The 123,085-nt window shown below is 38.7% G+C and overlaps 6 protein-coding genes and 2 long non-coding RNA genes across 9 annotated transcripts; 5 read left to right on the forward strand and 3 right to left on the reverse strand.

Annotated features, from left to right (window-relative positions):
• Positions 1 to 12,617: 12,617 nt before the first annotated feature.
• LOC104433241 (1-aminocyclopropane-1-carboxylate oxidase homolog 1-like) lies at positions 12,618 to 14,789 on the reverse strand. Its single transcript, XM_010045926.3, has 3 exons — positions 14,525 to 14,789; positions 13,203 to 13,590; positions 12,618 to 13,064 (listed from the first exon to the last, which is right to left on the reverse strand). Exons 1-3 carry the CDS (start codon positions 14,683 to 14,685, stop codon positions 12,855 to 12,857), a joined length of 759 nt encoding a protein of 252 aa, XP_010044228.2. The 5' UTR covers positions 14,686 to 14,789; the 3' UTR covers positions 12,618 to 12,854.
• A 44,727-nt stretch (positions 14,790 to 59,516) lies between these two features.
• Positions 59,517 to 59,675, forward strand: LOC120290433. Its single transcript, XR_005548428.1, has 2 exons — positions 59,517 to 59,548; positions 59,636 to 59,675. It is a non-coding gene; the product is annotated as an uncharacterized LOC120290433 (long non-coding RNA).
• Positions 59,676 to 61,914: 2,239 nt separating this feature from the next.
• LOC108956287 lies at positions 61,915 to 62,363 on the forward strand. Its single transcript, XR_001982437.2, has 3 exons — positions 61,915 to 61,995; positions 62,105 to 62,158; positions 62,293 to 62,363. It is a non-coding gene; the product is annotated as an uncharacterized LOC108956287 (long non-coding RNA).
• Positions 62,364 to 64,951: 2,588 nt separating this feature from the next.
• On the reverse strand, positions 64,952 to 67,032 carry LOC104433240 (1-aminocyclopropane-1-carboxylate oxidase homolog 4-like). The gene is made up of 3 exons (XM_010045925.3): positions 66,523 to 67,032; positions 65,563 to 65,950; positions 64,952 to 65,384 (listed from the first exon to the last, which is right to left on the reverse strand). Exons 1-3 carry the CDS (start codon positions 66,993 to 66,995, stop codon positions 65,136 to 65,138), a joined length of 1,110 nt encoding a protein of 369 aa, XP_010044227.2. The 5' UTR covers positions 66,996 to 67,032; the 3' UTR covers positions 64,952 to 65,135.
• An 8,733-nt stretch (positions 67,033 to 75,765) lies between these two features.
• LOC104433239 (ubiquitin-conjugating enzyme E2 variant 1A) lies at positions 75,766 to 81,628 on the forward strand. 2 transcript variants are annotated; one of them, XM_010045924.3, is made up of 5 exons: positions 75,766 to 76,018; positions 79,332 to 79,471; positions 80,423 to 80,548; positions 80,624 to 80,750; positions 81,011 to 81,063. In XM_010045924.3, exons 1-5 carry the CDS (start codon positions 76,009 to 76,011, stop codon positions 81,025 to 81,027), a joined length of 420 nt encoding a protein of 139 aa, XP_010044226.1. In that variant the 5' UTR covers positions 75,766 to 76,008; the 3' UTR covers positions 81,028 to 81,063. The 2 variants fall into 2 exon arrangements, with proteins under 2 accessions (XP_010044226.1, XP_010044225.1); XM_010045923.3 differs by lacking the exon at positions 81,011 to 81,063 and adding an exon at positions 81,280 to 81,628 and having other exon boundaries at positions 75,771 to 76,018.
• Positions 81,629 to 84,054: 2,426 nt separating this feature from the next.
• Positions 84,055 to 87,693, forward strand: LOC104433238 (plasmodesmata-located protein 6). The gene is made up of 3 exons (XM_039305853.1): positions 84,055 to 85,155; positions 87,172 to 87,288; positions 87,408 to 87,693. Exons 1-3 carry the CDS (start codon positions 84,399 to 84,401, stop codon positions 87,413 to 87,415), a joined length of 882 nt encoding a protein of 293 aa, XP_039161787.1. The 5' UTR covers positions 84,055 to 84,398; the 3' UTR covers positions 87,416 to 87,693.
• Positions 87,694 to 91,790: 4,097 nt separating this feature from the next.
• Positions 91,791 to 92,757, forward strand: LOC104433237. Its single transcript, XM_010045920.3, has one exon. The coding sequence runs from the start codon at positions 91,935 to 91,937 to the stop codon at positions 92,328 to 92,330; it is 396 nt and encodes a 131-aa protein (XP_010044222.1). The 5' UTR covers positions 91,791 to 91,934; the 3' UTR covers positions 92,331 to 92,757.
• Positions 92,758 to 94,979: 2,222 nt separating this feature from the next.
• Positions 94,980 to 117,846, reverse strand: LOC104433236 (mediator of RNA polymerase II transcription subunit 23). The gene is made up of 21 exons (XM_010045919.3): positions 117,543 to 117,846; positions 117,402 to 117,445; positions 116,933 to 117,032; positions 115,827 to 116,807; positions 115,475 to 115,709; positions 110,635 to 110,852; positions 108,620 to 108,827; positions 106,866 to 107,137; positions 106,486 to 106,569; positions 106,290 to 106,384; positions 105,961 to 106,123; positions 105,585 to 105,830; positions 104,217 to 104,387; positions 103,935 to 104,048; positions 103,697 to 103,822; positions 102,120 to 102,268; positions 100,092 to 100,332; positions 99,243 to 100,014; positions 98,021 to 98,202; positions 95,948 to 96,051; positions 94,980 to 95,592 (listed from the first exon to the last, which is right to left on the reverse strand). The coding sequence occupies exons 1-21, from the start codon at positions 117,639 to 117,641 to the stop codon at positions 95,388 to 95,390; spliced, it is 4,809 nt and encodes a 1,602-aa protein (XP_010044221.2). The 5' UTR covers positions 117,642 to 117,846; the 3' UTR covers positions 94,980 to 95,387.
• Between the last annotated feature and the right edge of the window lie 5,239 nt (positions 117,847 to 123,085).

The following is a 123,085-nucleotide window of genomic DNA, read 5'->3' on the forward strand; positions in this document are numbered from 1 at the left end:
AGGTAAGAAATCCATTGCATTAAAATCTAATGATGATTCTGATGTCACGGATTCTGAAGACGATATGAATGATGAAGAGCTTGCTCTCATGATAAGAAGATTCAGAAAGCTAAATAGAAAGGGGAGAAGATTCAATCCAAAGAAATAAAATCTTCAAAAGCAACAGACTAAGTCTGTTCAGGATGGTGAAACCAATAGAGATGTAGTCTGCTTCGAATGTAAGAAAAAGGGACACATCAGACCCAACTATCCCCTTCTGAAGAAAAAGAAAGGAAAAACTGAGAAATATCGAAAGGCTCTCAAAGCAGAAACTTAGAGTGATACAGAAAGTGAAGAAAGTGATAATGATTATGCCAACATTTGTCTCATGGCACAATCAGACTCAGATTCAGACAATGAAATCGAGGTAAGTAACTTGAAAATTCCTACTAAAGTCTCTAGATACATTGATGAATTGTGTCTTAGTCTCAAAACTTCTCTTAAAAGGATTTCCGAACTCAAAAGAGAAAATTCTGCTCTACAGCAATAGGAAAATGTTTGGAAAGAAAAGGTCAAAAGTCTAGACAAAAGTGTTACTACTTTGAAAGAAAATGCAGACAATCTTTCAAAAGAAAATGCATACTTAAAAAATGACATCTCAAATATTTCTAAAAAAATTTCTATAGGATCTGAGAAACTTGAGAAAATTCTTTCAACACAAAGACCTTACTTCAATAAATCTGGTTTGGGAATGACTGCAGAAACCATTCCTGTAATTGGTTTTCCTAAAGTAAAGGAAAGAATTAAGCAAAGACCTACAAGAGATGCTTACAAAAATCATTTTCAATTTTTTTTTGTAAAACTAGTAGGTCGCAATGCTCTAAGATGTTCTAAGTGCAATAGCTCATACCATTTTGAGAAAAAAATGTTCTATGGTTTGGAAACATGTTAAGAAGGTATGGGCAAAGACCATATATCACACTAACACCCATAGACCCAAGAGAATATGGGTACCAAAGAAAGCTTGAGTCTCTTTTTTAAATGCAGGTTACTATCAAGAAAAAGATTAAATGGTACCTGGATAGTGGATGCTCAAGGCATATGACAGGATATTCAAATTGCTTCATAAAATTTGTTCATGTTAATGGTGGAAAAGTTTCATTTGGAGGGAACAGCAAAGAAAGAATTGTGGGATTCTGAACTGTAAAGATTGGAAGCCTCACGATCAGTAATGTTTCCTTAGTGGAATGACTCAACTACAATTTGCTAAGTATCAGTCAACTATGTGACACCGGTTTTAAAATCAATTTTCTTACTTTAAAAAGTTTACTAAAAAGGTCAAAAATGAGAAAGGGTATGTTTTTTCAAGTATACGGACAGACCATGGAGGTGAATTTGAAAATCAAGATTTTACAAAATTATGTGATGAATCTGGTTTTCAGCATGTGTTCTCTTCTCCATACACTCCAGAGTAGAATGGAGTTGTGGAATGGAAGAATAGATCTTTGCTAGAAATGGCTAGAACTCTTTTAATTCAAAGTAATATCTCTTCACGTTTTTGGGCTGAAGCAGTTTCTACAGCATGTTATATCATTAATAGAGTTTTTCTAAGGCCTATTCTGGAGAAAACTCCCTACGAGTTATTCAAAGGAAAGAAGCTTATTGTTTCATATTTTCACGTGTTTGGATGTAAATGTTTTATATTAAAAAATGCAAATGATTGAATTGGTAAGTTTGAAGAAAAATCAAACGAAGGCATCTTCCTTAGATATTCAACCACCAGTAAAGCTTACAAAGTCTACAACAAAAAGACTCAATCTATGGAGGAATCACTGAATGTCAAATTTCAAGACTTTATGCAAAATGAATCAATTCAGACTCAACTTAAAGAATCTAAACCTGCTCCAGACTCTACAAAGTCTAAATCTCCAGAAACAGCTCAGACTTCAGAAGACCAGCAAGAAATGATTGTTGAAGATTCAAATGAGAAAAATGATCAACAATATGACAAATCAACCAGCAACTGGAAGCATAAGTCTAGTCATCCCAAAGATCTCATTATTGGTGATATTCATGAAAGAATTCGCACAAGATCCAAAAGGTGTGAAGAGTCTAGTACTGTGACTCTTATTTCTGAAATAGAAGCTAAGAGCATAGAAGAAGCTTTAACAGATGAAAGCTAGATTGAAGCTATGCAAGAAGAACTTAGGCAATTCAGTATTAATGATGTCTTGGAATTGACTCCAAAACCGAAAGGTAAATCTATCATTGGAGCTAAATGGGTTTTCAGGAACAAGATGAACGAGAAAGGAAAGGTAGTAAGAAACAAAGCAAGACTCGTAGCCAAGGGATATACGCAAGAAGAAGGGATAAACTATGATGAGACTTACGCGACAGTAGCGAGGTTAGAAACAATTAGATTATTACTTGCTTTTGCTTGTTATAAGAATTTCAGGTTATTCCAAATGGACGTCAAAAGTGTTTTCCTAAATGGATTTATCCAAGAAGAAGTCTATGTGGAAAAACCACCCAGTTTTGAAGACCCAAGGAAATCGGACTCTGTATTCAGACTGAAAAAGGCTCTATATGGTTTAAAGCAAGCACCTCGAGCTTGGTACGACAGACTAAGTAAGTTTTTAATTCAAAATAGCTTTGTCAAAGGTAAAGTAGATACCACATTGTTTATCAAAAGAGAAAGCAAAAGTTTTCTACTTGTTCAAATATATGTTGATGATATTATCTTTGGATCTTCTAATGAAAGTCTGTGCAAGAAATTCTCTAAGTCTATGCAGAATGAATTTGAAATGAGCATGATGGGTGAACTAACCTTCTTTCTCGGGCTTCAAGGGAAACAACTGAAGGAAGGAACTTTTATTCATCAAGAAAAATATGCCAATGATCTTGTCAAAAAGTTTGGGTTGGAAAATTGCAAAAAGATTGATATACCAATGTCAAGTTCCCTGAAGCTAAACAAAGATGAAGGAAGAAAGAAAGTTGACCAGAAGCTATACAGGAGTATCATTGGTTCACTTCTATATCTTACTGCTTCTAGACCTGACATTTTGTTCAGTGTTTGCATTTGTGCCAGATTTCAATCAGACCCTAAAGAATCTCATCTAAGTGCTGCAAAGCGTATTATCAAATACATTGCCTCAACTTCAAACTATGGTCTCTGGTATCCTAAAAAGGAGACTTTACTCTTCTTGGATACTCAGACACAGACCTAGCCCGATGCAGAGTTGATAGAAAGAGCACCTCAGGCACTTGTCAATTACTTGGAAGCAGGACAGTGTCTTGGTTTTCAAGGAACCAAAGTACAGTAACTCTTTCCACAGCAAAAGCAGAGTATATAGCTCTTGGAAGTTGTTGTTCACAAATACTGTGGATAAAACAACAGTTAAGCGACTTTGGAATCGAAGATTCATGCATTGAAATCAAATGTGACAACACCAGCGCAATCAATCTCACCAAGAATCCGATTCTTCACTCAAGAGCAAAACATATAGAGATTCGACATCACTTCATTAGAGATCATGTTCAAAATGAAGAAGTTTCGATTCAGTTTATTGACTCAAAGAATCAACTGGCGGATATATTTACAAAGCCTTTGGAGAAAAATCAATTTGAAGTTATTCGTTCCAGACTCAACATCTTAAAGTCTGAGGAAGTTCAGACCCAGGACTGAAAGTCTAAAGACACTCAAACTCAGACGATCAAGATTTTTAACCGTAAGTTATTTTTTATCTCTTAAATCAAATCTCGAAAAGGTACGATCATCTATCCGTAATTGATTGTTGCTATTTTCAATTTCCGTGATTATTGCAATCTCTCGTTTTCGAAAAAGAAGTTATTTTTTAAAATGACAGTTATCTAATTTTTGAAAAGGCAGTTATTTTTAAAAGGCATCTTTATATTTCTTTTTACGACGTTCCGTATGCCTCTCTTTGACTGTCTTATATACTGTCGGTTCCTCTTCGTTCTACTCACAAAAACCCTAAGAGCACGCAGATCGTCCACTTCTGTCACCTTCACTTGTTTAATCTTCAAAAAGTTGTCATCTTTCTTCGAAAACAAGCTTGGAACTTCTCAAAGACTGTGAAAGATGTCTTCCCAAAGAAAGTCTTCAAGGATCGCGAACAGGGGACCACATCAAATGCATGAGGGGCCTACGCACTTTGATCTCACCGAGGAAGAAGAATCTCCTAGACAGCGGCAGAGCCCACAACATTCTCAGTAGCGTCCATCTTCTCCTTCTAGACCTCAGAATGTTGTACATCAAGAAGAGGAAGAAATCATCGAAGACGCAAAACCCGTAAGAACTCTTAAGCCTAGCTTTACTTATAAGCTTTACCGTGCTTTGAAGAGGGGTGGTACTCCTTTGAATTACATTGACGAATTTTTGAAAGAAAAAGGGTATCGAAATGAAACCTATCTTTTACGCACAATGGAGGAATTGCCCCTGCTGGGTCGGCGGAAGAGGCATTGGCAAATATCCCAAGCGATCCACATGTTGGAGGGCTGAGTCAGCCTTATGGGAATGATGATGATAGGATGTACAGTTAGTTTAAACCGAGAATGGGTGTTGCAGCAAAAATCCGAAGTAAAAGGACAGACTTGTTTCGATCGGATGACCACAAGCAACTATACTCTAAGTTGCTGAAGCGTGGGGCGATAAACCCTAGAAGTGTGGATTTTGATTTTCTTGACTCTGTGAATGTCAATCTGCATGAAAAATTCAGTCTTCTTCAACTCAAACAGCTTTTGCTCTGAATCTACATAAGCTTATGCTGAACTTACTGCTTATTTCTATTCGAATCTCTATTTCTTGGATGCGAATAGGTTCTCTTTAAGTGTTCGAGATCAGGACTATGTGGTTGACATGAATACATTGGCTGATGTGATTGGGGTTGAAAGAGGGAGATATCAACCTATCAGTGTATCTATTGCTCGTGCAACGTTGGAATTTGTTCAGGATAAAAGGACAGAAGGAAAAATTTCTTATTTGAGGATGAATGCAACCAACATTTTGCTTCACAAAATTGTGATTAATTGCCTCAGACCAAAATCAACTTCAAAAACCGATGTTTCAAACTCGGAGCAAAGTTGATGTATGCCATCAATGCTGGTAAAAAATTCTCTCTTCCACACACTATTATGTTCCACATGTACAGGACAGTGGTGAAGGACAAGGGTCAACTTCCATACGCAACTCTTGTGACCAAGTTATTCAGACATTTGAACATTCAGCCTCCCCGAATTCTCTGTGTTCGAACATGTGATCAAATGGTGGTGGGACTGAAAATGATTTCTAAAATGCGTCTAAAGGAACTCAAGGCGTTGGAACAATTCAAGGAGAAAACCCCTGTCAAGACTCATCAAATCTCTTCGGCTTCAAAAAGAAAAGGGAATGAGCCCATGGTTGCTCCATCCAAGAAAAGAAGAGCTCTCATCATTAAGGATGAAGAAGATGAGGATGATATCACCATTTCTGCAATGGCATTGAAGAACTTGAGACGTTCTGTTCCATAATGAACGGAGAGACAAGAAAAAGACATGGATGAGACAGAATAGAATACTGGAGAAAGAGAAGATTTTGAAGCAGAGGAGAAAGAAGCAGAGGAGAGAGATGCAGAGGAGGAAAGAATTGAAGAAGAAGAAGAAGAGGAGGAGGAGAGAGGAGATCAAGCGGAAGCTGAGCATGAGGAACACTCTTCTCCACCTGAAGGCACGGAAACAGGGGGAGATCCTGAGAAAAGAGGAACGTCCTCATACCCTACCACCAGTGAAGGAGTAAGCCGCTCTCCAGCAGATCCAGAGGACATCTATGCCTCTCAATTTCCTAAGGAGGGTCATGATGTTTCATCGCCCAATCTGCGTGACCATGCTAATTTACCATCATCTACCTATACACCGTCTGATCGTGCAGAAGATAGTACTCAGATTGATAATTCAGCAGATTTTTGCATAATTATTGATGTTCTCTTAGAGATGCGGGGTCAAATATATGCTCTGGGTTGCGAAGTACAGAACTTGCAAAATGCAAGTCAAACCTCTTCAGTTTATTTGCATGATCAAATCCAAGCCCTTGCTCTTCAAGTTCAAGCAAATGCTAAGGTGAAGATGTGGCTCAACTAAAGGAGGACTTGAAAAAGCTGGAAGGTATTGTCCAGTCAATGGGAGATTTCCAGCTTGTTCATGTTCCCAAGCAATCTTAATTTCATTCTCTATTTTCATCTCTACCTTTTTAATGCTGACAAAAGGGGAGAGATGTGGTGCAGATTTGATTTGAACTTTTGAACTCTTGACTTTTGTGATGTCTTGACTTGACTTTTGTGTTTGGCTGTTTGGATTTGGACTAGATTTTGGACTGTTTGAACATTTGTTTATCTTAAGTGTTATTGATATCTCATGGCTTTGTTCATCTACAAGACTAATCTACTTTCTGTGGATGCAGATTCTAGTGTTATTACTAAGCTATTTATCTTTGTGAGATATTCATATTTGCTTGAGTAATGTTTTGCAGGTCAAAGTTATCCAAATCTACAGGAAAGTTTTGTCACCATCAAAAAGGGGTGATTGTTGGAGAAAACTTCCTTGAGTGTTTTGAAGTTGACAAAACGTTTCCATCGGTCTAGTCGAAGACTTGCAGACTCTTCTATCAAAGTCTGAAGACCTCCGGACTGCCAAACTCAAGACTCAAAGTCTATCCTCATTGACAGTTTCTAGACCGTCAAAGAAGGTTTATCAAAAATTGGATGTTTTTTTAAGGATTTGACTTTTATCTACTGGAGAGGATCTCTTGGCTGGATATAGCATGTCAGAATCCTTTATTCAAATCTAGATAGATTCAGGGATTTTGGATCCGTTGATTGGCGAAGTATACTTGGAAAGTTCTACTTATGGAAACCGAGATCTTGATTGTATGGGGGAGCAGGATTGATGGGCAATCATCATGTTCCTTAAATAGCTTGAAATATCTTCCTAATTGATTTTGTCCAATGGGTAGATTGGAAGAATTCCTTTGGTAACTGCCAACGGGTATGATGGCATAAAGGAGTATATAAGGAAGATGTTCCAGTTGTTCGAGGTAGTGCGCGATAGAAGAATTCCAAAGTCTGAAACTCCTTGTTCTTAGTCAATTAAACTGTTGAGTGAAATCTTGTATGCAAAAGAGAGTCTATATCTTTGAGAGACCTTGAGGAAGTGTAGTAGAGTATCTACACTGTGGAATCAAGGCAGAGCTTTTCTGTAACAACTCTTTTGTTCATAGTGAAATCCAGCCGGTGGGCTGTCAGTGCGGAAGAGTTGACGTAGGCTTGGATTAAGCCGAACCACTATAATTTATGTGTTCATTTTCTCTTCTTTACGCTCTTTTACCTTGATCATAACTTGTTTTGTCTACAAGAGACGAATTTCCTTTTCATAATCTATTGTTGATTAGTACTGCACATATCTCGCAAAATTGTTTCTGCACCTATTCACCCCCCTCTAGGTGCTCATACTAGCTTTCACACTCATTGCACGCCATGCCCAAGCCAAAGATGGAGCCGCATTCTATGCCCAAGCCCAAGCTGAAGATAGAAGGGTGTGGTCCGTCGTTCATGAGCGTCCAAGTGAAATAAAACCAAATGAAGAGGGCCCGTGCTCATGCTAGGAAGGCCACTCATCAAGCTGTGAACGACGAGGGCATTGCTCGATTGAGTGGGGGAGAATGTCATGACCAAGAGGATTTTGATGCTAAAGGGCCGTGCCTTGCCATGGAGGACCTCCTGTGGGCGACACCATCGTTATGCCAAGTTCTAGAAGTCTCTAGCTATTTATGTCAGTAGTTGGTAGATGTCATTAGCGTCGGTAGATATGGCGGTGCGATCTCATCCACTGAATGAATTATAGATCAACGGATATAATCTGAGGGCCTCTAGTATAAGAAATGGTGCCCCCCTCATTTGTATCCATTCAACTATTTGCAGCAATAAAAAGCTCATTTCTTTCCAAAACTCCTCTCTCTAGAAACTTTCTCTCTCTACGATTCGAATAAAGCGAGCGAGTGTGCGATCGATCGAGCAAGGCTTGGCTTAAGTGATCCAAAAGTGCCCGAGTCACCGCACGGTCACGATCCCCATCAATTGGCCCATGACACTTGCATCATCTATCTTTCCCTATATGCCTCTTATGTCAATTCTAAAGTGATTTTTTAGAGATTTCTATTCAACTCATTAGTGTAGAATGTCTTTAGGTATTCGCCGACCTTGAATTGCCAATATAAAGCGGGTTTCTCTAGTGACAGGAGATCCGGAAATGGTCCGTACGGGCTTTCTCAATCACTTGGCTAGTAGAAAACCGCCACCGACATGCATGATTCTGGGCTTGCATTGGCCAGCACTAGGTGGTCCACACTTTTGTACTTGTCGTTGGACATGATCTGCTTAAAACCAAATTTATGTTGGTACAAATCTCTATCCTTTATGGAAATGAGGTGATTGTTAAGCTAATTTGAGCACAAATCTCCTTAAGACACTGACTAAAGCCAATTAATTTGCAAAAATTCAACTTTGTAATATAATGGGAGCTTTAAAACTTTCATTAGTGAAATTATACTTGAATGAGGTCGCCAATATTGACAATGAGAGAACCCGAAATGGGCGTCACATCCACCCACTCATTGCGGTGCTTCACCTACAACCTGCTGATATCGTCCTGCAAGAGCACCGTGATCATTCCTGGGCCGGTGGGACGCAATCCCAATTGTCAAATTCGGCTGGGGACAACACGAATAGTATTGCCCTACCATGTTTCTCTTCTCCAAGCATGTCATATCCTGTAACTTTTCGAGACTCAAATACATTCTTTTCCTGAGAACTTGGTCTTGAGAACAGATTAAAAAAATCATTTTTAATCAAAAATTGTTTTCCAGAATGAAATCATTACCAAACATGTCCTAATTCCTCACCATGACCCTACTCTCTAGGCACGCCAATTCCTATAGCTTTTCGAGACTCAATCCCAATCCCTCACTCAACAGTCCCATCAAGATGTCTCCCAAGCGTCAGATTTGTTGATCCCATTCCATCATCTCATTTTTGCACACCTTAGGGATCTCTTCCCTGTCTGCTTTTAGCTCTAGCTTTATTTGGAGCGTATCCCTTCAACATCATTCCTTAAATCAGGGATATACAAAATGAACCGTCCGAATCAGGAACCACTTAGACTGGATCGAATCAACTAGTTGGGTTCAATTCCCAAGAGTGTCGATTCAATTTTTTGTCCTTAAAAGTGAAACCAGTGTCTAGGTAGTCTAGTTCCTAATTATTAAAGAGAACTGGACCGGATTGACTACATATATTTTTTAATATTATTTTTATTTCTTCAAAAAAATTAGCAGGTTATTATATTATTTCCGAGAAAATAGGAGCTTGTAATTGGATAACAAAATATATGGATGAAAGCATATGATTTTTCTCGAGTTCTGAATTTGTTTCTAATTTTACTTTGGACGATAAGATATCGGATGGAGGTATTAAAAAAAAAAATAGTTATTGATTCTATTGGATCCAGACTAGATCAAGAACCGATCACCACTTTCTTGCATCGGTTTGAACTAATTCTTTTTGATTGCCTAATTTTCTTCTTCTTCTTCTTCTTCTTCTTCTTCTTTCATTTTTCGATATTAAGAATAAAAATGAGTTCTCTCACTTCATGCAATCCAGTCGTATAATTTCTCAATATCATACTCGTCGCATTAGGATGTGTCATCATGCAATCCTGTCGTATAATTTCTCATTATCATACTTGTCGCAATAGGATGTGTCATCATCTTCCTTTAGTCATATATGTTACATCGTTTCTTGTTGATTACCTCCAGCTAGCCGCTTTGGAGCGGAACAAGTCGATGTTGGAGAAGAATGCGACCCCCTTCTCCATCCCCCTCCAGTAGATCCTCGCCTTCGCCTCCATCGGCTGCTCATTAAAGGCCTTCACCACCGTGATCATGCGGCCCATGACCTCCGTCAGCACACCGTGGTTGACTACCTAGAAGAAGCCGAGCACGCGAGCCCCGCGCCCCACTTCTTCGATGATGGAGGGCCACTGGCCAGAGTCGCAGCTGGAGTGGACGATGGTGGGGATCGAACGGATCGAAACGGGCCTGGCGTGGGCAGGCTTGAGGCCGGAGAGGGTCTCAGGCGGGTGGATGAAGAGGGGAGGGATGGAGGTGAGGCCGGAGTCGAGGAGACCTTTGACGCCGAGCTGGGATTCTTCGAATCGCTTAAGCTCTTGGGCTCGGTCGAAGGCTTGTTGAGTGGTGTCGGTGACGCCCATGGCTGGAGACTCCGAGTTCTGGTTCGACCGATGCGAGTGTCGTGCTGCAAGGAAAGATAAAGGTGAGGACGCTGAGGCGACGTGAGAGGAAGATGCCGAATTCGTGTGTTGGAATGATATAAATAAACTTAATTGGAGATACTCTTTCTTTGTTCATTTTTTTGGAATTTAACATCAACAAAAGACGAGAAATTTAAAATGACAAATGAATAAACTAAAAACTTAGTGGTTGGGTCGTGAGGCAAAACTATGCCATGCGACTTGCCTTATGTGGCAACCATAGATTTAAAAGTGAAGTGTTATTGACATAGACATGAATATTCTTTCAGTTCCGAAAAGATTAAATCTGTATATACACTCTCTCTTTTTCTTTTTCTTTTTTCTTTTTTTGAATTTTAAACTCAATAAATTATGGGGAGTTTAGAGATTACAAAAGAAAAAGATTAAAATTTAATGGTTCAAAATATGTAACGTGGCCAAACTACGTCATGTATCTTGCCATATGACAAAGACGAAAATGCAATTAAGTGCGACTTGATGAGCTTTGGAGCGGATATTTTCTCAATTTCCAGCTTTTAAGGGCGCGTTTGGTAACGATTCTGTTCCCGTGAGTAGATTCTGATCAAAAATAATTCTTTTTTATTCTGTTCCCGGGAATTTATTCAAAGCATTTTAATCCGTTTGGTAACTGTCCAAAATTTCTAATTCTGGAATAGAATTTCATTTGATACCATGCTAATTAATTCTGTTCCAAATCAATTTAATTTAATTTTTAAATAAATATTTTACTTTTTTTCTTCTTTTTTTCTTTTCTTTTTTTTTCCTTTTTCTCCTATTCTTCTTCTTCTTCTTATGGCCGGCGACCTCACCGGAGCGTCGTTGGCCCTCGTCAGTCGAGCCTCGCCAGTGGCCAAGCCCGCCTCGCCGGGGCTGGGTGAGGCCTACCTGGCCACTGGCAAGGCTGGGCAAGCCTCATCGATGGCCAGGCAAGCCTCGCCGGGGCTGGGCGAGGCTCGCTTGGCCACCGACGAGGCTGGGCGTCACGAGGCTTGCCCATCCTCGGCGAGGCCGAGCCTCGCCGGTGGCTAGGCTTGCCTCCGGCAAGCTCACCGAACCTCATCTAGCCCTGGCGAGCCTCTGGCGTCGACGACCGGTAGCGATGACGGATGGTGGCCAGCGACGGCAGACGGCGGCCCGTGGTGGTGGACGGCGGCCTGCGGTGGCGGACGGTTGCGGGCGGTGGTGGACGGCGGTCGCGAAATGGCCGAAGGGAAGAAGAAGAGTTGTTGGTTTTTATTTTCAATTCTGATTATGGAACAAGAATCAACTTTTTGTTGATTTTTGATTCCACTCCCAATCTGTTCCCGAAAACAAAAGTTTTACCAAACGCGATTCTGAGCTCAAACTAATTCTGAAAACAATAAATCAGATTTTGGCCATGTTTGGATGGTTACCAAACAAGGCCTAAGTGTACATAATAGAGTTCAAAGAAATAATGAAACGGGGCTCTGATCAACTATTCTCAGACAAGGAGTGCTACCAAATGCTGTAAAAACTTGTCCTTTTAAGCTTATCCAATCCAATCTAAAAACACTAAAGTTCAACTCTACCTCCTCACCCAATGCATTTTGAAATTATGTGATCATCTCGACATTTTTGTCCGTTTCCTTTTATTAAAATCAGGAAGCTAAAATCCAATATTTTTTATTTTTAAATTTAGTTAGCATTCATTTAGAGTTTTGGCCCAAAATTAGTCTCGTTGTAGATAACTTCGAATCATGATGTATATTTCTAGATGGGAGAGAATATACAAATTATTATCTAGTTAGATTCTTCATCACCCCTTATATATATATATATATATATATATATATATATATATATATATATATTGTACATATGTATACACATCAACTTGCTATTTAAATTGAAGTAGACTTCTTCTTTGCTTTTGTTCTAATGAGTTAACATATGCTCGTTTATATCTCGCATTGTTCTAGTTCAGTGTAGAAAATATTCCCAACACGAACTCATAATGTCAATATGAGAAATTTCTCCTCATATCCATCATAAGCTCCAAAATCACGACAATATCAAAACTCGATAAGAACTAAATCTTTGTTAAATTTTTCACAAAAGGATAGGGATCTAGTGGTAAGTTTTCATGTTATGTCGGAATCCATCTGTACTTAGCATAAAGATAAGTCGTAGGTCATCCAATTTCAAGTTAAGAAATCAGATTATCTACAAAATGAAATTGATGTACTCTAATTAAGAGAGTTATAGGACAGACAATTTCGATGAGAAATGCAGTTAAAATAGGATGAGGAAGTAGTATAATGTTCCTATTGTCAGACATACCGACTTATTGTGGAGGAAACAAGATGACTCATTCTTAAATATAGGCGCACACAGTCTTAGAACCAGAACCAGGACAATGGCTTGAAACTCTCGCGAATCCAAACCGAACTTACAACTTAATAGACGATTGCTTCTTATCAATAACAAGGGAAAATCTTATTCTTGCTCCATCTATGTTAGCCTATATGCCTCTTATATCATGTCCTGAAGTGATTTTCCAAGTATTCGCCAAGGTTGAATTGTTGAAAAGCAGCAGGTTTCTCCGGCGAAACGAGCTCCGGGATTGGTCCGATTTGGTCGTCGCATTCGAGCGGATAGTAGAAAACCGACACGGACAAGCGCGGTACGGGGCCCGGGTTGGCCAACACTCGGTGCTCCGCACTTTTGTACTCGCCATTGGACATGACCTGGGTGAATCCAAATTCATGTAAATAGAGATGTCTATGTCCTTTTATAGCAGTGAGGTGAATGTCAGGCCAATCAATTGGCAAGATGCAACTTTTAATTTAGCCGGTGCTTTGAAACTTGCATGAATGGAATATTACCTGGAGAAGGTTGCCAATGTTCACGATAAGAACACCCGGAGAGGGCGTCGCATCCAACCACGCCTCGCCGTGCTTCACCTGCAACCCGCCGGCCTGCTCCCGCAAGACCACTGTGATCACGCCTGTGTCGGTGTGGGACTTCAGGCCCATGGTTAGATCAGGCTGGGGACAACAGGGATAGTAATGTGCCAACATTTTTCGCTTCTCCACACACGTCATGTCTTGGAGTTTGCTCGGACTCAATCCTAACCCCTCGCTCAACAGTCCCATCAGGACAGCTCCGAGGTGTTGGGTTTGTTGATTCCACTCCATCACCTCATTTCTGCACACTTCTGGTATTTCTTCCTTGTCTTCTAGTATAGGACCCGACCTTATCCGGAGTGTATCCCTGTAATATTCATTTTGTGCATTGAATTAATTTCTTCTTATTCTTAACCTTAATTATAAAAAATTAAAAAAATTAAAAAAGAAAAAAAGAAAAGCGTGAACACTCTCTCTACTTGCTTTCTGCACATTGTTTGTGCTTGTAAATCACCGAGCAACATTTCTTCTCGCTTGTCCAAATTTAATATAATATAAATTTTAAAAATATATATGAAAAATTATATGAACTCATGTGTCCGCATTTATATAGCGTAAATGTTTGAGATGTTTATGGTTAAGAAAAAGTCCGAATGAATTCATACACATCAATACTCTATGCTCGTCGTTGTATTGCCTCTGATAAATTCGTACACTCAGCCATTGTATTGTCACCAATAAATAAAAATATAAATTTCGAATATATATGTATGTGTGTGCATGAAACTTCATTTGGGATAGTGAAAATTTTGATTTATACAAAAGGATAATTTAATATTCATGTCAATTCCATATGATAATTACCCAAAAATTCATAAATATATTGCACATATATCAATTCAATCATAAATATTTCAATTTGATCAATTTAATCTTAAATATTTTGATAATTTGACGATATAGTTGTTTCAACCAATTTTGATAAAACTTCATTGCCGTGAATGTCGGCAGTCTTATATGGCATGACTAGCATAAAAAAAATAGAAAGAGTTAAAAAAAATTACAAGAATTGTCAACATTAGTGCCAGCTATGTCACGTAGGATAATTGATATCCATATTAGTAAAGTCTTTCCAAAATTAACTAGAATGATTAAATTGACAAATTATCCAAAAAGTTTAAAATTGAATTGGCATCCCATGCACTATGTTTAAGAATTTTCTGATAATTTTTTTTTTTCAATTTTGAGTCACTCATGTTCGTGTCTTGTCGACCCAACATAGAAATTGTCGTTCACATTACCGCCAGCAAGCTGCGTCAGAGGGAAGCAAGTGACTGCTGGAGGAGAAGAAGACGACCCCAGTCTCAGATTTCCTTCGATAGATGCTCGCCTTCACCTCCGCTGGCTGCTCATGGAACGCTTTCATTGCCGTGATCGTTCGATCCAGGACCTCCATGGGCATGCCATGATTGACTATCTGGAAGAAGCCAAACTCACGAGCAGCGTGTGCAACTTCCTCGACGACTAAGGGTCGTCGGTCGGAGTTGGAGCCGGAGAGATCAATGATGGGGATTCAATCGGTCTTGAGCCCCGCACCGGGCTTGAGGCTGGATAGAATGTCGGGCGGGTGGATGAACATGGGAGGGAGGGTGGAGAGGCCCGAGTCGAGGAGGCCTTTGACTCCGAGGTAGGAGTCTTCAAATTGCCGGACCTCTTGGGCTCTATCGAGGGCTTCTTGTTCATTGGCGTTGGCAACACCCATCATGGTTCCTGTCATCTTCTTCTCCTGAACTTTGTGTTGTAATTATGGTTATAATTATGGTTAATGGATCAATGGAAGCCAATAAATTAAGATACGTTTTTTCTGTTAACGTATCTCTTTTTGGATTCATGAATTTCCTATACTTTTATGTTCACGTATCTATTGAATTCATGATTTTCCTAGATTCATGTATCATTTAGTTCATGTATTTATTGATTTCATGAATATCTTGAATTCACGTATCTTTGGATACCTGAATCTCTTGGATTCACGTATCTCTTTATTCATGAATCTCGTGGATGCACACGTCTATTTAATTCATGTATCTCTTTAGTACATGAACTAAAAAGCTCTATAAATAGATATGAGCATAGAGCTTCATAAGGGTTTTTTGTTTTTTGATTTTGGTTTTTCTGAATCCATTCCAAAAAGACTTTGATATACTTTTCTACTCTTCTGTTTTATCTGGGTGTGCTAGTTCAATTGAACGGTTCGACAGAGTCCTGTTTGCATAGTGCTAATCCAAACAGGTTCGAGGTGTTGTATCTTGGGAGGCATAGTTCGTGAATCTGCGGGGCACCTTTGGCAGGAACTAATCGCCTTAAGGAGATTCGGTTATCCGTACCTCACCTCTAATTTTATATTATATCTTATTTTCTTCTTCTCCAAGAGTTGTAAGTTTACATATAAAGAAGAATATTATATAGTTGTTATCGTCTTCTTTATATTGATATTCTGATTACAACAAATAGTGTGTATTCTTTGGATTAATTTCCAACAATCTTAAGGCGATTATGTCACTCACTGTTTGTTGTTCTTGTCAGATTATTGAGATGGCTGAAAACAATCAAGTGCCATTCAATGTCCCAAATGATTTAGGAGACGTTCCTATGGTTGATTCGACCGTTGCTATGGAAGATGTTCAACCCTCGGGGTCTGAATTTGTAGTAGCCAATACTACGGGCCCTTGGGCTAACACCAACTTTGGTGGTGCGGGTACAAGTCATACGACTGATATGCTCGGGACTGTTTTTCAGAACAGTGTAGGCCAAATGGCTTTTGGCTTTGTTTCTGGAGGGATAGTTCAACGAACCTTGCCTACTGTGATGGCAACACCTCCAATTACAGCTAATGAGAGATTGTCTGCTGTGGTGATGTCCAAAGCATCTCTAGTGTCGAATACTAATGGCTGGTGGCTAGACATGGGTGCCACAAATCACATCTGTGCAGATAAACACATGTTCTCATCTTATGAGAAGGCTGAAGAAGATGAGAAGCTTTATATGGCTAACTCTGCATCAGCAAAGATTGCCGGAAGAGGAAAGGTGATCCTGAAGTTTACATCTGGCAAGGAGGTCGCCCTGCTGAATGTGCTGCATGTACCGAAGATTCGGAAAAATTTAATTTCTGGCCCTATACTTGTCAAGAAGGGTTTCAAAGTTATATTTGAATCTGACAAGTTTGTACTTTCGAAAGTAGGGATGTATGTGGGGAAAGGGTACTTGTGTAATGACCTATTTAAGGCCAATGTGGCTGTCATTGATGTAAACTCAAAGTATGTGTACCCAAAGACTATTAATAAAGAAAAGTCTTCAGTTTACACTGTTGTGTCTCCTTATCTATGGCATGGTAGATTAGGACATGTAAACTATGGTACAATGAAGAGAATAGCAAACTTGGGGTTAATTCCAAGATTTGAGTTGGATGCCCGTTACAAGTGTGAGACTTGTGTTGAGGCCAAGTTTGCCAAGAAACCTTTCAAATCCATTGAAAGAACAAGTGAACCTCTACAATTAATCCATAGTGATCTATGTGATTTAAAGTTTGTAGAAAGTAGAGGTGGAAAGAAGTACTTCATCACATTTGTGGATGATTGTACTAGATTTTGCTATGTTTATTTACTAACTAGCAAAGATGAGACTATGAGCATGTTTGTCAAGTATAAAACTGAAGTTGATTGCTATAGCTTCGCTATACAATTTGCAAATACATCAAATGGATGTGAAAACTGCATTCTTAAATGGTGATCTCGACGAGGAGATTTATATGGAACAACCTGAAGGGTTCAAGGTCAAAAGACAAGAACACAAAGTGTGTAGACTTGTCAAATCATTGTATGGACTTAAACAAGCTCCTAAGCAATGGCATGAGAAATTTGACCGGGTAATGATTCAAAATAGGTATAGAATCAATGAGTGTGACAAATGTGTGTACACTAAATCCACTACAGTTGGATATGTACTTATTTGTCTATATGTTGATGACTTGTTAATTTTTGGAGATAAAATTGAGGTCATCAAAATCACCAAGAACATTCTCAAGAAGAACTTTGAGATAAAAGATTTAGGTGTTGCAGATGTTATACTCGGCATCAGAATTCTAAGGAATTCTAATGGCTTAGGTTTAACACAATCTCATTACATTGAAAAGGTACTTGAGAGATTTAAAGGATTCGGCATTAAAGATGCAAACAATCATTTTCTTCCACACCTAACTTTAAGAAAGAACACTGGAAATAGTGTTAGACAGCTAGAATACTTTCAAGTAATTGGCAGCATCATGTATATCATGAATTGCACTAGACCTGATATTGCGTACTCAGTAAGCAAACTGAGTAGATATATCAGTAACCCAGGTCATGAGCATTGGAATGCTTTGATGAGAGTATTAGGATATTTGAAAAGGACAAAAGACTTTGTTCTACAATATGGCAAATATCCAGCTATTTTGGAAGGTTATTGTGATGCAAACTGGATTTCAAATTCTGATGAATCGAAATCGACTAGCGGATATGTGTTCACGCTAGGAGGTGCTGCAGTGTCATGGAAATCCTCTAAACAAACTATAATAACACGCTCTACAATGGAATCAGAGTTTGTTGCTTTGGATAAAGCTGCAGAAGAAGCATAATGGCTTCGACATTTTTTAGAAGATGTTCCAATGTGGCCAAAACCTATGCCTGCAATTTGCATACATTGTGACAATCAAGCGGCAATTGCAAGGGTACATAATGTGATTTATAACGGTAAGTCTAGACATATTCGTTGTAGACATAACACCGTAAGGCAGTTGCTCTCAAATGGAATAATTTCTTTAGACTTTGTAAAGTCAAAGGAAAATATTGCGGATCCGCTGACAAAAGGTTTGTCAAAAGAGCAGATAAACTGCGCATTGAGGGAAATGGGTTTTAAGAGCCTTAACCCAATAAAGAGATTCCAGGGTGGAAACCTAACCTATGCGATTGGAGATCCCATGGTCTAGGTTCAATAGGACAACGCAAATTTTGGAAACTCTAATGTAAGCACTGTCTCCCATTTCTATGATGCAACAGTGCTTTCCTACAGCGTTATTAAAGGTACGCTATGCGTTTAATGATTCCTATAACTTGGAATGTAACATCCAAGTAACATCCAAGTAAGATATGGTAGGATATCTTTAATAGGAATGCACCTATATGCGTGGAGCTGGCCGACTCTATGAAAATCTTTAAAGGCTAGATTTTCTAAAGCACGCACGAATCTGAGAGGTTCGGGGCCGAAAGAACGAACACAACCGAGAACCAATCTTGAATTGGAAATACTCCGTGTGAGGTTTATTGTCTAGGCTTACACAAACAACTGGCGATTCAAGGCTTAGTCCATCGACTAGTTAAGTAAGTCCGATAGACTTTCACTAAAGAAGGTTCAAAACGAAAGCTACCTATCTTGATGCGGTTTATTTCAACAGGCATGCTCAGATTCCTTCGAGTCAAAAATGTTTTGTTGATCCATTAATGTGGGGGATTGTTGTAATTATGGTTATAATTATGGTTAATGGATCAACGGAAGCCAATAAATTAAGATACGTTTTTTCTGTTCACGTATCTCTTTTTGGATTCATGAATTTCCTATACTTTTATGTTCACGTATCTATTGAATTCATGATTTTCCTAGATTCATGTATCATTTAGTTCATGTATTTATTGATTTCATGAATATCTTGAATTCACGTATCTTTGGATACCTGAATCTCTTGGATTCACGTATCCCTTTATTCATGAATCTAGTGGATACACGAGTCTATTTAATTCATGTATCTCTTTAGTACATGAACTAAAAAGCTCTATAAATAGATATGAGCATAGAGCTTCATAAGGGTTTTTTGTTTTTTGGTTTTGGTTTTTCTGAATCAATTCCAAAAAGACTTTGATATACTTTTCTACTCTTCTGTTTTATCTGGGTGTGCTGGTTCAATTGAACGGTTCGACAGAGTCCTATTTTCATAGTGCTAATCCAAACAGGTTCGAGGTGTTGTATCTTGGGAGGCATAGTTCGTGAATCTGCGGGGCACCTTTGGCAGGAACTAATCGCCTTAAGGAGATTCGGTTATCCGTACCTCACCTCCAATTTTATATTATATCTTATTTTCTTCTTCTCCAAGAGTTGTAAGTTTACATATAAAGAAGAATATTATATAGCTGTTATCGTCTTCTTTACATTGATATTCTGATTACAACAAATAGTGTGTATTCTTTGGATTAATTTCCAACACTTTGCCGTAGTGTGTGCGTTTTGGAGGAGGGGAGAAGAGGGGTTGATTTTAAGGGGAGAGAGAGGGGACCATGGCAATTCAAAAGATTGGATAGGTGACAGAATCTGTTGCATGAATTAAAGATGAATTGATTGGCTCACGCTTTATCTTCAGTGCTTGTTAGGTGAAGGTTTGACTGAGCAATTATTGAGTTTCCAAAAACAGAAAAATACAAGACGACCCTATATTATACTGTCGGCTCTAATTTGATTGTCTATGATTTTCTAATCATTTAGATACAACTAGATTGAAAAGGACAGCCCATTGCAACCACTCTGGCAATTTGGTCAAATATTTATTGAGCAATTATTGAGTTTTTAAAAAACAATAAAATGCCAGGCTATATTATAGTGTAGAATCTAAATTGAAAAGGACAGCCGATTGCAGCAACTTTTTAATTAGCAATGTGACAATTTTGGGGCTCATATGAAAATAGCCCACGTGCAAGTCAGGGATGACCCTTAGGCGGAGGTATGAATAAGTATTTGGATGAAAGAAATTTTGTTTTCGGAAGTAAATTATTGAAGTTTTGCTGTCCGATTCCTTGAAGAAATCTCCTCATGTAGACGGCATAAGTTGCATTGCCGGTAGACGGGCCGACTTTTTTTTTTTTTTTTTTTTTTTTTTGGGTCTAAACAGGCCGACTTATCTGTAAATAGTTTATAGCACAAATTGAGTGTGGTGAAGTAAGAACTTCAAATCCCAAAAAAGTTTTGGCTTCTTTTTAGGTCAAATGTCAATTTTGTGAATTTGGGAGCTTTCAAATCTTTTGATTTACTTGTTGTCGTGTTCATATTGATTTATCATAACTTAAAAAAGTTTGTAGCACATGTTGACAGTCATAGTTCATAATGAAAGCTCGTCACCGTGCTTCACCTACAATCCTCTGGCCTAGTCTTGTAGGAGCAGCATGATCACTCTCAGTCCGTGCGGGCAATTAAGCCAACTGTCAGGTCAGGCTAGGGATAATAGGGATATTGATGCACCATGATCCTCATTCCCAACCACAACTTGCTTACACTCAATCAAGCCCCTCGCTCAATAGTCCCATATATAGGCCTCCCAGTCGTTAGATTTGCTGGTTCCATTCCGTCAGTTCTTTTTTACACACCTCATGAATATCATCCATGTCCGCTAATTTCGGCCCCAGCATTATCAAGAGGGTGTCATTACGTGTCATTTTGCTAAAATATTCTACAGTTGATTCGACAGTATCATAAATGGTAATCAAGCTTTTATAGAACTGATTTTGATACAATTTATCAATTAGAGCAACATTAATTTGAAGTGGCTGCGTTGATAACCTCCGGCTAGCTGCTTTAAATTGGAACGAGTCAGCCATTGGAGAAGAACGCAATGCGGGTCTCCATCTCCCTCCGGTTTATGCTCGCCTACACCTCCATTTGCTAAAAAAAAAATCATTTAAAATGTCTTAAACTTATCATACTTTTATCAATTTAATCCTAAATATTTTGATTGTACCAATCAAATTATAAATATTTCCACATTTTTCCAATTGAGTCAACTCAATCATTTTTTACTAAAAAAATCACTCATATAAATGCTAATCGTCCTAAGGATCGTGGAACCAACATGGATAATTTTTTTAGTGTTTTTTGCTCTCTTTTTTTTGGTTTTTTTCTTCTTTTTCTTACCATGGCAAGGGCAAGCCTCATCTGAGACTAGCCATCACTGGCCTTTAGCGAGGGTGCCCCTCACCCAAGGCTAGCAAGGGTGACCCTAACCAATATTTCCCTTTAGCCAATTGCCAGGGGTTCAATGACCAATGGAGAAAAGAAAAAAATAAAAAAATATTATTATAAGAGTAGCAGCCGGAGAGGTCGATGGTGGGGATCGAATTGAGCCTGGGCTGGGCTGGTCTTAGGCGGGTGAGTGAAGAGGAGCGGGATGAAGTTGAGCCCCCAGTCGAGGAGGCCTTTGACTCCGAGCTTGGATTCTTCGAATTGCTTGAGCTCTTGGACTTGCTCGGAGGCTTGTCGATCGGTGCTGATGACGCCCGTGCTGCGGCTCCGAGATCTGGTTCGAGCAATGCTCTTGTTCCGGGTATGAACGCGAGTGTAGCGTAAGGAAAGAGAGAGGGAAGGACAAAGAGGCCGTATACAATGTGGTGGATGATATGAACCAACAACGTGATGGAAATCAACGTAAAAACAAGATATTAAACTCACAAGTCAATGCATAGGAACCTAAAAACGAAAGTTATCCCGATGAGGTTTTAATCGGGTGATAGAAAAAATGTGACCATCTGATTTGTATGATTCTCAAAGGCTTGTGATCTCCCAGTTAAAATAATGTATCGGAACCTGAAAATTAATATATTCACAACTACGTTTTAATTGGTCGATAAAAACTAAAGATTGCGATATTGCACGACTCAACCTTTTTTTAATTTTTGGGATAAGTTAGCCATTGATAGATAGCTCGTGATCAACATTACCTAATTCCTTCATTTTAAACAGTGATGGAGGTAGAATTTTAATCGAGACGAGGCAAAAATTTCAAATTGAGAGATATATATATATATATATATATATATATATATATATATATATATAAGAGTTTATATTGGATGTATTGTCAAATGCTGTACAAGTAATCTACAATGACACCACCGGCCAAAAAAAATAAATTTCCAAAATGATACGTTAAACTACCTCAGAGTCACAAGCTGATTAAACTGAAAGAGGCTTTTCCGTTGATTCTGTTCTAATGAATTAAATTATGATCATTGAATTACGATCCCAATTAGGATTAAAAAAACTAAATTGTATTTACAGTTTTCACAGCGCCATAAGGAATTCATGCTTTGTTTTCACATTAAGATAGGAAATCGATCAATTTTTAGCAGAATGATAAGTCTCAGATTATTAAAATTTCGACATAAAAGAACTTGATTATCCACACAAAAAAAAAAAGAATTAATTTACTCCAATTAAGTGATATTTAAAGGACGAACCATTTCGATGGGAACAACAGTGAAAAGAGGACAAGGAATGAGTGGATGTTGCCAAACCTACAGTCTATGTGAAGAAAAATAGATTACTCTTTATTTAATGGGTTAATACTCTGGAAAACCCCAAACAAGTACCTTTATGATAAATTTACCTCAAACTAATTTTTTAACCACATAAAACTCCAAACTACAAATTTATCCCAAACTAATATACTTGTAACAAATTTACCATTTATTAGTTTCCGTTAAATTTCATTGTTAAATTACTAAGTTTGATGATATGTGATAGTGGACTAGTATACTAGTTTGGAATTTTACCATATGTTTGTCATATGTGACAGTGGACTAGTATCCCAAACTAGTATACTTGTGACAAATTTACCCTCTATTAGTTTCCGTTAAATTTCAGCGTTAACTAAGTTTGATGATATGTGATAGTGGACTAGTATACTAATTTGGAATTTTACCATATGTTTGTCATAGTAGTATTATTTCTGTGGTTTTCTATGTTATTAATCCAATTTAACAAAGGGTATATTTGTCGCAAATACCAATTTGGGATTTGTGACGGTGGGTAAATTTGTCACAACCGTACCAGTTTAGGATTTTTTGTGGTAACTTGAAATAAAGTTGTCGCAAGTGTACCAATTTGGGTTTTTCATAGGCAAAAAATTAATTTTAGATAAATTTATCACATGTGTACAAATTTGGGATTTTCCAAAATATTAACTCTTATTTAATTTAGTTGCACACACATTGTAATGATTAAGACAATGGCTTGGAATTTAGTGAATCCAAACCGAACTTACAACTTAATCAGCAATTGCTTCTTAATAATAACAAGGAAGCATCTTATTCTTGCATCATCTATCTTATCCTATATGCCTCTTATATCATGCCCTGAAGCGATTTTTCAGATATTTCCTATCCAACTCGTTAGTGTAGAATGTCTTCAGGTATTCGCCGACCTTGAATTGCGGATATACAGTGGGTTTCTCCGGCGACACGAGCTCTGGAAATGGTCTAGATGGGCTTTCACAATCGCTCGGATAGTAGAAAACCGCCACCGACCTGCGTGATTCTGGGCTTGCATTGGCCAGCACTCGGTGGTCCACACTTTTGTGCTCGTCATTGGACATGATCTGCATAAATCCAAATTTATGTTAGTACAAATCTCTATCCGTTATGGAAATGAGGCAATTGTTAAGCTGTTTTGAGCACAAATCTCCTTAAGACACTGACTAAAGCCAATCAATTTGCAAAAATTCAACTTTGTAATTTAATTGGAGCTTTAAAACTTTCATTAGTGAAATTTTACCTGAAGGAGGGCGCCGATATTGACAATGAGAGCACCCAAAGTGGGCGTCATATCCGCCCACTCATCGCCATGCTTCACCTACAACCCCCCGATATGGTCCTGCAAGAGCACCGTGATCATTCCTAGGTCGGTGTGGGACACAATCCCAATCATCAAGTCTGGCTGGGGACAGCACGGATAGTATTGCCCTGACATGTTTCTCTTCTCCAAGCACGTCATATCCTGTAACTTGCTTGGAGTCAATCCTAAACCCTCGCTAAACAGTTCCATCAGGAGGCCTCCCAGCCATTGGATCTACTCATTCCCCTCTATCACCTCATTTATGCTCACCTCAGGGATCTCTTCTAGGTCTACTAGTTTAGGACCCGACCTTATCAGGAGCGTGTCCCCACAAAATTATTTCATGCTTTGAGCTAATTTCGTGTTTTATCATTCTTCACCCGAATTATCGTCCCTGGAATTTTAAGGGCTTGTTTGTTTATGCTTTTTATAAAGTAAGAACTCTATTCTGTTTAAATTTAAAATGTCATAAATTTCAAAAGATGTGAAAATTCACATGTCAACATTCATATGTTGTAAAAATTTTAAACTGTTTCGAGCTAAGAAAACGTCAAAATGAATTCACCACAAGATTTAAATTAATAACAAGGTAAAACTATATCCAAACATGCACTTAGAAAGAGTTCTTCGACGATATATGTACACTACAATATTTTACGTTGAGCCACTATACTCGGTCACCAATGACCTCGTATAATTTTCAAAATATTTGGAAACTTGTTCCAAGACAATGAAAATTAAGGTTTATACAGAAGAATAAAACAAAATTTTGTCAATTTCGAGTAGGGGTATGCAAAATACCCGAGAACCGCCCGGACCGCCCGGAACCGGACCTGAACCGCCAAGAACCGGCGGTTCTTGAGGGAACTGGTCCGGTTCCCGGTTCCATGGGCGGATCCGCCCACCCAAACCGGACCGGAACCTTTTTAATATTAAAAAAAAATTACTAAAAGAAACCCTAGATTAGATCTTGTTTCCTCACTCCCTTCGTCTTTAGTTCTCTCTCTCTTTGTCTCTTCCTCGGTTCCTCCTAATCCTATCGCCATTTCGATTCCTCCCTGAGCGTCGACAGACGTAAAACGGATAGTGGATTTGTTTCTGTCTTTTGTTGAATCTTTTTCATGGCTCGATAGATAATTCCCCTTATCTTACGTCCTTTTTTACTTACCCGAAAAGGGTCAAATTGTCCGAACCCTTCTTATTTTAGTTAGGTTTAAGTCGACGAGAATAATATTCTACGACTAGCAATTCATTTATTTTCAAACCGATCCATTTACTATCGATTATTTGATTGACTAATCCTTTATATTGAAATGGGTGAAGAGTCAAATGCTTTGGCACTTCCTCATGGGGGGATGAATCAAAATAATTTTGAATCATAGCTCTCGATTTTTTATCATCCCTCGCTGTAATAATATCTCGTGGTTTGCAGCGATAACTTGGTATATCTACTATACAGCCATTAATTAAAATATGTCTATGGTTAACTAATTGGCGGGCTTGAGGAATAGTCGAAGCCATACCCAATCGGAAAAGGATGTTATCCAAACGCATTTCAAGTAATTGTAGTAAAACCTGACTGTTGACCCTTTTGCTTTTCCGGCGATACGAACATATTTAAGTAATTGTCGTTCTGTAAGACCATAATGAAAAAACTCGTTTCGTTTCAATATGGATTGAAGCGTTCCCCATAAAAATCTTTATTATCATTTCATTTTTTAATTTTAAAATTCATTTCTCATTTATCTGATTTTATAAATCGAAGATGCACTTTTTTTATCAATGAACAAAAAAAGTCTTTTTATGGATCACAGTACAGTGTGACATTCAAAATTTTTTTATTTAACTATTTGTAGAGCTTTATATTAATCCTTAGGCCTTAGGTTGGTTTTTTGTCATGTAAAGAATTTTATTTAGGATTTCGAAAACTAATTCGATATTGGACTGAACTGAACATTTTGTCTAAGAAAAAACTTTTTTTGTAATTTTATTATTTATTATGATGATATGACAGATAATTGTACCGATGAGGAAAATAAGAATCCCCACCGGATAAAACATATTCAAAAAAAAGTGAAACCTTGTATCTTTTTTTTTTTTTTTAGCTACTCCTTCGCCGCTGTTGTTCGCCCCCTCACGTCGGCCGCCACTCACCATAGCCACGGAAAATTGTTCCGCAACCATTCTATGTTGAAAACCCAACCATACACCTCCTCCCCTCCTTCTCAACTCATAGACCCAACCGTTCTATGTTAAAAACCAAAATTATTTCGCGTTAAGATCGGTTCCATGGATCCACCTGGGAACCGAACCAGTCCGGCGATATGGTTCCCGGGTGGATCCATGCAATAAACGGGTGGATCCCGATTCCAATTTTTTGGAACCGGTCCCTCGCGGGCGGTTCCCGATTCTAGGTCAGGAACCGCCCGCCCGAACCATGCACACCCCTAATTTCAAGTCACTTGCATTCGTACCTTGTCTTCTCAATATAGAAATTGACATTCCTATGCCTGACCAGACGAATTTCATATATCGTAGCCTACCAACTCGATTTTCCAAGGAGCAACGTCACTCCTCGTAAAGTCCAAATGAGACGTCAAGCCGACCGTCGTACGGGGGCGGGGGCTAGGGATAGCAGACCTAGCAGCGGCCCACCGCGGCCCTCGTCTCTAAGCACGTTGCTTCACCGACACTCGGCCTTATCCCTACGCACGGCAATCCCATGTGGAGGCCTATAAGCCACCCTAGAACATCCAAGCCAAAACAAAAATGCTGTCTTGATTTGTAAAAAGAACAGACCATTAACAAATTGGACGTGACTCTTGCTATTTAATAGGTGCCTTTAGAAATTGGAGCGTTTAGCCTTATATGGAAGTTCGATTTTTTTAATATCTGAAGGGTTAAAAGTCAAATGAAACCCCTAACATTTATTTGAATAAGATGAAATGTCCATCAAATACTATGAAATTCTTTTTTTTTTTTAAAACCATATACTTTTTAAAGAGAGAGTTCAAAAAATAATATAACCTTTTGAACAAGATATATTTTTCTAGAAAAATTGTGCAACTCTTGTATTTTATTACAAGAATTTGATTTTTCCCCCAACCTGAGTGAAATCGGAACCGCCGTTTTGATTCTCTGTTCCAAATTGGAACCGAGAGTCATGGAGCAAGAATTTATCACACGTCTTGCACTTATGTTCAAATTCCTAGAAGAATTGTTGCGTTACTAGCGGTCTATTTTATTTCACAATTTCTATCATCATTTTAATATTGACTAACAACTTTACAAAGGCAAATAAATTGTTTTAAAAGAATGTCTATTTGTCTTACGCACTAGATTATGAATTCAAAAGACTACCACTTTCTTTCGGGAAGTTAGAGAAAGGGTGGGAAAAGAAAGTTTGAGGAGAAAATTTTAAATTCCCTCTCTCCCTCTCACAAAAGTTTTAAAAACTTTCCCAATTTTCATGCCCTCCCATTTCTCTAGTTATCCAAACAGAGCCTAGGAGAGACTAAGATATCGGTATTTGATATTAAAAACTAAATAAAAGCACATAAGAGGTAGAGATTTTAAAATTAAGGATGCATTTGTTTTGAAGAAAATTTCCTGATAAAGGAAAATATTTTTAGAAAAATTATTTTTTAGGAAAATATTTTTCCCTTTTCAAATTAAGAAATTCATTTTCCTAATATTAAGCATGCACATTTTCTTTTACTGTGAATGTTTTTCTCTTCACTGATCATTTTTAGTAAACCTAGATGAGTCAAAATTCAGAAAATTAATTCGCAAATTTTTTCTTTCACTCAAACGAAAACACCTTAAGAAAAACTAAAATTGGGAAGTCATTCATAGCTCTTACATTTGAGTACCGTTACCATACACCAACACTATGTTTGCCCACAATGCACAATACCAATGCGTGAATGCTACGTGGCACAACTTTATCAGTTATCCAAAATGATTAGTTTTATTAAAAATTCAATGAAATTCCGATCTTATGTTATTTTTGGTGTAATATTTTGTTTTGAGTGATTCTCGCATTCATGAAAGGGTCGTGATCCGTACTATCCTGAAAACAAATTAGTGGAAACCAATTCGAACCAATTTCACGAACCGGTTCTGAGATGGTTCTAACTATGATGATTGAACTCCTTGAAATAATAAATCAGATTTTGTATATCTACTCGTCTCTGCGAGTTTTCTCTCTACCTCATGGTAGCGCCTCCCCCCTTTTACAAACCCTAAATCACTGATGTTCTTCCGTAATCTCTCACCTTTCCCTCTTGTTTTTTCTTTCCAGTTTCCAAAAACCGAAAATTAAACAAAGAAATGTTACTTCTAAGTAATATGGCTTGTATACTGCTCAGCGACTCTCTGGGTGCTCTCAGGACTTCATCGGTTGTGATGATCTTGCAAGGAAGCATCGTACAGGTGGAGTTTTGATCTATCCTGTCGCCGCTCTGGGTTCTGGATTTGAGTAGATTATTAGTCAAATCTTTGCTGTCTCTGTTCGTCTTCATTTGAGTAGTTGGTCTGTTGATGAGATTGGAGAGGCCGATATCAGGATCTAGAAATAGATGAAGCTGGGTTTTCTCGAGGAAGGTCGGTTGGTAGTCATACTCTGATTTTGCCTAGAAAAGAGATAGACGGTTAGTAAAAATGGAAAGCAAAGAAGAAAATGAGATGAGAGTGGCTACCTTATGCAAAAGCCTTGGGCACCTTTGGTCTGAGGAAGATGTAGTTGAAGTGTCTACTGAAATAACCCCACAAAAAAGGGAGGAATGTCGACGTACTCTCTATGGCAAACTGTACTCTAGACCCAACGTGAACTATCCTGCCTTTATCTCTACAATGAAGAAAGCATGGAAAACTGAAGCTGTTACATGTTCTCAAAAGGAACCAGGTCACTTCACATTCGTTTTTCAATCGGAGGAGGAAAAACAATGAGTCATGAAGACCTCACCTTGGTCATATTCCAGCAATTTGCTCGTTCTGCAACAGTGTCAGCCTGAAGTTCCTGAGCACTGCTATGAGTTCACTAGGGCAGCATTCTGGGTGCGCATTGGAGGAATTCCCCCCGGCTGGAGAGTAGAAAAAGTGTTAACTGATCTGGGCAAAAGGCTGGGAAATGTTATAGAAGTTCAACTCAACTCAACTAGCAATGTTCAGAATAGAGGAGGAAGAGTAAGAGTTGAAATTGATTTGACCTTACCTCTTAAATCGAGGGCTATTATGGATATCGGTAACAAATGGCTATGGGTGGAATTTAAGTACAAGTGTCTCCCACATTATTGTTACTCTTGTGGTAGAATCGGACACTATGCAACTGACTGTACTAAAGTCCCATACGTAACATCACCCTGGGCAATGAACAAAATAGGGCCATATGGATCCCGGCTGAAGGTAGAGACCAATGACCATAGCCCTTACTAGGATGCTTTCTATGGGAAAATTGATGAAGAATTTGTAATGGAAGAGACGGTACCTGTATCACCCACTCAACCTGGTGGAATGGACCTCATAGCTTAAGAGGCGGCATTTGATATGCAAATTGTAGCCTACAGCAAAAAAAGATCATAAAGCAGTCCAGAACAGGAGGCAAGCTCAGCAAAAGTACCCGATGAAGTAGTAGGCCGAGACCATGGCAAACAAGTATTATGCCCTGAATCCCAAAACCCAATGTTATCAAAAGTTGGGAAATGCAACAAAAAGAATATGAAAGTACAAAAGGCAAAAAAACATAAATGCATACCAGAAACATCTCCTCTCCTTATAGATGATGCAGACCTTCTGGAGACCCCGGTGAAGTTGATCAAAGATGGACACGAGTGGGCTTTGGTGCTAGCCCTAATAAGCCACCACTGAAGCCATAAAAATCGTTAGTTGGAATTGTTAGGGGCTGGGCAACCCCCTCACATTCCAGGAACTGAGAGCTTTAATTGCTCTCGAAAGGCCTAGTTTACTTTTTCTCATGGAGACAAAAAATAAAGCAACTATGGTGGAAAATGTCTTCAAAAAGTTACAATTCCAAAAACTCTACTTAGTTAATCCAACAGGAATAGCGGGGGGACTGGCTATAATGTGGCAAGAGGAGATTGCTTTAAAGGTGCAAGCAAGTTCAAAGTAGTTCATAGATGTGGTGTGTATTGATCCTGCAAGTAGACAAATTATGTAGATTACCTTTGTCCATGCCTCTACTGACTTTGGGGAGCGTATGACCTTATGGCAATTGTTGGGGACTCTTAAACCTCCAACTCCTATCCCATGGATTTGTATGGGAGATTTTAACGACATATTGTATGTATGGGAGAAAGTGGGGAAAAAAGAAGTGGACAACAGAAGAATTGCAGCATTTAGAAATATGCTTAATGATCTAACCCTAATGGACGTAGATAGCCATGGATGTGCATACACATGGGCTAATAATAGGGAAGGGGAAGATTTGGTCAAAAAGTGACTTGATAGAGTGCTTTGTACTTTAGGGTGGAGAGTTACTTTTCATGAAGCAGAAGTCCATGCTCTTCCAGCCATCGGCTCCGACCACAGTCCTCTAGTCCTTCGACTATACCCTGGAGCAAAGAAGAGGAAGAAACAATTCAAATTGGAAGCTTTCTGGACAAAACATGCAGAATACCAGGAAGTTATCCAACAAATATGGGCCGCAAAACCAATCCAGATTTCCTCTTTCTCAGAGAAATTATGGGAGACATCACAAGTATTATCAAAGTGGAGTAAAGAGAAGTTTGCTAATGCTTCTTTGCAGATAAAAGAGCTTAATCAGGTCTTGACAGAAATTACGAATCAAACGGTTCAACATACAAGTAAGAAGCAAGTGCAAAACATCATCAATCAAATAGAAACACTGAGAAAATAGGAAGAACGGTTCTGGGGAATGAGATCACGTATCAAGTGGTTACATTGGGGAGACAAAAACACCAAATTTTTCCATGCTACAACAATCCAAAGAAGGCAGAAAAATCGTATTACTATGCTGCAACTAGAAGATCATAGCTGGTGCCGAGATCCAATGATTCTACATAAACATATCCAGTCTTTCTACAATAATTTATATAGGACTGAGGGTCCAAGAAATTACCAACCTATCCTAAATCAATGTCCATCCCCAATAACAGAGAATATAAACGAAGAACTGGTGGCAGTACCTTTAATGGAGGAAATTCATGCAGCTGTTTTTCAGTTGGGAGCTTTCAAAGCCCTTGGTCCTGACGGCTTCAATGGTATCTTCTACCAACAATCATGGGACACTATAAAAACTGACCTGATGCAGCTCGTCCAGGATTTCTTTCAAAAGAGCATTCTTGATCCCCGACTCAACCAGACACACATAGCTTTGATTCCTAAAGTTAAAAGTCCTGAAAACATCAGCCAATACAGACCAATTAGTCTTTGCAACTTCAGTTATAAAGTAATCTGAAAAATCCTTGCAAAAAGACTAAAGAAGTGGTTGCCACTTATCATTGAACCAGAGCAGAGTGCTTTTGTTCAGGAGAGGCAAATTCAGGATAACATCTTCATAGTACAGGAAGTTCTGCACCAGCTGCGCATTACAAAAAAGAAGAAAAAACATCAGGCTATCTTAAAGCTTGATATGCAAAAAGCATATGACAGGATTAAATGGGACTTTGTGAGGGATAGTATGATGCACATGGGTTTTTGTGCTAAATGGGTTTCATTAATTATGCAGTGTATATCTACTATTACTTTCATGGAGAACCTACCTCTTTCTTCCAACCTTCGAGAGGACTCAGACAAGGTGATCCACTCTCACCTTATATATTCATCCTGATTTCCAATGTATTGACCTGGCTGATGAAAAAAGCATTAGCAGATGGTAGTATCAAAGGCATACAGATAAATAGGTCTTGTCCTAAGCTGTCACATCTTCTGTTTGCCGATGATGTCATATTTTTTTATGGATGGAACTCTTACAGAATGCCAGAATCTAGCACTAATACTTAACCAATACTACTATGCTATGGGTCAAGCAATTAATTTAAACAAATCGGGGATCTACTTTAGTATTAATTGCCCTGAATTATTAAAAAGCAACATGGCCACAGAATTGAGAGTCCCTGTACTAGAGAAAACAGGAAAATATTTGGGCATACCTACATAGTGGGGTCAATCCAAGAAAGATTTGTTTGCATGGATTTTGGCCAAAGTAAATTCAAAGTTAGAAGGCTGGAAAGAAAAATTACTCACAAAGGCAAGAAAGGAAGTATTAATAAAAAGTGCAGTTCAATCCTTACCTACCTATGCAATGTCCATATTCAAGCTGCCAGTGTCTATCTGCAGATCCATAGAAAAACGAATTGCGTCATTTTGGTGGCAGAAAGGTGATGCTAAACGCGGGATGCACTGGAAAAGTTGGGAAGTATTGAAAACCCAAAAGGATATAGATGGACTTGGTTTTAAAGATCCGATTACCTTTAATCGAGCCATGCTCGGCAAGTAAACTTGGAGATTAGCTAATTCCCCTTCGGCTTTATGGAGCAGAGTGCTGAAAGGGATCTACTTTCCCAATGGTGATGTCTGGACAGCTGCTAAGGGACACCGGCCATCATGGGGCTGGCAAAGTTTAATGCTTGGCAGAGACACAATAAAGAGCAACATTAAATGGTTAGTAGGGGACGGGAATTATATTCGTATTCGAGAAGACAGATGGCTCTCACAAGGAATTATAGGTGGTCAAGCAAACCAAACAGAGCCTTTTCTAGTGTCTGAACTGATCAATGCAGAAACTAGAGAATGAAAACAACAGACAATCCAATAGTTCTACGATGCAAATATTGCTAACGAAATATTAGCAATCCCTCTAAGCCAACAATCCAAGCCAGATTCGCTCATATGGACAGACAACAGAACAGGGCAATACTCTGTCAAAAGTGGATACAACAGAGCCATTTTAACAACAAGCAGCACAGATCATAACCGACCCTCCTGTTCATTTCAGCCACTACGCATCTTATGGACTCAAATATGGAGTCTTGATGCGCCACCAAAGGTTTGAACTTTTCTTTGGAGTCTCTGTCAAAACGCCCTCTCTATGAGAGAGAACCTACATAAAAGGAAAATGATTCAAGATCCATTATGCCCGTTCTGCCACTCTAGTATCAAAACTACAAAGCACCTTTTTTTCTTGTGTAAATGGACAAGGAAAATATGGGATGACTCGAGATTTGATGGGATCAGACCCAGAAACAGCATAAAGCGAAAAGATCAATGGATCTTCGAAGCTTTTAGAGGAGATCATCTCTTACCTGCACGAGAGCTCACTGGTATGCTTCTGTGGAATATCTGGAAGGCGAGAAATAGCTGGATTTTTTTAGCAAAATACCCTAGACCAACAGATCTACTAATTTCGGCACAAGAACAACAGATCTCTTTCAGTCAAGGAAAGTCGAAACAAAAATTATGACAACTCACACGAGACAAACCTGATCAGTGGAGACCTCTGGAAGGATAAGATCTAAAGCTGAACGTTGATGCGGCATGGTGTTCAGGCGAGTTTTTGTGTTCTGTGGTTGGAGTAGTGCGTGATTCGTCTGGAAGAGCTATCGAAGGCTTCGCTTCCACGGCTAGGGTTTCTTCGTCGTACGAAGCGGAAGCTGAGGCGATTTTACACGGGATCTTATATACCCAGGAACTTCAGTTGCAACACGTGGGAGACTTCGGAAGTTGAAGAGTTAAGTGGACAATTGAAAGCGACTGTTCAAGAGTGGTAGAAATGGTAGTGGGCCGGGTCGACCCTTCGTGGAACCTAAATGTAATTGTGCAGCATTGCAGGAGTGCACTAATTCAAAGCAACAACATCACGGTGATCCATTGCCCACACGAAGCAAATGCAGCAGTAGATTGGCTTGCACGGAATCATCGAGTACATAATCTCCCTCTAAATTGGTTGAATTCACCCCCGCTTCCTCTATGGAATATTTTATGTGCAGATCTTTATCCATCTGTGTTATGTAAGACTTTTCCTTAACTGTTAATAGCACGTACTATTTTGACCAAAAAAAAAAAACTCCTCGAAATAATACTGAGTATTAGATTGAGGCGAATATTATATGGTGGGATAGCTTTGAAACACATTAATATTTGTTTAAAAAGTTTTGAGAGTTAAGGACATCCTATAGAGAATTACACAATCCAATTATGAGTATTATTCTGACTTTGACTAGTAAGAGATGAAATAGACATACTCTCCCTTTATCCATTTATTGAAATTTAAAATCAATAAAAGATAAACAATTTAAAGACAACAAATGAAGGTCCCATTTGGTTTAGTTTTTTCAATGGGCTATGTGGAAAAGATGAGGCGTTTGGCAAGCGTTTTTGGGACTTCATTGCCCAAATGCTAGAATTGGGAAATCACCTGTCTTGTGCTCTTAACATTTTGGGAATATAAGTCGGGGCATTGTTCACGTTCATTGTTCATCTTCCCCGGTTTGCACAGACAACTTAGAAAAAGGCTGACGACCGCCACCTTAGAGGTCATGCATCTCTAGCAACCACAGCTTAGGATATCACGACTGCCAGTGTTGCTTGGGTCACGCAACCCAAGGCGTCGCTTGAGGTCGCCCTACCTCAAGTGACGTCGCCTAGGTTGTCTAACCTCAAGTGTCATCACTTGGGGTGGTGCAACCCAGGTGTCACTCGAGTTTGCAACCCAAGCGATGCCGCTTGAGGTCATGTGACCCAAGTGACACTTGAGGTCGCGCAACCTCAAGCAAGGCTATCTAGTGACTAGATCTGGTCGATGGTTATTTTGGGTTGCCAGTTGCTACTAGGTTTCACTTGAAATAATTTGAGACTTGAAAAAAAAATAACAAATTTCATTTACAAATGCAATTTTTATCAAATGACACTTAAATCAAAATTATTTCTCAACACATTTTAAAACGCTTTAGCTTTTTGAAAAATCTCTTTAATTCGACAAGTATTTGTATTTTCTCAAGGATATTTCACAAAAGTCAAACCAAATGGGGCCGAATAAGGTAAAAGGTTATTGATGGAAGATGTGCTATATGGCAAAACGATGCTACGCGCATTGCAGTTGGCAAAGACAAAGATAACGTGACGTGTTGCCTGGCGAGCTTTGAAGCGGGCGTTCTCTCAATTACTAGCTTTAATTGTATATAATAGATGGGTCGAGCATAACAAATCATTATTCGGATGTAACAGTCAAATACTGCACAAGTAATCTATGATGACACTACCGGCCGAAAATTATACTACCTAATCGAATGTCGCATTGTTCTAGTTTGGTGTAGAGTACATTTCCCACTTCCACTATCTTAGCGATCTCCTCACAACGGTGTAAGGAACTAATGCTGTGTTTTCACATTAAGATAGGAAATTAATTAATACTTCGCAAAAAGATAATAAGTGAGAATTAAAGGATAGACGATTTCGATGAGAACTGCAACAGAAAGGCGACGAGGAACGGTAAATGTTACCAGACATAACTGGTAAATAGTGGAGAAAAAGAGACAGACGCAGTCTTAAATGTAAATAAACGCACATTGCTAGGACTTCGACAATGGCTTGGCAACCTGGTAAATCCAAACCCACCTTACAACTCGATAAACAATTGCTCCTCATGTGTTTTCTTAATCGTCCACCGGTTTCTTTTTTCCTTTTATTAATAACAGGGAAGCATCTTATTCTTTAATCGTCTATATCAGCCCATATACCGATTAAATCATGCCCTGAAGTAATATTTTGGAGTTTTCTCATCCAGTTCCCCAGCGTGGAATCTCTTTAGATATTCGTCGAGCTTGAATTGCCGAAAAGCAGCAGGTTTCTCCAGCGACACAAGCTCTGGGATCGGTCCGATCAGGCTTTCACAATCGCTCAGATAGTAGTAAACCACAACCGACAAGCGTGGTTCGGGGCCTGGGTTGGCCAACACTTGGTGCTCCACACTTTTGTACTCTTCGTTGGACATGATATGAGGAAATCCAAATTTATGCAAATAGATAAATCGATGTCCTCTATAAAAAGAAGGTGATTGTTGAGCCAATTAATTTGTAGAAGGGATAATGACAGTCTTTAAATTTTAGTCTAAAGCATAATGTGATCCATAAACTTTTAAATTGTTTAATGCGACTTCTAAATTTTAGTATAATGTGTAATGTCGTCATTGAATTTTTAATTTCGTCGATATGGTTCTTGAACTCTATGTTTAAATTACTCTATAGACTAAATGAAAATGTTTAATATTATCATTGAATTTAAGTTAATAAAATGACAAAATTAAATATTTTCATATAGTTCACGGACTAATTTGAACATATATCATAAGTTCAAATATCACACTAAATTATGCTAAAATTTAAATATCACATTACATGTTAGATCAAAATTTAAAGGATCATTAATATCATCTTCTCTTTATAAAGTACAACTTTTGATTTGACAGATTCTGTAAAACTTGCATAAATGGAATATTACCTCAAGGTCACTGATGTTTACGATAAAAACACCCGTAACGGATGTCACATCCATCCACGCCTTGCCATGCTTCACCTACAACTCGCCGACCTCATCTTGCAGGAGCACTGTGATCAAGCCCTTATCGGTGTGGGTCTTGAAGCCAACGGTCAAATCGGACTGGAGACAGTAGGGATAGTAATGCCCCGTCATGTTTCTCTTCTCCCTGCTAGTCAAATCCTAGAGCTTGCTTGGACTCAATCCCAATCCCTCGCTCATTAGTCCCATCTGGAGGCCTCCTAGTCATTGGGTGTGTTGATTCCACTCCATCACCTCATTTAGGGGTGTGCAAAATATCCAAGAACCACCCGGACCACCCGGAATCGGACCGGAACCGCCCGGAAACCTACGGTTCTTGAGGGAACCGGTCCGATTCCCGATTCCAATTGTTGAGAACCGGTGGGAACCAGTCTGGTTCCCGATTCCGTGGGCGGATCCGCCCACCCGGACCAGACCGGTACCTATTTATAATTAAAAAAATATTAAATGAAAGTTACAAAGCCCTAATTCGCGTCTCATCTCTTCCAGTTTCATTGTCTTCGATTCTCTCTCTGTTTCTTCCTCAGTCTCTTCTCTTCATCTTCGATTCCTCCCCGAGCGTCGACGCCACCGCCGCTGCTCCTCCTCCGCCACTATCCACCCCCTCGCGCCGGTCGCCACTCGCCACGGCCCATTTTGCTCCTTTGCCTCTGTTGTTCACCCCCTCACTGTTGTCCGCCCCCTCGCTCAATCTCTTCGTCTTCGATTCCTCTCCGAGCGTCGACACTGCTGCCGCTACTCCTCCTCCGCTGCTGTCCACCCCCTCACGCCGGTCGCCACCCACCACAACCACTGCTCCTCCGCCTCTGTTGTTTGTCCCCTTGCTGTTGTCTGCCCCCTCGCTCAGTCCTTTCGTCTTTGATTCCTTCCCGAGTGTCGACACCGCCGCTCCTGCTCCTCCGCCACTACTATCCGCCCCCTTGCGCAGGTCGCCTCCCACCATAACCACTGCTCCTCCGCCTCTGCTGTCCGCCCCCTCGTCGACACTCAGTCCCTTCGTCTTTGATTCCTCCCCGAGTGTCAACGCCAGCGCTGTTGCTCCTCCACCACTACTGTCCGCCCCCTCACGCCGGTCGCCACCTGCCACAGCCGCTGCTCCTCCACCTCTGCTATCCATCTCGACCGAGCCCCTTTTCCATCACTTAACAAGGTACGATTATCGGATTCCAGCTTGCCTCTCGATTCATCTTCCACTTGCGAACTTGTACTTCGGTTCGATTACCCAATAGGTGAAGTGTTCGAGTCTTTGTTTTGGGAATCGATCGCTATTCATCTTGGTGCTTTGTCTTTGACAATGCTCATGCTTGAATTTGCAGAATCCTAGGTTGTTTTTCCCTTTTGCTGTGTTTTTTGATTTTTTTTGTATGTTTGATTATTAGTAAATTCTATGCTCATGGTCGTGGGAAATATTTTTGGCTGTTGGTAGAGAAATTGGAAGTCGTGGGAAATATTTTTGGCTGTTGGCATAGAAATGGGAAGTCACCATTTCACCTCAGAAGGCAGAGAAATGGTCGTGGGAAATATTTATCTACATTCAACTATTTTCTGGAAGATGTTTTTTTTTTCATTTCTGATGGCCCTCTTCGAATTTGGATTCACTTGAGTTGTTGTTATAAGTAGTTTTATGTGCCTGATACTGATGCTTGGCTAGCGGGTTGACAATTGATAGTTGTGTGTGTTTTTTATGAGCTATATACTGCTACATCGATGCAGTTTCTGTAGAAAATGTTATTGCACTTGGAGTACAAGTCTAACTTGCCATAACTATCATCTCAACAAATCCTCTTCTGACTATGAGGTAGATTGTGTGAGTCTCTCTTTGATGAATTTGAACTCCACTTCCCTTCCATTTTTAGGTTCTCTGATTGTCCCAATTAGCCACCTTTCTTCTTCGTTTGTTATGTTAAGGATCAACTCTTTGAGTTCCTTCCTCTATTTGACATTGGATTTTATAATATTTAAAGATAATAAGCATCCTAAAAATGTCTTATCTTCATTTGATGGCTAACCATAGTGCGTTGCTTGATTCAGGTGATTCATTAACATGTCAATGGAAGTAGAGGAATCCTATGATGCAATAACGCCAATAGTGGAATCAACATCACAAGAACATGAAGGAGGTGAAAACTTTGAAGAAACATCCAAAACAAATCAGGTATCCGGTTCTTGTCCATGTCCTCCTAGTAAGCGAAAATCAGCAGCTTGGCTTCATTTTCAAAAAGGAACAACTCACACAAATGGGAAAGTTGATGTATTTTGCAATTACTGCGGATCCAAGTATTCATACCACGTTGATAATGGGACTTCAAATATGTTGAAGCACTTGAGAAAGTGCAATAAGTATCCTCACAATGTGGATAAAATGCAAAAATTGTTTGCATCACAAAGAGTAGATAGAACTCAAATGATAGGAGGAGATACTGCTAGTAGTACTGGGAGTGCTGGAATTTTAATGACATGGAAGTTTGATCAGGAGATTTGTAGGCAAATGCTTATTCGGATGATTATAATTGATGAACAACCATTTTCAATTGCTGAATGTGTTGAATTTCGTGATTATGTGAATCAATTACAACCTCTCTTCAAGCATATGTCGCAATTTACGGTGGTTAGGGATTGCATGAAATTATATTTTTGTGAAAAAAGAAAATTGAAGGCTTCCTTTCGTAAGCTTAATTCTAGGATTGCCATTACAACTGATACATGGAGTTCCATTTATAATTTGAACTATCTATGCTTTACTGCACATTTTATTGATGAAAATTGGAAATTGCACAAAATGATGATCAATTTTGTGGTGATAGCTAGTCACAAGGGCAGGGATATTGGGAGAGTAGTTGATAAATGCATATATGAGTGGGGAATAGAGAAAAAAGTGTCCACAATCACAGTGGATAATGCTAGTTCAAATGATGTGGCCATTAATTATTTGAAAGAAAAATTTTCAAGAGAGAGGCTATTAATCTTAGATGGTGAATCTTTAAACATGAGGTGCACAGCTCATATATTAAACTTGATTGTGAAGGATGGCTTGGCCGAGATACGTGATTCCATTACACGTATTCAAAACTTGGTTAGGTATGTGAGAAGTTCTCCTATGAGAGCTAAGACATTTTGAGATTGCATTGAAATTACAATAATTGCTTATAAGGGTTCAGTTTGTCTTGATGTCTCAACTAGGTGGAATTCCACTTACCTAATGTTAGAGAGTGCCATAAAGCTAAGAAAAGATTTTGAAAGGATGGAGGAAGAAGATGTTTCTTTCCTAACTGAGCTTAATTCTGATACTCTAAGTAATGTTGATTGGGAAAATGCTATTGTTCTTTCTAATTTTTTGAAGAAGTTTTATGATGCCACCAAGAAGATGTCCGGAACTTTGTATATCACTTCAAATGATTATTTTGTGGGGATAGCTTCTTTGTACAAATATTTGCGAGAAGCAATGAAGGCTTTTGATCATAGGGTGAGAGTTATGGGCTTGAAAATGAAAGAGAAGTTTGACAAATATTATGGAAGTTTTGAAAAAGTCAATATGATGGTATTGATTGTGGTAACATTGGATCCTAGAAAAAAGCTGAATTATGTGAGGTATTGTTGTAGACTCATTTATGATGATGCTGCAAAAGTTGATGAGATGTTTGATAAGGTGAAGTTTGCCTTGGAACGTGTGTTTAAATTTTATGAGAAATCTTGTCACACTTCTAGAGACAAAAATTTGGATGGCAAATTGGCAAGTTCTACTAATATTAGTAGTAGCTACAATTCTTATTTCAATGAGGGAAATGAAGAGGATGATTGCAGCTTAAATTTCTATGTGCAAGAGTCTTCATATGATGACTTTCTTAATGAGGAGAAGAAAAAGTCCGATGGCAACTTATCTGAGCTCGATCGATATCTTAAAGCTAAACTTGAAGATGGTTGTGATCTTGACATTTTGAAATGGTGGAGTGTTGCTGGCCAAAAGTTTAAAATCTTATCTTTGATGGCTCGGGATATTTTGTCTATTCCCGTTACTACCATTGCTTCAGAATCAACTTTCAGTACTTCTGGTCGTGTGCTTGATGGTTTTCGGAGTTCTTTGACTCCTAGAGTTGTGGAAGCTTTGATTTACACTCAAGATTGGTTGAGAGCAATTCGTGAGCCAATTAATGTTGAAGAATGTATCGAAAATGCGGAAAAAATTGAATTGGGTAAGTCCATATCAATTCATCATGTAATTCTTTTGTATATCTATTATCTAATAATTGAATACTTTATTTAATATCTTCTTTTTGTTAGATATAGATGATGTTAGCAAGGAGATTAACAAGGAGATTGACAGTCCATAGAGTTTACAAGTTGAAGTGGGAGGAATATATGTGGTGAGATTTTCAATAATTGTTTGAGTTCAATTTTTAGTAGCTCACACATGCTACCTTTGGTGTTGCTCTCGCAGAAGTACTTTTTAGGACCTGTAGTTTTTTCAATTCTTTCCTTCACACCAAAAAGTGGCTAAATGAATAAGTGGTGAAGTATACCGAATCTTGTCGTACTTCGATGAACAGTTATTTTCATATTGTACCCATTTCTCATTGGCCAGTACCGACAAGTTGCTAACCAAAAGTTGGGGATTGCAATTGGGGACTTCTTGCTGGAGTTGATGGATCTTGTAGCTGAAGTTTTTTCTGCTTGTTGTTTGAGGCAGCAATTATGTATATGAAGCCCAATCCAAAGCTGCAATTTTGGTGGTTCTTTGGTCCATTGTGACTTTTTCATAGATTGTGTGTAAAACATAGAAGCTTTGTTGTCCCTAACATTGTCATCGAATTTCTAAGATGATTTGGGCAGAATTTTGACATAAAAGAATTCATTATTGCATCTTATTCAAAACTTCCATCACATCCTCTAGTAGGCCTGGTGAAATGCAATTAAGGAGGGTGGCAATGGGAAATCTTGTTTTATAAATTTTTCCTTACTCTTTCTTATTGAGATCTATGAATTACTAGAAGTTCAGATTGCATGGAAATTGTCCCCTTCCATATTTTACAAGTTTGCTAGGTGCCAATCTTGTTTCTTCCCTTGTGCTCATTGGTTCTAATCATCTAGTACTCACAAGATTGCACTTTTGGTTGTTGTTTATTTAACTTGTTTTGGCTTGAACATAGGGACATGGAGCTTGTGATTTCTTTCAATGGACAGATTCTCTGGTAGAAAATGTGGCCCCTAAAGATGTTGCGACTTCTGTTGTTGCACCTCCAGAAGTCATGGAAATTGAGTCAACAATGGCAGATGTTGGTGAAGATTACAAGGTAGATCCATGAGTCATCTTGAGGGTTTTTTCCTCCACTGCACTTAGTTTTTTTTTTATCATTCACGTGTAGCTGACTGTTATTTAATGTTGAGCATTCGTCTATTAATTATTGTTTTAGTTTTTGGAGATTGGAACTTGAAATTTTAGAGCTCAAAACTTGGGAACCGGACCGGACCGGCAGTCCGGGAAACCAAAATTGTTTTGCGACCATTTTATGTTGAAAACCAAAATTTTTCGTGTCAAGATCGGTTCCATGGATTCACCCGGGAACCGGACCGGACCGGCGGTCTGGTTCCCGGGTGGATCAATGCAACAAACGGGTGGATCGCCCGAGTCAAGGAGGCCTTTGACTCCGGGCTTGGAGCTTTCAAATTGCTGAGCGTCTAGGGCTTTGTCGAGGGCTTGTTGTTCATTGGTGTTGGGGACAACCATGGTTCCTGCCATCTTCTACTGAACTTTGCCTTGGTGTGTGTTTTGGAGGTGAGGGTAGGGGTTGGTTTTAAGGGGAGAGGGGGGGACCATGAAGTTGTTACATCACTCACACCTTATCTTCATCTAAAAGAGAAATTTATTGTCTTATTTGAAAAAGAGACACCACAAATATTATAATTTTCATAAGATATCCACTTAGGCATCATAATTTCTTTTTTGATCACTTAAATCTCATAATTTATATACAATTCTCACTTGAGTATCATTACTTTTTTCCGATCACTTCATTGCCGTATAACATTTCAAGCTATTAATTGAATGTTATAACTTTTAAAAACATTTACAATGAATACTATGTCATGCCAGATTAACGTATTTAAAAATATATGGCACTTAAATCGGTCAAAAGTTATAAAACTCATGTAAACATTTTTATTCTTTTTTTTTAAATTATGGCACACAAGTGAGCGCCGTACAAAAGTTAGTGCTTATGGTGTATTTCTTCCCTCCTAATTTGTAGCCTCCAATCATCACCACACTCTCATGTATTATGTTCAAAGAAAATTTTTTAGTCTATTTCTTAAATAATCCATAGGAACTCTTGTTGTTTTTTTCTGATTCAAAGATGATATACAGGAATCCCCTAAAATCAATTTGGCTTCTAAAGATTATGGACCAATTCCGCTTAAGATATTTATTGAATTGACAATTTTATTTTTTTTATGGTCACATATCGATATTCCGAACACCTCATGGCATTTTTTAACGCATTTGAGGATTCGAGAGTAAGGTTGATGAGTTGACGAAATATTTGTTCTTAAGTGGCAAGTAATTAGGTCTTACTTACTAGCAAGTAGCTAAATTAATGATAGTTCGGAAATTATATTCACAAGTCAGTATATAAGTTTAGGATTTTCAAGGTCAGGACGTCTATCCCCTCAACTTACCTAGTCATCGCCATAGCTCATAATTTTTTTCAAAACTCTTACAAAAAGTGCCATAACCCACAAAATCAATAATTTATAGGATACTTTAAGTGAGAGTTTCGCCAGATATGAACCTTTGTTAATATGACAAACAATGAAAGAATGGTCCCTTGAGGGACCACAAGGGAGAGGAATTCGTTTGGTTGAACATTACATGTAATGATTGAGTAATTATTGAGCAAAAGAAAACAGAAAAATACAAGGTGACCCTATATTATAGTGTAGGCAATCTAGATTGTCTACGATTTTTTCGTGGATGACCCTATATTATAAGGTGACCCTATTTGATTGTCTACGATTTTTTCGTGTAATTATTTAGATACATCTAGATTGAAAAGGACGGTCCATTGCAACCACTCTATAATTGGCAATCTGACAATTTTGGGGCTCATATAAAAATAACCCACGCGCAAGTCGGGGATGACTCTTAAGGGGAGGTGTGAATAAGTATTTGGATAAAAGAGATTGTTTTTCCCGGAAGTATTTATCAAAGTTTTGCCGTCCGATTCCTTGGTGAAGGATCTCCTCATGCAGACGACAAAGATTGCATTGCCGGTAGACAGCGGGTTTATCCGGTGATGCCTACTTCGGCAATGGCCCAAACAGCTTTCGCGATCGCTCAGAAAACTGTCTATGGCACAAGTTACCATCGCAAGTGGAACGTGCCAACAAAGATACGCAAAATAACCACTAAAGCCAACAACATAACACGAGGTTTAGTGAAGTTTAGGGAAGGATCCAGTATTTCCTTTCGTATTAGGGAAGCAGTCATCTTTTCCATCCATGCGCCTCTAAATCATCGCTTAGGCAATTTTTTCGAGCAATATCAAATTATCTAATTTACTTATAATTGTGCTAATTTTTATTCTATTAGAACCGCTAATGGTTTATAGTACGAGTTGAGTGTTGTAGTGAACAAAGAACTTCAAATTTTAAGAAAGTTTGGCTCCTTTAGGCCAAATGTCGATATTGTGGCTTTGAAAGTTTTCGAATCATCTGATTTATTTATAATTGTATTTGTTTTGATTCTATCAGACCTTGAAAAAATTTGTAGCACATGTTGAGAGTCATGAATAGCTAGTTATCATGCTTCCTGTAGGGGCAAGCATCAGTCTAGAGTTGACCTTAGACCGATCCTGGACCGGCCCAACTCTACCGATGCTAATCTGATTCCCAAGATGATTGGGTCGGTCCCTGATTTTGGGACCCTTAAATACTATTTCTCGATCCTAAGAGTTTAGGATTAGTCCAATCCAGATCAATCCTGAATTATATATTATATATAATATTTATTAGATATTTAATATGTTATAAATAATATTCTTTTACCTATTCTAAAGTCTATAACCCTAACTTAACATTAACGGTGTTAACGAGTTGTCATCCTCTAGCATTCTATTTTATTATCTTCTTTCTTTTTTATCCTCTTCTTTCTTTCTTTCTTTTTTCTTTTTATCTTTGTCAAGTAAATCAAAAAGAACAAAGCCTTAATTAGAAATTTCGTGAGCAACGCTCAATTCTCGCCCCGCTTTCAGCTCGCCGCTCGCCTTGCATGGGACCAATCCATCCTAGACCATACTCACCCTAATTTACAAGATATGAAGTTGTATATTCGTGATTTATATTAAATATTTTGAACTTCTTATGGTTTAATTATGTTCTACTAGCCCAAAATTCTCTTCTCTTAAAATTCCCATCTCATCCCATTTCCCAAGCCAAAAAAATGATCTAAAGACAAATCAAAAGCGAGATAATTATAGCATGCTCCAGCAATGAAAACACTTTATCTCCATGAGTTGTTACGTTATCTTAAATTTATGTTGGATAAATATTGGTATTTATATTTTGATTGATCGACGCCGCATTGTTAATGGATATGTAATTTCAAATAGTAGATTTGTCTTTTTGAGGAATACAAAAAATGAAATAAAATAAAAACTATAGGTGAGTTCCAGGTTGACCCTGGAACCAGACCGGACTGATAGGGTCGGTCTGGTCTCGATTTTAGGCTTAATAAGGTCAATCCTTGGTCCCAAAAATTGAAAATCAATATTGTGTGGGTTCATCTCTGGATTAAGTATTGGATTGATTCAACTCGGATCATGCTCACCCATAATTTCACTTGCAACCCGCCGACCTCACTCCTAGGTCCATGTGGGATGTTAGGCTGACTATCAAATCGAACTGGGGACTATAGGGACAGTTATGCATGACCATGATCCCCGTCTCCAAGCACAACTTGCCTGCACTGCCTCTAGCTCAACAACCCCATCAGGAGCCCCCCTAACCTGTTAGATCCTCTCCATCACCTTATTTTTTTACTTTTTATTTTTCACACCTCGGGGATCTCTTTCATGTCTGCTAATTTGGGTCCAAGCCTTATTTGGAGCGTGTCACTTCGTGTCATTTTGCTAAAATATTCTAAACTTGATTCGATACCTTTGTAAATGGTAATCGAGCTTTTATAAAACTAATTTTGATCTAATTCAACAATTAAAACTACATTAATTTGGAGTGGTTGTGCTTATAACCTCCAGCTAGCTACCTTAGAGTGCTACTAAGGGTAAGCGAGATTCCTAGGTAGAACCGGGAACCGGAGAATCTCGGTTCTAAAGGGACCGGTTCCAGTTCTTGATTCCCCTTTTCAGGGAGCCGGAACCGGTCCGATTAGGGCTAAATAAAAGCCCCAAATTGACTTTTGTTGGAGAAATCTTCTTGAAGTGTTTTGAAGTTGACAAAACGTTTCCATCAGTCTAGTCTGAAGGCTTGCAGACTCTGCTATTTAAAGTCTGAAGACCTCCGGATAGCCAGACTTAAGACTCAAAGTCTATCCTCATTGACAGTCTCTAATCCGTTGAAGAAAGGTTATCCAGAACTGGATGTTTCGTCAAGGATTTAACCTTATCAACTGGAGAATATCTCATGGCTGGAAAAGACGTAACGGAATCCTTTGATTGATCGAGATTGATTCTATGATTGAAGATTCGATGATTGCCTAAATATTCTTGGAAGGTTTTACTTATGGAAACCGAGATCCTGATTGTATTGGCGGACAGGATTGATGGGCTATCGACACGTTCCTTTAATAGCTCGAACAATCTTCCTAATTGATTCCGTCCAACGAGTAGATTGGAGGAATTCCTTTGGAAAGTGCCAACGGGTATGATGGCATAAAGGAGTATATAAGGAAGACGGTCTTAGTTGTTCAAGGAGTGCGCGATAGAAGAATTCCAAAGTCTGAAGCTCCTTTTTGTTTAGACAATCACTTTGAGCGAATACTTGTATACAAAAGAGAGTCTATATTTGTGAGAAACCTTGAGGAGGTGTGGTAGAACATCTACACTTTGTGGAATCAAGGCAAAGCTGTGCTGTAACTTCTCTTTTGATCATAGTGAAATCAAGCGGTGGGCATCGGTGCGGAAGAGTGGACGTAGGCTTGGAATAAGCCGAACCACTATAAACCCGTGTTTAATTTTCTCTTCCTTACTCTCTTTACCTTGATCGTACTTCATTTTCATTAATCATAATAAACTTCCTTTCTATCATTTGCCAAGAATCGCTTCCGTATCTCGATAAATTGTTTGTGCACCTATTCACCCCCTTTAGGTGCTTATACTAGCTATCTCAATTGGTATCAGAGCCTGTGTACTCACTTTGTTTGAAGTATTTTACTTCCGAGTTAAAGATCCATGGCTAGTATGTTGGCTCCAGGGCTGGTAGAAGGGCAAAGCAACACGAGACCGCCTTACTTTGATGGAAAGGACTACAACATATGGAAAAACAAGATGAAGGCATTCTTAAGATCAAAGGATCCTCTGGAATGGGACGTTATAGAAAAAGGAATCGTTCCCAAAGCTGTTCCTATCTCAGAAAGAGGAAAAGACACTGTTGAGTCTAGCGAAATGACTCAGGAAGAGATAATCAAGAGACAAGCTCTTGATGCAAAAGCAATTTATTCTTTATATTGTGCTTTATCACCTACTGAATATAACATAATATCTTCTTGTGATACAGCCAAAGAAGTCGGGATAGATTACACATTACCTATGAAGGAACCGATCGAGTGAAAGAGACAAGAATCAACATTCTTCTCGGTCAATACGAAGCCTTCAGAATGAAACCAGGAGAATCTATAACTGACATGTTTAGTCGTTTTACAAATATCGTGAATGGTCTTGAAAATCAAGGCCAACCAATTTCTGATCCCATGAAAGTAAACAAGTTACTGCGTGAACTCTCCAAGGATTGGAATCACATAAAGACCTCAATCAGCGAGACCCAAAGAATCATGCCACTGTCTGTCGATGAGTTGGTTGGGACTCTTCAATCCTATGAAGTGGAACGAATCAATGAAGACGAAGACCCTAAAGGTAAGAAATCTATTGCACTAAAATCTAATCATGATTCGATGTAGCAGTTCAGAAGACGACATGGATGATGAAGAACTTGCTCTTATGATAAGAAGATTCAGAAAGTTGAACAGAAAAGGAAGAAGATTCAATGCAAAGAAACAAAGTTTTCAAAAGCAATGAGACCAAGTCTGCGAAGATGAAGAATCAAACAAAGATGTAGTCTTCTTTGAATGTAAGAAAAAGGGACACATCAGACCCAATTGTCCTCTTCTAAGGAAGAAGAAAGGAAAAACTGAAAGATATCGAAAAGCTCTCAAAGCTGAAATCTAGAGTGATACAGAGTGCGAAGATAGTGATGATGATTATGCCAACATATGTCTAATGGCACAATCGGATTCAGAATCAAACTCCGAGACTGATTCAGATTCAGAAAATGAATTTGAGGTAAGTAACTTTAAAATCCCTATTAAAGTTTCTAAATACATTAATGAATTATGTTTTAGTCTTAAGACTTCTCTTAAAAGAATTTCAGAACTCAAAAAGGAAAATACTGCTTTAAAACAACAAGAGAATGCTTTGGAGGAAAAAGTGAAATGCTTAGATCAGAATGTTTCTTCTCTCAAAGAAAGTGAAAATAATCTTTTAAAAGAAAATGCATTCTTGAAAAATGATATTTCAAATATTTCCAAAAGATTTTCTTTAGGTTCTGAAAAAACTGGAGAAAATACTTTTCGCTCAAAGACCTTATTTCAATAAACTGGATTGGGAATGACTGCTGAAACCATTCCTTTAATCGATTTTCCTAAAGTAAAAGAAAGAATCAAACAAAGACTCACAAGAAATGCTTACAAAAATCATTTTGAAAGGAACTTTGTAAAACCTTTAGGTCGCAATGCTCTTAGATGTTCAAAATGCAATAGTGCAGATCATTTTGAGAAAGAATGTCCTATGGTTTGGAGACCTGTCAACAAAGTCTGGGCAAAAACCGTATATCAGACTAACTCAAAAGGACCCAAGAAAATATGGGTACCAAAGAAAGCTTGAGTTTCTTTTTGAATGCAGGTCACTATCAAGAAAAAAGTAAAATGGTATCTGGATAGTGGATGCTCGAGACATATGACAGGGGATTCAAATTACATCATAAAGCTCGCTCAAATGAACGGTGGAAAAGTCTCATTTGGAGGAAACGGCAAAGGAAAAATAGTAGGATTTGGAACTGTAAAGATTGGGAACCTTACAATAAGCAATGTTTCTTTAGTTGAAGGGCTCAATTACAATCTGCTCAGTATCAGTCAGCTTTGTGATGCCGGTTTTAGAATCAAATTTCAAGAAGGTATTTGTTCAGGAACCAGTAAAGACTCTACTCAGTCATTCATGGGCCAAAGACATGGGAATATCTACCTCTTGGACGTGAAACCAGATGAATCGCAATGTCTAATCTCAATCCAAGACAAAGCGAACTTATGGCACAAAAAACTTGGGCATATCAACATGAAGCAGATAGCCAAAATCTCAGCAAAGAAGCTTGTTCATGGTCTACCCAATTTATCATATCAAAAGTCCAATCTATGTACACCACGATTATTAAGAAAACAGGTAAGAAATTCCTTTAAACCAATAAATCAAGTTTCCACTAACCGAGTACTGCAGCTCTTGCATATGGATCTCTTCAAACCAACAAAAACGCAGAGCATTGGAGGTAAGAAATATTGCCTAGTAATTGTGGATGACTACTCACGATTTACTTGGGTGTATTTCTTGACAAGTAAGTCTGAAACTTTCTCTCACTTTGAAAAATTTGCTAAGAAGGTTCAAAATGAAAAAGGGTATGTCATTTCAAGCATAAAAACAGACCACGGAGGAGAATTTGAAAATCAAGACTTTACAAAATTTTGTGATAAATCTGGTTTTCAACATTTGTTCTCCTCTTCATATACTCCAGAGCAAAACGGAGTTGTGGAAAGAAAGAATAGATCTCTTCAAGAAATGGCTAGAACTCTTTTAATTGAAAGCAATATCTCTTCACGATTTTGGGCTGAAGCAGTTTCAACATCGTGTTATATTATCAATAGAGTCTTTCTAAGGCCTATTCTAGAAAAAAAAAAAAAAACCCTTATGAACTATTTAAAGAAAAGAAGCCAATTGTTTCATATTTTCATGTTTTCGGATGCAAATGTTTCATATTGAAAAATGCAAATGATCGAGTTGGTAAGTTTGAAGAAAAGTCGATGAAGGCATCTTCCTTGGATATTCAACCACAAGTAAAGCGTATAGAGTCTACAACAAGAAGACTCAAACTGTGGAAGAATCAATGAATGTCAAATTCCAAGATTCCATTCAAAATGAATCCATTCAGACTCATCTTGAAGAGACCGAATCTGCTCCAGACTCAACAAAGTCTAAATCTCAAGAAGCAGCTCAGATTTTGAAGGATCAGCAACAAGTAACTGTTGAAGATTCAAGAGAAGGAAGTGAGCATCAATCAATAAGCAACTGGAAACATAAGTCTAGTCATCCCAAAGATCTTATTATTGGCGACATCAATGAAGGAATACACACAAGATCCAAAAGGCGAGAAGAGTCTAGTGCCGTGGCTCTTATTTTTGAAATAGAACCCAAGAGCATAGAAGAAGCTTTATCCGATGAAAGCTGGATTGAAGCTATGCAAGAAGAACTCAGACAATTCAAAATTAATGATGTCTGGGAATTAACTCCAAAACCGAAAGGTAAATCAGTTGTTGGAGCTAAATGGGTTTTCAGGAACAAAATGGACGAGAAAGGTAAAGTTGTAAGAAACAAGGCTAGACTCGTGGCCAAGGGATACACACAAGAAGAAGGAATCGACTATGACGAGACTTATGCACCGGTAGCAAGGTTAGAAGCAATTCGTTTATTACTTGCATTTGCTTGCAATAAAAATTTCAGGTTATTCCAAATGGACGTCAAAAGTGTTTTCCTAAATGGATTCATCCATGAGGAAGTCTATGTGGAACAACCACCAGGGTTTGAAGACCCAAGGAAACCAGACTCGGTATTCAGACTCAAAAAGGCCTTATATGGCTTAAAGCAAGCACCTCGAGCATGGTACGACAGATTAAGTAAGTTTTTAATTCAAAATGGATTTGTTAAAGGTAAAGTGGACACTACTCTTTTTATTAAAAGAGAAAGCAAAAGTTTTATGCTTGTTCAAATATATGTCAATGATATTATCTTTAGATCTTCTAATGAAAGTCTGTGCAAGAAATTTTCAAAGACTATGCAGGATGAATTTGAAATGAGCATGATGGGTGAGTTAACCTTCTTTTTTGGACTTCAAATAAAACAATTGGAGGAAGGAACTTTTATTCATCAAGAAAAGTATGCAAATGAACTTGTCAAAAAGTTTGGTCTAGACAATTGCAAAAAGGCTATCATACCAATGTCAAGTTCCTTGAAGATAGACAAAGATGAAGAAGGGAAGAAAGTTGATCAAAAGCTATACGGGAGTATCATCGGATCTCTTTTTATCTTCGCTTCTAGACGACATTTTGTTTAGTGTTTGCAGACTGTGCGATTTCAATCGAGACCCAAAAGAATCTCATTTAAATGCAGCAAAGCGTATTATCAAATATATCTCATCAACCTCAAGCTTTGGTCTCGGTATCCAAAAAGGGAGACTTTACTCTTCTTGGATATTCAGACGCAGACCTTGCTGGATGCAGAGTCGATAGAAAGAGCATCTCGGGTACTTGTCAACTACTTGGAGGCAGGACAGTGTCTTGGTTTTCAAGAAAGCAAAGTATAGTAGCTCTCTCTACGGCGAAGCGAGTATGTAGCTCTCGGAAGTTGTTGTTCACAAATTCGTGGATGAAACAACGGTGGTGAGAGACTTTGGAATTAAAGACTCATGCACGGAGATCAATTGCGACAACACCAGCGCTATCAATCTCACCAAAAATCCAATTCTCCACTCAAGAGCAAAGCATATAGAGATTCAACATCACTTTATTAGAGACCATGTTCAAAATGGAGATGTTTCAATTCAATTTGTTGACTCAAAGAACCAACTGGTGGATATATTCACAAAGCCGTTGGAGAAAAATCAATTTGAATCTATATGTTCCAGACTCAACATTTTGAGGTATGAGGAGATCAAAGTCTAAAGACTTTCAGACTCAGACATACAAGACTTTAACTGTAAATTAGTCTTGGTACGACCGTCAGACTGTAAGTTAGTCTTTCTCTCTCTCTCTCGAATCTTATCTTGAAAAGGTACGATTGGTAACCGTGTTTTATTGCTATCTTTAATCGGCGTAATTTTTGCATCGTTTCCTTTTCCAAAAAGAAGTTATTTTTGAAATGGCTATTTTTGCGGAAAAAGACAGTTATTTTGAAAAGGCATTTTTTTGTGACGATTCGTTTATTTCTCTTTTTAACCGATCGTGTACTCTTCACTTTACTCTCAAAAACCCTAGAAAGCATCGATCCTCCATTCCCGTTTGTCTTCTTTGTTTAATCTTCAAAAAGTTGTCATCTTTCTTGGGAAAGTCAAGTAAGGAATCTTCCAAAAACTGAGAAAGATGTCATCTTCAAGGAAGTCTTCGAGAATCGCAAGTAGGGGACCACGGCGAATGAGTGAGGGGCCTACGCACTTCGATCTTCAAGAAGAAGTATCTCCGAACAGCAACCGAGCCCACAACATTCTCAGCAGCGTCATTCCCTCAATCTAGTCCTCAAGGCGTTGATCATCAACAACAGGAAGAAATCATCGAGGATCCAGACCCTGTAAGAGTTCAAAAGCCCGCTTTTATTACAAGCTATATCGTGCCTTAAAAGGAATTCGTACTCCTTTGAACTATGTTGATGATTTTCTTAAAGACAAAGGATATAAGAACGAATATATCTTTCTACGAAAAATGGAAAGTTTGGGAATTGCTCGTAAAGGGGTGGTGAGGAAACCCTTGCGAATATCCCAAGTGATCCTCGTGACTGGGGGCCGAATCCTATAGATGGGAATGATGATGACAATTTGTACAGCCTATTTCAACCGAAAATGGGTATTGCGACTGAAATTCAAGGAAAAATGGGAGATTTGTTCAGATCGAAGGAACAAAAGGATATGTACTCGAAATTGCTTAAGCGTGGGGTAATAAATCCTAGGAGTGTGGATTTTGATTTTCTGGATGCTGTGAATGTGAACTTAAGGGAAAAGTTCAGTTATCTTCAACTTGAAAAGTTATGTTCTGACAATACAGAGGCCTATGCTGGATTAACTGCATATTTCTATTCAAATCTTAGCTTTTTGGATGCGAATAGATTCTCTTTCAGCGTTAAAGACCAAGATTATGTTGTGAATATGAATATGCTAGCAAATGTGTTAGGAGTTGAAAGAGGAAGATATCAACCAATTAAAGTTTCCATTGCTCGAGCCACACTGGAACTGGTGAAGGACAGGAGAACATATGAGAAGATCACCTACTTAAGGATGAGTGCATTCAACATCTTGCTTCACAAGATTGTGATTAATTGCCTCCGACCGAAATCAACTTCCAAAACTGATGTTTCAAGTTCAGAGGCAAAGTTGATGTATGCCATCCTCTGTGGAAAAAAGTTTTCTCTCCCTCATACTGTTATGTTTCACATGTATAGAGCAATGATGAAGGACAGAGGTCAACTTCCTTACCCAAGCCTTGTTACGAAGTTATTCAGACATCTTAATATTCAGCCTCCACAAATCTTTTGTGTTCGACCATGCGATCATATGGTGGTAGGACTGAAAATGGTGACCAAAATGCGTCTAAAGGAACCGAGAAAGGAGTTGGAAAAATTCAAGGAGAAGACTCGCCAAAACTCATCAAACCTCTTCGCAGCTAAAAGAAAAGGGAAGGAGCCCATGGTTGCTCCATCCAAGAAAAGAAGAGCTCTCCTCGTTGAGGATGAAGATGATGAGGAAGACATCACCATCTCTGCAATGGCTCTAAAGAATTTACGTCGTCCTGTTCCACAGAAAGAATTGGAACAAATGACAAAGGAAGCAGAGGAGAAGGATGCAGAGGAGAAGGAAGAAGAAGAAAGAGAAGATGAAAAAGAAACAGAGGAGGAAAGACCTGAAGAAGAAAGAAGAGAAGAAGGAGAACCTGAGGAATTCTCTTCTCCACCTGTAAGCATGAAAACAAGGGGAGATCAAGAAAAAGGAGGGAAGTCTTCATATCCTGATGCAAGTGAAGGAGTTAGTCGCTCACCTGCAGACCCAGAGGATGTTTATACCTCTTAGTTTCCAGAAGAAGGTCATGAAGTTTCATCGCCAAACCTGCGAGATTATGCTGATCTACCATCGTCTGCATTTACTCCATCAGATCGGGCCGAAGCAAGTACTCAGACAAATAATGCAGCAGATTTTCGCAAAATCATGGATATTCTCTTGGAGATGCGAGGTCAAATTTATGCCTTGGGATGCGAGGTTCAAAACTTGAAGAATGCGGGTCAAGTCTCTTCATGTTCATTGATTGATAAGATCCGAGCCCTCTCTGTTCAGAATCAGGCCAATGCCAAGAGTGAGGAGATTGCACAACTGAAGGAAGACTTTAAAAGGTTGGAAGGCATCATTCAGTCTATGGAAGATTTCCAGCTTGTCCGCGTTCCCAAGCAATCTTGACTTCATCTCAACCTTTTTAATGCTGACAAAAAGGGGGAGAGATGCAAGATTTGATCAAACTTTCAATCGTTAATTTTTTATCAAACTTTCAATCGTTAATCGTGTGAACTGGTTGTTGGATTGTTTGACTTTGACTGTGTGTCTGGATGAGAATTGAACTAGACTTGGACTTGACTGCTTTTATTAACTACTATTGATATCTTATGGATGGCTTTATCGTATACTAATCTAACCTATTTTCTGTGGTTGCAAATTTTAGTGTTATTCATTTAGCCATTTATCTCTATAAGATATGCATATGTGTTTGAGAAATGTTTTGCAGGTCAAAGTTATCCAAATCTGCAGGAAAGTTTTGTCACCATCAAAAAAGGGGAGATTGTTGGAGAAATCTTCTTGAAGTGTTTTGAAGTTGACAAAACGTTTCCATCAGTCTAGTCTGAAGGCTTGTAGACTCTGCTATTTAAAGTCTGAAGACCTCCGGATAGCCAGACTCAAGACTCAAAGTCTATCCTCATTGACAGTCTCTAATCCGTTGAAGAAAGGTTATCCAGAACTGGATGTTTCGTCAAGGATTTAACCTTATCAACTGGAGAATATCTCGTGGCTGGAAAAGACGTAACGGAATCCTTTGATTGATCGAGATTGATTCTATGATTGAAGATTCGATGATTGCCTAAATATTCTTGGAAGGTTTTACTTATGGAAACCGAGATCCTGATTGTATGGGCGAACATGATTGATGGGCTATCGACACGTTCCTTTAATAGCTCGAACAATCTTCCTAATTGATTCCATCCAACGAGTAGATTGGAGGAATTCCTTTGGAAAGTGCCAACGGGTATGATGGCATAAAGGAGTATATAAGGAAGACGGTCTTAGTTGTTCGAGGAGTGCGCGATAGAAGAATTCCAAAGTCTGAAGCTCCTTTTTGTTTAGACAATCACTTTGAACGAATACTTGTATACAAAAGAGAGTCTATATTTGTGAGAAACCTTGAGGAGGTGTGGTAGAACATCTACTTTGTGGAATCAAGGCAAAGCTGTGCTGTAACTTCTCTTTTGATCATAGTGAAATCCAGCCGGTGGGCTGTCGGTGCGGAAGAGTGGACGTAGGCTTGGAATAAGCCGAACCACTATAAACCCCGTGTTTAATTTTCTCTTCCTTACTCTCTTTACCTTGATCGTACTTCATTTTCATTAATCATAATAAACTTCCTTTCTATCATTTGCCAAGAATCGCTTCCGTATCTCGATAAATTGTTTGTGCACCTATTCACCCCCCTCTAGGTGCTTATACTAGCTATCTCAACTTTCACTCATTGTTTCTGTGTTTCACATAGGACACTTTCTATCGTCTCTTCGCCCGTTCTCCTCCTTTGCTCTCGATGCCACCTAAGATTCCCTCGCTGCATCCCTGCTCTACACTTCTGCTGGCCGCCGCATCTCTGAGTGACCCCTTGCTCACTCGTGCCAACACCAAAAGCCCTCTGTAGTAGATCCCAAGCCCCCACCGCGCCTCGCCTACAGCCCGCACCAACCCGCGACAACTTGACATCACTCCTGCTTCGCTCGCTGCTGTTGCCCAACGCCACTGCTCACCCCTGCCGCTGTGATCCCGCGACGTCACTGCTCTGCCTTCGTCGTGCCCCGAAGCCCACGACCCGCAGTGCCCTCACCCAACTTCAAGCTTTCCCCGAGCAACGCTGCTATAGCTCGCCGCTTGCCCTCGACGCCACCTGAGATTCCCTCACCGTATCCCTACTCTACACTTCTGTCGACCGCCGTGTCTCCAAGTGGCCTCCTGCTTGCTCGTGCCAACACCATAAGCCCTCTGCAATAGATCCCAAGCCTCGCCGCACCTCGCCTACAGCCCACACCGACCCGTGACGACCCGACATCGCTCCTGCTCTGCCCACTGCTGCTGCCCGATGCCGCTACTCACCCCCACCGATGTGATCCCGCGACACCGTGATGGGTTTGTTTCTGCGTGGTGTCTTTGGTCTATCCATCTTCGCCATGAACGCTAGTGCCTTCAGTAGAGAGGTACCAAAGGAAATGAGGTTCTTTTGTTAGGGTTTAGTGTTTTTCTTCACTTTTGTTGGGTGGTTTTGAGTGTTCATTGGCCTTATGATCGATGTTCGTTTAAGGAGGGATTTCTACAGCTTAGCTCATGCATTGATGTCTATATACGTTAGTGAAATCCGAACACGGTAAGGTTCAATTTCATTTCTGAGTCACATATGGTCATCGCAATGCTCGGTGAATTTTCCTCCCTAGCTATTAGCATTATGATCATGATGTAGGTTGCATGTTCTGCATCTTTCTGTTCATGCTTTCATCATGTGTTACCAAAATCCTTCTGCCCATTTTAGTCTATCTCTTTTTGGTCATGTGGCTGCTGGGTGTGTAACTCCTTTGGGGTGGATGCCAAGGTATCTTGCTTTAACTGATTTTGTGAAGTCTTGTTATACTAATTTAGGTGAAATAAGTTGTTGTCAATTTTCTTTGTAATTTGTATGATTGATATTAAAGCAGGTTTTATGGAGATTAGAAGGAGTCCCAAAAAATATATATATATATATATAAAATATATATATATATATATATAGTAGCACATGCCTAAATAGTAAATAGTAGCACATGCCTAACATTTTATACATAAGTTAAGTTTATTATGTTGGTTGTATTTCAACATAATAGACTTAGCTTATGTATAATATTATGTATTTCAATAGAATATTATACTATGTTAACATTGTTATAAACTAAATTTTGAGGATATAAGTTATGATGAGCAAAATGGTATGCATTAAAGGTACTTTAGTTGGTCAACTTATCACTCATTTCTATGTTAGACATTTTTGTTCTAGTGGTGTTTCATTTCTAGTTTGCTCTTTATTTTGAAATTTCTAATTATATTATGTTATTATTGTGTAGTGCGAAGTTAATGTATCAAGATAACACATCAATGGAGGTGGAGGGACATGAGGAGATGACTTCAATCACGGAATTGGAGTTTTCTAGCCATGAAAATGAAAAAGAGGCACCCCCTACCATAAGTGCCACAAGTAAGGTACTTTGTTCTCATCTTCCTAATTATAAGAAATATACATCCGAATGTTTGAATCATTATATGAGAATCAATAATAAGGATGGAAAAACAAATCAAGTGAAGTGCATTCATTGTGGGACCATGCTTAAGTATCATGTTGCTAACGGTACTTCTGCGATGATGAAGCACTTGACCACATGTAGAAGGTTTCCCCATAATGTAGATAAGAGATAGAAATTTTTTGCATCACGTAATGTAGACATGGCTGGCAAGGCAGGAGGAGATTCTAGTACTGGTAGTGTCTTAACAACATGGTCATTTAATCAAGAACGTTGTAGGCGAATGCTTGCTCTGTTCATCATTCTTGATGAGCAACCTTTTTCCTTGGTTGAGTGTGTTGAATTTAGTGAATTTTTCAGTGAGTTACAACTTTTCTTCAAACATATATCACGTTTCACAATGGCAAAAGATTGCACGAAGTTGTAATTATATGAAAGTTCGACTTTTTAATATCTGAAGGGTTAAAAGTCAAATGAAACCCCTAATAGTTATTTGAATAAGATGAAATGTCCATCGAATTATGGTGATGCATAGTCACAGGGGTAAGGAGATTGGGAAAATGGTTTAGAAATGCATTCAGGAGTGGAGAATAGAAAAAAAGTTGTCTACAATCACTGTGGATAATACTAGCTCGAATGATGTTGCAACTGGCTATTTGAGAGATAAATTTTCGAAAGAAAAGTCGTTGATATTGGATGGTAGTGTTTTGCACATGAGGTGCACGGCTCATATATTAAATTTGATTGTGAGAGATAGCTTGACTACGATACGTGACTCCATTACATGTATTCGAAATATGATTAGGTATGTAAAGAGTTCTCCCACGAGAGCCAAAGCATTTCAATCTTGTATTGAGAGTGAAGAGATCACTTATAAGGGTTTGGTAGTTCTTGACATTGCCACTAGATAGAACTCTACTTATCTCATGTTAGACACTGCCATAAAGTTCAAAAAAACTTTCCAAAGAATGGAAGACGACGATTTATCTTTTGCAAGTGAGCTTAATCATGAAACTCCTAGTAATGATGATTGGGAAAATGCTATTATTCTTTCGGAATTTCTAAAAGTATTCTATGATGCCACCAATCGGATGTCGGAGAGTTCATATGTTATTTCAAATAATTGTTTTGAATGAATAGCTCTTTTGTATAGATATTTGAAAAATGCAGTCGATGCTTCAGATCCTAAGCTTCAAGCTATGGGTGTGAAAATGAAAGAAAATTTTGATAAATATTATAGACACTTGGATAAAGTGAATATGATGGTGTTTATTGCAGTTGTGCTAGATCCTAGAGTTAAGTTGAATTATGTGACTTTCTTGTATGGACAAATTTATAATGATGAATTGAAAGTTAAAGAGATGCATTACAAGGTGAATGATACATTGAAGCGTTTGTATGAATTTTATGAGCAATCTTCTTTTATTTCAAGTTATCGAAATTTTGGTGGCCATAGTTCGGATGCAAGTAGTAGTGCTTCCAATGCCAATGCAAGTGATAATGAAAAAATAAAGAAGTATGACGCCCAAGTTTGGAAGAAAATGTTTTTATACTCGAATGAATAAGGGTGCGATGACAACAAATCCGAGCTTGATGAGTATCTTCAAGAAAAAAATGAAAAGGATCTTGATCTTGATCTTTTGATGTGATGGAAGACTAATGGCTCAAAATATAAGATCATTTCTTTGATGGCTTGAGATATTTTGTCCATTCCCATAACTACTGTTGCTTCTAAGTTAACTTTTAGTACATCGAGTCGTGTGCTTGATCGCTTTCAAAGTTCTTTAACTCCCAAAGTAGTAGGAGCTTTGATTTGCACTCAATATTGGTTGAGAGTCGTTCATGTACCGATTGATGTTGAGGAGTGCATCGAGAATGCAAAAAAATTTGAGTTGGGTAAGTGACATTATTTAATATTTATATATTGTAATTCTTTTTGTATATCTATAAGTAAATATTTTATTTAATCTCTTCTTCTTCTTCTTCTTTAGATATGGATGGTCTTAATGCAGAGATTATCGCTAGTAAATAGAGTTTATCATTGGGAGGATGCCTTGCATTGGTTGTTGCAATGCGCAACCCTGACATTGATCTTCTATTAATCTTGGCCAACCCAGGTGGGAAAACATTTCCAGCAGTATGAGGAATTTGAGTTATTATATCAACTCAGAAATATCATGCTTTAGTTGTTCCTCTTGTTTTTTGTCATAGAGATTAGAAGCTACGATCTATTGCAATTTGAAGGATGATTTGTGCCTTGTTGCTTGCCGGCATCTTAATCAGGTGAAGATCCGTTCATGCAATGAATTGCCTGTTTTGTTATGAAGTTGCTCAAACCCTAAATGTTGATAATATGCTATTTGTCGGAAGGCACATGACCCTGTTGATCTTGCTGGTGAAACTGTGAAGGTTGACCTACTTTCAAAAAGTGGCTGGATATTACTCTTTTCTATTTACTCCTTGATGTCAATTTATTGGTCACTAGCTGCGGATATGTGCAGGGATCCCAGCAGTACCTCCAAATAGCAACTTTTCTCAGTGCAGTCAATTGGAAGAGGCTGCAGATCTTGACCCCAGTACTTTATCTATTCCAAACACTAGGAATCTTGTCTGTCCTCATCATGAGAATTCTGATTCTAATCATGTGTAAGTTCTGCTAAATTGTCCTTTGGGGAATTTAATTTTCTTCATTATGGTAAGGATTATGTTAACCTGACAATTGTGAAATTTAAAGGCTGAAGTGCTTCCCCAATGAAATTAGCTTCAAGTGAAATGTATATAATCTGTGTAAATAGTTATTTTGCATATCAAGGTCGGCATATATTTCTTTTTGGTATATTTCCCGTTTCCAGAGTCGACCTAATATTAAGTTCATCCAGTTGCTGGAAGAAGTGTCAGAACAAATAAAACTAGTGTCCATAACTAGGACCATGCAAATTGTTTTATGGGACATATAAGTAATTGGCATGATGTGTCTACAAAAGAGGTTTTCTTGAAATTTGTCTCTGAGAGTCTCTCTTATTTCCTCCAACGTGTGAAAATACCATATGTTTGAGAATATTGAGATCCTCTCAAATCCTCAAGTTTTGACTTCCCTCAAGGAGTTCCTCCTGGTTTAGAGATGATCATCTTTGCTGTCTTCTTTCTTTTATTTCTTTTGCCACCTTTCTTCACATGGGTAGGTTAAGTTTTTCTTCTCCAATTCCTTTTATGTGCATTTAAAATATTTTATATTTTTGTCCTGGTTTTTCTTGATTTTCTTTTTATACTTTGGTTGCGTAAAATCAGTCTCTAAGTCAAATTTGACTACAGAAAATCAGAAGCACTTCGAAGTTTCCACATGCATCCGTATATCCGAAAGACTTTCCTGTACTTGCAGAGCAGAGGACTTCTACGGAATGTTATGGATGAGAATGATGGTAAAGTCTTTTCTGTTATCTGCTAGCATGTGTTTTTAAGGTCTTACAAACTTTGCGGGTTTAAAGGGAGGAGAAACCTCTCGTATTGGTTCCTCTTGTGGTGCCAGTGTTTGCTGTGATCACCAAAATGGGCAGATCATTTGCAGCACGGTAAAATGTAAAGCAGATGGAGAAGAATCAGAAAGTTTGGTCAATGCTAGTCAATCAAGAGTGCTAGGGATGTCCCCAAATGATGAAGTGGAAGGAGAGATACTCTATTTTCAACATAGATTGCTTGGCAATGCAATTGCTCGAAAACAATTTAGTGGTTTATTTTTCTTCTCCTTTATCTGATTCATTACTTGGTTTGATTATGAACTTTGTTTTTTCTTTCATATATCTTTATCAATTATGGAACCATGACCTTGACTAACTGTTTCCTTTCTGGAATGCGCACACAAATAATTTGATTAATAAGATTAGAAGGGATCTGCCATAGGAGATTGATTCAGCTCATGGTCAAGTATGGGAAACTGTGCTTGTCAACAAATATCTTGGTGAGCTCCGAGTGGCAAAGAAGCTGGGTAGGAAGGAGCGGAAGCACAAAGAAGCCTAGGCCGTTCTTGCTGCTGCTACTACTGCTGCAGCAGCTTCATCTAGGATTTCTTCACTCAGGAAAGATTTGCTTGATGGATCAGCTAATCATGAGGTTATTGGCATTGTCTTAGAAATTACTTTAATGGTCAACGAAGGGGAAAATGATGGTTATTTTGGTTATAATCTTCATTATAATTTCTTGTCTCTGCAGAATTTGGGGAAACTCAACACTACTAGTGGAAGGCCTGGTTATTATTCTCAACTTATGCCACGAGCAAGGGAGACAATTCCTAAAGTGGGTGTCCGCAAGGATTCACTGGAACGACATTCTGGGTCTATTCAGCCAGCATTGGATTTTTCCAAAGATCATCCCAAATCATGTGATATCTGTAGTCGGCCTGAGACACTGATAAATCTTGTTTTAGTCTATTCAAGTTGCAAGATTTCCACCTTGAGTTTTTCCTTTTCTCCAAGTAATCTTAGTTTGCTGCCTTGGATTTGACAAGCTTCTCTGGTAACAAGTTTCTGTGCACATGGATTGCTACCGAATTGTCAGAGAATCCGCTGGACCATGGTACTGTGAATTATGTGAAGAGTTACGGAGTTCTGGAGCACCAACTGTTGATTTCTGGGAGAAAATTTACTTCTGCTACAGAATGTGCTTTATGTGGAGGCAACACTGGTGCTTTTAGGAAATGCAAAGATGGTAAATGGGTCCATGCCTTCTGTGCTGAGGTGAATGGATTTTCCTTTGTGGTTTCTGTAGATATTTCTTTGTTATTATTTTTATACATATAGGAATTTGAATCTGTTTTGATTATTTATGCTCTTGTTTGTGCTTTAGTGGGTCTTTGAAGCTACCTTCACAAGAGGACAAGTAAATCCAGTCGAAGGAATGGTATGTGTCATGCTAGGTGTCTGAACTATTTAATTCCGTGTAATTCTTTGTTTGTCCCTGTAGACATGTATCCCATATTCATGCATGTTTAGTTTCTTTAATGTCGTAAAGCAATGTATTTCACAAAATGGCAGGATTCAATTCCAAAAGGTGTTGATGAGTGTAATGTGTGCCACCATAGATATGGTGTCAGCATAAAGGGGAACTTACTTTTATGATTTTATAAACTCTGTGTTCATTATAAGTAGATGAAGCTAAGTCTGGCTCTCATGCCTGCAGTGCAATTATGGTCACTGTCGGAGCACGTTTCATCCATCATGTGCTCGAACTACTGGATTGTTCGTGAGTGTAAAAACAATTTGTTTATTATTGCTTCTAAAATGTTGTTTGTTGTTTGTGTTATATTATCTTTGATGAATGACAAGTTTGTTTATTATTGCTGCATTCATTTCCATTTTTTTAAACTAAAAAAAAAAAAATAACTTGTTGGAACTTGTTGGAACTTGTTGGAACTTAGAATCGACCCCAAAACCTATGACAGGGTAGGTTCCAAGTTCTTGATTCAAACGGGTAGGTTCTAAGTTCCAAAAATGAGGAACTTGTACCCAAGGGTAGGTTCCAGGTTCCAAGCAGAACCTATAAGGAACCGGGAGCCGCTCACCCCTAAGTGCTACAAGTCAGACGTTGGAGAAGAACGTGACGTGGGTCTCCATTTTCCTTCGGTTTATCCTCACCCTTGCCAACCTTTGCTCAAAAAAAAATCATCCAAAAAATCATAAATTTATTGTATTTTTTCTAATTTAGTCATAAATTTTTTAATTGTACCAATTAAGTACTAAATATTTTTACATTTTGCCAATTGAGTTAATAAAAATCACTGATGTGGGCACTAATTGTCCTCCGTAACACAACTAGCATTGATATAAATAATTTTTCAATATTTTTCGATTTTTTTTTTTTTTTCATATCTTCCATTTTGTTCTTTTATTTTATTTTTACTTTGGCCATTGGCAAAGGCCATGACACCCTCACTAGTCGCGGGCGAGGGTTGCAAACCTTGCTAACTTCGGGCAATGCTCAACCTCGTTGCATCTAGTGAGGGTGACCCTCGCTGGCCTTTGGTGAGGGTGCCCCTTGCCTAAGGCTGGCAAGGGCAATCCTAGCCAGTAGTTGCCTTGAACCAATTGTTGCCCTCGGGTTTGATGATTGGCAAAGAAAGAATGAAAGAGAAAAAGAAAATAACAATATAAAAATTAAAATATATATATTATTGAAAACTGTCCATACCAACACTAATCATATCATATAAGATCATCAACATCCACGTCGGCAATTTCTTACTAGAATTAGCCTGATAAATTCAATTGGCAAAACGTAATAAGGTTTATGATTCAATTGGAACAATTAAAATGTTTAGGACTAAATTGGTAAAAGTGCAATATGTATAAGATTTTTTGGACAATGTTCCTCATTTGCTTATGGAAGCCCTTCACCGCTGTGATTGTGTGGTCCGGGACCTCCGCCAGCACACCGTAGTCAATAACCTAGAAGAAGCCGAGCTTGCGAGCCGCGCACCCCACTTCTTCAACAACAAAACCGCTGCCGGCCAGAGTCGCAGTGGGAGAGGTCGATGGTGGGGATCAAATTGGGCCCCAGCCGGGCTGCCCTTTGGCGGTTGAGTGAAGAGGGAAGGGTGGGCGGTGAGGCCTGAGTCGAGGAGAACTTTGACGCCGAGCTTGGATTCTTCGAAATGCTTGAGCTCTCGGTCGAAGGCATGTTGAGTGGCGTCCGTGACGCCCATGGTTGGAGACTCCTGAGTTCTGGTTGGAGCGATGTCCTGGGGTCGGGTTGGATGTGGATGAGGATGTCGCGTGAGGAAGGAGAAGGACGAAGAGGCCATATACAATGGGGTGGATGATATGAACGAACGACGTGTTGAAAGTCAACGTAAAATTAAGATAGTAAACTTACGAATCAATGCACAGGAACCTAAAAACGGAAGTCATCCCGTCCAGGTTTTAATCGAGCGCTAAAAAGAATAATATGTGACGTCTGATTTGTATGACTCTTAAAAACTTGTGATCTCCAAGTTGTAATAATGTACCGAAACCTGAAAATGAAAATTTTCCCAACTAAGTTTTAATTAGGCGATATAAGCTAAGATCGCGATATTGTATGGCTCAACTTTTGTATTTTTGGGACAAGTTAGCCATGGATAGATAGCTCGTGATCAACACTACCTAATTCCTTCATTTTAAACAGTAATGGAGGTAGAATTCTATCGAGAGGAGGCGAAATTTCAAACTGAGAGATACATATGAAAGGGTATTATTTTGGATATAATGTCAAATACTGTACAAGTAAAACGTACATTGACACCACCGTCCCAAAAAAAAAAAAAAAAATCCGAAATGACATGTTGAACTACCTCGCAGTCACAGGTTGATTAAACTCAAATAGGCTTCTCCGTTGATTCTGTTCTACTGAATTAAATTATGCTCATTGAATCACGGTCCAAACTAGAAAACAAAAACTAAATCGTATATATAGATTTCCCAATGCTATAAGAAAATCATGCTATGATTTCACATTAAGATGGGAAATCAATCAATCTTTAGCAGAATGATAAGTCTTAGATTATTAAAATTCCGACATAAAAGACTTGATTATCCACCAAAAAAAAAATTTAATATACTCCAATTAGGGGAGATTTAAGGGACAGACGATTTCGACGGGAACTACAGTGAAAAGGGGACAGAATGAGTGAATGTTGCCAAACATACCAACTAAATCTGGAGAAAAATAGACGACTCGTTATTTAATATAGTTGCACACGCATGGTAGGAATTAGGACAATGGCTTGGAATTTGGTAAATACCCAAACCGAACTTACAACTTAATCAGCGATTGCTTCTTAATAATAAAAAGGAAGCATCTTATTCTTGCATCATCTTTCATGCCCTATATGCCTCTTATATCATGCCTTGAAGTGATTTTTCAGGGATTTCCTATCCAACTCGTTTGTGTAGAATGTCTTCAGGTATTCGCCAACCTTGAATTGCTGATATATAGCAGGTTTCTCTGGTGACACAAGCTCCGGAAACGGTCCAAACAGGCTTTCACAATCGCTCGGATAGTAGAAAACCGCCACCGACATACGTGATTCTGGGCTCGCATTGGCCAGCACTCGGTGGTCCACACTTTTATACTCATCGTTGGACATGATCTAGGTAAATCCAAATTCATGTTAGTACAGATCTCCATCCTTTATAGAAATGAGACAATTTTTTAGCTTTTTTTTTAGCACGGATCTCCTTAAGACACTGACTAAAGCCAATTAATTTGCAAAAATTAAACTTTGCAAATTAACCAGAGCTTTAAAACTTTCATTAGTGAAATTTCACCTGGAGGAGGTCGCCAATATTGACAATGAGAGCACCCGGAATGGGCGTCACGTCCACCCACTCATCGCCGTGCTTCACCTGCAACCCGCCGATATGGTCCTGCAAGAGCACCGTGATCACTCCTGGGTCGGTGTGGGACGCAATCCCGATCGTCAAATCCGGCTGGGGACAGCACGGATAGTATTGCCCTGCCATGTTTCTCTTCTCCAAGCACGTTATATCCTGTAACTTACTCGGACTCAATCCTAAACCCTCGCTCAACAGTCCCATCAGGAGGCCTCCCAACCATTGGATTTGCTGATTCCACTCTATCACCTCATTTCTGCACACCTCAGGGATCTCTTCCAAGTCTGCTAGTTTAGGGCCCGACCTTATCAGGAGCGTGTCCCTGCAAAATTATTTCATGCTTTGAGCCAATTTCATGTTCTTATTATTCTTCACCCGAATTATCGCCCATGGAATTTTAAGGGCTTGTGTTTATGCTTTTTTATAAAGTAAGAACTCTATTTTGTCTAAATTCAAAATGTTATATAAATTTCAAAAGATGTGAAAATTCACATGTCAACATTCATATGTTGTAAAAATTTTAAACTGTTTTGAGCTAAGAAAATGTCAAAATGAATTCACCGCAAGATTTAAATTAATAACAAGGTAAAACTATATCCAAACATGCACTTAGAAAGAGTTCTTTGACGATATATGTACACTGCAATATTTTATGTTGAGCCACTATACTCGGTCACCAATGACTTCGTATAATTGGCAAAATATTTTGAAACTTGTTCCAGGACAATGAAAATGAAGGTTTATACAGAGGAATAAAACCAAATCCTGTCAATTTCAAGTCACTCGCATTCGCATGTTGCCTTCTCAATATAGAAATTGACATTCCTATGCCTGACCAAACGAATTTCATATATCAGTAGAAAAAGAAGATAATACCATGCATTGGTCAGTTACCTCCAGCTAGCCGCTTTGGAGTGAAGCAAGTCAATATTGGAGAAGAACGCGACGCCGGTCTCTGATTCCCTCCGATAGATCTTCGCCTTCGCCTCCGTTGGCTGCTCATGGAACGCTTTCATTGCCTTGATTGTTCGGTCTAGGACCTCCGGAGGCACGCCATGGTTGACTATTTGGAAGAAGCCAAACTCGCGAGCAGCGCTTGCAACCTCCTTGACAACCAAGGATCGCCGGTTGGAGTCAAAGCCGAAGAGATCAATGGTCGGGATCGACTTGGGCTTGGACCCAACGGGCTTGGCGGTGGGTAGAATGTCTGGCGGGTGGATGAAGAGAGGAGGGAGGGATTTGACGCCTGAGTCGAGGAGGCCCTTGACTCCGAGCTTGGAGTCTTCGAATTGCCGGACCTCTTGGGCTCGGTCGAGGGCTGATTGTTCCTTGGCGTTGGTGACACCCATCACGGTTCCTGTCATCATTATCTTCTTCTTCTTTTGAACTTTTCCTGGCTGTGTGCTCTGGAGGAGAGGGGAGGGGGTTGATTTTAAGGGGAGAGAGGGGACCATGGCATTCGAAACATTGCCTTCGTGACAAAAGTTGATAGAAGGGCAGCTGCATGGTAAAAAGATGAGTTGGTTCACTCACTCCTCGTTCTTCATCTAAGGAAAAATTATTGTCGCCTGACTTGTTGCTGCCAATGCATCATCACCACAGTCCCACTATCTAAGGTTCTTTTGCACACTTGTAAATCTCAATAACTCTCTCTCTCTCTCTCTCTCTCTCTCTCTCTCTCTCTCTCTCTCGAATAGCCAGTCTGATGAGCTATCTTGATGTAGGTTTTGCCGACAAAAATGGAGATATTTTTTTTTCATTTATAGCTTCCAAATTAACGGAGATCAGGAGACCCATTGAATTGATAATAAAACCAAGTCTACTTGAATTTCAAGTTGCTTTGAGTTTTATTTCTCCAAATCTTGTTATTTTTCTCATTTTAGAATGATATAGGGAAACCCCTAAACTGAATCTGGCTCTCAAAACTTATGGACCAATTCTGGTTAAGGTGTTTTGTTGAATTGACAGTTTTTTTTTTTTTTTTTTTTTTTTGCAGTTGCATATATTGGCAAGATTGATGGGTTGATAGAAATCTTTGTTCTTAAGTGGCGGGAAAATAGCTCTCAACTAGTAGCGATTAGCTAAATCAATTATTGTTCTAAAGTTATAATTCACAAGCTACTAGCATATAGGTTTAGGATTTTCTATGGTTAGTGGATCAATCCCCTCAATATATCTAGTCAGAACCCTAATTCATTTTCTTCACAACTCCCGCACAAAGTGTCGTAATACTCGGACTGCATTTGGTTTAGCTTTCTCTAGGGACTTTGAGCCTCTTTTGTCACTTGGGAAAAAATTAAGGTGCTTGGCAATAATTTTTTTGGCCACTTAGGGAAAATATCAGTATTGGCAAAGTTGGAAGCCTAAAGCAAGTGGGGACCTACCTTGGATTTTCATTTTTCAAGGCAAGTCCCAAAATAAATGAATTTTTTTACTTCCCAAATTATCCCTACTAATAATTTCACATTCCGATTTCACCCTCACGACTGTTCATCTACGATGCAGATATGGAATTTGCGGAGGTGGGGGAATTGGACGGACGTCGTCGGTGTCCTATAGCCTTGGCTACTCATCGCTTGACTCACATAACGTTGGAGTCCAAACCAGCCACTTAGCTCACGTGATGCTGGAGTCTAGATCTAGCTTGCCTAAGGTCATGCGACCTTGGCGTCGCCTCACTCAGGATCGAGGAGGGACAAAGCTGGAAGGAGAAGAAGGAGAGGGGTTAAGGCTGAGCAGGAGGCTCTCGGACAAAGCAATCGGAGGAGAAGTGGACTCCGAGACCAAGACGGGCACGGCTTGGAGCCACTCCTACCTCAACCAGAAGCTTGGCACCACCTCTTCTACCCCAAGTAGTGCCGCAAGTGGATTGTCTAGCTCTTCCATGCCGAGCGCTAGCGTCGAGCCTCGTGCTTTAGCCATTTGTTTTCTATGTGATTTTGATTGATCGGTTAGCTGGCTGGTTGCTTCTGCGGTATGCTTAAGAGCAGGAGTGTTTTTTTCTCTCTTTTTATTTCAAAGTTGCTTTACACAATCAATCCAACAGTATTTACATTTGACAAATACACATTTGCTCGAATATACATGAAAATTACATGAGACGTGAGACGTGATGTGGGAGCTCAGTATAAATGACCCTTGGACCATAGTTGAGTCGTTTTGGCCCCTAAGCGTGAAGAATTCATTTGGTCAAATATCACAGCTCATGATCGAGCGACCACGGATTGGGAAAAAGTGGAAAAATCCAAGGTGACCTAATATCGTAGTATAGTCTCTAAATTGCTTGCCACTTTTCATGTGGGTTTGGTGTTCGAAAATAGTAATTGTACCTTGGAGAGTTACTTTTCAAAGGACCCTCTAAAGTCATGGAGTTCCTTTTTCATGTTGAGTGAAAAATCAAGATTTAGCTGTGTCATTATTATTATTATTATTATTATTATTATTATTATTATTATTATTATTATTATTTTATGACTTTGGAATTTGGAACCGTACAGCCGGCAACCGGCGACGTAAATCCGGGATGACCTTTGCATGAACCCATCTCCCACGGGCCGCAAGTGAGTTGCGCAATGGGGACGCGGAGTTTCGAACTCCTCCCCTCCCGGATGAGAGGGCAAGGCGCGAACCAGCGCGTCCACTGTAGGGTGGGTATCTAGCTGTGTCATTATTTGAGTGCATAATAGAGAAAATATTGGGTGCAACTGTAGTAGTCACCTCAACCATGCACAAGTTCATTCTATGAACAACACGTGTCACTTGTGGGCTCACCTTTTCAGAAAACCTACAAGCCCCTTTCTCTCTTTTATTTCTCTATCTTCTTGCAGTGTTTTCTTCCTTTTCTTTTTGCGCCATGGACGACACTCGTGTCTCGGATTGCAACAGCCAACCATGGATGAATCACTCACAAGCATGCTGATACTCATCCATGGCCGTTTTTGATGTCGTTCGGGCATGCTATTAATCCGCAGCTATCCATGTTTCGCACCCCACCATGGGCAACTGGCTCATGAGCGATGCCGATGCTCATCACAAGTCGTTTGCCACCCTCATAGCTGCCCTTGGTCCAAGGACAAGCCCGAGCTTGAGCCCAAGCCCAAGCCCAAGCCCAAGCCCCTTGTCATCCACAACCCCAAGCTCTCCCTTAGCCCCTACATCCTCGAGGTCTTGTGCAACTCCAATGCCGTTGCCTCCTAAGCTATCGCTAGATTCAACAAGGACAACCCTTGCCTTGGCACGAGAATCGAGCCCTTGCCAAATCCAACGAAAGTGACCCTCGCATGTGGCTAGTGAGGGACATGACACCCTCGCCGATGCCATCGCCTCCCAAACCCTCACCAAATCCGACGAAGGCAACCCTCGCCTAGGCTACAAGGGTCGAGCCCTCACCAAATTTGATGAAAGTGACCCTCACTGACCATAGGGGAGGGCCATGACACCCTTGCCGGCCCTCACCTATGGCCAATTGTCAACCATGGGCCAAAGGTAAAGAAAGGGGAAAAAAATGGGAAAAGAGAGAGAGAAAGAAATGGTGAAGAAGTCTGGGGATCAAAAAAAAAAATGGGGAAGAAGAGAAGATGTGTGAGAGGAGAGAGGCAAGGCGAGATTTCAATTTTCTAAATGAGCAGGCCTACAGTGACACGAGTTATTCACTTAATGTACTTATGCATTGTTGAGGTAGCTACCACAGTTGCACCTAATATTTTCTCCTACATAGTAATGTTAATGGGTCAATCTCACTCCGATTAACTTGATTAAATTTAAGGGTGTCAAGGATTTGGGTCGATTCGAATTTTCATGATACCTTAATCCACCTGAACCATTTTGGTACATGTAAGTTTGTGATCTGAACCGCCACCCAAAAACAACGTTCCGGTTGGGTCGGGTTTGCCCCTTCTCCTTCCTCCACCCAAGCCACTCTCTGAAACCACGCCATTCTCCCACAACCCTAACTGTGATTGAGAATACATAATTACGTTGGCCTTAAAATGGAACTCCTCTCCTCTTCTATTTGTCATGCCGTTGTTATTAAGTCTCACCCGTAGCACTATACCTTTGACCGGTGGTGACGCGATCGCCAATGGAGGCAGATAAAGAGATGTTGATGAAAGAGGGGACGGCGGAAAGGCAAATGTCGTGGGGGACGGGGCACTCGTTGGCGTATGCTGATGCTTCTGACGTGAGTTCGTTGGAGATGGCAACGAAGCTGGTGACAGAGGTGGAGATTGCTCCATTGATGAGTCGAACGAGAGTGCCGCCATGGTTGCGAGGAAGAGGATTCTCGAGACTACCATTATTACCCAAGTGAAGATTTCTCACTTCAGTGGCCACCCTTCCAACATGAAAGGGGGAGGTGAGGGGTTCAAATCCCCACCTTCTCAGGGGGATGAGATGGGGACGTGTAAGTTTCAGGAGTAGTTTCGACTTCCACGCCCCACAAGAGGCAAGGCAAAAGTCTGAAAGTAAGTGTAGAATAGGAATAGAGTAGGCCTGACAAAAAAAAAAAAGATTTCTCACTTTGTAATTAGATTTTGGCTTTTATTTTTTTCAGTCAAAGGAGTTTAGCTTCTACTTGGATTGCCTGAAGAGAGGGAAATATGAGAGCCCTCAGATCTTTAATCAAACGGCGGAGACTAGAGAGCGCATGGTTTCATTTGTTTCGGTTTGATCCGAAACCAAAGCGAAAATGCTATGATACCCATTTATTTACCCGTTATCTGAATCGGATCAAGACCCGAACCGAAAGACCCAAAAAATTTTGTTCAGTTCGGCATTGGGTATTTTTTACACCCCTAAAATCACATACTCTCATATTCAATAGGTTTTTAAGTAGGATGGGTGGCTGTACCTAATGAATCTATAGTCAAGCTTGGCAGGTCTAATATGAGACTATTTAAGGACAAAGCGCATCAATTTTTTCTTCACATAAACAAATGTGCTTATTTAGTTTCATTGTTCATCATGGATTTGAAAAATTTACAAAAATAATGCGGGCTGTTGTACGAGATGCGTATACACTGGTGAAAAAATTACAATTTCTTACGAGAGAAATATTACGAAGAAATATTTAATAGAAAATTATTTCGAACACATATAAGGTAAGATATAAGAGCATAAAATATTCAAAGAGCACTTTGCTAAGACACATGTCAAGTGCAATTTGACTTCTTTCATTTTTCAAGAAACTAAAAGTATGTTGCCGTAACTTCTGAATCAATTCTATATATGTAGATTTAATATAAGAGATAATTGTTTTAGATATTGCTATTGCAACCGATTTAAAACTAGAAGAAAGAACATAAGTTCTGCGCGGGCAATAAAAAAAATACACCTATTTCGATAAAGAAGATCCCAAGGTTTTGATTTTTAAATTTTATGGACATCTTTCAAATATGAAATTTCGTCCTTATCTTCTCAATTTACACCTTTGGTCATTGCATGCAACATATACTTGCAATTCACTTAAAGTGAATTTACATAGATTTCAATAAAATATTTTATTAGAAAATTTTAATCTTGCAACTAAAGGTTGAGATGAGTAACTTTTTTATGAGAGAAGGCGGTCGATTTATAAATGATCTTTCCTCCATATATGTTTACATGGTATATAAAATGTATAGCCAATTTTTCATCCACTAGTCTATTCAGAGATTGAAGGCTGAAGCTTACTAAAAAGGACAAAAAGAATTCTTTAACTAAGTTCTCAGGTTAATTTTCAGATATGCAAACGGTACTGTTAATTGTGGGACATTATATGAATTTGGTAAACATTTTTATATATATTTTAAGACCCATAATTCTCTATAAATCTATCAGATGGAAAATCTGTTTAGCCGGGTCTTAAGGGTGGCCAAAGGTGGAGCGACTATGCTCAAGCATAAGGTGACATATCACTCGATCGAATAGAAAGGAAAAATACCAAACAAATTCCAAATCTATTGCAATTATGCTACTTTAAGTCCTAAATCTTTTAATTGTGCCAATTTCAATTTAAACCTTTTTATATTATATCAATTGAGTCCATTTGTTTAATTTAGGTTGGATATGGCACAACTACCGTTGATATGGATTTTTTATTATAATTTTTCTTTTTTATTCTCCCTTCTCTTTCTACCAATGGCCTCAACCTTCGTTGGGCCATGTTGGATGAGGACGAGTGCTAATAAGGGCCACCCTCGCTAGATTTGGCAAGAACATCAACCTTGTTAGATTTGGCAAAGGGGGCCCTCACCGAGCATGGCTTGTGGCAAAAGAAAAGGGAAATAAAAAAATTAAAAAATTAAAAAATATCCACATCAACATCAGTTATACCACATACAACATTCAACATCCACATCAATAATTCCTAACCTAAATTGGCTAGATGAATTAATTTACAAAACGTGAAAATATTTAAAATTAAATTAACATAATTATAATGTTTAAAACTGAATTGACACAAATACAAAATATTTATAACTTTTTTTGGTACTTTTCCCTCAAATAGGAAGTACAAAGTGTTATCAAATATATCTGAAAAGAGCAACTATAGCAATGGATCCGACAGTGATTAAATAGCTGAAAAATAGCTGAAATGTGGTTGAATTTCAGCTATTTTAAATTCTAATTGTTAGTTGTCTAGTGTAAAATTTAGTGATTAAATATCGTAACCTATGAAATTTCATATACCATGCCCCTCTTTTGAAACTTGTACGTTGTGAATATTTGTTTTTGAGTCCTTGGATGTACGAGTTTTTATATCACCTACTATGGACCCTTGTAATAAGCATGTTCTCTAGAAGTACCTAAAAGCTTCTCAATGAACAGTTTAATGTTGAAAAACATTTGAAGTTGACATGTACTTGCTCTATTCTTGAGCACAACTATTTTACTAAAGTTATTCAAACAGCGTGAGCATTTTCTTATTTTCCTCCTAACCCAATTTGGAAAGAGCAAGAAACTAATGTTTTTTTGGAATGCAAGGTCTTATTTTATTGTCAAAATAGCAGTCGGTGCTTAGTGGAAAAATCAATATCACCTCTCAGGTAGCCGATTTCCTTATGGGAAAATTAGGACGCAAATTATAATAATTATGTTCTTAAGAATAATTTCTGGCTAGAAATAATATTCTCTAGGCGAATTTCTGAATAGAGATACACATTTGATAACAACACGGAATTTCTATTCTCGAATATAATTTCGTTTAAACTAAAAGCATTGATGTAGAAATCGCACATCAACAGGCAAGTGGTGAGCGAGAGGCGAGCAACCGGCATATTGCGAGAGTGAGTAATGAGAATATTTTTTATTTCTTATCTATTCCAGAAATAGAAAAGTAAAAAATATATACTTCTCATTTTTATTCCAAACCTATATCTAAACTAAAAATTTGTTTCGGAAATAGGAAAAAATAATGAAGTTACGTTACCAAATGAAAATTTATTCCAAACTTTTTCCAAAGAATAAAAGGAAAAATAGAGAAACAAAATAATTATCATGCACATCCTTAGTGGCCGATGGAGCACCATCATTAGCTAGAGTAACAACATCTGTGAGCTTCGCAATGGTCTAAAATTTAAGTAGCTGAAGTGATAGTAAAGAATATTTGTTAAAAAAAAAATGGTTGGGAAAAGAACAAGTTCGAAAATAATTTCACTAGAGTATTTTCAAGTGGCCTATGTATTCTTCCATAAAAACATCACAATTCCCAACCAGGAAATACTTTGAGTAAAATTTGCACGAAGAAATCAATCTGGCTTGCTACCTCTTTATAAAGTTTCGTAATTTCTCTATATCTCACATCTCCCAAGACATAATATTGATTCAGAACCTTTTCCCTACTACGTGAGAACAGGTACCTCCCGGCTCCAGCTCGCTGCTTTGAAGCGAGACGAGTCAACGCCGGAGAGTGGCAGCGCGAACCCCGTCTCCACCTCCCGCCGGTAGGTCCTCGCCTTCGCCTTCGTTGGCCGCTCATCGAAGACTTTAACCCTCCGCCAGCACGTCATGGTTGGCCACATGGAAGAAGCCGAGCCCGGGAGCCCCCCGGTGCGCGCCATTCCTTCCGCGACCCGGTGGCTGACGGGCGGAGTCGATGCCTGAGAGGTCGATGGCGGGGGACTTCATCGGGCCTCAACGCAAAAGGTGTCGGGCGGATGGAGGCAAGGCCCGGAGTCGACAAGGCCTTGGAGTCTTCGAATTGCTTGGGCTGTTGTTGGGCTCGGTCGAAACCTTGGTGTCGATGGACGTCCGTGATTTTCTCAAAGAAGGTCTTCGCGCGAGCGTGTGCACTGTAGAGGGATTCTCAAATTACATTAAACTGAACATTAGTTATAGTCTCTTCCCTAATGATTATACACACACTTCCTTAAAAGCATGGACAAGAAGAAGATTACATTTTGTCCTATGTAGAGCTCTTCAAATCGTTCTTGCGCATTTCTATTCTAATTTCAGTTTCTTAGTAACTTTACCTTCTTCAATTGAGTAAATAATTTCCAATTAATAATGAGTAGTCTTCTTGCACTCGCAACACTTTTTGCTTCTTGCTGCAATATTCAATCAGATGGAAATCTTAAAAATCTTAATGGTACATTCTTTTTCTTACCATTATGGGAACTCACTCTAAAAAGCAAATATTAAATGAATATTAACCTATTCTTTCATGTAATTAGAAACATGTCTTTTACTTAAAAAATTCGAAAAAATACAAGAGAAGCAATTTGAATTTCCTTAGGTTGTGCAAGAATGAAAGTGGTTGCTATATTGTATAAATCATCAAAGAATTTGAAACTTCTTATCAGGAAGTGAGAAAATGAATTACGTGTTTTATCTTTTCATTTTTCTTTCTTCGATTAGAATTTTACCTTTCGTCCCTCTAAACCGCATTCCAATATCAGAGCGACGTGCTTACGAAGCTGAACGAAAAAATTTAAAGAGTGAGACTAATTATTGTTTGGACTTAATATTAGTAGATTATTAAGCAAGTAATAATTTTGGTGGGGGGTTTAAAATAAAACTCAAAAGACAGCTCAGGGATTCTCTCCCTTTAAAGCCCAATAATTCTGGAGAAGAAAAAGAAAAGAAGAAAAGGACAAAAGGGCAAAAAAAGGAGGAGAAGCAAATGAAAAGGTGGGTGGAAACTACAAGAGACGACCCCTCCTTTTTCTTCACTCGCTTCTTCCACACCGTGTTGATCTGTCCGCGGCAGCCCAACCCTCTCTCTCTCTCTCTCTCTCTCTCTCTCTCAGCCTTGGAAACCAGGGCCGGCGCCGACCGCCGTCGCCTCCACGCCGCCGTCTCCCGCGGCCCGCCGCCCCCTCCGATCGCCAGTCAACGGCTGCCGGTAGCCGGAAACCGGCCATTTGCGGGCTCTCTCTCTCTCTCTCTTAAGGATCCGCGTCGATGGCTGTAGGTACGGTCCTTCCGGATTCCCGTTTCGGTCTATGCTTGATTTGAGGTTCGGGAGCTTATCTGAGGAGGGAGGAAGCATTTTGCGGGCGGGCGTATCCTACTGCTAAATATATTACGCAGATTCCGTCGATCGCTTTTTACTGTTTCTTTGCTCTGTTGGTCGTTTTACTTGGTTCGAAGCTGTTTTGTTCGAATTTTCGAGCTTTCTGCATGACGTCGTGGGACGGTCTCGGCTCCTCGTGTTGGGAACTGTGGGGATCCGCTGGTTGGTCCGGTGGATTGAAGTGGGTCGTTTTCAGGCTAGGGTTTGAGTGTCAGGACATGGACTTCTGAAGTTCCATTTCGTGGGTTGTTAAATTAACCCGAGGGCGCCTGATGATTGTTGGGCTATAGAGGGTTTTGGAATGTGTAGTTTATTCATGGGAAATATGTCGCCTTGTCTTTCGGGAGTTCTTATGACTGAGAAATCCTAAATCATCAGATGATTAGACGAACTTAATGGCTGTTATTTAGTAAATTAGTAAATTATTAATTAAGGGGAAAATGCGTCAGTGTATTTTGTTAGTAGTATGTAGGCGTCTCTGGCTAATGTGTGGTTATTTTCCCGTAATGATATGCTGAAAAGATTGTTTTAACCTAATATGGAGAATCGACAACCGGAGTCTACACTGGAGCTACTCTCTAGTTCCCTAGTAGTTTGAGCTAGAGTCTTGATAAAAAAAAAAGGATGGTGCTAGGAGTGTTGATCTTGCATTTCAAGCATGAAATTGGGATTCTGACTTGTGTTAAAGGTGGGGATGTTGATGTAAATTGCCCCAAGAAATGTTGTTTTCAGGTAATGTGGATTGAAGTTAATCCTGTAGATTCAAATATTGGTCTCATTTGGCTATGAGCATGAGTCCTGTCTTTATGTCACTTTTCAAATCACTTATACCGGGTGCCATTGAAAAAAAAGTTGGTGAGCTCGTTGATTTTGAGTCATGTATATTCTGTCTATGGTTTGCATTTTAACTGTTGAAAGAATGGGGAGGCCATTCTAAGAAATCAAAACTATCTAAAGCTAATCCTGTGATTGTATTTCAGTCGAATGTGTATGAATTCGTGCATGGAGTTTGCTTTTGAAAGAAATAAAAGTGTAGTGACTGTTTTTTGAGAGTCTCCTACCGGTTGTTTGATTTATTATTATGTTTGGGCTCTTAGCATGAGACACGTGCAAATACTACTTATCATTCCGGATTTATTGAAATACTATTATTGTGTTTCCCTCTCATTGAGAGCCGCATGGGCATTATTATGGGTGAGGAACTTGGTTGAAGTTTATGCGTTTAATATTTGCGGAAGTGTGAGTGCATGCTTAGATTATTTTTGATGCCGGTACTGACTTCAATATGATTTGTTGTGGAACGTATAAATGGATTAATTTGGATGTTTGGTCATTTTTGTGCTTCAATTGAGAATAAGGATTTGGTTTATGTGCTTAAAAAAACACCATTTGTCCTTCTGTGTGATTAGTGGACTTTCAAACTTCATATTGCTGGTACTCCATGTGATTATGCTGTGGTGCTCCGTTGGTTCATGTAAAGCCAAAGTTTGATATTATAGGGATGTTATAAATACCATCCATATGTCATATGGACATTGAAAGTGCACTAGTATGTATATTTAAAGCCTGAAATGCAGGCTGATAAGTGGCAACGAGTGTTGTTTTACTTTTCGTAGCCGGCTTGGAAAATGATGGTAAGATTATTCTCATTTAGTGGGGTAGGTGGAGCAAAAACAGCTTGAAATCTTAAACAGAAATAGAAGGCTTCTTGAGAATAGTCGTTTGTTTTCCTGGTTCCTTACAGATAAGTAGATGTCTACTGTAAGATATTGGTGCATCAAGAAAAGGTATTTTTATCGTGTGAATATGATCTTATAACTAGTAGAAAAGTCTCCATAACTAGGTGAATGAGTCAAGTATTATGCAACGAGAATGCTAATGAGCTTGACTGAACTAAATTTGTTTAAGTGCATGTCTTCCATAAGTAAATTATTTGGGAGAAAAAGTTCATGCTTGTGAGCGCATTTGTTCACACATTGGCTTTTGACTAAGTACAACCACTATTGCTTTGCTCGTAGACTCTAGTTTTGTGGCATAAAGTATCCCGATGGGGTTGTTCAGTCTTGACTACTGATATCTTTAGTTGAGTTTAGGATAAATTCTCAAACTTCATGATTATTACTTATTATAGATCAAGCATTTGGATATTGGACAACTGAAAAACACCTCACCTATTGAATGCAGTTTCTAGTGTACTTGGAGACCATAAATTGCTAGATTTACATGTTTCCATGCATGGTGGCGGAACTGATTTATACTGATCTCTTTTACATTAAAGTAATGTCTATTGGTCTTTTTCTGTGTCTGTGTTTTAAAATGTGATAGCTGGCTAGACAAGGCTAGACATGATTCAATGCTGGTTAGACATCATTGGACCTTGTCTTGGTCTGCAGCATGTGAAAAAATCGATCCTTAAACGTGATTTGCGATTGGTCTACCCTTTTAATATGGGGGAATATGAACTGTACTTTGGCTTGTTAATAGTAATCTTTTATTGCATGTTTCCTTCTTTCCTATGTTTGGTACATCTATCTATATGTTTAAGCTAGGCTTTTGTCCCCCTTTCTATTGTTTCCAAAATTACACTTGCAGTTAAAGTTAAAACAACCCACCACTCTCTCTTTCATCTAAGTTGGCACTCAATTCACACATATTTAATGGCTACATACTACACATGTTTTCAATTAAATAATCAGTCATTTCCTTTCAAAATAAGCATTCCTTTTCTCTTTATACGAATCTGCTGATGATGATACACCTAGGTAGCATGTAACTTAATACCAGCTGACATTTAACCAAAAGAAAAGGGGAAAAAAACATATACAGTCCATACAAAGTTTAAGATAATTAAAGTAAAGAGATTGGTCCGGTTCACATTTAACATGGCAATTTATTTCAGGGCGGGGCTCTCATTTGCTGATGTGAAAAAAAAAAAAAAAAAAGAGAGAGAGAGAGAGAGAGAGAGAAATGAGTAATGAGTGAATTTTTTAAAATAATAAAGGAAAAAAAAGAGCAGAACTTGTCAGCCCTAGCCACAACATCATCTCAGCTTCCTTTCAGGCTGGTTCATGCCAGTGATTCAGATAGAATGTTGGTTGCCATTGGAAATCTTGTACTGAGGAACTCTATTGCTTCTGTGGTTATTTTTTTGTACAATTTTTTACAATTCTGTGTATGCAAAGGAACTTTAGATTTGGGTGAATATTTGCAGTTCCAAGGAACTTTAGATTACTTGAAGAGCTCGAGAGGGGAGAAAAAGGAATTGGAGATGGCACAGTCAGTTATGGAATGGATGATGCTGATGATATCTACATGCAGTCATGGACAGGCACTATCATTGGTCCTCCTAATGTAAGCTGCGGAGAGCATGCCTCTCTCTCTCTCTCTCTCTCATGCACGCACACTCGAATGCTTGAGCATGCACTTTAACACCGAAAAGACAAAAAAAAGGAAAAACACCCTTGAGGAAGTGAATCACTAGCACATAATAGTATACCACCTCTGCTGCTCTCAGAGTATGGACTCTTAAACCCCTCTGCTGGTATTGTGAGATTCTTTTTTTGGGTCAATTTCTTTTCTAAAGTAGTGGTTGACCAAGGAATGGTGATTATATTAGTGAGCAATCATTCCACAGAATAATTAGTAACATAATGGATGCTGAAATAGGAAGTTGAAAAAGTTTGAAATTAAGTTGAAGTGAATGAATTTTCTTGTTTCTAGAATTTGTTATTGATTGAACTTTATTTTTTTTTTTATAAAATAAATTTGAATTATTCAGCTGTTGGCAGCTGATTTAGTGAGGTGAGGGCTAGTATCGATATATTATCTGAATCAGGTTGAGACATAGGCAATGCACGTTGGGGTATATGTCATCTGCTTGTCTGCTCACACATTACTTGTCTAAAAAAAGTAGTTAAATTCCAAGCTCAAGTAATTTTAAGAGGCTAATATCCAGTGAAAATAGGATGCTCAGACCTGTCTGCTGCTGCCTATTAAATACATTTGATGCGTTGACAAAAGCAAGGAACTCAATATTGATCTTACTGTTGCATAAATTTTGTTTTACTGAACTGGCTCATGTGTATGACATCCAAACTTTGTATTTTACTCATCAAAGAAATTGCCTCTGTAATTGTGTGGATAAAATTCCGATCTTGCATTTTTGTATTTTACTTCTTAGTTTTGGACAACACTAGTGAAGTCTCTGAATGCTGAAATGCAATTTAACTTCCAAACTTTATTTAGCACTCATTTTCTTTCTGAGAAAACTTTGTTTTGCTTATTGACATATGCTGCTGGCAGACTGTTCATGAAGGGCGTATTTACCAGCTGAAATTGTTTTGCGGTAAAGATTACCCTGATAATCCGCCTGCTGTGAGGTTCCAGACTCGGATAAACATGACTTGTGTCAATCAGGAAACGGGCGTGGTACGTGAGCAACTTTGATTCAATTCTTCACATAATAATTTGATTGTTTTGAACTCATTGCTGGCTTTCTACCAGGTTGAACCTAGTCTTATGCCAATGCTTGGAAATTGGAAAAGGGAATATACTATGGAAGACATATTGTTGCAATTGAAGAAGGAAATGTTGTCTCCACAGAACCGGAAGCTAGCACAACCTCCTGAAGGTGAGAATTAATGGCTGTCTGTTTTCTTATATCTTCTTTCGACTTCCAGTGGTTGGCTCTTTGAATGTACACTTGTAAGCCACTGTCTTTTTTGGGGGACACATTGATGTACCTACTTAGATGACACGAGATTTGAATTTTCAAGTTGGAAATGGTTTGGAGGAAAACCAAATGAACTCTCGTCATTGGAAGTTAAAAGTCTCTGAACTGATTTTGGGATTATGGTTTCTAAGCTCTTAGCATTTGCTTTGAAATTGCAGGCATTTTCCCCTTATAAGTATCTAGATAAGTTTGGCTCATGCCTGATTATCATTGAGGGTATGCCTCTTCGAATTGACTTGTTCAAAATGGCATTACATTCCTTTGTAGTTGGAGAAAATAGTAGCTTACTCGTAGTCAGCAGTGAAATACTTCCAATGATTGGAAGCTACTACCTTGTTTTATTAGGTTATTATGTGACTGCAGATTTGTTTTGAAATCCTGGTAAAGTTTTCTTTTTCCCAAATTTATTTATATGGTGCAATTTCAGGAAATGAAGACGCGAGGATGGATCAAAAGGGGCTTGTTGTAAGGTGCTGTGTCATGTGAGGGAAGTTCATGTGGTTATGTATATAAGCACATATATACTGCTTGCAGTAACGTTGCTCGCAGATATTTATGTCGGAAGATTGTTGTATCTGAGAAATGTCTGATTAAAACAAATCAATCATCCCTCTCATGTTTCGTATTGTTTCCCTTGTTGTGTCTACTAGTAGCTGAATAAGTTCGAATATAAGTATCCCTCTCATGTCTCAGTAAAGTTTTGCACTCTCAGCATTTTGTATTTGATACTGTATTTTTGCGCGATGTTACATGCAAAAATGCTTCAGCCTTCTGTATCTTCAAATTCCATAATGCAGAAATGGCACACGGACAGTTTATGGGTTTGAATTTCACCGTAGACCCTTAAGTTACATGAAATCTTTTGCTGCAAATTGGTGGTAGATTCTTGGCGTCCTGACCATTAGGCAAGTCTAAGTAAGTTATGAACATCCAACCCTAGAGCTTGGTGAATGAAGACCTCCGGCGTATTTAAGCTTTTCAAGCATGGTTTACATGATGCTTTTTGTTTGCGGTTGAGTTTACATATGAAAATCGAGGGAAGTTGGATTTTAATAAGGAAAAATTAAAGATGAAAAGGAAAGGTACTTGATATACCAGTTTGTAGGTTTGATACGGGACCGATCACGTTATGGAGGAGCTCTCATTCTTCCATATATATATTTCTGTTGGGAAAGCATACTTGGTGTTGTTGGAAATAGACAAGGGCAGACCAACCGCTCTGCAATATGCGACCTGTACGCAGCCATTCTCGACCTGGACACCCTTTCCAACTCCGGTGACCTCCCTCTATCTCGGCGGTCTCCTGCTGGATTACTCTTCTGACATGTTAATCTTGAGTCAGGACATCGTCACGTTCCCATATGGCTCTCAGTTCAAGTTCTACGCTACAAGACCAAAGGCTCAAGCCATTGCGTGCGATTAACAGAGACGTGAAATCGGATAGCTAATGGTTTTAGTTTACTTAAAGCATTCACATATTCTTTATAGCTAATGATTTTAGTTTACTTAAAGCATTCACATATTCTTTTTTTTAGCTCGGCGGAGACAGAATGCTTTTCCCAAGGATTGTCTCAAATAGAAATAGAGGACAAAGTAATTAGGAATATCATTAAAAAAACCTTATTCCCTATTTTAGAGGGATCGTCTAGAAAGCAAATTCTTTTTTTCTTTTTTTAAATTTAAAGGCATTCAAACAGAAAAGATGACATAGACGTTATGGATTGAATTTTTTTTATATTTCATTTATGTCATGTCAATTTAGGAATTGGATTTTCCTTTCATATTCTGATCTGTAGCGAGGGAGGGCAAGCAGTAGAGTTCTTTTCCTAGAAGTTTTCTTGCCTTTTCTTTTAGATAGTTTAGACCTTCAGGCAAGCTCTTTAGTACACTAGAGTCAAGCATAGAACTTGGGTTAAAGTGAGAGAGCGGAAGATTGGAAGCGAGTATCGAAAGTATAATCCATGTGGTGCACCAGAAGAACTTGCTCTTTAGGGACTTGGGATTCATATATTTTCTGACTTCTTTTTATTAGGCAGCGATCTTGAACTCATTATTCCATGGACAAAGCTCGATTAAACTTCTCAATCACGTGATTCACGGAGATAAGATTACGTGGTGAGTTTTCGGGAGCTTCTTATCGTTTCTATGAGAGAGAGAGAGAGAGAGAGAGAGAGAGAGCTTTTTCCTCTTTAAAAATGCTAGAAATAATAAGATCGGTCTACAAATTGACAGGTGAAGTAATGTGACAAATTTTTATTGAGTATTAATATTGGCTCACTTATTTACATGTTCATTTTGAGTTTGCTATCTATTAGTTTACCAACGTTACAAATCAGTCCTAATATACTATTGACACCAAAAGATGTCCAAGTCCTCGATCAGCAACTAGGTTGGCAGAGATCGGAAAAGAAGTAGTAGAAGCAAAAATTTGCTATGTGTTGAGATCTTCTCATCGGCAAAATTTGTTGGTTGACAAAAAAATTAATTTTAGCCAACGGAGCATATGGGTGGAAATAATCAAGTCTTGAAGCAAAACGTTGGCAAATGAAGGTTGATTTAATTGACAGCAAGGCCATGATTGGAAATATAAAAAAAAAACTATCTAAGTAGTGGAGCCAACGATTTTGGATACAACCGTAGAGGGCGCCCATAAAGAAGTGCATCCAATGCAATTATGAAGTAGTGGAGCCGAAGATCTTGAGAGTAATTGATAATGGCAACTATGAAGAAGTGGAGAAGATATAACGGTCAAATAGTGGGGCTAGTTATTTCTAGATAACTGTATGTAAATAGAAATTGCTGCACTGTAGGAACCACGTAGAGTATGTTTTGATTTTTTTTTATTTTTTTGTAATTGTTGTTAACTATCGATAACAAATATAAGTATTTGAATTGTAATTTGCAGAAAGGATAGCCAATTAATCAAAAAGCACCGGTTGTTTACTTTTATCTTTTATTTTATCTTTACATTCCAATACTTTTTAGATGACTGACAATAATTATTCCCAATCTCAATACCCTTAAATTTCTTGTCTTGTTTATGTTTCCTGCTCAAGAATCCACAAAAAAAATCCCTTTCACGCTTTTTATTGTTATACTCATTGATCCATATTTCAAAAGGCATTTCGCCGACACTTTTTGGAAAGCTAGCATTGTTAAGTGGCAGTCAAACAACCATGCTCGATATCTAATAAAGTTCTATCCATTTTTTTTTTTTTTAATGAAATCGATTGTCAGTGTATTTAGCCTTACTACTTCTCTGATGCTGAAGAAATAGAACAGAATAGTTCCTTCTGGCAAATCGGCTCCAATAAGACATCCACGGTAGTGCCTCCATCCATGGTTGCCCTTAGACCCCCCGTGATCTCACTCCTCGTTCATCATCAATCCCAAGCTCCCACATCATCTTCCTCCCTCCTCCCTCACGTAAGTCCTAAACTTCGTTCTCACCATACTTCCAACAAGCTCTGCTTCGCCAAGCCACTTCCATGAATCCTTGATCACACACGAGTTCCATCAGACACCACGACGTACTCGATCCCGGTCATGTCTCCCACCATATCGACTCTTTCTTCGACCCCTCTCTCCAAGCTCTCGCTCCTCCTTCTACACCTCCTCCCCTTCTCGCTCCTTGTTTCCCCGTCAACTTCGTCCTTCGACTCCTTCATCTACGTCGGCTGCTCTCAGTACAAGCTCTCCCCCGGCTCACCTTACGAGACCAGCGTCGACTCCGTCCTCACCTCTTTCGTCAGCTCCTCCGCCTCCTCCTCCTACAACAACTTCACCGTCCCGGGCCCCACCCCCTCCGACACCGTCTACGGCCTCTACCAGTGCGGCGGGGACCTCGCCGTGGCCGACTGCTCCACCTGCGTGTCCCGTGCGGTAAGCCGAGTCGGGACCATCTGTGCTGGCTCCTCTGGTGGCACGCTCCAGCTCGAGGGCTGCCTCGTGCGGTACGACAACTCGACGTTCCTCGGTGTGCAGGACAAGACCGTGCTGCTCAGGAGATGCGGGCCTCTGGTTGGGGCTACTAATTCTGATGAGCTGACAAGGGGCGACGCCGTGCTTGGGTACATAGGAGCTGGGGACGGGAGCTACAAGCCGTACAGGACCGGTAGCTCGGGGAGCGTCCGGGCGGTGGCACAGTGTGTGCAGGACCTGGGCGCCGGCGATTGCCAGGACTGCTTGACGGAGGCAATCGGACGGCTGAAGAGCGACTGCGGGACCGCGAAGTGGGGCGACGTATACTTGGCCAAGTGCTATGTGCAGTACTCGGACGGCGATCACACCAGCAGCGGACACGGTAAGAGGCTTAGCGGCCGTTTATGGGGTTCACTTACGGTGCATCGCTTCTTAGTTGGGTGTGTTTGTTTCCATCTGTTTCAATTTGTTCAAAACTTTGATTGCTATTTTCCTGTGAAGTGACAAATGACTGTTTTGAGCATGCTTATAATCGAGAAGAGAGTTGGGAGATCTAGGAAGAGTTATGGTTCCTGCATGGGAGATCGTTTGGCTTCGAAATTGAAGTTATTTAAGTTGCGAAAATCTCAGTTAGTTTTGATGCTTGAATAGAAATTCGTTCCCAGAATAAGAACAATATGACAATGTGTGGACATTAATAATTTGTTTTCAGATAAATTCTTATTCTCAATACGGTTAAGTTTTTTTCGCTTGCTTTATGATTGCATCGGATGCCCAAAAAAGGAGCTGCTATATTCTTTGATTTGCCCTTCTTATGGATTTATATATATTTGGCAGATGCTCGAATAGGAGTTTTGAGTTGAATAAAAGTAATTGAAAGAAAGTACGAAATTCTTTCGAAAGTTCTCAAGAGGTCACATCACATCGTCACTCTTCTGCCCACTTCACAGCCCCAATCCATCGTCTTGGTATAGTTAGAATCTCGATCTCAGTGCACTTCGATTGTTGCGTGTGGTTCAAGATAACAAATTTGGATTGAGACAGTCACGCTTCGGCATAGAATCGAGAAAAGGTGAAGAATGTCTCCATATTCTCGAAGTTCACTCCCTGCTCGTTCTTTGCCCTGGACGTTAATCGTTATCCAGAGATGATCAAAGTGACTAGAGTTTCCCATGGATTTCTAGAGAAGTCCTCATTCACCTCTTGTTCGAGGATATTACAAAGGTGAAGAAGAGGAGGCCACATATTTCATTCGGATTTTGAAAATAAATGACTCGATGGTATTAGGAAATAGGAGTCTTTTTTAATTCCACGAAAACATGTTTCTAGAGAGATTGGAGAGATCGCATATAAATACACAACCCAATTTGACGAGGGTATTAAACGATCATCGAGGCTAAAGAGGCTTGATAAGATGAGAATTTTAGTGACTTCTAGTATTAAAAGGGTAGGAACGAATCAAATCACACACTAAACATGGAAAAAAAGATTTTCAGTCATATATATATGGAAATAATTCACAAAAAACACATTTTTGTGAAATGATGCAACGACAAGTTTAGTGTTGGAACTCCAATATTATATGTGCTCAGGTGAGAGCACTACAAAGATGGATGACATCTTGGAAAACTATCTACACATATACCAAAAGACAATCGTGACCGACATTATGTAGATGTTTTTTTGAGTATTAGAGCACCACATATGGAAATTACGACAAAGTGTGTACATAGATATGAAGAGTTACAATTGAGGAATGATCTCTCGAGGGAACGAACTGCTAAATAACTCATTTAGCATAAGCAGCAAGTGGTATTAAACTATCCTTAAACGTCTTCTAGGTCGCACGTTACAAGTGAGTTTTGAGGTTGTTTGGTGTATGTTCACCCTTCAATCGATTATAGGCCCTCTGGAAGGTTATCAGGAGATGATGAGGAATCCAATTCCACTAATTAATTAATGATTGCAGTGTGCTCCACTCGCGGGCATTTAATTAACAAGTGAAATAGAGCTAGCAAAGCCACAGTGAATGTGGGAACAGTGCATGATCGAATCTAATCATCACCTACATTATCTATAACCCTAAAACCTAAGGAAAAGGACTGTCACTGAAACTAAAGGAGGATGCAATCGCACTACAGTAATATTCTATCCACCCAGATGTAGATAGAATATATTATATAGATGTATCGTGTTGCAGTTGGATTGTGTTGTTCAGTAGCATGTAAGTCCGGGCTGACACATGATGAAATGGTAGCGTCCTAAAATCAAGTCGAAGTATAATCGTAAAACTGCATGATTTACGAAGCACTTTTTTTTTGTATGATAGGGTTATAAGTGCGTAAAAGATGGATTGAAAGTAAACTTGAAATTGTAAAGACTGTGCTATTGGAAACAGGTGCAGCTGATGAAGAGGTTGAGAAGACTGTGGTCATCTTGATCGGTGTCATTGCTGGGGTCGCAGTCGTGATTATCTTCCTCTCTTTAACGGCAACGATGTGCGAAAGAGCAAGAGGTGTAGACTCTTTCCTTTCTTTCCTTTTTTTTCTTCACCTGGCTAGGACTGCATAATTTATTGAATTTTCCTATTCACTATGGTCCTCTCTTTTCTTTTCTTTTTTTTGAATATTGCAGGCAAATAATGGCCACAAATTTGTGAACGTGACATTATCAGCTGGCTGATTTGCAGCTTTTGGTTCCTTTTTTAAGTCTTTCAAATTGCTACTCTCACTTTCGGTTCATGCTTTAGACCTTTTCATTTCCTCTCTCTCTCTCTCTCTTTCTGGCCTTGGGGACCGTCTCTTCCTATTTTTCTCCTGTAAAAAGAAATGTCAAAGTTTAGTTTATGAAAGTAGGAAAATAATGCATGGTCTTGTAATCTCTAAATTGTATAAATCAAGTTTATCTGAGCCGTTGATTATAGTGACCGTGGTGTATAGGTCAAGAACTGAATAGATAAATGGTCAAAAAGACTCGAAGTTGTGTAAAGATGGATGGTCAAAAGACTCAAAAGTTCATGTCTTGATGAAATGGAATCACTATTTCTCGATGCTTTGGGCTGTTGGTTTCCAGCTTTTCATAAAGCACCAGTGATGCCTGCCCTTTATTTTGAGGTAGCCAAAAAGTCCAGCGTGATCCAGACACATCTTTGTGTCTCGTCTCGAATCTGAGGGAATTTCATTGTTTGCCCTCACACGAATTCAAATTCAGAAGAGGTTATGTCCCCGAGAATTATATTCCATCTGAATTCATCACGTGTGCTACTTGGGTAATGTAAAGACCAGAAGCTACTACTACTTTATAATATTCGCTTTGGGCTTTCAGTCCTCGTGACTTTAAAACGCGTTATACAGAGTAGAGAACCTAAACCTTATAAACTAGCCCTGGATTATCTCCCTAAGCAATGTAAGATGTGCTTGGCTTCTTGAGTCGCCCGCCAATGTGGCCTCCCCTATTATTCCATCCACGCTCTCAGAATCGCCACATTCTCCATCCCTTATGGCATAGCGCTCTCGTTGTGGCTCCACACGCTACCACGTTCTCTACTTCACGGCATAGCACCCTCGCTATGGCCCCACATGCTGCGGGAGTCAGCTCTAATACCACCTGTAAGGACCAAGGGCTATCACCGTGTAATATTGTCCGTTTTGGACTTTTGGCTCTCACGATTTTAAAACGCATTACACAAAGTAGAGAACTCAAGCTTTATAAACTAACCAAAGACCCCCCTAGCGAAATGGGACAGGAGACATGTGCCAAGCTTCTTGGATCGTCCACCGACACAGCCTCCCTTTCCATCCCAGCCACACCCTCAGGGTCGCCATAGGTAAAATCTCATATGTACTAACATTAGGGGGAGAGTAACTAGAAAAAAGATCCATGTTTGATGTCTCTCTATGTCACGATGACGTTCTGTTTTTGCATGAGTATGTGCAATGATGCGAAGGTTGTAAATGCTCAAGTGGGTTTTGACATCCGAAATTACATTCATATACGATTGAGAATTCTTTTTGAGGTATAGGAAATGGTGATCAATAAGGTTGTTTCGATGAACTAGTCTTTTACATTTTTTGCTAATACGATTTAAGGGCTTGTTCCAATGAACTAATCTTTTACATGATTTACTAATACGATTTAAGGGCCGGCTTGTTTGTGCTTCTACCATTGAGCTTGTTGGACTTTAGAGGTATATTTTAGATATAGTTGTGATTGTTATTCACTATATTTTATTTCATCGAAATTCGATTTGAGTTAAACAAAGCCCAAATCAACCTCTTTGATAACAATAGGTGTTGAAAAATAATTTACTCAACAGTTTATAAAAAAAAAAATAATAATAAGTCATTCTCAACCCCTTTTCTTAGGTTATGTTTGATGATCTAGATTCGAGCCCAGATAGGATAATTGTTATTGTATCTTGTGTTTGGTGATGTTTTCCGGATTGGATAAACCCGGATACATCCAAAAAAATGTCAGATAAGAAATTTTGCATAGGGGTGGGATAAATCTATGTTGAACATAAAATTCTAAAAATTAACTTAACAATTCCCATGCATTAGGAAAACTACACCTTGGAGACTCACTGTCCTTGGCATGGCACCCCACCACCACTCTGGTGGCCGTCCACCATGATCGTTCGTAACTTTGGTGTCCTCGAGTATTCTTGCCAATGCCCTTGCTCATAGCTCATTTGGAAGGGTAGGGCTCACCCCTTCATTCGTTGCTCCCTCTTTTTCTCAGTCAGTTTTCTAGCTTTTCCATAATCAACTCTCAGTTTCTCTGTCTATTTCACATCTGATTAATCATTCTCAACCTCCATTGTCCCATGATTTCTCTCCATTTAACTCTAAACTAGGCTCTCTTTGGCCTTTAGGCTATTGCTTAAATGGAAGAGATCACTCTCCTTCATTTCGCTTTATACCTTGCCTCCTCCATCACGCTCCCCCTACCATAGTAGCTTTGCCTTCAAATCCTATCTTAGGTTTTCACCAAACATACGAGAGTATATTTCTACAATTTGGAGGATATTTGGAGGATTTCAAATCTCCCTTTAATCTCCCTTTATCCTACCCTATCCTAGTTCGAATCTGAACGACCAAACATAGCCTTAGGGTTTTCTCTTTTTCTCAGTCACAAACCCTTTCTCTAAGATTCCCTTCCTAAGTCGCTCTCTCTTCCTCTCCATTTACCTATCTACCTCCTTATCTTTTCATTTTCAAGACTTCTTCGTTGATTTTATTGACATTGCGATCTATATCCTTCAAGAAACTAGAGACTTTTGTCCCTGTGAGCTTTAAAAATCAAAGCGTAAGCGCTTCGAAAGAATTAACTCCCTCTGGATCTACTCACTCGCTTTGGCCCTAGGTGCTTGCTCCAAAAACTCGAGTGCTTCACAAGTCTCTGAAACTCTTCTCCTGTAGCATGGTGGGTTTATCTGAAAGTGATTTTTGTGATTAACTGGTATCTATTATGCAGTTCTTCTCTCCCAATTTAGAGTTAGATCAAGATTTGGGTGCTCTTCTATCTAAATCTAGATATGGATATGAGATTCACAATGCCTGATTGGTCCTCTTTCAATATATTAGTGTTGTTGTAGTCTCTATACGGTGATGGTGCAGGAAAGGCCAAACCTAGGCGCACAAAGTTGTAACTACTAGAAAGGGAAATCTTAGCAGGTGATTATTACTGATGATGAGGCGAGTTTCAATGATTGACTGTCGAATGAACTATGATGCTTTGACAAATCCGTTATCGTGGAGTAAGCGAGTCTTTACAGGTGGTTCCAAATTGATTCATTTTCAAGATTTGCACTTGATTATAAGTTTTTGGGATTGGTTTTGTCTTGAAGTTATGTATCTCTCTTTCATGTGAAATGAAAATTTTCCTTCCAACAAGAAAAAAATCATTTAACAAAAATAAGAACGTTGGATAACCATAACTAGTTTTGACTTAAAAATTCAGTCAAGGAAAATCACTGAATTAGCTAAGTAAGGATGTGGAATTAATTTCATCAATTGTGAAAATGCATTAAAAATAGAAAATAAATCTCCCCTTTTACATTGTTCAAAGCCTAAAACCTATCATTGACATTGACAATGTTTAAGTAATCGAGTTTGAGCGCAACATTCCATGTACATCTAGACTTTCTCCTGAACATAATAAAGGATGGATCTCGTATATTGACAATGTTTACATCTAAAGATGCCATGCGACCTTTGTACATGATCCGTCACGGATCTAATGCAGAGAGACGTAAAGGTCCGAATGTCCCCTAGTATCTGATTCGATAAAAGATTTTCCTTTGATTGGTTGGCTTCACCCTCTTCTAAGTTGCGACTATTTAGGAAATATTATATTATGGAGGCATCAGATCTAAACAAAACACACCAAGGGATCGAGCTCCAAAAAGCCAGTCGGGTTGGTGATTACTAAAGTTTGGGACATATTCCGTGTTCACTTCTGTCAACTCGAGTCCATTTATATATTTATTTACATAAACACTTTCATGAACTGTAGTAATTTCATCTGAATTATTTGATTCCGTTCAGAATCGAGAGCGCATCAGAGAAATCCTCTTATGTAATCACTGGATGGGCTTAGGTGGGACAGGAGCAAAGGGCGAGGCCTAAATTTGTCAAAGCCCAGCTTTTATATACAAATATTCGGGTCGGGTCGGGTCGGGTCGGATCGGATCGGTCGAGCTTTCGCTAAGCCCAAGCCCATCCAAAAATGTCATCACGGGCCCTTCCGCTTCCATGGGCCGTCCAGGCCACGATCACAGCGCAATTGAACACCACGGTTACATAGGCCTCGTCGTGGGCCCAAACCAGGAATGGCCCATGAAGAGGTAAGCCCGGAGGAGAGGCCGACAGGGGGGGGACAAAGAACGGCCCGGCCCATTCCTCACCCTCACTTGGCACCTGTCTCCAACCGCCACGTGTCGCGGCCGCGAGCTCCCACCTCCCAACTTCTTCGCCGCGAAGGAGAAGGAAGACTAGAAGGAAAATCCCCAAAACGACCCTCCCTCAAAAGGTCTCCTTCGTCAAGAAGAAAAGCACCACCCTAACAGATCGACATAAAACCCCCATAAGCAAAAGCCCAAATCTGCAGAGCTCAGATCTCCAAATCCTTTCCTTCCCTCGGAAAAACCCTCGCGCGCAGATGGCTCTGGAGTGGGTGGTCCTCGGGTACGCCGCCGGCGCGGAGGCGATCATGGTGCTGCTGCTGACGCTCCCGGGGCTCGACGGCCTCCGGCGGGGGCTCGTCGCCGTGACGCGGAACCTGCTGAAGCCGTTCCTGTCGGTGGTGCCGTTCTGCCTCTTCCTGCTGATGGACATCTACTGGAAGTACGAGACCCGGCCCAGCTGCGAGCACGACGCCTCCTGCACCCCGTCGGAGCACCTCCGCCACCAGAAGTCCGTCATGAAGAGCCAGCGCAACGCCCTCCTCATCGCCGCCGCCCTCGTCTTCTACTGGCTCCTCTACTCCGTCACCCACCTCGTCGTCCGCATCGAGCAGCTCAGCCAGCGGCTCGAGCGGCTCAAGGCCCGCGATTGATCCCGCCGGCGCCCCGCCCCGCCCCCGCGAGATGAGTTGATTTTCCTCAAGATGGCGTTCCTAGTTTTATCCGTCGTTTTTTTTTTTTTTTTTTTTTTTTTCCGATTTTGCTGTCTGAATACTCTCGATGATGTTCGAATATTTTCTGGAATGATCTCCCGACATGGAATCTGAATATAATGTCTGTTGGCGTTTCATCTGTGTGGAGATCTTGTAGTGTTGTGGCTAGCTTTCGGTTCGTTGTGTTGGTTATTGTGGGATTTGAAGATGAAGGTGGAGGTAACCTGAGGGTTGGATTTGGTAACATCGTCGATTAGTGTCGGGCGAGGGGGTTGCATTGACTTGCAGATTCATTGTGTGAGTTTCTGGGGTGGTTCGATTGAAGTGTTATTGATGCCTAGGGTTTATCAGATCCGGTTTGAGAGGATTTTGCTGTAGGCACAATCGAATTGCAGGTGCGCTAATCGTTCTTTTGCTCTATTTTTAGTGAGTATTAATTGCTTGGACGGCACAGAGTTCGTGTATGGAGTTTCCCTGTGCTGTCCGATTGGTTCTGAGTATCCCAGCGTAAGTTTGCTTAGTGGGGATGAAATGCAGATGGTTGTGGAATGGGATGATGTGGAGTAACCTTTTGTACGAGAAGATTCACCTGACAGGGTTAGACATCGAAAAATTTATGGGACTAGAGTATGAGCTAAAGGAACTTGTGGATTTAGCTATTGCTGCTAAATGTAGTTGTGGACAAATGGCCTTCCAACAATTGAAAGGAAAAACCTTTCTTTCGATCGTCAAAACATGAATTGCTTTTCCCCATTTGTTAGGCTCTGCTGTGAGCTGTGGATTGTGATTCATCTTTTCTGCACCAGATAACGTGATTGATTTAGTAATTTGTTGGCGAATACAGTAGGAAAATGAATTTTTGCCGGTCTCAGTTTGGTTCACATAAGATCAGACTCATGCTTGGAGCTTTGCCAATGGCAACATGACTGTTTCATCAGATGCACTCCTTTGGGCAATTCAAACTTGACGTCGATGCAAGACTGATTATTGAAAATGAATAAGAAATTAGGCCGTATTGGGGTCGGCACTAAAGACTGGAGCAGTTGAGTGTGTGAGAATTGAGGGTCACCAAAATGTATTTTCATATTGAGTGGGAGGTTGATGATGGGCTGAGTTTGTATATTAGATCAACATCTGCACCCAGATCGCTTCTTCTAGGTCATATAAGCTGCAGTGAAAGAGGTCTTGCGACTCGCACCTGCCTGCAAGTTGAATATTCTGAATTGCCCAGAACCTGGTATGCTAATTGAGGTCAACACAATTTATGCACACAATGGTTAAGAGACTATTGTCAGTTGTAGGATGATGACTCTCCTTAGTTCACCTAGAGACTTTACTGAGCACCCGTGGGATAGGATGTTCTCAGATTTCGAAAAGAACATGCTCCGAGGATATAGATGACACGACCACTGAGAAAGATGATTCTCTTAGAGAGACTCTTCTTTAAGTGTCTTGAAATTGCTTCAGGGGATGTTACATCCGATTCATGCCAATTCGGCGAAGCTAATCTTTTCCATATGCTTGGCTTGATGCGTACTCCGATGCAAGTCCCATTACGCTGCGTGAAAGGAAATCTACTGTAACATGTGCAGAGTGATCCGGTTTTGTGCCTCGTAACTCTTCTTGAACTGTCAATCAAAAAAAAGAAAAGAAAGTCTCCTTTAACTATACTGTATTCACTGTTCTACTTGTTTTCCCGGAGATCCAGTAGTTTTCGCAAATTGATACGGACCTTAAAAGAACGCCTGCCCAGAGAGTGCGAAGCTACAAACCACACATGCAAGTCTTGGGTCCAAAATCTTCTTCTACTTTGCAATTAGGGTTATCACAGTGGCCAATAACCACAAGTTGCTAATAACCGCAATGCTCGCATTAAGTTCTATGTTCGGGGGAGACGTCCCGAAAGCAAATGAAATTCTTCAAAATCTTGTATGATGATATCTTGGGCAAATTTTATTTATGACTTGTAATGTACAATCACAGAATTATGGATAAGAGTTTTGAGAGTTTCTCTGAGGCAAGAGAACCTTGGGATGAAGACTGTGGTCTTTGGAAAGTGATACGCAGAGTCCCATTCAATGGCCGAGAGGAAAAGCCCAGCGCGCTGGGAAAATACACACATCTCTGATCTCCCTCTCCTCCTCTTAACTACTACCTCATGATGACATGCTAAATCAGATTTACGAGGGGCACGCAATTAAGCAATCCAAGAATTGACCAACAAATAATTCGACCGGTCCGATCCAGTTTACAAAGCACTCTAGTGACACTGTTTATCTCTTTACTCGATGAACTATATAATGTCCTTCAAACCACGCACGGTTTCATCTTCAGTCGTGATATTCCATGTGCGAAGTTGCGGTACTTAAATTTGACTACCGAAGAGAATTTTGGCATGTCCCAACGATCAATCTAAACAATGAATCCTATACAGAAATTCTGAATGAAAGGCCTCATCATCATCGGGAGATAGTAGTTATGACTTTTTGTTGGCATGTTGATGAATCGACATGTCACCATTGAAGTAAGCAGCCAATTAGACAGGGCAACATCCAAAACACACGCATACAGAGAGAAAGAGGAGGAGAATTTAGTAACATCCGAACTCCACTTGAAGATTTAATAACCAAGATTCGAGGTAATATCTAAAATTAGGAGGCTAGTAGAAAAGCAAGCCTCAACTACATTCAAGTTATTTGGCCAAAAATTAGGTCCCAACCACGTCACCCATCCATGTATCACAACATTGGGTATTTACAGATTTACAGAACAGATTTACAGAAGAGATTACCTGAGAGTATCCAGCGAACAGTGCAGACTATTCATGACGCCAAGGTCAGCACCAAGTAGACTTGCATATCTTCATGCTTCAGAAGCAGCGACTCTTTTGCTTTCAAATGCAAGCATGTATAAGAGGGAGAAACGGCCAAAATGAGGAGCCCCTTGTAATTTTATTGAGCAAACATATGAGGCTCCAGGTGTCGACTATAGATGCTTTCATTGTCCTGAATTTTGTGCAAGCTTCGGGTGGGTGGCGGCATAGATGGAAGTGTTTATGTCGGGTTTCAAGTGAGAAAAAAGGTGCTGCACGTCTGGTCTAAGTCTCTCGGATGTTTTACCAAGGAGAGCAAGTACCTCAGGTCTGGGCTTGCTGTTCGCCTGCACAGGTCCCCCCTGACCTTCATAATGGACGACATGATGGCTGGTAGAACAATTAAGAAGACATCCATTAGGTAGCAGATGCAACTCTCATTTCAGCATACATTTAATTAGAGGAGAAAAGATACTACTGCTTGCAATTCTGGTGAAAAGAGAAGTAAAAGATTTGTTATGGATAAGATTTTGAAACAAAGTTTGGGCTAAAATCATGAGTCTTCCTATATACAAAATTTATGATGATATGTCATACGCATGCAAAGAATTGTCAAATTCTAAACTGAGCACCTTTTGGGAAATGCTATAGAGTAATTAACTGAAGCACTTCTCCAAAACCTCATGCACCAAAAACATCTGTAATGTTCTGCCTGAATAACCATACAAAAGGAAAAACCACTTACAGAAAATCGATGAGATCCTTTATTTCTGATGCTTCAACGTGGTTTGAGGGTTGTGCGTTCTTCCCAAAGACATCCACCAATGTGGTTAACAACAATGTAAGTATCTGGAAGTGAGAAGAATAAGAAACAACTTAGTTTAATAAGTAGGTGCAAAATACCACATATCAAATTAATGACGTGCAGAAACAGTTGACAATCACAGATAATAGATTGATAGAGAATCATGAAAAATGACCATTTATACATAGAATACACCTTTAGGCTGCGTTTGACAGTCAGAATAAAATTTGGAATAGGATATGATTTATCCTATCTTACGTTTGGTGCTTGCTCAGGACAAAATGAAGTCGGATATAATGGGGATATAGGCCAGATAAAATTATCTCACGAGGAAAGTGGGATAAAAATGAATAAGATTTATAATGTCCATAATAGGAAAGTTATTGTTCTCAAATAACAAACTTATTAAATTAACAAAATTGAAGTTATACTTTTACCAAAAAAAAAAAAAAAAATTCAAGTTATATTTCAATTCTAATTTAAGAAATAAAAAATAAAAAATTATTTTTAAAATTTTAATCTTATATTAATTTACATATTCAACTTTAATTCTATCTTATAATATACATTCAATCTTTTAATTATTTATTATATTTATTACATATTTTAGGTATATTAGTACAGTTTACTATTTGATAAAATTTTATTAAAGAATGATGGAAGGCGAAAAAAGAAATAATAAAGAAAATAATTTAAAAAGATAGGAAAAATAAAATAAAAATAAAGTAGAGAATAGTGTCGCAAGAGATTTTTATCATCTCAGTTCATGAACTTTAGGTTCATTTATAATGATATGTCATTTATATCAAAAAAATGTACATGATATGATGTGAATATATCCGACCTTAATATTGCCATTCACTAAACAATTGATAGAATATAGGAAAATATCAGGATTTCATATACTATCCTATCAAGTCCTATCCTAATTAAAAATCCGAACGACCAAACGTAGCCATAGATTATTGTACACGGCAATTTAATGGACACATCAAAGTTCTACTGTTCATGTTCTCTCCCCTAGAGAAAAATAAAATGACTTCGAGAGTATCATACATTAACTGATAACACTTAATAAGTACACAGCTTTACATTCACTATTGCTGAAACACCATCTGCATTAAGTACTGTCGACAGAACGATGAGTTTTAAACAAACACTGATTACAATTACTTGAAAAATGCAGCATCCTGCTATAAGACTTTGGAAAGAACTCACTAGGGTTTGAAGAGGAGGAGGATAAAAGCGCAAGTAGGAATTTAAAGAAGATTATTCCAGTTATCAAGCATGCTCCTGAAAAAGTCTCCTTTGAAGCTCAGAGTACAGAGCATGATAAAGAAGATGGGAAGACAACTTCAAGGAACAAAAGCAATAAGTCAACTTATCCCATTGTCTTGCACATCAAACCAATTATAGGAATCAGGACATTTGTGTCATCAGAAAATGTTTCTTGTAATTAGTCATTTAACCTTAACATATAGGGATATGACCAAACTGGTATAGCTTTACACTAGACAAGCAAAAAACAAAAATATAAATGACAAAGTTGACAGCTGAAATAAAGAAATGACACAATAGAAGAAAACTCACTATCTGGGCTATAGACATCAACACGGTTAATTTTTTTTAAAACTTCAATCTTATGAAATTATCACTGCAAAAGGCATTCTATCTACTATAAGACCGCGTGAGAGAGGCTAGTGCTTTGTTACTCCACCCTCTACTCTTAAACGTGGCAAAAGGGAAGGATAGATTCTGTTTTATGTTTCCTGTCTAACCACTCAAACTTTGTGATTGTGAGATAACTTCATTTTCCTTCAAAACTTCCAACCTTTAAGAAGAAAAAGTTTAAAGATCCACGAACTTCTTACCCTGTTCAAGTTTTAATTCTGATTTTGTTTCTCAACTAATAAATAGTAAAGAAACATACTCGAATGAACACTGAGCTTCATTTCTCTGTCGCATTTTCCACAGAAGTATCCAAATAGAAGATAGAGGGATCACTTCCTTTACCTTGTTGAAAAGGGAGTGAGCATTGGCAAGTCTTGGAAGCAATGGACCCATTATACGAAATGCTATTCTCAACATTGCAACGGATGTAATTGGTCTGAGGTGTTTGATGATCGCTTGTGCCCCATCCAGCCATTCTTGCGGGAGATTACTAAAGAAGGAATGAAGCAGCGCAACTATGTTACCTGGATAGTGCATGAAAGGACAATTATCAGAATAGCAAACAAATGCAAGCTCATGCTCTGGACCATAACTCATGGACATCCTGGATTTGGAACTAAATAATAAAAGAAGATTCATTTGAACCATTAATATATAGAATCGACTAAGAATTCACTGAATCCACTTATCAGGGCCTTCTTTATTAGAACTAAACTTACTTATTCTAGGTTTCAGGATTTTTTTTCATTCAATATTGACACACGTGTAGAATACAAATCACACAAGCACACATACAGATCAGTACCATTATCCAGATATTTGTGATGGACATGGGTTGGGTTAATTATGATTTGAGAGTCCACAAAATAAAATTCAGGTAAATAACAGCAACACATCATGAATTTTTACGTGTCAGGCTGAGTATATGTAGACCGCACAACAAAATGAAGAGTCGTTTATTAAATTGCAACATCAAGGAAGACAGTAAGTTAAAATTGACCCAATGTTTTCAATGGAAAATCCCATGTAGAATCGTTACTAACCGGATAATCACAACCTCGCATGCTTAAGATGAAAATTAGTCCAGTGTAAAGAAAACCAAGAGCTCATAAGGACGATGATGCACACAAGGACATATTCCACTTATGGATTTATTACAATGACTTTTTTTTTTTTTTTTTGTTTACAACATATGATAATTGCACATGAAAATGGAGGTGAACAAAAATTTGGGTGGTAAATATTTGAAAATTTTGTAATTCTTGTATGTAGAGGAGGAAATTTTTTTATAAGTGGGCATTTCATTTTTTTTGCATTCTCCTCTCCCATCATGTTTTCCAAACATAGTATTAGGGTAATATAATCATATTACAGTTGCTTCTAACAAAAACCATGAAGAGGATTTTTAATGTAAGGCGAAGTTAAATTTTAAGCAAAGGTGGACTTGTTTGCTGAACACTATTTGAGGGCATGCATATGCAAAAAGTGTCCCTAAACTACTGCTGAGAATCTGACCCCAAAAAAAAGGAGCTACTGCTGAGAAGGTATAGTAATGTATGCATACCAATGGCAGTTGAGGTATTATCTTGTGCAGCCCAAGTTGGATCCAACAATGCATACCCAACAGCAGAGTCTAGTTCACCCAATGACCTCTTTATATCAGTCAGCCACCAACTCTCCTTAATTACGCGCGTAGCCTCCAAATAAAGTTGCGAGTGAAATTCAGTGGGAAGCTGAGCTAATAGAAGACCACAAGCTTGGATCAACAAGCAAGACAGTTGTTGACATGTATAAGCACTTCGCCAGACAAAGTTAGAGGTACTTAAACCAGAAACTGAAGGAGTAGATCTGCTGCCACTCAAGGAATCTGTGCTTCCACCTGAAGGTGAAGTTGGTAGGACTGAACCTTGTCCAACACCATTTGGAGCTCCATGCAGACAATTACTAGATTGAATTAGGGTAGGTTGGATGTTAACGACAATTTGAACTAGGGATGACACAATTTGAGATGCAGACACAGGAAGTGAAAGCAGCTCTATCACAGCAGTTTCCAGAACCAGCTGAGTGTGTGTGCCGGGATCTTGAATTTGATAAAATGCCTTTTGACCTTCTGAGGCACTCATTTGGCCAGGTTGGGCTGGCAAAGTTTTGTTATGTGGAGCTCGAGCTGAATTGTTTGAAGTATCCCCAACAGAAACAGATTTTGCGTCACTACTCAATGGAGGAATGACATGGTTGACCAGACCCATTAGCAGAGTAGCAAAATAATCCAGAGGTGGGCACATGACAGGATTTGAGGAACTAATGTGTTGTGGGAATGACTCAGAAAGTGGAATCTGGAAAAAAAATCAAGTCATCATGGTTGTAGAGACAGCAGCATTTCAAAGGATTAAGATATAAAGAGGATATTCACCTTGCTAAGATCAAGTACTTTCAGAATTCGGACAATGAGCTTCCCAGGAAGATGACCATAGAAATATGCGAGTATGTCACGAACAAATGTGAATCGAAAAGGGTGATAAGCTAGAAATGGAGAGTAAACAGCCAGGACTGCTTCAGCCTGATCCATGGCATCATTTTCAATCAGTCTGTAAACAATAAGGGGGATCACGGGAAGCAACCGGGCTGCAATATCATCAAAAAATGGGGGATACCTGCATCATCAAGCATCATTTGCCCAATTAACTAATAACAACATAAACTGTTAGACTACAGTCCACAGAAGCGTCCAGTAACAACTGGAAATTAAGCTCAATGACCATGCATCACTGTAATTCGGAACCATCACGAAGTATAGCTTACACTACTCTAAAAATTGCTGCAGTAAAAGTTAAAGCTGAATTAAATATATCCAATAACAGTTGGTGTACAGATGAAACCAGCTTCCAAGACTTCCTTGAAAAAGGAGTTCATGATGAAAGTTCTCAGTCCAAGTAAAACGAATGCAGCACAAGGCACAAAAATTTGATCATTCAGACTCTTACCACGAAGATCGTCTATATTGTCCCTACGATTAGTCCTATTCAATAATAAGAGGATATTGTCGATCCATGCGACAAGAGCTTCATTGCATGTGCATAGCCACAGGACTAACTTAATTGGAGATTTGGAGATTTGTAAGCCGAAGATCGAGAAAGCTCCAGAAACCCAGAATCCAACTATAAATGGTGAGATGAATTATGCCCTAAAAGCTTTCAGAAACCTATTTTTGGAGGACTCTAACAATTCAACTAGCAACTCTCACGTGAGCAAGAAACACTACTCTAAAGAAAAATAAGTGAGTATCTTCTCCTATAAATTAGTTATTTCTGCTCCTCCTTTTCCCTGTACAGAGAAAAAGTGAATATTGAATTGCCTTCTGTGACTGCGTGCCTTGAGAGGGACTACAATGGATTAGCTTGATTCAGTATAAAGACAATGCATATAGTTTCAAGGGTTCCGAGAAAGATTAAGATCTAGTACATAACAAACATGTAGACAGTGATAAATAGTAAGGAATCCATGAAACATAAATTTTCGTTTTATCTAATCCAGATTTCACCCTAGTGAATATCCAATTCAAGAGGAGACAACTTAGATTGATCTGATGTAAAAAGAAAAAAAAATAGTGATGCAATATGAATAAGCATCTTGAGGAAATGAAACTAAAATATAGTCACCAAGTCCCCGCGTTTTCAACTTAATGAACATAATGCAACAGATTGGCCAAATGCTAATCCAACCCATGTAAGTCCCTATATTGACAAAGGACTAGACAAACTGGTTTCATTCATTACTCAGACAGACAGGAAGAGTGAAAAAAGAGGTTTCCTTGCCAGCTTATTTACATGCTATGGAGGATTCCTGCATTGAAGATTTCAAACAGATTGAGACATTCACACAAGACATCCGTTCATTAACTAATTACTAGACTTTGACCACATAAAGAAAAGGTTTATACTTGAGAAAACCAGGGGTTGCCTATGATAAGAGAAAACCAGAGATTGCCTATGATAAGATCTATAATTATGAGGGACAGCAACTAATCACTTAATCCTTGTGTTAAAGAATTTAAAAACTGTAGCACTTAAAACCTACTTGTGTAAAGAGTATTTTAGATGCTTCTTTAGAAATCTCTTCTTGAACGCAAGCCTTTTAAGAAAAGGAAAACTGGAACTAAAATACACACTCCCACGTACTTTTTACAAATATTTTCTATTGAAACAAATGCACATGCTAGTTCTTAATCATACAGTGTAATAAGGGCAATTTTTAATTGTTGATCATCCAAAATTAACAAAATTGGGGTAAGTCAAATTTACTTTTAAACTTACAATTAACAGGAAATGGTTATTATCTAAAGATTAATGAAATACATTGCATCTCCATCTGAGATTAAAAGAGCAAATCCAAATTCTTCTGCACGTGCCATCAAAGAGGATGATAATGCCAGCAAGTTTACCTATCTTTCCACGAGAGATGATTCCCAAGCGCTTTTTGCAGTTCAACACGCTTAAAAGTTCCAGTGTAAGTCCAATGTTCCGGAGGTCCACGATTCAAAATATATTGTTTCACTCTTTGTTGAAGTTCTTGTCGGTCAAGAAGGCTGATCTGGAGCATAATGCTTGTTAATGCCATCGAAGTAAAATTCCTTTTTTGATAAATAAAGAATTTATTTATAGGGACAATTGTTCAAGTAGCTGGAAACTTAAAAGATAAAGCTACGTCGAAAGGATTGAAACGTGAGACCATAAACACTTGAAGTCCACTATACAAGCAGACCAGTGACTCTTCTTATTTCTCAAACATATCAGACACTATTTCTTATGACTTAAATGGGACCACCAGACTTTAATCAGCTTAGCAGCAAGTCAAACACATCATGGGATTGGTCAAGACTTTTTGGCCAGGCACCCAATGCTCAGCGTGGGCTAAATACAAAGTTGCAGTCTAGAAAAGAACAAATGATTAACCATCTTAGGGCCTACACTTGTTTTTCAGCTTGTGCCAAAATAGGCCACCTGAAGGACTGTCTTCAGAGCCAAGCTTTCCTCAAGCTTCCCCACTGAGAATGTCTACTTGGCAAGTTGTGACTATGTATCAGATGGTTCATTTTTCTAAATTATCACTTGTTTGAATCCAGGTTTTCTCCATGCCTTGACAGCACCAATGTATAAATACGACAACACAGTCTTCTAATCTTGACTTATCCGATGAGAAGCTTCTAGCTTTCACTTTTTAAAATCTTCAAATTATGATCGGTAACATTTAAGAATTTTTAAACTACAGTGGAAAAAGAAACAATGACCACTTCTCATGAAATAGAAGATTGCTGAGGCAAAAGCTAAGGCAGCTCTCTACTAAGCTAAGGGGAGATGTGTCAACGGAGTAAGAGGACAATAGGAAAGGTAGGTAATAATGAGGTGAGGAGAAGCATCAGAAGCTAAGCCAAATCAAAGATAGGAATAGATGTTTCTATTACAAGATGGTGAACCTCCCACTTATAACAGAAAAGAAGATTGACAATCGTCAAACAGCAAGGCATTTCAAATGGCTGAATCATCATGGTGAAAACATATAAAGCAACCAAACATTCCTTGAGAAAAAATAAACTACATGACAGACTCTTGCATAATGACAGTTGAAAGACATCATAATAAGATTACTTCTGACCTATAATTTTAACCATTAGGTATAACATCAGATGCAATTGATTGTAATACCATCAATACCATAACATCATCAACCATAGCCTTGTCATATCATTTAATTCCAAAAGAGCACCGCTGTGTTCACCCTCTGTACTAGAGCCCCAGCTACCTGATATATAAGGGAAAACTTTTTATCTTATGTTATCATAAGACAAATTAATGACATGCCCCCTTGAAACTGTTGATTTAAAGACCACGCTAGCAAGAAGGGAAAAGAACCAGATTTGATTGGGGAGCAGAGGAAGCAATATAGCAGACCAAATATCATCTGATAAGTGGACATAAGCAATTGCAACGAAAAGTACAAATATAAGATTTAGAAAATTACCACAATGCGTAAGGCATGGGGGTCATCATCACGGTCAATAAGTGCCAGTAGTAGTATGTCCAAAGGAAGCAACTCATGGGTCCAAATGAGAAATGCAAGGTTGGTACTTGTTTTAAATAAGAGGTCCTGAAAAGGAAGAGCTGCACATGGATCAAAATGGATGCCTACATTTTACAAGTAGAGAGAGAGAGAGAGTTCTTATGCACTTGAAATCTCTAGAAAGTTCAAATTAAAAGACCTGCATGGAATGCCCATGTTGAAGTTCCATCTGAATTTGATGAAGAAGAACATCCACCATGGTGTAGATATTAGCAGTCACTTCCTCAGGAGAGAACTCCCTCAACACACGCACCTTTTATCCAGAACACATATATGTAGGTTATAGAGAGAGATTGAAGGAGTACTTATTATTATCGAAATAAACTAGGCCAAAAACCTATTCTGCAATTAAGGAAACATGCAACTAATTAATCAGCACCACATGGCAACATGCAAAGTGCTGTAAGGCTTGCCGTAATACCAGATTTGTAGTGTTAATGTTTTCAGGATGCCCATGCATCAGAATCCACGCTCCAGCACATAAATATTGACGATGCTGAGGAAAACTATGGCTAGTATAGGTTGTCACATAATTAGGTTCTCCAGATGGCGAAAGAAGCTGGGTGCATTGGTTTATGACTGTTGTCTCTGCCTGGGGAAAAAAAAAGGAACAAAGTTAAAGCAAACCCTGAAATTTGAAAACTAGTAATGACCATAGTGCAAATGAAGAGTTTAACCCTATTCTGAGATATAATCTACAACACTGATAGCTAAAAACTAAGTATGTCCGAAAGCCTCTCATGCACAATTTTCAGGACTTTCCCGAACTTATATTGCACTGTACATGAGTAAAACAGGGACCTAGTAGAATAAGAGAACTAATATGTCCAATAACTGGCCTGTTAAATGAAAAGCTAAAGCATGTCTCCCACATTTAAGCTTTACCAAGAGGACATTTAAATACATGAACAAGATACACATGTTGGCTGTATAGGTTAATTTAGCTTGTAAAACAATCATTGCAAAGAAAGTCTTAATTGATTCCATTTTTGACCCATATGCTAGTTTTGAGATTATTAAAGTATCATATATCACTTGTCCACGGGTTTAGATGATCCTCATACTCAAGTGATCCCTCCACCAAATGGCTTAAGCTTTTGGGTTAGACTTTCTAACATCTAGGTTATTCCCCAAGTGTGTTACGCATGTGAGCCTCCTCATTTGCAGATTCCATATGTCGTTCTTAGCCTGGTTTAAACGTGAGAGAGTGTTAAAGTATCCTGAATCACTCGTCTATGGGATTTAGATGAGTCTCGTATTCGTGTAATCTCCTTCCACCCAATAACTTAAGCTTTTGAGACTTTCCAACAAAAATTAGCAATATGACAAACATCACGTTGACAGAATTTCTTTTTCAAGATATCATGAATTCAAACCGACCCTCCCAAAACACATGCGAACCTATATCTTAGCTCATCCATAGACTGCAAACTATACTAAAATTCTAAGATGTAGAATCAGATCCAAAGGCAACCATTTTGTCGGCTAAATACAAGCACACTGAATGATCCCTGAACAATATAACACTCGGAAACAGTAGAATCATATGCCACGAGACCCCTCATGCCTAAGGCAAGAACTGGTGATAGAAATGGGGTGTGGAAAACATACAAGGGAACAAAAGAATTTTATAGTCAAAAGGTAGTAAAATCCTGTGAAAGTCCTCCATATAGTGCAAGGAACGAATGATACTAGACAAAAATGCAATATTATTTCAAATAATTATGGCTAGGAAAAGTAGAGATAACAAAGATCTGAAGTTAAAAGGGTTTTAAGTTCTATGATGAACCTGCTGCCATGCTTGAATGACAAGGCCCTTCTTATCAATTCGCCCTGCCAAGGCATCGCGAAGCACAGAAGGGAAATAGCGTAGTGTCTTTTCCGACCATGTATGTTGACTAGTTGCTAGTATTTGTTCTAGCATCGTTTGAACATATAGAAGGTGATCAGCATCAGCAACACCACGAGTTTTAATGAGTATTGCTAGGGTAATGACCGTCATTCTATTCAGAGTTTCAGTAAATTCAGTTGGACCCTGCCAAAAGAAATATTGGTAATAAATTAGATAAAAAAAAATCTTTGGCATTTGAGATCATGGGAGTAACTGGCAAGAAAAGATAACACACCAGATAATTAGTTCCACGTTCACCTAATATTTTACTCACCTTCCCTTCCCTTTTCACCGAAAAGAAATCTCTCAGTGAAAAAATTACATTCATGCATAAGTTCTCAGTCAATCTAAATACACGATGATCCCCACGCTTCCCTTTGAGAGCAGCAATAATTTTCGTGACATCATACATCAAAGCTTTGGTTTTCCCTTGGTATCTGAAAAGAAAGTTTGATCCAATGACTATGGAGAAAGATTGAGATTGATCAAGAATTGGAGCCCAGAAGTTTCAACACTGAACGATCATCAAAAGGAATAACTAGAGTTAAGCACACCGTAAATACTATGGAAACATAAGATATTCTATGGACCAATCAGAATTACCTGTAGAGAGGAAGTAAGCGATAGTTCAAAATCTCAAATAGCAAAATTGTAACTCCGGGCTTACTCAACAAGGCCGGATTTCTCTGAGCCAATTGCTGCAGAAAATGGGACATAGTCATGTCACCTCAACTAGGTAGAACTTTGCATTACGGATTAGGCATACTTATTACTTAGACTGGGTGAAAGAAGTGCCTACACTGATGTGAGAGCGAAATGATGAGTGAGGGGCAGTGAGCAGCAGTCTGGTATATGTTTCCACCATAGCAATACTAGGCACAACCTGCATTCAGAAAAGAATATATGATATTGACAAAACAATGGTGCATGAATTATCAACATTTATGAATTATCAACATTTACTGGCATATTATCATCTTGGATTTAGATTCGATGCCTGCTGCTTCACACTAGGGCATTGCAAAGCATAACCATAGATTAAACAGAAAAAAAGGATAGAGCTGTACAAAGTGGCAATAGATGATATCATGCCAATTAAGCTGAAGATGAGCAATGATGGAGCAGCAAAAGTCAAATCCACAAGAATTGTAGAAAGGACAAAGCTCCATTAATGGATACCTGGTTGGAAAATAAAGTCTCCTCCATCTGAAACGCCAATTTTAAACATAGGTTCATTGAGAACCCAGAGATTAGGGTCATTGGTATTGGGCTTACTTCCCTCATTACCCTCTCATTTGGCATATTAGAACCTGGTAATAATTCCGTAACTCCAGCAGAGGATAACCAGTTCATCACTGCGTCATAAACTGGTTGAGCCATGGTGTAAGAAACAACCCAAAACATCCCTATTGATCTCTCATCCATATTCATGTAGTCCATCATGCGATCTCCTGAAAAAGAAGCTCAACAAGCTGTAGAAAATCTGCTCAATATGCATGGATTGAAACTTCATAAACATGTCTGAGACAACAGGTTTAAGCAATTGGTGCAGTCCAAATAAACTTTGCTATTAGCATCCACATGGACATTGTGATAGCCTAAAACTAGGCTAACCATAAGAGACAGAGATAAATACGGCCACATGGTTGAGGATAGCATTCACTTCCTTTGAGGTGAAAAAAGAATACAGAAGGTTGATTGATTTTCTCTGTTAATATGTGATTTAAATTACAGCATTCTCGCTCATGAGTTTGTGTGCAAGCACATGCATCAGGTCTGTGAGCTCGTATTATTCATACACGTAAGTTGTAGGGTGGCACATCTGATGCATTCATTAAATGCACATGACAATTGTGACAATTAATTGACGCAGCCAAGAGCATAAGTTGTCAGAGTTATGTCAACTGAAGAGTTCAAAGGTGATTTTCAAAAAGCAGCTCAAGGTACTTCTTGGGTCATCATTCCTTCTTTCCTATTTAACGGTTTGCTAAGCTTTATAGTTTGAAATTGCATGAAGCAAAACCAGAACATGGACCCATATTGGCAAATACTTCATATCTATTTTCAAATATGTGATGGTTAAATTTAGGTTTTCCTTTCTAAATTATCATACATGTCTTGATTCTCGGTTTACATTAGTTTGATGCTCAGAGGCGGTCTCCGATTTAATCCTGCATGATTTTATATCCCATTCAACATATCTCTTTCCTGCTACCTTGATGGCAACCAAAACCTCTATTTCATCAATATAATTTTACCTCCAGAAAGTTGCCTTACTCAGAATCTGTGATCAGCATGGAAGCTAGCTGAAGTGCATTTGTGTTAAATGGAATCTCGGCCTCTAGTGGCATCATTGCTTATAATTAAACTGTAGAGGGTGATCAAGTAAAAGAATACTAACACAAGGTGCAGGTAATTATTGAAGATTAAGTGAGAGGATGTTAAGTGTAAATTCTGGAAAGTGATGGTGCAGAGTGTAAAAACACCAATGAAGAAAGATGTTTCAGAAAGGAATAAGGTTTTTAAAAAGACTAATTCAGTAAAGGAACGTCTCCTGGGTGGAGGAATATAGGCATTTGCAGCTTCTATTTTAAGGTAACATGAAATCTCCTTTTACCTGGCCTGCCATTCCTACTAAATTTTCCTGAGAAGTACAATCCTACTTAAATTAGAAGCCATCAAATTTGCTAGGCACATTATAATGGCACATCAAATTTTCTAGGCACATTATATGTCTTTTTTCTCTGTGTCCAAGCTTATAGTCCATGTTTTTCTATGCTTTTCTAGAAGCCAATGAACATTTGTTAGCCAATGGAAAGAATGGCTTAAGTGAGAAGTCGACAATAATGGAACAGTAGATAGAATTCACTAGTAATAGGTATGTCTATACCATCAAACGACTACACTCTAACAAGGCTATTCATAAGCAGTACCTTTGCCCACTTGCCTCCACCATTCTTCTATCTGCTTTCCTTTCTGAAGCTGCTCATTATTCAAATATTCCCTCGTTGCTGTATTCAGTGACCAAATTCGTAAAGTCTGACAACTGCCAATAAAATCAAGTAGGATACTTTGAGGATTATTAGGATCTGAGCCTCTGTCTTCTCGATGAAATGACAAAATCTTCTTGATTGTCTCCACCTAGCAGGGGGCAAAGCACGAGTTACGTAATGATTCAACATTCTGAACTTCAAGAGTAAAAGATATTAAACAATTGAAGAATATGTGAATTAATCTGCAAAAGCCATCTAAATTGCAAGAAACTTCACATCATATCAAGGCTAATTACTGTATGTGAGAAGTGGAGATTTGTCCTTCTAATCCATGGTCTACTAAAACCCTGTTTATCAATCAAACCCTTCACCAGGTAGTACAAGGAAGCCTAATATCATATAAAAGGACCTGATTGCTGGAGAATCACAAGTGCTATAAGCATAGGCAAGTTACTCTATAAGAGTTATAACCTCTTGAAACCCTGTAGACAATTATGATCAAGATGTTGCCTCCTCATCATAAGGCAAATTTTGAAAGCATGGAATTAACTAAATGCTCCTCAGTAAGGGAGGTTTATGCATGTGATCCAAATTGCAAGAAACCACATCTCATATCAAGGCTAATTACTGTAAGTGAGAAGTGGACGTTTGTCCTTTTAATCCATGGTCTACTAAAACCTTGTTCATCAATCAAACCCTTCACCGGCTAGTACAAGGAAGCCTAATATCATCTAAAAGGACCTGATTGCTGGAGAATCACAAGTGTTATAAGCATAGGCAAGTTACTCTATAAGAGTTAAAACCTCTGGAAACCCTGTACACAATTATGATCAAGATTTTGTCTCCTCATCCTAAGGCAAAGTTTGGAAGCATGGAATTAATTAAGTGCTCCTCAGTAAGCGAGGTTTATGCATGTGATCTATATCTGTCCTATGCAAGGTTTATGCGTCTGTTCTATGAGAAATTTTGCCACCAGCAATTTAACCAAGTCATATTTAGTATTAAAGCCCAGCCACCTGAACAAAAATTTTATGGCCCTTTTCCATTGGGCCCCCTCCTCATTCTAACATAACACCTTTTCATTTTATTCTATAAAGGAAATATTATTCACCAGACTGTTGTTTTTATCTTTCAATGTCAAAACTTTCACACATCTACATTTAGCCAAATAAAAGTTAAGTCCAGTCTTCCACATTGTACACTCCACTATAATTCATCTAGAATTTCCATGCTCACAAAAATCACCTATTCTAGCAGCATTCTACATACTCTTCACAAAATTATATTTGCAGCTCATTATATTCAGCATTTCCTCTCTTTCTCGAGTTTATCACTACTATCATCATTATGCAAGTTCACTTTCTTCTGTTTTAAACCTTCGTCGTCACATTGAGTTACAGGTCCTTGAGAACAAGCGCATAATAGATGAAGAGCAGAACACATTATTCAAGAGCATATTAGGTGAATTGAGTAGATGCGTCCTGCAAAATGTGTGTTACAAACACGTAAAAAAATTTATTAATAACTTGGACAGCTGAATTACAGCAGGAATGTATTTTGAAGAAAGAACCAAAAATACCACAAATAAATTATCATGTTCATTAAAAGTCAAATAAACTGGATGATCAACAAACAACATCTGTTCTGAAGCTTGAGTCAGATGTCAAGTGAGACCAAAAAATGCTTTGACCACCAAACCAACTTTGTGACTGTTATCAGCTGAGTCACTGTATAAGGAGAGGATTAAGGAATGGGGTCCTAATTCATCATGTAACTTATCTCTCTGTTTTCTAAGACATGTTCCGACAACATGATATGAAATAACTCACACGCAACAGCAAAAGTAACCCTGTTGAGCATATATTGATTAGAAACAAGACTGTATGGCCAAAAAAAAGAACAGGAAAAAAACTGAGAAATAGTGATCCAAAACCAATTGATAGTTTAAAACCAACCTTTCTAGAATCTGAATTCAAAGCATTTCCCACGAGCTCGACTCGAATAATTTCAGCAAATAGCCAAGTCACATGATTTGTACGAAGAATATGTTGATCGGCTTCTGTAAGTCGCACAAATAGTTTGTCCACAAAATCAACAAAATCGATACACCCACTCTTCATTAGGAAAAAGAAGATATCTGAAAAGATGAGCCACTCTGACCAGCAATTTATCTCTGCAAAAAATTATGCTTGTTGTGAGTCCATTCCAAATCTCCAGCAGTCTATGAATGACTAGATTTTAATCATTTTTTACCAGCATTACAAGTCCAGGCATGTAGAAAAATAAACATAACACTGGCAGAATGATAAGGAAATCTGAAGTATGAGATCAATTTCGGTCACAACAAATAAAAAGCACAACTTTGAAGAATCTAATTTTAGCAGCAAACCAAAAGAGCATGGCCAAAAGTTATCTTTCCCTCCATGATTACTCCCATATTTGATAGAAAACCACCTTATTTTATTACAGAGAAGTCTTCATTATCAAATGAGTTACAGCATAGATATCATATATAGGGTACACGATATCTCTTATATTCACAGGCTTCTTAATCTTCCCAGGGTCTTGACCAGGTGACCAGCTTTCCCGTCTATTCTGGTCAAGGAAGTTGTTAGTACATCAGCATTTTTTTTTTAAGTAAAGAGAAATTCACTATAAGACACCAAAGGGAAGCCAACCTATGTACAAAAAGAGCTCATGTCCAGAAAGAGCTCAAAACCAATACGGGGATCTCATTTACAAGACAAGGTATCCATAATGTCGAGTGAAGCATCTACATCCAAGAACATATCCCCACTATACCAAAGATGTAGAACTTTAAGCCAATTTAAGATCTTGAATAGAGGACTCTTGCCACTCAAAAGTTCTCTCATTCCACTCTATGAACCAAAAATAAAACAGAGGAGCTAAATTCTCTTTATATTCATTTGGTATCGCTCCACCAATTAAGCTTAAGATTTTGGGTTGGACTTTCTAACATGATATCAAAGCCAGTTATCCCTTACGCGAAGGTGTGTGGTAAAAAAATTCCACGTGCAGCTCATAATCCGAATGTGAGAGGAGGTGTTGAAATATTGTTCCACATCACTTGACAATGAACCCTAAATGCTTTTTATATTCATGTGGTATCCCTTCACCTATCGGCTTAAGCTTTTGGATTGGACTTTCTAACAAGGTTTGACAGGGTTTCTCCTCTCTGTTTGAAAAGGAAGCATCTACTGGTTAACACAACTCCTCTTTTTTCAGATTGTCCAAAGTAAGGATGTGCCTGCAAGAAGTTTCCCAACCAAATAAAACAACCTACGTGGACCTTGGATTTCCAAATAGATATCCAGGAAGTCAATCCATCACCAACCATCATCTTCTCCTTTAAAAAACCATGAAAGGATTTAACAAAAAAGTTACTACTTTTGACAGATTTCCACATCAGTATATAATTAGAAAAGGGGGTAATATAAGAGTCCAACGCCTCGTCAAAAAAGTTACTAAAGGTTCCAACTCGCAATCTTGCCTAAGAAAAATCAATATGCTAAGAAGTCACTTCAAAGTTCAAAAATTAACAATCCTCCACAAAAACCTCTATAAATGTCCCTAGAGATACAAAAGAGGTCAAGAAACCAATTTTTTAGTAGCATGTTTCCATGCCAAACGTCACTACAAGTATAAGTTCTACTCTCCTCACCAACTTTAATGAAGGTGTAAAGGTCATCCTGGCCTCTCTAATCCACCTCCATGTTCCAAAACCATGCAATGATCCTCTATACTTGGTAATCAAAACCATTTTATGTTGGAAGCGTGCTATTGAAATCCAATACCTTCACCTGCGGAGATCACCAAGAGAGACCTAAGTCCCAGGTCGCCAACATATCCAGTTGGACTATCAATTTGGATCCACCATCACTCAAAAAATTAAATCAATGAGGTATAGGCCTACTTGGATATATTACCCACTTCACATCACACCAATTCTCCGATCTCACACATGTATTTCAACAATCTCCCCTCCACATATGAGCTGGTCGTTAGGTCTACTACCCTTTAATTTAAGTATTTTAATGAGTTATGAGCCAACTAGAATATATTCATGACATACAAATTCTCCGATGTGAGACTTTTCTAACACAACTCATACGTGCATCTCAACAATCTCCCAATCACGTGTGAGCTTAGTGTTAGGTCTGCTTTGCCTTAATTCAAGTATACATTTGCATCAACTTGTCTCAACTTAAATTTCTAACGCGCACCTTCATATTAAGGTCTCTTTCGCCATACCAAACTATGAAGGCTGCCTATAAACTACGTTTGTCACAACATTATTTCCTTGAGATATTCAAGAAACATGAGATTGTGCCACCAATCAATCATCAACTCCGATACTTGTAATCAATCATCAACTCCGATACTTGTTGGGAGCGTGCAGATGAAATCCAATATCTTCAATAGAGCAGATCGCCACGAAAAAGACCAAGTTCAACCCCATCAGCATATCCAGTTGAACCCACATTCACTCGAAAGCTTAAACCAATGAGTTATGGGTCAAATATAATATATTAACTGCTTTACACTATACTAATTCTTCAATGTGCAAGTTTTCTAACACAATCACACGCATCTCAACATGTTATCCCCCAAACACAAGTTCATCTCAACATGTTATCCAAGCCATACTGCACAACCACAATCTCCTCTAGAGGTGATCATGTACAACATTAAACACCATAACCATTTGCCAGCTAGAGCCTCATTAAAAAGCAACAAACATTTAACTCCCAAGATCCCCTCTATCAAAATGTTTCTATTGCCTGCCACTTGACCAAATGGAATTTAATTCTATCAAAAACACATTCTACAATCCCCCAATTTCCTTGCTCAGTTGCTATAAGTTATACTACTAAAAATATAAAGCCCGTTTGACATAATTGTGGCTAAAGTGTAGCTATATCGATTAATGATTGTGTTGTGAAGTGGTGCAACCTGTATATTTGACAAAACATGTTCTAAAGCTATCTTAAAACCTAGGATAGAGAAATTCTTAAAAACTGTTCTAAGCCATTATGTCTTTGGAGATGCTGCAGCTGTCAGGTGTTTGCCAAAAACTTTATAAAAAGTTACAGTGCATCTTTTCACAGCTGAAGTTATTGCAGGAAAGTTTTTCCAAACAACCTCTATTGTTGTTCGTAAAGGTCCTAAACCAGCAATTAAATAGTTCAAACATTGCATCAGCACGACATGCTTCATTATGACTAATTAAATAAGTTATTTAAGTATCAAAAAAAAAAAAAAAATTCAGCAGCAAGACTGGTTTTTTGGCTTAAAAGGAGTTGACTAGGTAAAAGTCAAGAGCACAACTTCACTAGCCAAATAAAGGAATTGATGCAAACAACCAAAAAGTGCAATTGCCCAGATAGAATGGCAGCTTAGAATAAGCAGCCTCGTCCAAATGATGGCTAAACAAATACCAAACTAAGTCTCAGGTACTTAACTGTTCCAACAGTTCCCATTTGAATCCGATCATAGTGACTTTAAGGTGGTCTTCCATCATTTTGAGAAAGTAGTATTTGGCCTGCTTGGCATAAGAAATTTCTTTGTTTCACCATACAAACTCTTCTTGGGTTCTTTATGTGCTCAAGCTTTTTTTTTTTTTTTATGATTAATTTGACCTCCGATCATAAGTCCTGGCAATTTCATAAATATGATTATCTTCATGATGGGCTTATCAGTTTTGCATCTCCTACCTACTTGATTACCTTTCTTTAAGCTAGAGAAGTATATGTTATCTCCAATTATCAAGAACCAATCGAGACCTTGATTTATTGTTTTAGATAGCAAATTAAATCCTAAACTTCACAGCCATTGATTGATTCTTAGTCGCTCCCCATTTTTTTCCATTAAAGTACAAATGAGTAAATGCAAAGCCCAATAATAAACCCTTGATCTAACGTTATCTTCAACATTGATGACCACCACACGAAGAATTTCCTATTTGATCAGTGCAACAAACAAAGATGGAAATATCTCCATGCTTAACTGGATAGACCTTATATTCAAAGCATGCAATTTTGCAAATCATCAGTTTTAGAACTAATATGTTTTTTTTTTTTTTTTTTTTTTTTTGGTAAGGATTAGAACTAATATGTTTCCTTCTCCAAAACTGTAAAGCACAATTCTCCTTAATAGTGCAAGAACATATCTAGAATTCCTAACGTAATCTACATTTAATTTAGGGAAAATGATACATATGCTACGAGAAATGTAGCCCAATGTGCAATGTCCTTCTTGGAATGTGGTCATTGAACTATCCATAAATGTTCGATGTAGTCCTTTGTTTGCACAAACAACAAATCAGGCGTTATTTGATGACATGAATCATTATATGCTGAATTGGACTTTAAAAATGATGAGTCAACATCATCTTTTTATCCATCTACTTTTAAAGAGCAAAACATTTAGGCATTAATATGTTCATCATCTAATGATGTGGATTACTATATCCTTGAGATAAATATCATACTTAATTAATTCACGTATAACTATTTTTTGTTGTTCAACCTTCAAACTTAACAGATTCAAAGCCACCTTAGCAAAACTTGAGTTAACGAAAGAACAACATAAACCATTTTTATATAATCTAAGGAGTCGATTGAACATTATTAATAGTTTAGGGACCACATTGAACATATAAAAAGTCCAAGGGCAATATTGCACATTGGAACAAAATTCATGGACCATTTGTGTTGTTTTCCCTTTAATTTTGAGGAAAACTCCAACTACATCTGTGAAGATAGAACACCTTGCCTGAATTTGTCAACTTCAATAGCTCGATAATCCTATCAATTGTTGCCTCGCATATCATTTCAGAGGTAAAAACAGCACCAGGAGTTGGTGGTTGTACTGAAGGTCTATAGCAAGGAGCCACCAAAAGCACACGCTTCCACCAATCAGGCGATGGAGTAGTCCTAATAGCATGTCTTATACATCGCAATGCTCTTTCCCAATCCAAACTTCCCCGTACAATTGATGTTGCTAGTTCCTGAAAAATATGATTAGTAAATAAAATCTATCAAAAATCTCCTTTAAATTAGAAGATGTGTCTTTATCTTGTAGAGGAGAATGCCCCTTTTTACAAAATTTAGGAGTAGCCAATCACCTCTCCATTTAGTGGTTCTCCAAGCACACTTGGATATGTGATCGGGGAATACCGTAAGTTTCCAACTGCTTCACCAGACACATTAGGAGTAGTGAGGGTTAGTATCCTTTGAGTTCCAAATGTAGGACAATGAAGGTGCTGATCTAACATCTGCATGTGCATTGCCATCATATCCCTCCGCCTATGGATCTCCAAGATAAGGGTGAATAAGGCCTCATCATCCGGTATGTTCTCTATGAACTGCAAGCCACTGCGTAGCAATTCATAAAAGGGCACTCGACATTTGTCCTCCTCAACCAATAGCCAAATCACATCCAAACAACTGTGTAGCCATTCTATCAGTGCCTTGTCAGGTCTCCAGGACTTGATGACATTGGATTCATCCATTCCATGTTGTCTTTGATCCCAATTAACAAGCCAATTAAGCATATGTGAGAATATGTCTGAGTGAGTCACCGGTTTTAAATTAAAGTCAAGACCTATCAAGATAATCTTGCAGCATAGCTGACGTAGGCTGCTCACACCACTGTCTCTTACAGATGAACCAGTTCTCACTGCGGCATGTTGACCAGAGAAGGAGATATCGGATGATTTTACCGGTGACATTGTCGCACCAGATGATGGTTCAATTGTTGACTGACCAGGAGAACCAATGACATGAACCGATGACAATGGAGATGCAGGATTGGAAGGCTGAAAGTTCGAATTGGGGATTGCGCCTGATGATGCTACCCTTTCAGACTGTGATAAGCTTGTTGCTGATACTACAGGCATAGACTGGCTCCCCTGACCCACTAAAAGTTCAGTTGACGAAACTGAAGAAAGAAGAGAAGGCAGAAATGTGTCCCAGTTAATGTAACCAATACCACACAAGCTCCGTAGAGCAAAGAGAAGAAACTCTGCCCGTGGTGCATGATTTCTGCACAGTCCAACCAAAGATATAATTACAGATTCTGTCATGGATCGCAGTTGATCTTGGTCCTGAAATGCACAGCACACACATTAAGCTCGCATCTGCTAGTTACATAAAATTATATAGGTAGAGAGGGAGATTTAGGAAAAAATGCAAAAGGAAGATGTATTTGCAATAGGATTTATTAACCTACAGCAAACTGGTTTTGAAGTTGCTGGAAGTCCACAATGAACTGGTCATTCTGAGGAGGAAGGTCCCTGTTAAAAGCCACGACACGCTTCTGCGCCTTATTCCTGCAGGTGATTTAGATGCAAATTGAAGCAGAATTAACCCCCGAAGGAAGCAAACCACCAAAGATTCCTCATTGCATCCGACGCACAGCCCAACAATACCCAGAAGTCGAACTCTGATTCAAACAACAAACACACCGAAATTTCCCTTCCCAACTTTGGACAGCAAAATCACCTTCTCATCTTAGACCTAGGGCACAAGGGGTGGGCGCAAAAACCATCTAATTCACCTAACAACGAAAGGACCATTTTCAGTTGGACCGGAAACTTAATCAATTGCTCCACAATCGTACTCCTATACACTTAACAGACACAAGCGACAACACAGAGCCAATCCACGGGCTTCACGCATTCCGAGTTTCGAGCCCTTACGGGGGTTCGCGGACGGAGTCGTCGGCTCGGTGGCGGCTGTTCCTCTGCGAAACACGAGCGAAGTCAGACACTTGCGAACGACTAGAGTCGAAACACGCAAAAGCCGAAGGAGGATTGTTTCGGGGAGAGAGAGAGTTTTACTCCTAAGTAGAGGTTGAAGAGATCGTTGATGGCGGCGCGAGACGGATGGACCTGGTAGGCCCGCGAGGCCGAGCTCGATCGCTGCGGCGGCTGATCCATCTTCCCTCCCCGGCGATCACGTTCGCTGCGCGGCGCGGCGGCGGGGCGGGGGTGCGAAGAAGCGACGGAGCTCCTACGATTCTTCTCGGCGGACCATTTCGATGGCGGGGGGAAGGGGGAGTTTCGGAGCTGCGTGGGTTTCCGTTGGCTTTCTTCTTCTCCTTCTTCTTCTCCCTCTTCTTCCCTCTGGAGCTGCGAGGAGAATTTTGCCCCTAAAGCGTGTTTTTTTTTTTTTTTTTTTTTCCGTTGGCTTTATTAGTTGCTTACAAAGCCAAAAAGGGGAAAAGATAAAAGATAAAAACTCAAAAACTATTGAAGGAAATGTCAAATTGTCAATCATACTGTTCTTACTATCATTAACAAAAATCCCTATATTAAGTCATTGCTATGTGAATCTTAAAATAACGAAACTTATTTCTGAAATTGAACTAAATTCCAAAATTCAGCTTTGTACGATCAAATTTTAAAATTTATAAAAGTCACGCAATTAAGTTTTCAAGACAAGTGAGAATATTAACATTTTTTATTGTTTTGTGTTTCATGTTAAACATTTTTAGAAGACTTGGAGTTAACATGGTGCCAAATAGGTGTTAGATAGGCCCTTCTTAAAATTGTTTAATCAAGTCCTCAAACATCTTTTTTGGCTTAGTGTGTTTCTTGAAAAATATATATTTAGTTCAAGGTGATATTCTATAAGAACTATTATAAATTAATGTGAATTACGGATTTATCATCCTACTTGGCTATTTTTTAGTAAGTTAAGAGAGAATAATTTTGAGAACAAAGAGGCATGGCAACAATCGTGGCAACACCATGGCATCACACAAAAACGCAATTGTGAGAAACAAAGGGGGGGAGAGAGCTGGGTGAGGTCTCCTTGGCTAGTTTAGGCAAGCGTTGTGACCCTCGTCATAGCAATTGCTTGCGGCCCTATTTGAAAGTCTTTCAAATGTGATTGAAATTCGAGAACAACCTTTTATGTAAAGTTAGCTGAACATTGACTTGAGGCAAAAATGCTCTCTTGTGAGGAAGTACTTGTACTTTTACCCAAAAAAAAAAAAAAAAATGCATGTACATACATGATTTGCGATCCAACTATGAATTTATGAAAAAAAAAAAATACCCCCCATCTTGAAGTGAGATAAATTATTCGCGTATAAAGCACTTGTTGTATTATACTCTGATTAAAAGATTTTCACAATCTAACTCATTTCATAACTTTCCAATCAGTCAATTAATGATGTACCATGGGAATTATCATTTATATTTAAGAAATATGAATAGACATGCCATCTCAACATGAATAAACATAATATTCTTTCCGATTTTTAATTAAGGTCGATTATTCTGCTGAATGGATTCATCATAAGTCGAACAGAGGAGAATATGGTCACCCCATGAAGGGCCGCTGCTGAGAAGGAATGACCTCTTAAGTCATCACAGCTAAATCACTTGCACAAGGAAATTGGAAGAGTGCAATGAAAAAAGAAAACTAAAATGAATGATGTCGCATGGTAATGGGAGGGAACAAGATTGTGCTTCATAGATGGCAAGGATGTTCCATGAGTGTCCTGCTCAAAAGTTGATGTTGTAATTGTTGTTATAATTATGGTTAATGGATCAACAAAAGTCAATAAAATTAATATACGTTTTTTTCTATTCATGTATCTCTTTTGGATTCATGAATTTCCTCAACTTTTATGTTCACGTATCTATCGAATTCATAAATTTCCTATATTCATGTATTTTTTAGTTCATGTATTTATAGAGTTCACAAATCTCTTGAATTCATGTGTCTTTGGATTCATAAATCTCTTCGATTCGCGTATCTCTTGATTCATGAATTTCGTGAATACATACGTCTATTTAATTCATGTATCTCTTCTGTACATGAACTAAAAATCTCTATAAATAGATGGGAGCATAGAGCTTCATTATGGTTTTTCGGTTTTGGTTTTTCCGACTCGAATTCCAAAAGAGCTTTGATATACTTTTCTACTCTTCCTCTTTTTTTTTGGGTGTGTTGATTCAATTGAACGGTTCGATAGAATCCTGTTTGCATAGTGCTAATCCAAATAGGTTCAAAGTGTTGTATCTTGGGAGGCATAGTTCGTGAATCTGCGGAGTACCATTGGCAGGAACTAATCGCCTTAAGGAAATTCGATTATTCGTACATCATCTCTAATTTTATGGTATTTTTCCAGTGATACCTTATTTTATTTTTCTTCAAGATTTGTAAGTTTAAATAAAAAGAATGATATTATATAACTATTATCGTCTTCTTTACATTGATGTTCTGATTACAACAAACAGTTTGTGTTTTCTCTGGATATAATTTCCAACAATCTTAAGGCGATTAGGTCACTCACTGTTTGTTGTTATTGTTAGATTATTGAGATGGCTAAAAACAATTAAGTGCCATTCAATGTTCATAATGTTTCAGGAGACATTCCTATGGTCAATTCGACCGTTGCTATGGAAGATATTTAGCCCTCTAGGTCTAAATTTATAGTAGCCAATGCTACGGGCCCCTGGGCTAACACCAATTTTGGTGGTGCAGGTACAAATCATACGACTAGTATGCCCAGGACTATTTTTCAGAACATTACAAGCCAAATGGCTTTTGGCTCTATTTCTAGAGAGATGGTTCTACAAACCTTGCCTACTGTGATGGCAACACCTCCAATTACAGCTAATGAGAGATTGTCTACTGTGGTGATGTCCGAAGCATCTCTAGTGTCGAACACTAATAGCTAATGGCTAGATACGAGTGCCACAAATCACATCTATGCAGATAAACACATGTTCTCATCTTATGAGAAGGATGAAGAAAATGAAAAGCTTTATATGGCTATCTCTACATCAAATCACATCTATGTAAATAAACACATGTTCTCATCTTATGAGAAGGATGAAGAAGATGAAAAGCTTTATATGGCTATCTCTGCATCAACAAAGATTACAGGAAGATGAAAGGTGATCCTGAACAAAGATTACAGGAAGATGAAAGGTGATCCTGAAGTTAGATGGCAAGGAGGTCATCTTGTTGAATGTGTTGCATGTACTAGAAATTCAGAAAAACCTAATTTCTGGCCCCATACTTGTCAAGAAGGATTTTAAAGTTGTATTTGAATCTGACAAGTTTATACTTTCAAAAGGAGGGATGTGTGTGGGGAAATGATACTTGTGGTACTTGTGTAAAGTCTTGTTTAAAGCCAATGTGCTATCATTGATATAAACTCAAATTATGTGTAGCCAAAGACTATTAATAAAGAAAAGTCTTCAGTTTACACTGTTGTGTCTCTTTATCTATGGTATGGTAAATTAGGACATGTAAATTATGGTACAATGAAGAGAATAGCAAATTTGGGGTTAATTCTAATATTTGAGTTGGATGCTCATTACAAGTGTGAGACTTGTGTTGAGGCCAAGTTTGCCAAGAAACCTTTCAAATCCATTGAAAGAACAAGTGAACTTCTACAATTAATCCCTAGTGATCTATGTGATTTAAAGTTTGTAGAAAGTAAAGGGGGAAAGAAGTATTTCATCACATTTGTGGATGACTATACTAGATTTTGCTATATTTATTTATTAATTAGCAAATATGAGACTATGAGCATGTTTGTCAAGTATAAAAATGAAGTTGAAAACCAACTTGATAAACAAATCAAAGTGCTTAGGTCTGATAGAGGAGGAGAATATAGTTCAATCAATTTCAAGGAGTTTTGTGCTAGTTTTGGAATAATTCTCCAAACGACTGCCTTTATACTCCACAACAAAATAGAGTTGCTGAACGATTAAACATGTCACTTTAAAGGAGATGGCTAACGCCATGTTTTTGAGTTCAAGTTTACCTCAGAATTTGTGGGGGGCAGTTTTAACTGCATAATTTATCCTTAATAAAATACCTCACAAAAGGCCAGGTAAAACTCCATACGAGTTATGGAATGAAAAATTGTCATCCTACAATTTTCTAAAAATGTGGGGGTGCATAATGTGATTTATAACGGTAAGTCTAGACACATTCATTGTAAACACAATACCGTAAAACAATTGCTCTCAAATGGAATCATTTATTTAGACTTTGTAAAGTCAAAAGAAAATATTGCGAATCCACTGACAAAGGTAAACTGCACATGGAGGGGAATGGGTTTAAGCGCCTTAACCTAATAAAGAGATTTTGGAATGGAAACCTAACATATGCGATTGGAGATCCCATGGTCTAGGTTCAATAGGACAACGCAAACTCTGGAAACTCTAGTGTAAGCACTGTCTCCCATTCCTATGATGCAACAGTGCTTTCCTACAGTGTTATTAATGGTACAATATGTGTTTAATGATTCATATAACTTGGAATGTAACATTCATATGGTAGGATATCTTTAATAGGAATGCACCTATATGCATGGAGCTGGCCGAATTTATGAAAATCTTTAAAGCACGCATGAATTCCGAGAGGTTTAGGGTCGAAAGAATGAACACAACTGAGAACTAATCTTGAATTGGAAATACTCCGTGTGAGGTTTATTGTCTAGGCTTACACAAACAACTAGCAATTCAAGGCTTAGTCCGTTGACTAGTTAAATAAGTCCGATAGGCTTTCACTAAAGAAGGTTCAAAGCAAAAGCTACCTATTTTGATGTGGTGTATTTCAACAGGCATGCTCAGATTCCTTCGAGTCAAAAATGTTTTGTTGATCCATTAATGTGGGAAATTGTTGTAATTATAGTTATAATTATGGTTAATGAATCAACGAAAGTCAATAAATTAAGATACGCTTTTTTCTATTCATGTATCTCTTTTGGATTCATGAATTTCTCAACTTTTATGTTCACGTATCTATTGAATTCATGAATTTCCTAAATTCATGTATTTATAGAGTTCACGAATCTCTTGAATTCATGTGTCTTTGGATTTATGAATCTCTTGGATTTGCGTATCTCTTGATTCATGAATTTCGTGGATACACACATCTATTTAATTCATGTATCTCTTTTGTACATGAACTAAAAATCTCTATAAATAGATGGAAGTATCGAGTTTCATTACAGTTTTCGGTTTTGGCTTTTTCGACTCAATTCCAAAAGAGCTTTGATATACTTTTCTACTCTTCCGTTTTTTTTTTCTGGGTGTGTTGGTTCAATTGAACGGTTCGACAAAATCATGTTTGCATAGTGCTAATCCAAATAAGTTCGAGGTGTTGTATCTTGGGATGCATAGTTCGTGAATCTGCAGAGCACCATTAACAGGAACTAGTCGCCTTAAGGAGATTCGGTTATTCGTACCTCACCTCCAATTTAATATTATTTTTCCAGTGATTTCTTATTTTATTATTCTCCAAGATTTGTAAGTTTAAATAAAAAGAATGATATTGTATAACTGTTATCGTTTTCTTTACATTGATGTTCTCATTACAACAAATAGTTTGGTTTTTTTTTTATATA

The sequence above is a fragment of the Eucalyptus grandis genome, chromosome 2 (genome assembly GCF_016545825.1).
Source record: "Eucalyptus grandis isolate ANBG69807.140 chromosome 2, ASM1654582v1, whole genome shotgun sequence".
Lineage (NCBI taxonomy): Eukaryota > Viridiplantae > Streptophyta > Magnoliopsida > Myrtales > Myrtaceae > Eucalyptus > Eucalyptus grandis.

Excerpts from the sequence above, each read along its gene's own strand:
- LOC104433241 (XM_010045926.3), bottom strand. The coding sequence starts at position 14,685 with ATGCCCATGGAGGTCCTGGATCGAACGATCACGGCAATGAAAGCGTTC. Across the intron at positions 13,591-14,524 it reads TCTGACGCAGCTTGCTGGCG|GGATACACTCCGGATAAGGT; the intron begins GTAATGTGAACG and ends TGAATATTACAG. Across the intron at positions 13,065-13,202 it reads ACATTGGCAACCTTCTCCAG|GTCATGTCCAATGGCGAGTA; the intron begins GTAATATTCCAT and ends GGATTCACCCAG.
- LOC104433240 (XM_010045925.3), bottom strand. The coding sequence starts at position 66,995 with ATGATGACAGGAACCGTGATGGGTGTCACCAACGCCAAGGAACAATCA. Across the intron at positions 65,951-66,522 it reads TCCAAAGCGGCTAGCTGGAG|GGACACGCTCCTGATAAGGT; the intron begins GTAACTGACCAA and ends ATAATTTTGCAG. Across the intron at positions 65,385-65,562 it reads ATATTGGCGACCTCCTCCAG|ATCATGTCCAACGATGAGTA; the intron begins GTGAAATTTCAC and ends GGATTTACCTAG.
- LOC104433239 (XM_010045923.3), top strand. Across the intron at positions 79,472-80,422 it reads CTATCATTGGTCCTCCTAAT|ACTGTTCATGAAGGGCGTAT; the intron begins GTAAGCTGCGGA and ends TGCTGCTGGCAG. Across the intron at positions 80,549-80,623 it reads TCAATCAGGAAACGGGCGTG|GTTGAACCTAGTCTTATGCC; the intron begins GTACGTGAGCAA and ends GCTTTCTACCAG.
- LOC104433238 (XM_039305853.1), top strand. The coding sequence starts at position 84,399 with ATGTCTCCCACCATATCGACTCTTTCTTCGACCCCTCTCTCCAAGCTC. Across the intron at positions 85,156-87,171 it reads TCACACCAGCAGCGGACACG|GTGCAGCTGATGAAGAGGTT; the intron begins GTAAGAGGCTTA and ends TATTGGAAACAG.
- LOC104433237 (XM_010045920.3), top strand. The coding sequence starts at position 91,935 with ATGGCTCTGGAGTGGGTGGTCCTCGGGTACGCCGCCGGCGCGGAGGCG.
- LOC104433236 (XM_010045919.3), bottom strand. The coding sequence starts at position 117,641 with ATGGATCAGCCGCCGCAGCGATCGAGCTCGGCCTCGCGGGCCTACCAG. Across the intron at positions 110,853-115,474 it reads ATTGAAGTTGACAAATTCAG|AGATAAATTGCTGGTCAGAG; the intron begins GCAAGGTGTTCT and ends AATTTTTTGCAG. Across the intron at positions 106,570-106,865 it reads AGACTTTATTTTCCAACCAG|GTTGTGCCTAGTATTGCTAT; the intron begins GTATCCATTAAT and ends TTCTGAATGCAG.